This window comes from Erythrolamprus reginae, chromosome 6 (genome assembly GCF_031021105.1).
Source record: "Erythrolamprus reginae isolate rEryReg1 chromosome 6, rEryReg1.hap1, whole genome shotgun sequence".
NCBI lineage: Eukaryota > Metazoa > Chordata > Lepidosauria > Squamata > Dipsadidae > Erythrolamprus > Erythrolamprus reginae.
This window is the reverse complement of record NC_091955.1, coordinates 67,414,064-67,533,194: the sequence shown is the minus strand read 5'-3', so window position 1 is coordinate 67,533,194 and position 119,131 is coordinate 67,414,064. Positions and strand designations below refer to the sequence as shown.

General features: G+C 40.8%; 3 protein-coding genes across 5 annotated transcripts in view; all 3 read left to right on the top strand.

Annotated features, from left to right (window-relative positions):
• The first annotated feature begins 2,557 nt into the window (after positions 1-2,557).
• Positions 2,558-96,489, top strand: TRIOBP (TRIO and F-actin binding protein). 3 transcript variants are annotated; one of them, XM_070756157.1, is made up of 22 exons: positions 2,558-2,705; positions 5,189-5,305; positions 13,649-13,794; positions 19,490-19,616; positions 21,066-21,240; positions 27,492-27,882; positions 29,904-30,036; positions 34,755-36,131; positions 37,149-37,235; positions 69,734-69,790; positions 70,313-70,381; positions 70,708-70,797; positions 73,148-73,257; positions 75,086-75,629; positions 78,460-78,555; positions 81,114-81,261; positions 84,630-84,741; positions 86,541-86,700; positions 87,876-87,986; positions 91,469-91,555; positions 93,653-93,806; positions 95,763-96,489. In XM_070756157.1, the coding sequence occupies exons 2-22, from the start codon at positions 5,192-5,194 to the stop codon at positions 95,765-95,767; spliced, it is 4,293 nt and encodes a 1,430-aa protein (XP_070612258.1). In that variant the 5' UTR covers positions 2,558-2,705; positions 5,189-5,191; the 3' UTR covers positions 95,768-96,489. The 3 variants fall into 3 exon arrangements, with proteins under 3 accessions (XP_070612258.1, XP_070612261.1, XP_070612259.1); XM_070756160.1 differs by lacking the exons at positions 2,558-2,705; positions 5,189-5,305; positions 13,649-13,794; ... (4 more) ...; positions 34,755-36,131; positions 37,149-37,235 and adding an exon at positions 46,351-46,593; XM_070756158.1 differs by lacking the exons at positions 2,558-2,705; positions 5,189-5,305; positions 13,649-13,794; ... (4 more) ...; positions 34,755-36,131; positions 37,149-37,235 and adding an exon at positions 65,382-65,603.
• Positions 96,490-100,503: 4,014 nt separating this feature from the next.
• Positions 100,504-104,162, top strand: H1-0 (H1.0 linker histone). Its single transcript, XM_070756156.1, has one exon. It carries the CDS (start codon positions 102,354-102,356, stop codon positions 102,930-102,932), a length of 579 nt encoding a protein of 192 aa, XP_070612257.1. The 5' UTR covers positions 100,504-102,353; the 3' UTR covers positions 102,933-104,162.
• A 7,394-nt stretch (positions 104,163-111,556) lies between these two features.
• Positions 111,557-119,131, top strand: part of GCAT (glycine C-acetyltransferase) — a 24,505-nt gene continuing 16,930 nt past the window's right edge. The window contains exons 1-2 of the mRNA XM_070756155.1: positions 111,557-111,825; positions 118,214-118,344. Coding sequence (XP_070612256.1) covers positions 111,627-111,825; positions 118,214-118,344 — 330 coding nt within the window. The 5' untranslated portion in view covers positions 111,557-111,626. The remainder of the gene's footprint in view (positions 111,826-118,213; positions 118,345-119,131) is intronic.

Below are 119,131 nucleotides of genomic sequence, written 5' to 3'. Positions count from 1 at the left end.
GTTTTCTTCTACCACATCAAGTTTTTTCCTCTACACCTTATATAATATATATATAAAGGGAACAGTCAAAGAACACATCCTAGATCTGAATGAATGAAATATTCTCATTGAATATTTTGTTCTGTACAAAGTTGAATGTGCACAACAGCATGTGAAATTGATCAGTGTTACATAGAAACATAGAAGACTGACGGCAGAAAAAGACCTCATGGTCCATCTAGTCTACCCTTATACTATTTCCTGTATTTTATCTTAGGATGGATATATGTTTATCCCAGGCATGTTTAAATTCAGTTACTGTGGATTTACCAACCATGTCTGCTGGAAGTTTGTTCCAAGGATCTACAGTACTACTCTTTCAGTAAAATAATATTTTCTCACGTTGCTTTTGATCTTTCCCCCAACTAACTTCAGATTGTATCCCCTTGTTCTTGTGTTCACTTTCCTATTAAAAACACTTCCCTCCTGAACCTTATTTAACCCTTTAACATATTTAAATGTTTCGATCATGTCCCCCCCTTTTCCTTCTTTCCTCCAGACTATACAGATTGAGTTCATTAAGTCTTTCCTGATACGTGTTTCTTCCTAAGTGGACAGTTTGATTTCACAGAAGTTTGATTTACTTGGAGTTATATTGTGTTGTTTTAAGTGTTCCCTTTATTTTTTTGAGCAACATTTAATATAGTTAATTAGGCAACATAAGCATCAAATTGCATTTTTTACATAGCCATCTTGCTAACTTCCTTGAAAATCTTGGTGTAGTCAATGATAAGCAGGGTGAGCGACCACCCAAATTTGACGGTCAGGGAGGCACGCTATCAAAGTAGATGGGATGCACATATGATGGCTGACTATTGTTGGTGCATCAAGCGAGAATCTCCACAGATTAAATGCTCCAGAAAAAGCTATAAGCGAAAATTTTTACTTTAATATGTATAATTACCATTTGATTAAAAAACTATTTGTATGAACACAATTTAGCTTGCAGTAACTGTTATAGCCTTTGTATGAACAAAATTATTGTTTGTAAACAGTATATTTGGTAATTTTTTACTTTCCTTTATATGCACAATTTATATGACTTTTGGGGGTATTCTGTAGCTTAAAAAGTTGACGTGATAGACAAAAACTGTGATTATTTTTGGATCCAGAGGCCAAAAGTTAGTTGAAAACAAGTCACAGATTTAAGTCAACAAAATTGCTACCGATTGCAATAGAATCTATCTTGTCAGTCAACATATTGGGGATTGATTTATATCCTGATTCAATGAAGATGGTCTCATTTGTCCAGAACTCATGGGGGAAACACATAGTACTTCACCCTATCATTTTTCATCAAACCATCTCCCGAGATCCATTATATTTGAAGTTAATACAGAGGGGCTTGGGGAGGTTAAGGTGACTTAAGATAGTTGTTTTATATTTATTTCAATATTAAACACAATTGAAAAACAGGTTGTTTTTCAGAGAACATTTGTGGAACAAAATCTAAATATGCATACAATAAACAGTACTGTGTGCTTAAAAGGCACACAGTAGTAACAACATCCTTGCCAAAAATATACTCTTGTGGTAGGCCTGACCCATAGCAGGGTCCAGGAAAGTTGGCACTTACCCTCAAAACGTCGCTACAGAACACTGCATACCAAGACAACTAGACAAGAACAGTTTTTCCCTGAACGCCATCACTCTGCTAAACAAATAATTCCCTCAACACTGTCAAACTATTTACTAAGTAAGCACAACTATTACTACTAGTTTTTTCTCATCATTCCTATCCTTTTCCTCCCACTTATGACTGTATGACTGTAACTTGTTGCTTGTATTCTTAAGATTTTTATTAATACTGTTTCCTCATTGCTTATTTGACCCCTATGACAATCATGAAGATGTTGTACCTCATGATTCTTGACAAATGTATCTTTTTTTATGTACACTGAGAGCATATGCACCAAAGACAAATTCCTTGTGTGTCCAATCACACTTGGCCAATAAAGTATTCTATTCTATTCCATTCCGTTCTACCTTCGTGGAAAGAAGAGATTCCAAAGACGCTGTAAGTCATGTTAATGTATTTCGTATTTTATTCCTATTTTTGTAAGCCGCCCTGAGTCTACGAAAAAGGCAGGCATAGAAATGCAGAAAAAATAAATAAGTAATCGTGGCAAAAATCAAGTGCATCCTCTCCACGCTGTCTCACAGCGTGTGTCATCATTTATATGTACGCTACTTCCCATTTTATCTCCTCATAGTGAGGGGGGGGGAGACGGAAAGCGTGAAGGAAAATAATGGTTATTTTGCACGAACGGAAGCGTGCAAACTCTTGACAGAAAGCACGAAGGGAAGAAGTCAGACACGCCTAACCGCAACGCGGGTTATAATAAAATGCCGGGGGGCGGGGGGGGGGAGAGAAGAGACGCCAATTTAATTGCAAAAACCCCGCAGCCGAAAAAACGTCCAACTCAAAAACTTCCCAATATCTCCAGAAATTTTATGCTGATCGGCCCGCCCCTCAGACAATCAATTGAGATATTGAATTCAAATGAGTGCGGTCCGTTCAGCCAATGGAAAGGAGGCTAGTGGGTGGAGTCCTTGATCCGCTTCCTCGGAGGAAAGTTTGTATTCATTAAAAAAAAACCTCAGTGGTGGAAGAGTTCCAGTTGTAACTAAGTGTAGGCGTGCGTAGTAGGAGTTGCATTCTCAAGGTGCGTTCTTTTTCTGTATGAGCTTGGTATTTTCTAGTCACAAGCTACTTAGCTATATATTAGTATTAAAAACTATTCAATGCTTAATAATAAGGTGGTAGCATTTTATTTAAATTTTCCAGTAGAAAATAATTTACGTTTCCCAGTTGTTGATAATTGGAACATTATTTTATTTTCTTCAGTTGCAGGCAGAAAGTTAATTTTTCAGAGGCTGTGAATTTCTCGCGGGTACAATAAACGTTTTCCTCTATAAGTTCCAGAATAGTTTCAAGTGACTGTGCTTGATATTTATGTGTTTCTAAATGTGTTATAATTTAAAACAGTGGAAGAAAAGGGGAAAATCACGTAAGGAAGCTTATAAAAATAAAGATGTGCAGCAGACATGGACTATGAAATTTGAGTCTTTGTGTATATAGCATGCATTGTAAAAACCATTTCTAATTTTCTTTCTTAAACTTACTGTTAACTCTTTTAAGTGGTGCTAAATCCTTAAGTCCTGTTTCTAATGAAGCTACATTTTGTGTGATAGGAAGAGAAAATACACAAGATGTTTGTGTAGTAAAGCTTATGCTATGGAGTGGTTTTTTTTGAAGTTATCCCAAGAATAAGTTAATATATATAACTGCATGGTAGCATGAGTTATTCCTTTCATGCTGCATCCTGATAGGGTTTCCCCCCCTATTCAATCATGTCTGGTTCACCTAGACAAGTCAATGCAGTTTACCTGGTGAGGTTTTTCAGAAGTAGTTTGCCATTACCTCCTCCCAAGGATTGACTACACCAGTGTTTTTCAACCAGTGTGCCGAGGCACACTAGTGTGCCGTGAGACATGGTCAGGTGTGCCGCGAAGCTCAGAGAGAGAAAGAAAGCAAGAGAGAGAGAGAGAAAGCAAGAGTGAGAGAAAGAGAACAAGAGAAAGAAAGCAAAAAAGAGAGAAAGAGAGAAAGAAAGCAAGAGAGAGAGAGAGAAAGCAAGAGTGAGAGAAAGAGAACAAGAGAAAGAAAGCAAAAAAGAGAGAAAGAGAGAGAAAGAAAGCAAGAGAGAGAGAGAAAGAGAGGGAGGGAAGCAGAGAGAGAGAAAGACATAGAAAAAGGTAGGGAGAGAGAAAGAGAGCAAAAAAGAGAGGAAGGAAGGAAGAGAAAGAAAGAGGGATGGGGAGAGAAAAAGAAAGAGGAAGGAAGGGAGAGAAAGAGGGAGAGAGAAATAGAGTAAAAGGGAGAAAGAGAGAGAGAGAGAAAAATTTTGTCCAAACTTTTTTTAGCCCCACCCCACCCCGCTCAATGTGCCCCAGGGTTTTGTAAATGTAAAAAATGTGCCGCGGCTCAAAAAAGGTTGAAAATCACTGGACTACACCACTACACCAAACTGGCACCAAAAAGCACAATAGGGTTCATAAATTAACCGCACGACAAATAGAATATATTTTTTTTAAAAGACACAAGAAACTGAGATCAGAAATTAAGGATATAAAACCAATGTTAAGTTTGAAATATTAAATGGCAAGGGCAGTTGTGTTTATTTAGTTCAGTCAGAGGCATTGGACTTACATTTATAGCCTCATGACCATAAATAATTAAAAGTACAGAAAAGTACCCACTATCATTAAGTTGGTTCTTACATTGATGGAAGCGTGCAATAATTGCTATCTTGTTAAAAGTAGGGAGTTATGATGGGCTCTCCTTTTCCTTTTCCAAAGTCTTCAGTTTCATGTTGACCCATACCATTTCCAATATAGAATAAGCTTATCAAACACTTCACAGAGAGATGCATGTGGTAAACCTGGGCATCTGAAAACATTATATAATGAGGAAGCATCAAGACAAGTATTTTAGCATGCAGCACCCTTATATGTAGCTGAAAGTTAGAATCAATATCTCCCAGCTGGGATGATGGAACAGGATATTTAGGGAAAAAATACTTTTTCAGCTGCCTTTTATTTGCACCAATGATAGTTTTTTAATATTACAAAAGCTTTTGCTGAACTATGTGCATCTAGGTAAGAACTGTGAACATGTACTCCCTTTTTAAACCAGAGTTACCTGAAGAATAATCCTTGTTGGAGGATCCCAGCAAGCTAACAAGCTAACAATTTTTTTTTGAGAAATTGCACTTGCACTGGAAACTGCAGATTGAGGAAAAAAACTCTTTAAGATGAATTTCTCAAATGAGAAAATGCACATAGCAGTTCTATCTAAGCAAGATATACTTGTGGGGGCGAGTGTTTGATTACCATGTAACTGTAGGCATCTCTCTAGCTTTGATATTCCCATCTGAAGATTCTTTTCCAGGTGATGAGAGCGCAATCTTACAACGGCTAGTAGATACCAGGCTGTACAAAATGTTTTCTCTTTGATAAGCTTGGAAGAAACAAGGGGTATTGTTGTGTCTTGTCTCCTGATGGGTTCACAGCTGCACTTCCCTCCCTGCTCGCTCTATCTTTCCACAAAACTACTTGCCTAAGGCATCTCTCCTTCCTTGCGTAGACTATGTCCGAACCAGCTGATTATGCGCTGTGTGAGAAATTTGAGGCCAATATGTTTGCCAAGAACCGATGCCAGAACTGTTTGCGAACAATCTCTGCTCATCAAGAAGGTAAACAGGTGAGCTTAATTCTGACATGGAGGAAACACGAGGAATGCTTAGTGTTGGTAAATGTTACAAGAGGAGCAGTAAAGTGTTAAAACACAAGCAATATTTCTGGTAATTAAGATTTAAGGTGATGGCATCAAATCCATATTAATAAGCTTTCATCAGCTGCAGCTTCTTTCTCCCTTTTAAAAATCACCAACATACTAACTCTTAATGTAAAAGAAGGTAAAAGTAGTACAGTACAGCGGTACCTCTACTTAAGAACTTTTCTAGATAAGAACCGGGTGTTCAAGATTTTTTTGCCTCTACTTAAGAACCAATTTCTACTTAAGAACTGGAGCCAGGAAAAATTTCCCAGGAAATTTGAGAGCAGCACGAAGTTTTCTGCCATTCCCCCTGGGTTTCTCTCTCTGGTACAGTGTATGAGAGGCGCGTGCTCCTCCTCACTACCTCAGAGTCCCTCTTTTTTTTTTAAGCCTTAAAGTTTTGGATTTTTTTTATTCCCCTCACCTCACCTTCTTCCTTCAGCAGTGACTGTCCTCCTCCTCATCTTCTTCCTCCACCTCCCACCCAAATTCCAAGCTTTTATTTCTTTCCTAATGGGTTTGCATGCATTATTTGCTTTTACGTTGACTCCTATGGGAAAAATTGCTTCTACTTACAAACCTTTATTTAAAAAAATATATATATATATAATCTTTATTACAAATAAATGGGGGAAGGGAATACAGAAAACAAAAGAACTATTTAAACATTGGTACAAATTTGTGTAATTTTAGAATATGCAATTTTAAAATAGTATACATACTTACATAGGGGAAAAGAATAAAGAGGAAAAGTTAGAGGGGAGGAGAGAGAAGGAGCAAAAAGGGGAAGAAAAAAGAAGAAAAGAAGAGATGAAGAAAGAAAAGGAATAAAACTGCCAAGTGAGAAAGGAAGAAAAAGAACATAGATTGAAAAAAAAGATAGAAAAACCTTTCTACTTAAGAACCTGGTCACAGAATGAATTAAGTTCTTAAGTAGAGGTACCACTGTAATCATGTTCAGTGAACTAAGTCTTTGGAGAGTCTTTGGAGGGGGGCGGCATATAAATATAATAAATAATAATAATAATAATAATAATAATAATAATAATAATAATAATCATAGAAACATAGAAGACTGACGGCAGGAAAAGACCTCATGGTCCATCTAGTCTGCCCTTATACTATTTCCTGTATTTTATCTTACAATGGATATATGTTTATCCCAGGCATGTTTAAATTCAGTTACTGTGGATTTACCAACCACGTCTGCTGGAAGTTTGTTCCAAGGATCTACTACTCTTTCAGTGAAATAATATTTTCTCACGTTGCTTTTGATCTTTCCCCCAGCTAACTTCAGATTGTGTCCCCTTGTTCTTGTGTTCACTTTCCTATTAAAAACACTTCCCTCCTGAACCTTATTTAACCCTTTAACATATTTAAATGTTTTGATCATGTCCCCCCTTTTCCTTCTATCCTCCTGTTTTATAATTTTCTTATATTTTTAAAAGCACTTTTGTGCTAGAGTTAGTGCAGGTATTTGGATTGTGGATGTTACAGGTCTGGAATAGAGGTGGAAGCAAGAAATTTGGCAATTTATTGTGACACACACACACCCTCAACAGATGTCCTCAGAGGGCAAAAGGTGTTTTTAATATTGTACTTGGATGAGACACACAACTATGAATTCCTCTGGCTGTAGGCTAAATTAGAAAGTTGAAAGAAAAAAAATACCTCAAAAGAAGGTAATGGCAAATTATTTCCATGTTGTAAATCCTCCAGAAAAGCTATAGTGGATCTATTTATGTAGTTGCCGAGAGCTGGCCTGAGCTCAATATTTATCTTTGTTGTGATAAACGTCTCATACTATAGATTGCAATTTTAAAACATCAAAAGGAAAAAAAATTGTATAAATAAAATCAGTTAAATTAAATGTAAGTCTACTGTATACTGAACCAGCCTAGAATAAATATTTATAATTTTCATGAAGAAAAGCACGTGCCTAAAGTAATCTTAAAATAAGTTTCAGTAGTTAACAATCAATTTCAGTACATGAAATGGCGTATTTTGACTTGCCAAGAAAATTTCTTATGCAGTTCTGAATAAGAATATAACATAAATTTCTGGAATAGTTTACAGATTCTGTGATTATATATGATAGGAAGGGAACCTAAAGAGCAGGCTATCAAGGGATGGAATATAGTGATGTATTGCCAGATCTGAAAAAATGGACATGATGTATCTATGGAATTCACACAGAAATATTCAAATTCTAGATACTTAGCAGAGTGATTATAGGAAAGCTGGTACATTTAATTAAAGCATCTATGTGCTTCAGTAGACATGTCACAGAAGAAAAAATATATGTATGCTGTAATAGCGACAGAATGGCTAAATGATGTATCTTAGAAATAAACAGATAATTGTGGAATAAGCACTTAGTGCCCTCTAGATATAGTGACTCCAACTCTATCCTTCTCAGCCAATATGAAAAATAGCAAGTGACTTCAAATTCAGAACCTTTTGAGAGGCCTTCTCCAAAGTTATCTACCTATTTTTCAGAACTGTAAAGAAGCCAGGATGATTTTGAATATTTGCTGTTTCTCCTCTCCCTCAAAAATATTCTAGGTGTGCTGGTCTATGACCCTATGCTAAGTTTGGGATAATGGAGGTGTTTGTGGTGAGAATACCTAAGGAGAAAATTGTCTCATCCTCTTTCCATTGCTTCCACCAGGATAATTTGATGATAGTTCATTTTCTTTAAAAACAGTTCTCAGTTCCTCAAGTTGGGATTGCTGGCTGTTCTTTATTTGGGATTTATTCTCCGAGTCTTCGGAGAGGGGCGGCATACAAATCCAAATAATAAATAAATAAATAAATAAATAAATTATTCTATTTACTTTTGTTCTCTCTGGATTGCTTTGACTTGTGCTTAGATAAATGCCTTCACTAGGATTCTTTGGCTATAGAACCAGCAAGCCATGCTCCTTCCTCTACCTTTAAAAGGGAATATTGAAAATAATGTCCTTTTTATTTTTCTTATTGCACTACGTCTACTGAAATTCAGCTTTCTGCAACTGTCTGTTATACTAGAAGGCAGATTATTCAGGCTGTAAGCTAACCTTCCTCCACCTGGTGTTCTTAGAGGGCTTAGATTTCGCCCCCCTTCCAATTCTCAGGGAAAAACTGCTAAGGTGGAGAGAGACTGCTGAAAGTATCAGAAGTGATCATCCTCTATTTTCCTGATAAGATAAGTTCCTCTTGTCACATCCCCAGCACTTCCTAAAACAAGGATGGCTTGCCAAAAGAAAAGAAAGAACACTCCTTGCCCATAGCTTGCTTGCTGTTTGCAAATGTGGAGTATCTATAAAAGTCTAACCTTTAGTTAAATATATATATACAGTGTTCCCTCGATTTTCGCGGATTCGAACTTCGCAAATAGCCTATACTACGGTTTTTCAAAAAATATTACCGTAATTAAAAAATACTTCCCAGTTTTTTTCTATACTGTACCATGGTTTTTCCCGCCCGATGTCGTCACACATCATCGCCAAACTAATAATTTTTGCAAATAAATAACAACAAAAAATATTATTGTTAATAAATAATTATGTTTATAAATATCAGGATCACTAAGGGTCTTATTCAATGGTGAGTACCAGTAATAATGGTGAGTAAATGGTTGTTAAGGGAATGGGAAATGGTAATTTAGGGGTTTAAAGTGTTAAGGGAAGGCTTGTGATACTGTCCATAGCCAAAAATGGTGTATTTACTTCCGCATCTCTACTTCGCGGAAATTCGACTTTCGTGGGCGGTCTCGGAACGCATTTCCCGTGAAAATCGAGGGAACACTGTATATACTGTTCAAAAAAATAAAGGCAACACTCAAATAACACATCCTAGATCTGAATGAATGAAATATTCTCATTGAATACTTTGTTTTGTACAAAGTTGAATGTGCACAACAGCGTGTGAAATTGTTTGTCAAAATGTTGCTTCCTAGGTGGAAAGTTTGATTTCACAGAAGTTTGATTTACTTGGAGTTATATTGTGTTGTTTAAGTGTTCCCTTTATTTTTTTTTTGAGCAGTGTAATTTAATGATAAATGAAGGATTGTGTTAGGAGTGTCAGTGGCTGAAAATGACAGTTCAGAGTCTTCCTGTGGCGATTCCTATACGTTTTTTTTCCTGTGTCTTTAATTGCTGTGTGGCAGGCAGCCATGCAGCAGGTGAAACATGCCCTGTTGGTTTTCTGCAATGGAGGTAGGAAGGATGCTTTCTGGCCTGGCGTAGACTGACTGTTTGAGTGCCAGCACTGTCCCTCCTTATAGAGTGCCAACTTGTATACTGTAAACAATGGAGGTTTATATTCTGCCTTGTTCACTGGGCTGCATCAGCCCAGGGTTATGAAATAGTAATGAGGTTTCTTCTCTCCAGTCATGGCCCTCTAGAATTTCCTCCTGGCTCAGCTGTGTGCAGCCCAGAGCCAGTCCTTCTGAGCTTCAACAGGACAATGGAAGGGAAATGGAGGTGCTGACAGCCGGTCTGCTAGGGACCCTCCCTTTGCTGATCAAAATATGTTAAGGTAACCTGACTGGGATGAGGTGGTGGATGGTGAACAAGGCAATAGGATGCTCTTAAAGGGACAGGCACATTTGAAATTCAACTTAGGATCTGAGGAGAAGAGGATGATTTAACTATACCCCTGCTGCTAGCCACTCCATTTCTCTGGAGCAGAGGTGGGAAACGCTTCCTATTAGATGGGTAAACCATGGGCTTGATCAGGAACCATATGCTAAGCCATAATATGATCGGTTTTCACTTCTTAATTGTGGTTTATGGCTCTAAGTAATGTGAATTCAGCCTATGAGTTAGGTAATTTCCCCCCAAGGCCCAAGCTGCAATTGGCAAATCTGTGGTTTAATGGTGTCTGCAGAATTGGAACTGGGGTGGCCAATTGTAACTTCAATATACAATTTTTCCATTAGCCTGGCATAAGCTAGAAATAAAAAAAGGACCCTCTGATTGGGTGTGTACATTACATGAAGCTGTATTGGTTGATTTGGTTTTGATGTTGATGTTGTGTGAATGCAACTACAGTGTTCCCTCAATTTTCGCGGGTTCAAACTTCGCAAAAAGTCTATACCACGGTTTTTCAAAAATATTAATTAAAAAATACTTCACGGGTTTTTCCCCTATACCACGGTTTTTCCCGCCCAATGATGTCATATGTCATCGCCAAACTTCCATGTGCCTTTAATAAATATTTTTTAAATAATCTTTAATAAATAAACACGGTGAGTAATAATCTAAATGGTTACTAAGGGAATGGGAAATTGCAATTTAGGGGTTTAAAGGGTTAAGGGAAGGTTTGTGATACTGTTCATAGCCAAAAATAGTGTATTTACTTCCGCATCTCTACTTCGCGGAAATTTGACTTTCGCGGGCGGTCTTGGAACGCATCCCCGGGGAAAATCGAGGGAACACTGTAATGGCTTATTCAGCAACCTTGGCTTTCCACAGCAGTTTCCCAACCTTGGCAACTTGAAGATATCTGGACTTCAACTGGCTGGGGAATTCTGGGAGTTGAAGTCCAAATATCTTCAAGTTGCCAAGGTTGGGAAACACTGTTCCACAGTATGTGAGCTCAGCATGAGTGGGAGCTTAGAATGCAGAACCTGTGCAGAGAGTTAAACAAAGAAAATGGTGTGTCTGGGTGGGTGTGCGGAGCTGCTATCACTACACCCGAACCAGGCCAAACCAGTAGCATTTCATCCTGCTTGTATCCCTTCTATGTCAGCTGGGCTGGGAAAAGTTGTATTGCAAAACTGTTGTAGCTACCAGATTACTATGTTCAATGTTAAGATGTGTTATCTCCTCTGAAGAAAGGTAGGAACCAATGGCCAGAGGAGGGAGGTTGACTGAGATGCTGAAGGCTAGATCTAGATCTATTTCGGCCTTATTTTGGCCTCATCAGCTAGTCATACACTCACTGGGACTTCAACTTGCAAACTTTGCCTTATAAGGCAGAGAATTAACCTCTAGGCTACAGTATCCAATACCTTCAGCTTCTATGAGCTTTTTGGTTCAGGATTTTCAAAGTTCATTCTAGGCTTCTTTATTTGTTAGATTATATCAACCTTTCTCCAGGAACTCAAGAATCCTCACAACTATTCGATTAAACAATGTCGTCTGGCGGGACCTAGGGGAAGAGCCTTCTCTGTGGTGGCCGCAGCGCTCTGGAATCAACTCCCCCCCAGAGGTCCGAATTGCCCCCACCCTCCTTGCCTTCCGCAAGATGCTTAAGACCCATTTATGCTGCCAAACATGGAGGGATTAACTCCCTCCTCCCTACCTTCTGATTCAAGAATTTGTGAATGGTGTGATTATGCTGACCTGTCTGTTTTTTAGTAATTATGGGTTTTAATTTAGTTTCTTATCATTGGATTTGTATTTTATTGTATTGCTTTTGCTGTTGAGAGCCGAGTCCTCGGAGAGGAGCGGCATACAAATCTAATAAATAATAATAACAATAACAACAACAACTATTATTATTATTATTATTATTAATAATAATAATAATAATAAATAATTTATTAGATTTGTATGCCGCCTCTCTCCCAGGACTCGGAGCGGCTCACAACAATAAGACATCATATACAAATCCAATGTTAAAACAGTCTTTAAAAACTCATTATTAAAAACAGTCATACAGCCCAAACACACCATCCATAAAATCAAAAGCAGCTAAGGATATATCAATTCCTCCATGCTTGGCGACATAGATGAGTTTTCAAAAGTTTGCGAAAGGCAAGGAGGGTGGAGGCAGTCCTAATCTCCTGGGGGAGCTAATTCAAGAGGGCCGGGGCCACCACAGAGAAGGCTCTTCCCCTGGGTCCCGCCAGACGGCATTGTTTCGTCGACGGGACCCGGAGAAGACCAACTCTGTGGGACCTAATCGGTCGCTGGGATTCGTGCGGCAGCAGGATTATTATTATTATTATTATTATTATTATTATTATTATTAACTATCCTAACTAACCTGAATAACTAACCTGACCCCTGTCTAACCTGTGGCTCTGGAGCTGCATGTGGCTCTTTCATCTTTCTGCTGCAACTCCCTGTCAATGGTTGGCACCACAACTTTGAGAGGAGCTTCCAGTTGAGGGGGTGCAGTGCATGCCAGGAGGAGATTCTATGGCAAGGGGCAGGATTTTTGGTCAGCTCCACAATAGATAGTGCTTTCAGTTAGGGCAGGTAGAGGCAAATGGATGCCACTCTAGGAGGAGACTTTATGGTGGAAGAACTGGACTTCCTGTTGGCTCCAGAATTGAATGGGGGGGAGGGCTTTCGGCTAGGGCCTTTGTGGCTCTTGGAGGGTTTAAGGTTGCCGACCTCTGGTCTAACAGCATGACTGCCCCAAATTGCCCAGCCATTGCCATGACTGAAGGTGAACTTAAATCTGGTAAAATGAACACAGGTTTTGAGATATTTTTTGTTGAAGTGTTGCTTATAAAAACAATGAGTCCTAATACAGGTAGTCCTTGACTGAAAGCAATTCATTTAATGACCATGCAAAGTTACAACGGCATTGGATAAAAGTGACCTAAGACCATTTTTCACACTTACGACCATTGCAGCATCACCATGATCACAAGATCAAAATTCAGACACCAGGCAGTTGACTCACATCTATGACTGTTACAGTGTCCCAGGATCATGTGGTTACCTTTTGCGGCCCTCTGACCAGCCAAGTCAATGGGAAAGCCAGATTCTAAATTTAGCAGCTGTAGTGATTCAACTGTGGCAAAAAAACCCTTGTAAAGTGGGGCAAAATTCACTTAACAAATGTCTCACTTAGTGACAGAAAATGTTGGGTTCAATTATGGTCATAAGTCAAGGACTACCTGTGATGGAATGATTCTGGGCGATGCGCTACAACACATCAAAACAAAAGTGACAAAACTCAACAAACTGAATTAAAATAAAGTCAGATAACTAAAGAATCTGATCAAAATGCCCAGGTGGGCACCTGTAATCAAACCAACGGAGGGCAAAGGCTCATTGGAATAATGGTGATTTTAATTGTTTACAGCAGTGTTTCCCAACCTTGGCCACTTGAAGATATTTGGACTTCAACTCCCAGAATTCCCCAGCCAGCGAATGCTGGCTGGGGAATTCTGGGAGTTGAAGTCCAAATATCTTCAAGTGGCCAAGGTTGGGAAACACTGGTTTACAGAAAGTAACTTTTATCTTTCCTATGAGGGCTGCTGAAGAAGCAATCAAGTACCTCTGTGCCCATGTTTCATAGCTTCTCAATTCTTCCTGACAGGTATTCAAAAAAGATGTCATAAACCTTCCTGATTGTATTGCTAGTACCAACAACTCTGATCCTGGTGATCCATGGGATCCCTTGTGCATTCTAGCATCCCAGTGTAAGGTCTACCTATATGTGGGCTCTGAAGACAGAGGAGAAAGGTAAGTGCTGTATTTGTGAGACAAAAGATGCTATATATTCTGAACAATCAGCTAGAATTATAATAAATAGTGAGCAAACAGAAATTTAGCAATACAAAGAAGAGTGAGACAAGGTTGTCCAATATCACCATTATTATTTATCTTAACATTAGAAGTTTTGCTGATAAAAATAAGAGCAGAAAGGGAAATAAAAGGATTGAAGATTGAAAAAGAAATTTATAAAGTACAAGCTTTTGCTGATGACGTAGTTTTCATTATAGAAGATGCTTCAACATCAATCTTAAGGTTAATCAATTTAATAGAAGAATATGGGTATTGATCTGACTACAGTTAGATTCTTTTTTTTGTACTAGTTAGACTTCTATGACGAGCAGAGCAATGGTAGCTCCTTTAAATGTTAAATGTTGTCCGTCTTGTTTGTTTAAAGAAAAACAATAAAAATATTATTTAAAAAAGAAGATGGTTTATTTCTGAAACTTATAGCTTCAGTAGGCATGCAGAGTTTCCTGGTCAAGCTTCAATAGGGATGCACTGACTTTTTATATGGTAGACAACATGTGGTTTTGCATAATGTCCACAGGCCTTTCATATATAGTGTTATTAATACATGTGAGAGCCAGTTTTGTGTAGTGGTTAAAGCAGTGGGCTAGAAACTGGGGGACTGTGAATTCTAATCCCACCATAGGCACCAAGCCAGCTGGGTGACTCCAGGCCAGTCAGTCACTCTCAGTCCTACAAAGAAGACAATAAACCCTTTTAGAAAAAATAGTATTAAAAATTGGAGGAGAAGGTCATGAAGTGTTAAGATCTGAAAATAGATGTAGAAAGATAATAAAATAAGATGTAGAAAGATGATGATAATAATAATAATAATAATAATAATAACAACAACAACAACAACAACAACAACAACAACAACAACAACAACAGAGTTGGAAGGGACCCTGGAGGTCTTCTAATCCAACCCCCTGCTTGTTCTGTCGGGCTCTCTGGTAGACTCCTCCCAAAAATTCACAGGTACAAATTTCAGACACACACACGTTTGAAAATTCAAAACAATGTTCTTTATAATGAAAATTCACTTAAACCAAGCCCTCTTTTGGTATAGCAAAGAGCACTTGTCTCCAAACAAACTGGTAATTTGTACAAGTCCCTTATCAGTTCTGTGATACTTATCTTGCAGCTGTGAGGCAATTCACAGTCCTTCTTCTTTCACAAAGTGAAACACAGTTTGATCTGGTTTAGTTTCAAAGCAGGGAAAAGTCAGCACGCAAAAGGTCAAAGTCAGTAAAGCAGTCACGAAACACAACGATCAGATAATCCTCCACAATGGCCAAACCCACAGGCTGCTCTTTATAGCAGCCTCACTAATTACCACAGCCCCACCCAACCACAGCTGGCCTCATTTTCTTTGATAATAATCTCTCAATTGTTGTTGCCTATGCATCGCTCTCAGCATGTGTGGCTATATCATTAACTCTTGTTCTGAATCCAAGGAGGAGCTAGATAATTGATCTCCTTCTGAGCTGTCTGCCCCACTCTCCCCCCTGTCACTCATGTCTTCTTGGTCAGAGGAGCCTTCATCAGCAGATTCCACCGGGGGGGGGGGCAAAACAGGCCTGCAGCATGTGGATGTCTCCCACATCCACAGTCCTTGCGGCAGGAGCTGGGCCACAGCTAACCACAACACTGCTTAGGCAGGAAACCCTACACTACTTCAGACAGGTGGTTGTCCAATATCTTCTTTAAAATTTCCAGTGTTGGAGCATTCACAACTTCTGGAGTCAAGCAGTTCCACTGATCAATTCTTCTAACTGTCAGGAAATTTCTCCTTAGTTCTAAGTTGCTTCTCTCCTTTTTTAGTTTCCATCCATCACTTCTTATCCTAACCTCAGCTTTGTAGAATAGGTTGATTCCCTCTTCTTTGTGGCAACCCCTGAGATATTGGAACACTGCTATCATGTCTCCTCTGGTCCTTCTTTTCATTAAACTAGCCATGCTTAGTTCCTGCAACCGTTGTTCATATGTTTTAGCCTCCAGTTCCTCTTCTCTGCACTCTTTCTAGAGTCTCGACATCCTTTTTGCATCGTGGCGACCAAAACTGAATACTGTACAGTATTCCAAGTCTGGCCTTACCAAGGCATTATATAGTGGTGTTAACACTTTACGTGATCTTGATTCTATCCCTCTGTTAATGCAGCCTAGAACTGTGTTGGCTTTTTTGGCAGCTGCTGCACACTGCTGGCTCATATTTAAATGGTTGTCCACTAGGACAGTGTTTCCCAACCTTGAGAACTTGAAGATATCTGGACTTCAACTCCCAGAATTCCCCAGCCAGATATCTTCAAGTTGCCAAGGTTGGGAAACACTGTACTAGGACTCTAAGATCCCTCTCACAGTTACTACTGTTGAGCAAATGGCTTAAAGATAATGGCATATACTGAAAATGAATGAATGAATGAATGAATGAATGAATGAATGAATGAATGAATGAATGAATGAATGAATGGCATAAAGATAATGTAGTGGTCCTAGTGTTTGTTAGTGCACCCAGTGCCATATCCAAAACAATTGAACAGCACTTAGAAATTCTGTGTATTTTCATTGGTCAATTGCAAAAGGCCATACTGTTTGAATCCACAAATATACCATGCTGATACATTACAATATCTTAGGTTATTGGGAAGAACTGGGTGTACATGAAGGTCAACATCAATTAAAGTACTGGCAGCTGTGGTTTCACACTGTTGAGGACATTTAAAAATTATATTTGAAGTTGGCAATATAGTATTTTTTTTCCTTTTTGGAAAAAGATCAAGATGTAATTCATTTTCTGCTGAGATACAAATGAACATAAGAATCCCCCTTTTTATCTCACATTCTGTGATGTCACTGGTTGTCCTCATATCTTCACTCTTCATGTTAATCATAAGGAAAAAATTAATATTGGAAGCAGTTACTTTAATGTCTGATATGTTAATTTCAAGTGGTTTTTTTATTAGTAAAAACATGTAATTTACATGTAATTGAACTGGAATATTTGATAAGGGGAAGATGTTCAGTATGGTCCATTTAATTGGCTGTTCCTATTGTACACAAACATCCTTTTCAATGTTATTTTTATTGAGAGACTTGTAAATATTTTAAAGAGATGACTATTTGTTGATGTATAGTTCCCTTAGGTCATCCAAATTTCCAGGAAGCTAAAACGTTTTGTAAGTCTCTTCTTTCAGCCCAACTCAACTCACATGGTTGTTTTTGTGGGTTAAATAGGAGGAGGAAGATGTGTTTGGGTATGTTTACTGCCTTGAGTTATTTGTAAAAATAATAAAGGTAGGATACAAACAATGATAAAAGAAAACCTAGTACAGTGTTACCGCTACCTACAAATTCCTCTACTTATGAACTTTTCTAGATAAGAACCGGGTGTTCAAGACTTTTGGGCCTCTTCTTAAGAACCATTTTCCACTTACAAACTCAAGCCTCCGAAATTGTAACCGGAAAAGGCAGGGAGAAGCCTCAGTGGTGCCTCTCTAGGAATCCCCTTGGAGGAAACGGACAGAAAAGGCGGGGAGAAGCCTCTGTGGGGCTTCTCTAGGAATCTCCTGGAAGGAAACAGGGCCAGAAAAGGCAGGGAGAAGCCTCTGTGGCGCCTCTCTAGGAATCTCCTGGAAGGAAACGGCCAGAAATGACAGGGAGAAGCCTCTGTGGGGCCTCTCTAGGAATCTCCTGGAAGGAAACAGGGCCAGAAATGTCAGGGAGAAGCCTCTGTGGGACCTCTCTAGGAATCACCTGGGAGGAAACAGTGCAGGAAAAGGCGGGGAGAAGCCTCAGTGGAGCCTCTCTAGGAATCTCCTGGGAGGAAGTAAGGCCTCCGCCCTCCCTGTGGTTTCCCCAATCATATGCATTATATGCTTTTACAATGATTCCTATGGGAAAAATTGCTTCTTCCTACAAATTTTTCTACTTAAGACCCTGGTCAGGGAACGAATTAAGTTTGTAAATAGAGTTACCACTGTATTTCAGTTTTAGCACGATCAGAGAATGGTGCTAGTGAAGGAATTGTTTGCATGGGAGTAGTAAAATACATTGCTGGTTGGATTCTATATAGCAGTATAACCTTTTTAGCTGGGTGTGTTTGCAATAGCGCGCGTGCCCATGCCCACACCCATAATGCAGTGCCGTCCTCCTCCAAGTATGTGCACACAAACCTCATACACTATCCCTCCATGCATGTGTGTAAGCCTTACTCAAGCCTCCGGACATCCAGTTGACGTGTTGGGACGTTTTTTGGCCATCCACAGGCTCCAGAGGCTTTCTTGAAGTCTGGGGAGGGTGAAAACGGCCCATCTCCATCCCCCAGAAGGCGGAAAATCAGCTGGCCAGCGCACACATTTGCACTGGATCTGACTTAGGGCAATGCCTTGTGTGTCCTCAGATATGTTTCCAAGTGCCACCTATGGCACATGTGCCATAGTTTCACCATCATGGCAATATGGCATAACTCTAACCTTACATCTTTCTTGGCTGATAGGATTCATCCATTCTTCTTACTTCAGACAACTATGAGTTGAGTACTGAAATTAGTGCCTTCATTTTTGCCTCTTATAATAGACCAGGGATAGGCAAAGTTGGCACTTTTATGACTTGTGGACTTCAACAGACTTCAACTTTAACAGTGCAGTCAGGTGGTAGGGAAAGCAAGTAGGATGCTTGGCTGCATAGCTAGAGGTATAACAAGCAGGAAGAGGGAGATTATGATCCCGCTATATAGAGTGCTGGTGAGACCACATTTGTTCAGTTCTGGAGACCTCAGCTACAAAAAGATATTGACAAAATTGAACGGGTCCAAAGACGGGCCACAAGAATGGTGGAAGGTCTTAAGCATAAAACGTATCAGGAAAGACTTAATGAACTCAATCTGTATAGTCTGGAGGACAGAAGGGAAAGGGGGGACATGATCAAAACATTTAAATATGTTAAAGGGTTAAATAAGGTTCAGGAGGGAAGTGTTTTCTATAGGAAAGTGAACACAAGAACAAGGGGGCACAATCTGAGGTTATTTGGGGGAAAGATCAGAAGCAATGTGAGAAAATATTATTTTACTGAAAGAGTAGTAGATCCTTGGAACAAACTTCCAGCAGATGTGGTTGGTAAATCCACAGTAACTGAATTTAAACATGCCTGGGATAAACATATATCCATCCTAAGATAAAATACAGAAAACAGTATAAGGGCAGACTAGATGGACTATGAGGTCTTTTTCTGCCGTCAGACTTCTATGTTTCTATGTTTCAACTCCCAGAATTCCTGAATTCTGGGAGTTGAAGTCCATATGTCATAGAAGAGCCAACTCTGCCTACCCCTGTAGTAGACCAATGATGATAGAGGAGCAGAACATCAGGACAAAATTATAGACTTTCACTTGGCTGAATGAGTAGAACTTCCAAATGCATCAGCCTTGTGTGACACATGCTCAAGTTCGTAAAATCCTCACCAAATAGAAACAATTAAAGCTGGAGATTCACATTAACTAATTGGTGTAACCGTTGATTTTGAGCACCTTTACAAGGGTTTTTTAAAGCAAGACTGAGCCTTCTAAGCACGTTTCTATTATAGGCATTTGCTCTTAACATTACAACTGTTCGTGAAATGTTGGTGGGTCTCACTTGTTTCACTTCTGCTTGCCCCACAGCCGGCAAGAAAACTTGGAGGGCAACCAGCTCAATTGCCGCAATGAAGAATCTGAAGCTGCAAATATATGCCCTGATACCAGCAGTACGCCCAGCACTGAGACAGATGGCAATGCCATGCTTAGTGATGTAAGATATCAAATCTCATATCTGCTTTTTACAATCTACTAGTCCATATGCATGCAAAATATTCCATCCATTGTTCTTTTTTACCATGCTTTCTCTCAATCAACAAACGTACGATGAACCTTTTTTCCATTCATACATTTTTTAGTGACCTGAAGGGCAGAGTCTGCACATTCTCTCCTGGTATAGAGCTTATACGGTGCTTCCCAGAATTTGCCCATGGACCCTTCTGGATACTTTCCATTCAGAATTTTGCAAAAATATTTTTTGCAGGCAGAATTAACAAGTGGCCCTGGTAGATGTTGCATTCACTCTTTAAAAGTTTCTCTTTCTTCAAAAGAATAATAAAATCCATCTGTCCGTCCATTACCTTGGGGGGGAATTATTGACCCCCTCAGAGAGGGTTCGCAACTTGGGCGTCCTCCTCGATCCACAACTAACATTGGAACACCATCTCTCGGCTGTGGCGAGGAGGGTGTTTGCCCAGGTTCGCCTGGTACACCAGTTGCGGCCCTATTTGGACAGGGGTGTCATTGCTCACAGTCGCTCATGCCCTTATCACCTCGAGGTTCGATTACTGCAACGCTTTCTAAATGGGGCTACCTTTGAAAAGTGTTCAGAAAGTTCAGACCATGCAGAATGCGGCCGCGAGAGCTATCGTGGGGCTTCCTAGATTCGCCCACATTTCCACAACACTCAGTGGCCTGCACTGGCTGCCGATCACTTTTCGGTCACAATTCAAAGTGTTGGTAATGACCTTTAAAGCCCTACATGGCATTGGACCAGAATACCTCCGGAATCGCCTTCTACTGCATGAATCCCAGCGGCTGATAAGGTCCCACAGAGTTGGCCTTCTCCGGGTCACGTCAACTAAACAATGTTGTTTGGCGGGCCCCAGGAGAAGAGCCTTCTCTGTGGCGGCCCCGGCCCTCTGGAATCAACTTCCTGCAGAGATTAGAACGGCCCCCACCCTCCTTGTCTTTCGCAAGTTACTTAAGACCCACCTATATCGCCAGGCATGGGAGAACTAAGACATTTCCCCCAGCCTTATTATATTTCATGTTTGATGTGTATGTGCTGTATGGTTTTTAATTGTTGAGGTTTTTATATATTTTATTATTAGATTTGTTCCATTGTTATACTCTTTTTATCACTGTTGTGAGCTGCCCGGAGTCTTCGGAGAGGGGCGGCATACAAATCTAATAAATTGAATTGAAATTGAATTGAAAAACATTACTCCAATTGTCAGATCCTGATGCAGTCTTCACACAAACATTAAACAAGTCGTACATCCATTCCACAAGCAGAAGATCAATATTTTAATAGTCGTTCATATAGCTGCAAGCAACCTCGCTATTTTTCAATGTTCTCGCCTTATGAAATATAAGCACGTGAATAAATCTGATTCTCGGCAGGGACTTTTTAGTGATGTGCTAATTCTTATTCTCTTAGGGCCAGGGAATGACTACACTGCTCAGCAACATTTTGGAATGTGATAAAGAAAACTCACTACACATCACGAGCCTGAAGAAAAAGGTGCAGCCTGAAAACTTGCACTCTGATAGGCACAGATGGGCTGAGGCTATATCCTGCAGAAGAACAGTATCCTGGAGTTGCCTGAAACCAGGTATGTTTTCTTATTTTTTTAGGAAATACTCAACTCATAAAAGAGACTCCTATCTTAGTGCTCTATAAAGAAAACAAACCTGTATTCAAATAAGTGCTTAGTGCTTAGTGCTCTATAAAGAAAACAAACCTGTATTCAAATAAAATTAATGGTTTTTATTTATTTTATAAGTAAAATTATATTCTCTCTCAACTCATGCACACACTTAATTTTGCTCCGTCATTTATATCAATCTTCCCTAATATGATGCCTTCCAGATGAATTAGTCTGTATTAGATGTACTGTATTAGTCTTCAATTCACATAACTGGATTTCAATTCAATTCACTTCAATTTATTAGATTTGTATGCCGCCCCTCTCCGAAGACTCGGGACGGCTCACAACAATAATAAAAACAATATAACAGTGAACAAATCTAATATTAAAAGAAAAGATATATAAAATCCCAACAATTAAAACCATACAACATATACACACCAAACATAAAATATAAAAGCCTGGGGGAGGTGTCTCAGTTCCCCCATGCCTGGCGATATAGGTGGGTCTTGAGTAATTTGCAAAAGACGAGGGTGGGGGCTGTTCTAATCTCTGGGGGGAGTTCATTCCAGAGGGCCGGAGCCGCCACAGAGAAGGCTGTTCCCCTGGGGCCTACCAAATGACATTGTTTAGTCGACAGGACCGGGAGAAGGCCAACTCTGTGGGACCTTATCGGTTGCTAGGATTTGTGTGGTAGCAGACAGTTCCGGAGGTACTCTGGTCCGTTGCCATGTAGGGCTTTAAAGGTCATAACGAACACTTTGAATTGTGACCGGAAACTGATCGGCAGCCAGGATTTCAAATAGTAGTCAGGAAATATAGTCAGGAAACCTATCTAGGTTTCAAAGAACTTGAAGTTTTTAGACAGGTTAGAGGTGGTTAAAGGATGACAGGAAATAATACTTTTTAAAGTAGTTTTTAAAAAGAGTTTATATACAAGTACTTTGAAAAGAAAAAAAGATAATTACCTTATTTTTTCGGACTATAAGACATACCGGTGTATAAGACGCACCAAGATTTCAAAGAGGTAAGTAAGACAATGGTTTTGTCCTCACAGACCCTCAAGAACACTCTGCAGGCCTCCCAAACCCTCTGTGTGCCCTGTTGGGTTTTTTTTTTTTTTGCAAAAATGGGTGAAAAACTCGCCCGTTTTGCAAAAAATGGGGCATTCAAGGGGTTTGGGATACCTGCAGAGTGCTTTTGGGGGCTGGAGGAAGGCAAAGCGAAAAGTTGTAGTTTTTTGCCTGTTTTTTTTTTTTGCAAAAGTAGCAGTTTTGTCTTCTCCCAGTCCCCAGAAGCACTCTGCAGGCCAGGGGTCCCCAAACTTTTTACACAGGGGGCCAGTTCACTGTCCCTCAGACTGTTGGAGGGCCGGACTATAAAAAAACCCCTATGAACAAATCCCTATGCACACTGCACATACCTTATTTAAAGTAAAAAACGAAATGGAAACAAGTACAATATTTAAAATAAAGAAGAAGTAATAAATAATTAAGTAATTAATAATTAAGTAATGAAGAAATTTATACTTCTTTATTAACAAGTAAATTTAAACTTAAATCAACAAACTCCCTCAATTTCTCCTTCCTTTCTTCCCTCCCTCCCTTTCCCTCTCTTTCCCGGGCAGCCGGCTTTGCTGGCCGGCACAGGGCAGCCGCCGCGACAACAACGGCCCCGTGGCAGCCGCTGATGCCCGCTTTCCTCCCCGCCTCTTGCCTCTCCACCTCCTCCTCGCTCAGCAGCCGACCACAGTGAGTGGACAGGAGATTCGGGAGCTTATTATATCGATTGGTAAAATCTCGTGTGCTACCGCGGGGCAGTTAAAAGACCTCAGCGGGCCGTAGTTTGGGGACCGCTGCTGCAGGCCTTCCAAACTTTCTGCACACCCCGTTTCTGCAAAAAATGGGCCTATTTTTCACAAAAATGGGATGTGGAGCCAAGGCTTTTGGAGGCCAATAATAGTTGTATTCAGTTTATAGATGCACCAACATTTCCACCCGCTTTTAAGGGGAGGAAAAGTACGTTTTATACTCTGAAAACTACAATAATATAAGAAAAAAGATAGAAAAAAGAAGAAGAGATCAGAAACCATTGAAAGGCTTCTGATCATCCTCTTGACAATCATACATACAATTCTAATCAAACTTCTCTGTAAAATTGCATCATAATCCTCTTCTTTCTATAACCTTGTGATGCTATGTTGGCCTCTTCCCATCTGTCAGGAGTCTTTCCATTCTGTAGAATAATATTCACTGTTTGTTGAAAATGTTGTAAACATTCATCCTCAAAACATTTATAATAAGAGGCCAGCAGACCATTTGGGCCAGCTGCCTTTCTTGTTTTAGAATGTTTTACTTACCTTTTATATAGAGTAGAACAATGCTGGAGAAACATTCTGCATATTTGCATTATCTATTATTACAGTATTTCCTTCTTGTAACTTTAATATTACTTTATTTTTCATTTCATAAGATATGACAGCGATTTCTCTGATTCATTTGCACATTCATATATATTTCCATCTCTCTCCTTGTTAACATAGACAACTACCTCTGTAGAAACTTAATTTGGTGAGTAATAGTTGTCCACCCTGGGGACTTTTCCTGTTTTTCTCTCTCTGCCTTTAACACTTTAGTCCTAATTAGTTCTCCATAGTTACAGTCACACAATCGGACTCATATTACAATTCTCTTTTTTATTTTGTAAAATCCATGAAGTATCTAATTTCCTTAATAAAAAAATCAATATTCTCATGAAGTTTCAATTTAGTTGTCTAGTTAAATTTAATATTTTTAAAGAGATGTCAAAGACAACTCTTGCATTTTCTAAAATTATTATCCCCTTTATCTGTTTAAAATTGAAATCACAAACTTGAATTGTTTGCTTTTAAGTCAAAATTAGAGGGGGGTTTTCTCTTCTTAATTCCAAAAAGAAGGCAACTGTCTTTTAAAAATTCTTTCTTGTTGCTTAGAAAATCTCTTAAGATATAAATTTATTATATCCGAAAGTGTTTTGTAAAAAATGAGGCTTGGCAAGTCAAGTGTCCATAAGGGATGCACTGTGTTTTTGAATGCAATGATAATCCCCCAACTTCCAAGCCACTCAGCCTATGATTGATCTTAAGAAGCTTAATTCTTGAGACTGCTTTCTCTACTTTAGAACGCAAGTGGAATTATCTCTTGATCTCCTCAAGGGAAAATTTTGTTGATCAGAACTTGCAACCTGCTGTTGCCGTGGTGTTGTCCCCACACACAGGAATGTCTAACCTATCATAGATCCTCACCTGGAAGCTGTAAAAGAAAGTAATATTAAGAAGTGGATTAACTTGACTGTAAAAAATATGACTTTAACAATCGAGTTGTCGAAGCGTGGAACTCATTACCGGACTCAATAGTGTCAACCCCTAACCCCCAACATTTTTCCCTTAGACTATCCACGATTGACTTCTCCAGGTTCCTAAGAGGTCAGTAAGGGGCGTACATAAGTGCGCTAGTGTGCCTTTCGTCCCCTGTCCAATTGTCTTTCCTTTATCTCATATATCATATATATTTTCTTCCTTTCATATATCTTCTCCTCTATTTTTGCATATTATCTTTATATATATTACTTCATGTCTATTCTCTTCCATATGTATTGTGTATTGGACAAATGAATAAATAAATAAAAAATAAATAAATAAAATAAACTTCTCTGAAATAACCAGAGAAGAAATGGGAGGGGGGGGAGTAAGAAAATTTCAGAGGAAGAGGAAGTGAATCAGTATTGGGCACTAGAAAGCCCAGCCCTGTCTTTACTGGATTTCTAAGTAGTCTTTGTATTACTACTGTAAATACTAATATCTATTTATTTAGTAATATTTATTTATTTATTTATTTATTTTTTATTTATTAGATTTGTATGCCGCCCATCTCCATAGACTCGGGGCGGCTAACAACAGTAATAAAACAACATATAACAAATCTAATATTTAAAATAACTAAAAACCCTTATTAAAAGTTTAAGTTTAATCAGATTTGTATGCCGCCCCTCTCCGCAGACTCGGGGCGGCTCACAGCAATAGCAATACAATGTAAGACAAATCCAATATTTAAATTAATTTAAAAAACCCCACAAGTTAAAACCAATCATACACACTAGCATACCATGCATAAATTTTATAAGCCTAGGGGGAAGGAACATGTCAATTCCCCCATGCCTGACGACAGAGGTGGGTTTTAAGGAGCTTACGAAAGGCTAGGAGGGTGGGGGCAACTCTGATATCTGGGGGGAGTTGGTTCCAAAGGGTCGGGGCCGCCACAGAGAAGGCTCTTCCCCTGGGTCCCGCCAAACGACATTGTTTAGTTGACGGGACCCGGAGAAGGCCAACTCTGTGGGACCTAACTGGTCGCTGGGATTCGTGCGGCAGAAGGCGGTCCCGGAGATATTCTGGTCCAGTGCCATGAAGGGCTTTATAGGTCATAACCAACACTTTGAATTGTGACCGGAAACTGATCGGCAACCAGTGCAGACTGCGGCTTGTTGGTGTGACATGGGCAAATTTAGGAAAGCCCATGATAGCTCTCGCAGCTGCATTCTGCATTCATACACACAAATATACCATGCATAAATTGTATAGGCCTGGGGGGAATGAATTTCTCAATTCCCCCATGCCTGACGACAGAGGTGGGTTTTAAGGAGCTTACGAAAGGCAAGGAGGGTGGGGGCAATTCTGATCTCTGGGGGGAAGTTGATTCCAGAGGGTCGGGGCCGCCACAGAGAAGGCTCTTCCCCTGGGTCCCACCAAATGACATTGTTTAGTCGATGGGACCCGGAGAAGGCCAGCTCTGTGGGACCTAACTGGTCGCTGGGATTCGTGCAGCAGAAGGCGGTCCCGTAGATATTTCCCATAGATATTTCCATACAGTGTGTTAACAAATTTGGACCAGGGACTTAGAAACACTTCTTCCGTCCCTTTTTTGAAAACTGGCATTCTGCAGATCATATCTCAAAGCTAGAAACTGGAATCTATTCATGGAATGGCCTCATGGAGAAATGGAATGCACATTGCTTTAATTCAGTGTACAAAACCTTCAATTACAAATCATCTTGGTATAGATTATCTGTTTTTTTCTTCGCAACTCTCATTGACAATGACAACTTATTTTGTTCTGAGTGATGATGATGATGATGATGATAATAATAATAATAATAATAATAATAATAATAATTTATTAGATTTGTATGCCGCCCCTCTCCGAAGACTCAGGGCGGCTTACAACAACATAAACAGTGCACAAATCCAATTATTAAAAAATACAGTTTAAAACCCTTATAATAAAATAATCACACAATCCAATCAAACCATACACCAACCTTGACAATTGGGGTGTGTGTTAATTTCCCCATGCCTGGCGGCAAAGATGAGTTTTTAATAACTTACGAAAGGCGAGGAGCAGTCCTAATCTCAGGGGGGAGTTGGTTCCAGAGGGCAGGGGCCGCCACAGAGAAGGCTCTTCCCCTGGGGCCAGCCAGATGACATTGTTTAGTCGATGGGACCCGGAGAAGGCCAACTCTGTAGGACCTAATCGACCGCTGGGATTCGTGCGGCAGAAGGCGGTGATGGTGGAAAAGATACAATTGCAACTAGTCAAAACCATGTTTGTTTGTTTGTTTATTCATTCATTCATTCATTCATTCATTCATTTATTGGATTTGTAGGCCGCCTCTCTCCGGGGACTCTTATCTTCGTCCACTCAACGTTCCTTTCAACCACCTTGAAATTATTAGATGGGAATTGAGGGCTTTCCTTTTTGCTCACCATGCAAATGCCAAAAGGTTGTTTTTAAATTCCCTAGTCTCATAAGCAGTTTTAAATTAAGCTTTCTATTGGCCATGTCACGGCTATGTCAATTTGGCCATTAACAAGTGCAATTGATTTGAAAAGAGGCTTCACCAAACTGGCACCACTTACATATTTGGATTGTAACTCATGTTTTCACTAGCCAGCATAAGTCAAGGGACCGGTAGGCTGAGGCTTAGGAACCGGTATGTCTGCAGGACAGTTGGTCTGGAATAACATTACTCCCTCATTGAATAAGCCAGAATGGTTTTTGTTAGTGTTTCCCAATTCTGTTTTAAAATCAACTATGTTCAGAGATGTTTTTGAACGCTGTTCTTTCTAGAGAGGTGTACCTCTTTTGAACAATTTGTCATCACATTTATTTTCTTCCTTCTAGAATCCAGGGCTCTGAGCCAGGATTGTGGGGACAGCAAGAGGAAGCATCAAGCTGAGAGTGGCTATTTCTCTTTGGAGTGTTGTAAATCAGAGTCAAATTGGATCTCTTCCGCTACCTGTCCTAATCATAGCATGCTGCCTGCCACTAGCAATGCCACGGGAGCAAGCAAGTGGACTACTTCCTCCATCAGCTTGGCAGATTCAGAGCTGAACCGGCAGAAGAATGGCAGCGGTGAGGGCCGGTGTGGGCTGATAAAGCAGAACTATACGATCTTGGCTGACTTACCCAAAGCAAAACGGCTCCATCACCAGGAGGCTTTTGAAAAAGAGCACAGCCGTGCTCGGAGTCCAGGCCGAGCAGAGGTGGAACGGATTTTTGGGCAGGAACGCAGGTAAGAAATCCTGTTGCATCCCAGACTGCATCTCAGGCACAAGCATAGGAACTAGGTATGTTTTAGTATTTATTTATTTATTTTTATTTATTTATTTATTTTGTCCAATACACAATGAGGGTTTTAGTGGGTATACTGTATATCTATATACACATAGTAAAATACATGATAAAGGTTATAGAGGAGATACTCATAGTAAAATATATCTAAGAAATAATAGAAAAGAAGGTATAGTAGTAGAACATATCAATGAAAGAATAGAAGAAGAGATATAGGAATAGAAGAAAGGTATAGGAGATATAGGAGAGCAATAGGAAAGGGGACGGAAAGCACTCTAGTGCACTTGTACTCGCCCCTTACTGACCTCTTAGGAATCTGGACAGGTCAACCATGGATAATCTAAGGGTAAAGTGTTGGGGGTTTGGGGATGACACTATGGAGTCCGGTAATGAGTTCCAATCTTCGACAACTCGGTTACTGAAGTCATATTTTTTACAGTCAAGTTTGGAGCGGTTAATATTAAGTTTAAATCTGTTGTGTGCTCTTGTGTTGTTGTGGCTGAAGCTGAAGTAGTCGCCGACAGGCAGGACGTTGCAGCATATGATCTTGTGGGCAATACTTAGATCTTGTTTAAGGCGTCTTAGTTCTAAACATTCTAGGCCCAGGATTGAAAGTATTACTGCCAGCTGTTTGGCAGTTCGGGTCTCACCAAGATCAAAGTTGACTCATCCTTCCATCCTTCCAAGGAAGGTAAAATGAGGACTCGGGTCATTGGGGACAATAGGCTGACTCTGTAAACCGCTTAGAGAAGGCTGTAAAGCACTGTGAAGTGATAATATAATTCTAAGTGCTATTGCTATTACTACAAAGATTCATCTATGACAATATGGGGAACATTCCTTTTGGTCCCTTTATAGCAGGGATCCCCAAGCCCTGGGCTTCAGCCTATGCAGATTTGGGCCACTGAAACTGTGGGTGAGTACACACGTGTGAGCAGGCAGTACGCTTGTACAAATGGAACTATGTGTGCTCCCCCGCCAGTGATTCGCTTGACAATCATTGTAGGAATGAGGACCATGTGAACGAGTGTGTGTCAGAAAACTGCCTGCCCTAAACAGGCCCCTTGCTCTTAAATGACCTCACTCATTTCACACAGCCAGAATGATTTAAGACATGATTTCTCTGGCTGGTACGTGATCTCATCTAGGTTGCAACAACAGTGTGCTCATTAAAGCTGGTGTAGGGAAGAGATGGTAGTGGGGAATTCACCAATGAAAATGCTGTTGCTCTTTTCTACCTTTGGCTGTTTGGAAAACTGTATATAAGCAATAAACACTGCAAAGGCAGTCATCTTTGCATCCTGCCACGATTTGTCTCTAATCCCATCAAATCATCATAAAAATAGTCATGAAATTGAGTGTACTCATGTGGACCAAAATTCTGAGCTCAATTGTTGTCATAAGTCAAGGACTGCCTATATTACATATCTATTACACCAGACTTGGGCAAGATGCAGCCCGAGGGCCAGATGCGGCCCGCCCGCTGTGACTGGCCTGCGGAGGTCAGTCCAACTTTTCTAGATAAGAACCGGGTGTTCAAGATATAATATATAATAATATATGATATACATATAATATATGATATATATAATATAATATATAATAATTTATAATTTATAATATAATTAACTCAGTTCTACCCAATAATATACAGTATTGGGTAGAACTGAGTTAATTATATTAGTCTGGCCCTTTAAAACCATCCCAATTTCTCATGCGGCCCTATGGCAAAATTAATTGCCCACCCCTGTATTGCACCAATATACACTTGACTTTTGGGGGAATAATGGATTTCATGATGAAACATGGCTTAAGGCTGCCAAATAGGGAAATGTTTTTACAGGTATTAGAAATAATATTAAAAGTGTAACTGCTCATCTTATCCCTGTATTTGAATGTGGAGATTCTTTGCAGATTATTTCAATGATTTCTGAAGACTCTCTTTTTGTTTTTGGTTGTTAGGAAGTCAGAGACACTGGAAGTGTTCCAGGCGCTGGAAGAGGGCCTCCTGGACCGTTTGGACAGTAAATCCTTGAAGTTGGCCAAGGAAGGGCGATTAGTCAGAAGGCGGTCGAGCCCCACCCTGTGCCGAGAAGTGAGTGGCTGGTCACACAGACAGAATTTTAGTTTCATTTAACAGCTGGGTGTTAAAGGAGAAAAAAAAATATTTTCAGTGTTGCATTCCTTAATTTGTCTTGCTTTCTGTGATGGTCAGCCTTGAAGAATGAAACACTTGCTTTTCGGGGCTTTTGTTTTTCAACTGTGGGGCAGAATACTGAGGAACAAATCAGTGCATGACAGCTGAAGATTGTGCCACTTCTAAGCACATAAGAGTTGTTAGTTTGAAAATGCTGGGGTAACAAACTATTCCATGTTGCACAAAATTCACCATGGTGCAAAGGAGAAGCAGTACAATTTAAACCCTCTTGGATGTGCTAACTTTGCAAGGATATCAGATTTGTCCCTTATACAGTGGTACCTCTACTTAAGAACTTTTCTAGATAAGAACCAGGTGTTCAAGATTTTTTTGCCTCATCTTAAGAACCATTTTCTACTTAAGAACTCGAACCCGGAAAAATTTCCCAGGAAATTTGAGAGCAGCATGAAGGCCTGGCCAGTTTCCTGCCATTCCCCCTGGGTTTCTCTCTCTGGCGCAGTGTATGGGAGGCAGCCTCACACTGGGTGTATGGGAAGCGCGTGCTCCTCCTCGCCGCCTCGGAGTCCCTCTTTTTTTTTTTAAGCCTTAAAGTTTTGGATTTTTTTGATTCCCCGCACCTCACCTTCTTCCTTCGGTAGCGACTCTCCTCCTCCTCTTCTTCCTCCTCCTCCCCCCACCCAAATTCCAAGGTTTTATTTCTTTCCTAATAGGTTTGCACGCCTTTGAAGAGTGTTCGGAAACTTTAGGTCGTGCAGAATGCAGCTGCGAGAGCAATCATGGGCTTTCCCAAATATGCCCATGTTACACCAACACTCCGCAGTCTGCATTGGTTGCCGATCAGTTTCCGGTCACAATTCAAAATGTTGGTTATGACCTATAAAGCCCTTCATGGCACCGGACCAGATTATCTCAGGGACCGCTTTCTGCTGCACGAATCCCAGCGACCAGTTAGGTCCCACAGAGTGGGTCTTCTCCGGGTCCCGTCAACTAAACAATGTCGCTTGGCGGGACCCAGGGGAAGAGCCTTCTCTGTTGCGGCCCCAGCCCTCTGGAACCAACTCCCCGCAGAGATTAGAATTGCCACCACCCTCCTTGCCTTTCGTAAGGTTCTTAAAACCCACCTCTGCCGCCAGGCACGGGGGAACTGAGATACCCTTTCCCCCTAGGCCTTTACAATTTTATGCATGGTATGTCTGTATTTATGTTTGGTTTTATAATAAGGGTTTTTAACTGTTTTAATATTGGATTGTTACATGCTGTCTTTATTACTGTTGTTAGCCGCCCCGAGTCTATGGAGAGGGGCGGCATACAAATCCAATAAATAAATAAATAAACAAACAAACTAATTAATTAATTAATTAATTAATTAATTGCTTTTACATTGATTCCTATAGGAAAAATTGCTTCTACTTACAAACTTTTCTACTTAAGAACCTGGTCATGGAACGAATTAAATAATTAAGTAGAGGTACCACTGTATATCTTTGCAATGTGGTGTTGGGAAGGAACTGCTTTGCCATTTCATTTGCCAAAGCATGGCAGAACATTTTTTCATATGTGGGGCATGGCAACTAAAAATAGTAGAAACCTATATTTTAACTTCCTCAACTGCTAGTGGTGACTGCCAGTGGCCCAGTCGCAGGGCCTGTCTTTTCTCATAATAATAGATGTGAACGTGAGGTTTGAAAAATAGCCACTATGCACGAACCAGCATGATACAGGCATCTACTTGATCTTTACAAAATAATCTTTTCTTGTTTGTTTTAAATATATTGATAGTAATCACCTGGGGCAGCAAGGACATGGGACGGCGGTCAGAGGTCAGAAGCTCAGAATAACCTGCTTGACCTGTTGATCTGATACTGATTTTTTGATTGCACTACTTTTCTGGACTATTGAGAATGTTCTATATATCTTGCAAATTCCTTAACTAGTGCAGAATTTAGCCTCTTCAATATTTTGGATTTATGTTTTTAGAACTCCTTGCCATATATATAGAAGATAGTTTTTAGCATTCTAGACTACAAAGCAGGTGGAAAAGGTCAAAGAAAATCTCAGAAGACTTAGAAAAGTATCCAATGAGTAATCATTGATTTTTCTAACTCCACCAAATTAATGCCTAACCATTTTGTTTGATCTACATTATTGGTTTTGAGATGTGCTGAAATTGTAGTCCCCAGAATTCCTAAGCAGTATGCTTGGGGAATTATGGGAATTCAATCCCAACCAATCGGGAGGATTCCCCTTAGCTTGGGAAAGATTGGTCTTGAGCTATTGAGCTTCTAAAGCTCAATAGCTCAAGACCAATCTTTCTCAAGCTACTCTAAGTAGAATCTTTTTCTGCATAAGCAATATCCAACTGCTTAAATCTTACAGCCATAAAACTCCACTATTTCTTTTTTGTAATACAGTACCTGAAAAATAGTTGATTGCTAGTTGCTTATCTCCAAATCCTAACACTTCCAATCACAGGCATCAATGGTATGTGTAGTTGTATACAATATCTAAAGAAACTTTCAATTTCCTGTGCTAAAATCAAAAGCACTTCTTTTGGAACATAGAATATACAGTACATTTCTTTTAAAAATATTGCCTGCTTGGGACTTTATTTATTTGTTTGTTTGTTTGTTTGATTGATTGATTTTTATGCCGCCCCTCTCCGCAGACTCGGGGCGGCTAACAACAGTAAAAAGACAATGTAAACAAATATAATATTAAAAGTAATTTTAAAAACCCCAATTTAAAGAACCAATCATACATACAGACATACCATGCATAAATTTTATAAGCCATGGGGTAAGGGAATATCTCAATTCCCCCATGCCTGACAACAGAGGTGGGTTTTAAGAAGCTTACGAAAGGCAAGGAGGGTGGGGGCAACTCTGATATCCGGGGGGAGTTGGTTCCAGAGGGTCGGGGCCGCCACAGAGAAGGCTCTTCTCCTGGGTCCCACCAAACGACATTGTTTAGTCAACGGGAACCGGGGAAGGCCAACTCTGTGGGACCTAACTGGTCGCTGGGATTCGTGCGACTTTAAGGCAGTGAAGGATACACAGAAGGCTTAATTCAGTGTCAGCAAAGGTAACTTGGTAAATTCAAACAAGTCTGAAAGAATAAGGATGGCTTTACCATTAAGTGGAATGGAGCAGTTATTTTGGCCCCTGCTAATGAGAACAAGATGGACGTGGTGGTTCAGTGGCTAAGATCCTGAGCTTGTCGATCGAAAGGTTAGCAGTTCAGTGGTTTGAATTGCTAGTACCACCTAATGGAGTGAGCTCCTGTTACTTGTCCCATCTTCTGCCAACCTAGCAGTTTGAAAGTGCGTAAAAAATGCAAGTAGAAAAATAGGAACTACCTTTGGTGGGAAGGTAGCAGCGTTCCATGCACCTTTGGCATTTAGTCATTCTGGCCACATGACCACAGAGATATTTTTACACAGTGCTGGCTCTTTGGTTTTGAAATAGAGATGAGTCCTAGAGTCAGGAAAGACTAACACATATGTGCAAGGGGAGCCTTTATCTTTAATGAGAACAAGCTTCATAGGGTTTCTATTTTATTTAATAAACTTATGTTGCGGCGAAGGCGGAGTAACACTCGGACACAGAATGTTTGGGTATAATGGGGTCACTTTATTAATTCATTATCAATTAATTAATTAACCATTTAAATCACGTGACCTGCAGGGGTGAATAAATCAAAATGGGGGCAGAGTCAACTGTCACAAACCTTTTCTGAGCAACTCTCGGGCGAAAGCTCCTTGCCTGGGCATAGGGGAGTGGTATCTTTACACCTGCCCCCTACCCCGTGCCACGCCCCCATGGCGTGTGGGATGGCTCGCTCCTGGTCTCTGGGAAGCCCCAGCCAGCAAGCCCCAGGTGCGGCCCCCTTCCCATACCCAAGCCGGTCAAGCCCTGTGGTACGAGAAGGAGGTCGTCCCTCACCTCACTAGAGGTGCCCCTAAAGGAGATCACACAGTTGCTGCTTGCACCCATTTCCGCCCCCTTTCGCTCCCCCCCCAGTGACCTTGGGGGGGGAAACTAGTTGGTGAGTACACCCCCTAACCACACTCCCACGCACAGAGTGGAGTAGGCGAAAAAACAGCCACAGTTAGGCCAATCTACTGTGACTGCCAAAAATTCCTACTCGGCCCCCCAAGGGGTGACCCATCATATGCACCCTGTAACAGAGGGAGGGTGGGCAGGTGTCTCCGCCTGGAGACAAAGGAATAAAGAGGAGCGGCACCACAAGCAGGCCCCTTATATAGGGTGCCTCCCCAGCCGCTCCTCGACCAATCGATGCCCTGCACACTGCAATGACATCACTGTGGCCCCCATTGATGACACGGGGCCGCAGGCTCCGCCCCCAAGATGGCGGCCTCCTTCCCCGCCCACGCCACAAACACCACCGGCTCGGTAAGAGGCCGACAGCCCTTGGCTTGTATTGAGCATTCAACAGTGAGAGAGATGTTTTACTACTGAAAATCAAAAGGGTATTTGAGGGAACCAGCCACTGTAGGAAATTGAATTTTCAAGTTCTAAATTTCGGCATGAGAAATGCTTTCCTAATGCATTTCTAATTTCCAAGACAATTTGTTAAGTTGAGCTGTTTGCAATGGATACTGTGCGTGATTTCTTCTCTTCCCTTCCCTTCTACAGGTAAAGAAAAAATTTCCATGGGAGCCAGAACAGCCCAGGAAAAGAGAATCTCTTTGCATAGGAAGAACAGAACAACAACTCAAGATAAGTAGCCAAAGCCATGGTGAATCCTCACATTTAAAGAACCCAAATCAGCAATCGGAGAGACACATTCAAAATAGAGGGATGCCTCCATGCTCAGCAACTTCAACCTCTCAGAAGATGGAGAGAGAAGGAAGGAAGCTGGAGGACCTTCTGTCCCGTCTGAGTTCTAGTACAGAAAGGGTTGCCCTTTGTCCTACGAGTCATGGGAGGCAAGCTGATAATAATAAAAAGAGGCGAGCAGAGATCGTGCATCACAAAAACCCTGGGAAGAATGGCACAGAGACCAGATGGAAAAGCAGTCCTACTGCTAATCCTTCAAAGACTTTGGACAAGAATCAAGCAAAGTGTATAAAGCAACTAGATAGGTATAAAGAAAGTGACCGGAAGGCACGAGGAAAACCCCTGCTCCTTATAGGTGCAGTTGACCTGCCAAGAAAAGACCTAAGAGACTCCCGAGAAGTTATCTGTGCCGTTGGCTCAAGAAGCGAAATTGCAGCTAGAGGGAAAGGGGGACAGCCATTGGTTTGTTCTAGGCCTGGGCGTGATCCGTGCGGAATCCAGGAAGTGAAAAAGCATTCTTTGAATCCTAGGAAACAAACGGGAATCGGTTTGAAATGTCCTAGTGCAGCTGTGAATAGCCCTAGCCCTGGAATATCTGCCGGTAGAAGCAAAAGGGATACCAGAAACTCTTGCGGCCCAGGGAGATGCAAGGAAGACAATAGGAACAGCACGAGACGTTGTCCAAATCATGGGCGTTTGATGGAAAGTAGTCAAATACGCTTGGAGCAGGCAAGATGCTGTGCTGCTTCATCTTCACAGCAGCACCTAGAGAATACCTGGAAAAGTCGAAGGGAAGCCCGGAGTGTAAAGGCCACTGCCGCTAGTGATGGGCTGAGCAAAAGAGACCATTCAATGGCTTTCGCTCTTAAGGAGGAGAAAGACTGGAAAGGTTGTTGCACGTCCTTTAGCCCCAAAGAGCCTACAGTTTTTGGACAGCAAGGGATGGTCCAAGAAGCCCTTGCACACTCCATCAAACCAGAGGCTGTCCCAAGCATCCAAGAAAGCTCCCAGAGCCATCTGCATCCAATGCCATCCTTGGAAAAAGAGTGGACAAGCCAAGGGAAGGGCTTCCATTCTGCCAAGCCCGGGCAGCAACAGTTGGAGGATAACAGGAAAAACCAAGGAGCTCCAGTAAAATGGACAGAGGATGAATGGATAAAGTGGCAGAGAGGTCCCAGTCCCTCAACAGCAGAGAAGGATCTGGGAAATAATAAGGAAAAACTTTTCTATCTGGTAAGGAAGAGATAAAAAACACTGCCTGCAATTGCTTTCATATTTTCTTTTGTTTCTGTTTTTTTTTTTGCCTGGTCCTCAAAATGCAGTAGAAGAATCCTGTTTTCTGTCTCCTGAAGCAACATCAATACCTCTCATTTTAAAGTATGTATGTGTGGTGTGTAGTTGTGTATCCCTGCAAAATATGTCATTTGCACTATCACACGAGTCAAGGAGTGGAATTATATAAAATAGAAAAATGCAGCTAGTACATCTTGGTAGATGTGTGGGAAAATCCCATGGCCCTAATGTCGGTTTTCAGAATTTAAAAACCATGGTTTATTTAACTTGCCAAATTGTTGCTGCATATACAGTATTAAAATAGATGAAAGTTTACTCGTTCAGCAGAACAAATCTGAAGTCTTGAAAAATCATTAGAAAATGGCTGATGTAAGCAATCAGAACTACTGTACATAATATAAAAAATTTCTGCGTGATGTAAACTAACATATTTACACTGATATTGTATAAAGCACTAAAATAGCTTAGAATTGCTGTTTTATAAATACATATGGCTATGCTTATTTAATTTAAAAAAATCCTTGACAAAGGCATGCATTGGTTTCTGAACAGAACTAATGTTTGCTTTTTTTTTCATTATCCCATTAATGGGATATAGTATTCCTTGTCTAGGTCAAAGGTCATATGGTTGGGCAAGCCCAGATATGACAAAAAGCCACATATGGATGCTCAGTTCACATCATCTGTTAGCATAAGTTAGCATAGGTTTTTTGCTCAGGCCTTGCAATCAAAGAGTTTCTGAAAAGTTCAAGCCTGGAGCAAAAAAACATATGCTAACTTATGCTAACAGATGATGTAAACTGAGCATCCATATGTGGCTTTTTGTCATATCTGGGCTTGCCCAACCATATGACCATTGACCTACGCAAGGAATACTACTATGGGGTAATCTCTATTATCCCATTAATGGGAAATAGAAATTCTCATAAAATATACTTTCTGCACTTTCCTTTGTAGAAGCAGCAAGGTGAAGACCATATTGCAACAAGTGCTTGTTCCTCTAGAAGTCAAATGCTTTATCTGGACTCCAGTAAGAAACTTAAGGTACAGTACAACTTTATCCTTTGGCTCACGTAAATGCAACTTGATGTCCTCCTAAGTTTTGGATTTCTTCCATTCTAGTCAACATGGTCAAAAGGAAGGGATTATTGGAAACAAGGTCCTAAATAGCTGCATGGCCAGAATAGCTGCATGGAAAGAATAATTAACAATTCTTCTATGAACACTTGGTGCAAATTCAATCTGTAGCATCTTCAGATGCCTGTAAATATACACTGGACAAATACTGAAATTATAAGAATCTAAAAATGGGGCTACCTTTGAAAAGTGTTCGGAAACTTCAGATCGTGCAGAATGCAGCTGCGAGAGCAAGCAATCATGGGCTTTCCCAAAAATGCCCATATAACACCAACACTCCGCAGTCTGCATTGGTTGCCGATCAGTTTCCAGTCACAATTCAAAGTGTTGGTTATGACCTATAAAGCCCTCCATGGCACCGGACCAGATTATCTCAGGGACCGCCTTCTGCTGCACGAATCCCAGCGACCAGTTATGTCACACAGAATGGGCCTTCTCCGGGTCCCGTCAACTAAACAATGTCGTTTGGCGGGGCCCAGGGGAAGAGCCTTCTCTGTGGCGGCCCCGGGCCTCTGGAACCAACTCCCCCCGGAGATTAGAATTGCCCCCACCCTCCTCACTTTTTGTAGGCTCCTTAAACCCCACCTCTGCCGTCAGGCATGGGGGAACTGAGATACTCTTTCTCCCTAGGCCTTTACAATTTATGCATGGTATGTTTGTTTGTATGTATGATCGGTTTTAAAATAAGGGTTTTTTAGTTGTTTTAGTATTAGATTTACATGCTGTTTTTTATTATTGTTGTTAGCCACCCCGAGTCTACAGAGAGGGGCGGCATACAAATCCAATAGGTAGGTAGGTAGGTAGGTAGGTAGGTAGGTAGGTAGGTAGGTAGATAGATAGATAGATAGATAGATAGATAGATAGATAGATAGATAGATAGATAGATAGATAGATAGATACTGATGTATAGACAGATAGATACTGATAGATAGATACTGATGATAGATAGATAGATAGATAGATAGATAGATAGATAGATAGATAGATAGATAGATAGATAGATAGATAGATAGATAGATACTGATAGATAAATACTGATAGATAGATAGATAGATAGATAGATAGATAGATAGATAGATAGATAAATACTGATAGATAAATACTGATAGATAAATACTGATAGATAAATACTGATAGATAGATAGATAGATAGATAGATAGATAGAAGGTTAGATAGATAGATAGACAGACAGACAGACAGACAGACAGATACTGATAGATAAATACTGATAGATAGATAGATAGATAGATAGATAGATAGATAGATAGATAGATAGATAGATAGATAGATTAGGTAGGTATGTAAGTAAGTAAATAAATAAATAAATAAATAAATAAATAAATAAATAATTTTTTTTTTAAAAAGCAGGTTTGTATATTCTCAGGAATACAAGCCATTGCCTTTTATTCTGATGAGAATTGTTCTTCAGAGGAGTTTCCATCTTTTTTCCACTAGATGCTTTTTGCAGGGTGTCAATAGCTGTGCGCCTTACTACTTTTAAAGTTGGTACTCTATCCCTCAGCAACTCTTCCTCTACTTCTGGTCCAGGTGGTACTGAGATCAGCCAAGCCTGATTGATCTGAGAAGCCAAGCAGAGGTAGATACCACTAGGAAAGAGTAGGGCTAGGGCTAATTTTAGAAGTTTGTAAAAATGCAATGGCAAGCCATTTCTGGATTGTGATTTTAAAAAAACAACAACACATGGAAGCACATATAAAATCAGGAGTTGTAGTGTGACATATAGACGTGTGGTATCTCACCATGGGAAATATACTACTGATGCCACAGAAAATGTCAATGTTTTCAAATAAATGGTCATAGGCTACAAGTAAATGAAGTGCGCAGAACTAAAAAAAAACCCTAGATCATCGAATCCCAGCGACCGATAAGGTCCCACAGAGTTGGCCTTCTCCGGGTCCCGTCGACTAAACAATGTCGTTTGGCAGGCCCCAGGGGAAGATCCTTCTCTGTGGCGGCCCCGGCCCTCTGGAACCAACTCCCCCCGGAGATTAGAACTGCCCCCACCCTTCCTGTTTTTCGTAAACTACTCAAGACTCACTTATACCGCCAGGCATGGGAGAGTTGAGACACCTTTCCCCCAGGCTTTTTTTTTATACTTTGTTTTATGTTTGGTATGAATGTGCTGTTTGGTTCTTTTAAATAATGATAGGGTTTTATATGTTTTTTTAATATTAGATTTGTTCCACTGCTATATTGTTTTTATTACTGTTGTGAGCTGCCCCGAGTCTTCGGAGAGGGGCGGCATACAAATCTAATAAATAATAATAATAATAATAATAATAATAATAATAATAATAATAATAATTTGGGTGTAAGACAGAGAAGGGTCTCCCCCCCTCTGCCGATTGGCCTGAATTTATGGGTCCAGGAACAGTGCAGTGTTGAATCTGAACTTAGAAAACCAGTGGGAACCAATAGATTTTCTCAAATGATTTTAAAAGTACTGCATGAATATCAGGGGCAGGTAGATAACATTGGGGACTATTATTTATTGTTCAGGTGGAGATGGCTGGCCAGCTGGCCACTTCTGTACCTTTTGTATCAATGCCTGCTTCCTTCCCCTCCAAAAAAATCCCTCTTTTGAGCAAGCCTCTGCTCCAATTGCAGCTGCAAGTGATTGATATGAATCTGCCTTCGTGTTTTAGGCCAGCGTAGCACCTGTATATCTGCTCTTCCAGACACTGCCTCTACTATTAAGCGTGTTACACCCTTAAGGGAGGCAGCAGCAAAGTAAATAGCCTGAAAGAACCATTAATTCCTATTTAGACGTGATGACACTGAAATGACCTAAGGCTATAGGCAAATATTTCTTGAGTAGAAAGAGGTTATATTTTATAATAGAAAATAGATACATATTTGAAGAGAGTTCACAATTTTTAATTTTTAAAAGACAAAAATCCATTGTCCAGTTAATTTTTTTTGCAGTAAAAATAGGCTTCTGTTTTACATTTTTACAGATAGCAACTGTGAAAGATTTTCTACATCTACGTATTTTGAATTTCATGATTTCTGAGAGGAGAGGGGGTGGAGGGAAGGATTGGTATATCTGGGAGGAAGCTGCCCTGGATGTCATACCCCATGGCTATCCAAGAAAACTCTTGGTTTTTCAGAATGAAACTCTTGGTTCCACTGACATATTTTAATAAATAGTACATACTTAACAGATGAATTGGCCAATATAAAGTGGTAGAGTCATTTCTTTTGTTCCTAAAGCAATTCACCCCTGTATTATTACATTTCGATCTAAATGTTCAAAATGAAGAATTTGTATTTTGTGAATAGAAATCGTTGAAGTACCTTTGCCAATAATTTCTGTTCCTACTAGGAAATAAAATGGTCTTGTATTAGACAATCTACAAATACCCAGCAGGGAAAGTTGGTAATTTCTTAAGTACAGCCATGTCATTTTAGCTGGCAATTTCTTAAGTACAGCCATGTAATTTTAACTGAAGGTAGAAGCAATTTAGTGATTTGCTACAACAGATGTAATACTAAGCAAGGTTGACAGGTGGGAGGAAGAAGCAGCTGCTTAGCACCCGGTTTAGGAGATAAAGTGCTGGGGTTGTTTTCCCTATGGGTATCATTGACATAGTATTCTCTTCCCATCCTCCTGCATTTTTCTTGCTTAGCAGCTAACCTTCTCATCAAAGAGTTTGTTTTTTTCCGGTGGGAACCAATAGATTTTCTCAAATGAAACAGGTGTTTTTAGATGCTGGGCTGTATAGTAAACAAGTACTTTTGTTTCCAACTGTGCATGCTTGAAAATGGTTGATTTTTCCTTATTTTATATATGTAAGAAATTTTTAAATTGCCAGAATTGTTTGAGTTCCTGAAAAGCAGAGTTTAGGGCCTATTGTGTCCTGGTTGAATGAAGCATTGATGGTAATGCTACATAATTCTTAGGGCTTTTCCAGAGATTGTGTCAATTACAAGTTCAGTGCCAGCTGCGGCCCTATTTGGACCGGGAGTCACTGCTCACAGTCACTCATGCCCTCATCACCTCGAGGCTCGACTACTGTAATGCTCTCTACATGGGGCTACCTTTGAAAAAGATTCAGAAACTCCAGATTGTGCAGAATGCAGCTGCGAGAGCAATCATGGGCTTCTCTAAGTATGCCCATATTACTCCAACACTCCGCAGTCTGCATTGGTTGCCGATCAATTTCCGGTCACAGTTCAAAGTGTTGGTTATGACCTATAAAGCCCGTCATGGCACCGGACCAGAATATCTCCGGGACTGCTTTCTGCCGCACGAATCCCAGCGACCGGTTAGGTCCCACAGAGTTGGCCTTCTCCGGGTCCCGTCGACTAAACAATGTCATCTGGCGGGACCCAGGGGAAGAGCCTTCTCTATGGTGGCTCCGACCCTCTGGAACCAGCTCCCCCCTGAGATTAGGATTGCCCCCACCCTCCTTGCCTTTCGTAAACTCCTTAAAACCCACCTCTGCCATCAGGCATGGGGGAACTGAGACATCTCCCCCTTGCCCATGTTGCTTTGGTGTATGATTGATTGTGTGCTTGTTTTATATATATATATATTGGGGTTGCTTTTATGAATTTTTTTACCTAAAACTGTAATTAGATTGGTAAATATTAGATTTGTCACTATGTACTGTTTTTGCCATTGTTGTGAGCCGCCCCGAGTCTGCGGACAGGGGCGGCATATAAATCCAATAAATCTAATCTAATCTAATCTAGTGCTAGTAAAATATAAAGCAAAGATCTGAAGCAGTAAGATTTTCATTTGATACCGGACAGAACTCCATTTAAGAAAAAACAATGAACAGTACAGATAGTTTTCGACAGTGACAACAGTTCACTTAGTGACGGTTCAAAGTTACAATGGCACTGAAAAGAGTGACTTTTGACTGTTTTTCATGGTTCATCCCATGTTCACGTGATTTATGTGCAGGTGCTTCACAACTGTCTCACATTTAGGACAGATGCACTGCCTTGGGGTCAAGTGATCATCTTTTGCCACGTTCTGACAAAGTCAATGGAGAAGCCAGATTCACTTAACAACCGGGCTGCTAATTTAACAACTGCAGTGATTCACTTAACAAATGTGGCAAGAACAATTGTACAATGGGGAAAAGCTCACTTAACAAATTTCTCACTTAGCAACATAAATTTTGAGCTCAATTGTGGTCGTATGTTGAGGACTACCTGTAATTCAGATTTCTCTAGGGACTGTATTTATATTATTAAATTTGCTTTATGATTTAACTGCCCAGCCTAGTGTTGGCAAACCTTTTTGTCACTGAATGCCGAAACGGGTGCATGCAAGAGTGCCAGAAATCTTCTAGTTTCTGGTACTCCTTCACATGTGTACAAACAACTATAGGTGATGGCTGGCATGCCTAGAGACATGGCTTTCTGTGCCATAGGTTTGCCATCATGTGCCCAGCCACATACCTATATACCATATTTTTCAGAATATAAGATGCACCTTTTTACCCCCCCAAAAGAGGGTGAAAACACTGAATGTAGCACCACCCAGCCACCCCCACCTTTGGCCTCTGCCTCCCAGCAATTTACCTCCTTGCAGCAAACAGCACAGAGCCTGAATTTATTTATTTATTTATTTATTTATTTATTCAATTTTTATGCCGCCCTTCTCCTTAGACTCAGGGCGGCTTACAGCATGTTAGCAATAGCACTTTTTAACAGAGCTAACCTATTGCCCCCTCAGTCCGGGTCCTCATTTTACCCACCTCGAAAGGATGGAAGGCTGAGTCAACCTGAATAGCACAAGCAATCAGCCTCCCGACCCACAGCTGATTGAAGCTGCAGGCAGGCCACCTGCTAAAACTGAAAATGAAACTAGCTGCAAGGAGGCAAATTGCTAGGAGGTAGAGGCAGAATTTTATTTTCTTGTGCTAATCAGACTGTTGAAACTGGATGCAAGGAGGTAAGGCAATAACTGTAAATGTCTGTAGAATGTTCAAAGTATTAGACTTATTTTTTAAAGATTGCTTTATTATTGTTCTAGACAACTTAACAAAATGAAGAAGCTTTTTTAAAATAAATGCTTGATCTGAAGAGGCCCAGTGCTATTGTATCTTCTTTTAAATAGCAGAGAATATTATATACTCCCAGGAAGCCACATAAATTTTAACAGCATCAGTACAGGTATAATCTGAAATATAACAGCGTCCTGTTTTAGTATTAAGATAAGGCAGCTGAGTTAAACCTTGAAGTAGATCTATTTAAATAATTGGGAGGAGTTTAAGAAAACTTTCTGGCATTAGTATACTGCCATAGTGTACATTTCTCCAATTCTTTGCTATTTCTATGGGTCAGGCACACATGTACAGAGGTTTCAATGGCCCCATGCCTGCCGGCAGAAGTAGGTCTTCAAAGCTTTGTGGATGGCAGGGAGAGTGGGGGGCAATACAAATCTCTGGGGAAAGTTCATTCCAAAGGGCCGGGGCAGCCACAAAGAAGGCTCTTGCCCTAGGCCCCGCCAGATGACATTGTCTGGCTGACGGGATCTAGAGAAGGCCAACTCTCTGGGCCTTGACCAGATGCTGGGATCTATGAGGCAGAAGATAGTCCCGTAAGTAATCTGGTCCCATGCCATGTAGGGTTTTATAGGTCATAACCAACACTGTGTTCGGAGACCAATTGGCAACCAATGCAGCTCATGGAGTGTTGTAGAGACATGGGCATATCTTGAAAGGCCCATGATTGCTCGTGCAGCCGGCTGCATTCTGCATTACCTGCAGTCTCCGAACACTCTTCAAAGGTAGCCCCATGTAGAGAGCATTGCAGTAGTCAAAACGTTGTGACATATCAGTTTTTTTGCCCTTGTGAAGCTGGGATGGCTGTGGCCTGTGCTTGATGCATATGGACCACCAGTTTGACACCCCTGCTCTATTGCATACAGGAGCTATGGAAAATGGTCTTCTGGTGCAGAGAGTGAGGAAACTCAAATTTACCTTAGAATATTGTATTTATTCATTTGTAAACAATTTAATGGTTTTGTCAGCCCAGCTATGGTATTTCTCTTATCTTTAGATATTATGAAGTTTGTAAGTTGCAAGCAAACTTTTATTGGGTTAAAAGATATGAATAATTAAGAGAGGACGAATCAAATCAATTAAGTGAGGGGAAATCAAGGGAAATATTTCTTCACCCAGAGGGTCGTTGGTTTATGGAATTCACTTCCAGAAGAGGTCATGACAGCTGTCAGCCTTGATAGCTTCAAGGCAGGATTAGACAGATTCATGGATGCCAGCAGGCAGGATTCCCTTGAGTACCATTTGTGGGGGTCAGGGGAAAGGGAGGGTCTTGCCTTCTCTTTCTGCTCAAGATCCCCATGGACAATTGATGGGCTACTTTGTGACACAGAATGCTGGACTCGATAGGCTTTGGCCTGATTCAGCATGGCTCTTCTTATGTTCTTATGTTAATGGGTGTTATAAGTTTCCAGAGACATAGTTTATCTCAATTTGCTGATGTAACATAAGTATTACCATAAGCATTACTGTGGCATTTTAAAGATAACATTTGATTTTGTTGGTCCCAAGCGTTTGAAAACTGGAAACACCTCACTTGATTATAAAGAGGTATCTATCTTGGGACTAGGGGCATAAATAGGAAACTGGGGAAAATGAAATACAGTCAGATTGTTTTTAATAGGTTGGTACTGAAAACTGTGTTTGATCTTGAAGCTGTCATTCCTTGTTTTGATTTAGGAAATGTAATTGGCACAATGCTTACTCTTATTGGGTTTCCTTCGCTTAAAGTACTGTATTAGTGTTCTTCATACCTCTTGGATTGCATGATGGAAACTCTGAGTAACTTTTTCTGGTTCAAAGGCAGAAATGTAGATATTCATTTTTACAGCATTGCATCCTTCAGAGCAAATATGTTGTCTGAGCTTGTCAGCCTTTATGCAAGAATAGGACCTGTTGATCGCCCCCACCACCACCAACAGCATAAAGGCTGAAACTATCTGGTATATTGCAAGCCATTTGTGCAAGCCAATTTAAATGTAAACCATCATCATGAATGCCACAAAACACCCCTTTTTATTCTATGTAGGTTTCCCCTCTTTACAGTTAACACCAAATTAGAAATAATGCCACCATAGAAAATAAGTGGTTCTACCCCACTTTTTCTCTTTCTTTTCTCCTTTTATTTCATTTATTTCTTTTCTTTTTAAATTTTATTTATTCTCTTTAAATTTTATTTATTTTCTTCTTTTAATTTTATTTATTCTCTTTAATTAATTTTATTAATTTTGTTTATTTCTTTATTATTATTATTATTATTTGTTTATTTAGAAAAGGGAAAAAGGTAAGGTAAAAAAGGAAGGTAAGAGTGTTCCCCCCTCCTTAAATTACAAGGAGACACCTCCCCTCCTTCCCAATAATTCCCAGGATTTAGAGAAAGGCAGGGGAGGAAGTAAGGGAATCTGAAGGGGTGGTTAAAAAGAAAAAATCCCTGGTATTCTAAATTTATTTGTATATATATAAATTATGTACGTATGTATGAATGAATGTATGTTTTTTCTGTCGGAAAAACATGTGATACATATACATATATATATATGTTTTGTAAGTGCGCATTGGTGGTATACAAAGATATAACAAGGTTTACATGGTACTAGTAAGAGAGAAACATTAGATCTTCTGATCTGCAAGTTTCTCCATTGGATTGTAGTTCGAAGGCTTTCCGTAAAATGATAAGCTCTTTTTGTTGTTTTGGTTTCCATCAGACAACCTCTACCTTACCGGGGTTGACAGGCGCTGGCCGGCGCGCGCCGTCCCCCTCTGGGAAGTGACCGCGCGGCGCCTCTAGTCGAACTCTGCCTTGCTCTCTCCCTCGCTCGCTTTAGTCTCTCGCGCCCGCTTCCACCATTGGTTACTCTCGCCTCGGAGGCAGCCCGTCTTCCTTCTCGCTTCCTCATTGGCTGCTTGGCAACAGTGCGTCACGAGCGTCGCCATTCGAGACGTTCCTATTGGCGGGGAAGAACCTCCCAGGAAGTTTTGAGGGGGGGGGAAGGGGAGAGGTTGGGGGAGAAAAAAAGTTTGCTCCTGGGCGGATCGGAGAAGCAAGAGGCGAGTTCGGAGCAGAAGCGACGGTTGGAGGCGAGAGGAATGGCCACGGATGCCGCTGCGGTCGGCGGGGACTTTAGCATCGCCTGCGGGGACTGAGACCGAAACATCCCCCTGGTGGGGACGGGGGAGGAGAGAGGCTTGACAGCCGTTCGCTTTATAAGACGGCAGCATGACGGTAAGTGCCGGTCCTCCCGGAGGCTTTTGGTGACCGCGGATTCCGGTTGACTACGGAGAAGGGAGGGAGGGCGTGTCCGGTCAAGCGGAGCGGTCGGGCAATCCGCTACCTTTGGGCTTCGAGCTAAGCCTAAAGTGGGCTGATGGCTGGACTTCCCCGCTTTTTTAGGCCGGCCGCCTCCTTTTTAACCCCCCCCCTTTTTTGCGGGGAGAGGTCACGCGTTTGCACACACGAGCGCCGGGGATGACTTGGGTAGATTTTGCCGCCCGGGGCTCTTCGGAAGGGAGAACAGGGTGGCGAAGAGATTTCCCTCCGATTCCCTCTTTGGCTTTGAAAGCGGTGGACGCGGGTTTTCCTCTTTTTCCCTTCCTCGCATTTAAAATAAAAAGATGTGGGCAGAACAAGCAGAAACTTCCTTCTTTCCTTCTCTCCCTCTCTCCTTCCTTCCTTCCTTCCCTCCCTCTCTTCTTTCTTTCTTTCGTCAAGCGTATCTAGGATTACAGGCAAAGTATAAACATGATGGCGAATACATAAGATGTATAAGCATGGTTATCAGCAAGTACATGGGTTCATTAAGACTGGAACGGTAGGCATGCTTGTGCATTTTTGCATGCCCCTTGCAGACCTGTTAGGAATTTATTTATATATACATACATACATACATACATACATACATACATACACACACACACACACACACACACACACATGCTGCCCAATCCCACAGGATTCAGGGTGGCTCATAACAAAAAAACTAAAACAGTAAAAAGTTAAATTAAAACATTAATAATAGTAAAAACCCTTAATCTAATCAATGCAGTCAAACCATCACATCTACCAATCAAAACATATTTACTTACTTACTTATTTACTTACTTATACATACATAGATACATACATACTTACCGGTATATGCTGCCAAATCCCACAGGACTCAGGGTGGCTCACAACAATAAACTTAACACAGTAAAAAGTCAAATTAAAACATTAACAGTAAAAACCCTTAACTCTAATCAATGCAGTGAAACCATTACACATACCAATCAAAACATGTTTCGGCTGGGGTTAAAGAGGTTAATTCTCATGGCCCCCAGGCCTGCCGGCAGAGCCAGGTCTTCAAGGCTTTTCAGAAGGTCAGTAGGATGGGAGCAGTATGGACCTGGGTCGGGATAGTTGGTTCCAAAGAGCTGGGGCTGCCACAGAGAAGGAATGGGGCAAAGCTTAATAAGTTTCTAATTTTTACTGAAAAAGAACCATGCAAGCTTTCTCGGTAAGACAGAATTCTTTCATTGGATAAGGGATAGCGAATCATGTAGAAAAATTATATTTAAAAACAAGTTCAATGCTAATTCCAATGCTAATTCTGGCAGAAAAGGTATTCCCATGAATATCTTTTCTGCCACAAAAGTATTGGGTTCCTAAAATATCCATATCCGTAGAGCGGATAAGTTTTATAACTAGGAAGAGCCACTGCTCCTGAATGGGGGGGGGAAATACTTTTTTGCCTGTCCCAGAACCTACCTAAAACATTGGCTTTATGCAATCTCTTGTCTTCAACTTCTTCTCTTTCCCATTTTGACCTCCTGGGAATGGGTGTGTTGTAAATCATAGCATGGAGCAGTTTTGAGATGAACATTATGTTGATTTGGAAAGTGCAGGGTTCTTTTTTTTTAATAGCTGTTGCATATGAGTTGTTAGGATTACTTGTGGAACACTTTGGAGGGGGAGAAACATGGTCAAGCAGGGTTCTCTGGATCTCTCCTCCACGTTCTCTGGATCTGTTTCTTTTCCTTTGCCTGTGAATTGGACATTGTAAAATATATTGCAACATAAATAAACAATATATGGCTTCCTGTTTACTGAAAAATTTTCAACATTTTATTCTGCCTCTTTACAGAGAAGGGTAGCACCCAACATTTTGTGGAATTTCTGAAGCAATTGGCAATAACGGTGTTTCTTACCATGCTTAATAAGAAACCAGGAGAGGAGATTATTCCTGCATCCCCAATACAGGGAGAAGAGGTTGTTCCTGAAAGGGTGATGGGAAGAGATACAGGGCACCAGAGGACTAATGCTGAAACAATTGAAAGCTTTGTCTGCTTTTTGTTGTAATTCTGCATTAAGGACCTTTCCCCAATGTCTTAGGACCCTGGAGCAGAATTGCCTAGCGTGAGATTGAACAAAGTGAATGCAGCAACAAGTTGATGCCCCTGGCAAAAATCTTATCTTCCCATGTCGATTGGCAGGAAACAGACTTGCTGTTCGATGTGAGGCCTCCTTGCTTGTCAGATTGTGAAGTGAAAGACCCTGTTATGGAAGAGGTGGAAATAAATGGGGAATCTCAGCTCTTTTACCTTTTAGTTCAGCATTTATTTGTTGAACATTGATGTTTGAGGGCAGAGCAGTGATCTATGGATATTTGTAATGTCCTGAAGTCTGGGAGAGAGGACTGGCACAACGAGGGAGTTCTGGATATGCCTGTGTGTGTTGATAGCATTTGGTTATTTATGCTGGCTGCATGAAGAATGAAGGCTCCAAGTGATTTCACAACCATATTAGGGGAAAGCCGTGACCCTGAGTTTTGCTCCGTGCTTCCTACTGCCTCATTAACATCCTGCAGCCCTTCCTATTCTTCCTGGAGACACCACTCCTTTTCCTCTTACCCTTCTGACCACCCTCCCCACTCCTGGCTCAGAATAATTACTTAGAGAGGAGGAGGAGGAGGAGGAAATGGGCACGTGAAAAGGATTTTCCGTCTTGAGGTCTACGTGGAGTCCCAGTTCTATAAAAATGGCATAATTCCTGGTTAGATTTTTCCTCTTTTGGGTTTTCTGTTCTCCCTGTTTTTATTGTGGGTGGAGTTGATTGTCAAGCCTTGGCTACAGTACAGAGGGAGGGAGGGTTTATTTAAAAAAAAAAATAGATGTAACAGTGTTGAATTCTATCTCACTAGCTAGAGTAGGTGATGCATATCCCTTGCTGTTGCTGACGTTTCTTTCTTCCTTTTGACAGCCTCATATTTATTAATTCGGTTTTAGTAACTTCTCACTCAGTGCTTACATAGAAACATCCTTTTAATGATTCTTGTAGGCAAAACAGTCAGATGATCTTTCTTTACCCTTAAACAAACCTGTGTTTTGGTGGTATCTGTTGGAGGCAGTATGTTCTCTACCATAAAGTCTGTGTTACAGGCATTCATTCCTCACCATTTAACCCAAAGGAATTAATAGTTAATAGATGACAACAAACAATAGTTTGCATAGAGGTATATGGGAAAGTCACCCATTGTGACTTCCTATAAATATACAGTATTCAAATATAATGCTAAGTAATTTAATATGTTAATGTAGTTTGAGTCTCAGTATCCCTCCCAAGGCATGGTAGATGAAGAAAGGGCAGGTTATTGCTTCAAATTCTGTTCCAAAAAGTTGCTGTGGATTACATATGTATGTGTATGTATATACACTGCTCAAAAAAATAAAGGGAACACTTAAACAACAGAATATAACTCCAAGTAAATCAAACTTCTGTGAAATCAAACTGTCCACTTAGGAAGCAACACTGATTGACAATCAATTTTATTTTGTTGTCAGCACATTCAACTTTGTACAGAACAAAGTATTCAATGAGAATATTTCATTCATTCAGATCTAGGATGTGTTATTTGAGTGTTCCCTTTATTTTTTTTGAGCAGTGTATATATATTTGTTGAACAAGTATAGGATAGTAGTTTGTATAAGCATAACACAAGTAGAAAATAATGATTTAAAAAGAGACAGTTGGACAGGGACACTTATACAAACCTCTTAGAAAAGAGAAGGAGTCAACTGTAGACAATCTAAGGTTAAAGATTTTGGGGTTTGGGGAAGAAACCACAGAGTCAGATAGTGCATTCCAGGCGTTGATCACTCTATTGCTGAAGTCGCATTTTCTGCAGTCGAGTTTAGAGCGGTTTACATTTAGTTTGTATCTATTATGTGCTCATGTGTTGTTGCAGTTGAAGGTAAACTGCCAATACACCGCAGTTATGGTGGATAGGTGCTAGAATTAAGTGCTGGACTAGCAGTGGGGAGACTAAGGTTCTGGTTCTCCCTTCGGCAGACAAGACAGTTGGGTGACCTTGGCCTCAGCTCCCAAAGAAGCATCAAGTTTGCTAATTAGCCTGCTGAAGAACTAACTTCTCCTTGCATCATGCTTTGATGCCTTTGCTCTGTGAAGTAGGCAAGCACAAAGCATTCCAGCAGACTCCTCAACAAGTAGGACAAACGCTAAAAGAAAAGGAAAGAAAACCCTCGGAATTTGTGGCAGCTGAACTTTTGTGAAATAAACTCAAAACACTGCATAGCGATGCTTGATCCTCGTGTTGAAACAAGGCCTTTGAGTTTCATCCAAAGAGGCAATGATCTGTGATAGCTTACAAAAAGGATTAGTTGTAAGTTTTTGATTTTAAGCTATGTAAGCTGTTGACAAGTGTTAAGATGCAGTACCAACTGTGCTATAAGATACTATAATCATGTATCTTGCTTGTTTTCGATTTAGTGTGTTAAAACAGTGATTTTCAACCTTTTTTGAGCCATGGCACATTTTTTACATTTACAAAACCCTGGGGTACATTGAGGGGGGGGAGCGGCTAAAAAAAGTTTGGACAACATTTTTTTCTTTCTCTTCCTCCCTTTCGCTCTATTTTCTTTTTTCTCTCTCTCTCCATCCCTCTTTCTTTCTCTCTTCCTTCCTTCCTTCCTCTTTTTTGCTCTCTTTCTCCCTCCCTCCCTCCCACCCTCTATGTCTTTCTCTCTCCTACCTTCCCTCCCTCTCTTTCTCTCTCTCTTGCTTTCTCTCTCTTGTTCTCTTTCTCTCTCTTGCTTTCTTTCTCTCTCTCTCTCTCTTTCTTTCTCTCTCTCTTGTTTTCTTTTTCTCTCTCTTGCTTTCTTTCTCTCTCTCTCTCTTGTTTTCTTTCTCTCTCTCTCTCTTTCTCTCTCTCTCTTTCTTTCTCTCTCTCTCTTTCTTTCTCTCTCTCTCTTTATTTCTTTCTCTCTCTCTTGTTTTCTTTCTCTCTCTGAGCTTCGCGGCACACCTGACCATGTCTCACGGCACACTGGTTGAAAAACACTGTGTTAAAAACTACCCATTATAGTTTGCGAATCATTGATTTATGTTCCATCTTTCCACCCCAACGATATTCAAGCCATCTATCATTTTTTTAAACAATTCCCAAAAATCAAAATATGAATCACCATTAATATTAACATAAAAAACTAGTAAAAGAGATGCCTACATAGTTTTTTTAACAGCAATGTTTCTTAACCTTGACAGCTTTAATGTCTGGATTTCCAACTGCCAGAATTCCCTAATCTGATGCAAACCTCTGATAGCAAGGGCATCTTCAAAGGGGACTCTCATTCTTCTATCCATTTTAGCAAATTCATACAAAGAATAATAGTTCCTGATATAAGCAGAACCATATATATTCAGAGTAAAACATTTTACTATATAGTAGTTGTACTGTAGTTGCTAGACACTTTTAAAGAGTAGCCCACGTACAGTAAATTGCAATAGTCAGATGTAATCAGCATAGTCATTCTCATTAAATTCTGCTAGCTTAGAATTAGTGCATTGGCATTACTCGCAATTGTGCAAATATACTTCTTGGCATAGTTGCCCTCTTTGAATTCAGTAAATCTGGGGATTGAGGAACACTCAACAAAGTATGTATCTTCTCTTTCTGGAGGAGTACACTCTGTAAAAAACAGTCTGGACCTCAGTCACTGAGATGAGTTACCAATTTATCAGTAACACATTAATATTACATAGGTTTCACCTTGTTCTCCTTCATCCAATCCATTATAGTGCTGAAGCGAGACTTATCTGAAAGCTAATCAACACTAGAACTGAGTTTATCAGTCTGGATAACACCCTGCTTTTGTGCTCTCCTGCAATTTTATGTAAATGGTACACTGCAGGGAATAACACAAGGGAATCTATGGGATACTTTAGATCAGTGTTTCCCAATCGTGGCAACTTGAAGATATTTGGACTTCAACTCCCAGAATTCCCCAGTAGGCAAATGCTGGCTGGGGAATTCTGGGAGTTGAAGTCCAGATATCTTCCAAGTTGCCAAGGTTGGGAAAAACTGCTTTAGATGAATGATGGCAAACCTTTTTTGGCTCGAATGCCAAAAGGGTGCATGCATGCATGATTGGCGTGCGTGCCCACATCCATAATGCAATGCCCTTCTCCCGTGCATGTGCACAACCCCCACTCTGTTCCCCCACACATGGGGACAGGCCTCACTGAAGACTCTGGACTTCCGGGAGGCCTGTTGGGCTGTTTTTTGCTCTCTGCAGGGTTCGGGAAAGCCACCTGAACCCTGGGAACAGCATCCACAAAACTAGAATATATAATTGAATTAAAGATTCTGTTTTCTTCTGAAACTTTTCTTTTCTTGGATGTATCCATGGTTGGCATACTAGGGGTCGAAAAGCTTAATAAATTGCATGTCACATATTTTGAATGACAGGGAGCTGCAGCAGAGGAATGAAAGAATCACTTGTGGTTCCAGAGCCATGGGTTGCTAAGCTCTCTACTAGGCCAAGGGTTCGCAATCACTGAGCCATCATTAACTTATTTGCATTACTGTATTTTTTGTGGATAAAGTTGAAAAGGTGTATTTTGACTACTTGTATATTATTTTAGAATATTTGTAGATCTTGAACATGTGCAGAAGATATTTGCAGAGATGAAAACTATAGTTCCTTAATACACCCATACTACTGCTGGGCCCATAATATTCAGTGCCTCCTTTCAGGGAAATATTCCCTTCCAGCCAAAGAGTTGAATTGAGTTAAAAGCTGTCTATTGTCCCAGAGCTATGTACAATTGTATCACTCTTAAAAATTTAATTTCTGGGAAAGGGAATCCAAACAGATGGTTGATGTTCTGGACACATTTCAATTACAGTTTTAGGGCAATTTAGCAATTATCTGCGGTGAGACTGGAAAATGGTGAATGCAGTTCTGCTGGAGCTTTTGGACCTCACAGTTGCTTTCAGAGTTACTAACAAGACACCCTTCTAGATTATCTGATAGAACTGGGCCTTATAGGCCAGCTTTTTCGGTAGTTCCAGCTTTTCATACAAAGAAATACCCCAGATCTGAAGATTGGGAATGTCTATTTAATATTAAAGCTTTGATCTAAAGCAGTGATGGCGGACCTATGGCACATGTGACACAGGTGGCATATGGAACCATATTTGAGGGCAAACCAGGCGTTGTTCTATGTCAGATCCAGCATGCATGTGTTGACCAGCTGATTTTCGGCCGAAAAAATGGGCCAACCAGAAGTTCACTTGGGTGCATCATCCCAACCTCCTTTTCGCTGTCAGAGGTCTTCAGGAACTTTTTCGGATTTCGACAGTTGTAGCCAGGCTTCGCATACCTCGGCCCATTTCCTCTGCAGCCAGCAAGGCTTTCCTGAAGGTCTCTGCAGCCGATAACAGAGCTCCAGATCGATCTGGAACTCTGTTATTGGCTACAGCGGCCTTTAAGAAAGCCTTGCTGGCTGCAGAAGAAATGGGCTGAGGCGTGCGAGGCCTGATTGCAACTATCTGAACATAAATAGTAGGGCAGCTCCACTTCCGTTTCGTTTCTGAACTTCCACTTGGCCCATTGGGCCATTTTTCACTATCCGTAGGCTTCAGGAGGCTTTCCTGAATCCTGAGGAGAGCAAAAAACAGCCCAGCGGGCCTACTGGAAGTCCGGAACCTTTAGTGAGGCCTGTGTGAATACGGGGGGGGGGGAGCGTGAGGGGATCATGTGCGGGAGGGAGGGCATTGCATTATGAGTGTGGGCACACACATGTACACTATCATGTGTGCATACAACCTTTTGGCACCTGAGCCAAAAAATTATCAGCTCTGAATTCTAAGGATTCTAAAAATTCAACCAGCTCTGGCTGGAGAATTCTGGGAGTTGAAGTCCACAAGTCTTAAAGTTGCCAGATTTGAAGGCCTCTGATTTATATGATGTTCTTACATAATCACCAGTGAGTACAGGTAGCCCTCGAATTGCAACCACAATGGGAATGGAAAATTCATCATTAAGTGGTGCCGTCGTTACTGACTGCTTATTGGAAGTGGCTTGGAAGATTGCAAATGGCGGATCACATGATGGCAGAATGCTGTACCTATCCTAAGGGCAATCTGGTTGCTAACTGCCTGGATGGTGATTATTTAACCACGATGGGATGTTATGACCTTCAAAAGTATGAGGATTATGTTATTTTCAGGGCTCAGATTACTTTGAGCAGTTGCTTAACGAATGGGTGTAAGTTGAGGCATATCTAATTTGTATAAAAGAGGCAATCTAAATAAATGGTTAATTTCTTTTAAAAAGTTCCTTTATTTGATTTATATTGATTTAAAAATTGATTTAATTTACGTTTAATTCTCATTCTGAGCAGAATCAGAAACAATAAATACGAACAACATATTAGAAAAACTTATCAGGGGAGATTGCTTTTTCTAAAAAAAATGTGTGACACAAATATGTTATCCTTTAACATTACTTTGACTGGTACATATTACATTGATGCTTCCATATCTGAATTTGCAAATTAGAATGACCTTGTAGTCTGGTCCAGTGCAGCAAAGGTGGCCAATCATGGTTATAGCTTTTCGGGAGGTGGGGGGCAGGGGGAATGAACTTATTTTTCCTATGCAAATTATATCTGCAGTGAAGTGAGTTTAAAAATATTTTTAACTTTGCTTTCTAATGTTAAAAAAATGTGCATGCAACTTTCACAAATACACCCCAAATCCCTTACAGTTCAAGTTGATTTAGTGTCCTTGAATGATAATATCTCATATATTGAGTTTCCTCCAAGGTTAAACCACAAGTAGTGTTGAAAAATGTGCTAAGTCTTGCAAGAGAGAACAAAGTAATTAGCTTGTGTAGACGAAGCTCTGAAACTGGAAATTTGAATCCAGGTCAGGGGAGCCAGATGCGCCAACCTCTAAAGTTGCTTGCAGTACTCAGGTGTCCTTTTTCAGGTTGCTTGATGTTCCTTAAATGTTCCTGTGGGTATGACTAGGATGTAGGTAAAGGTAAAGGTTCCCCTCGCATATATGTGCTAGTCATTCCCAACTGTAGGGGGCAGTGCTCATCTCCTTTTCAAAGCTGAGGAGCCAGCGATGTTCAAATATGTCTCCGTGGTCACATGGCCAGCAACGCCTAAGAGCCTGCGCTGTCCGAAGACATTTCTGTGGTCATGTGGCAAGCAATGCCAAAGGCGCACGGAACGCTGTTACCTTCCTACCAAAGGTGGTCCTTATTTTTCTATTTGCATTTTTATGTGCCTTTGAACTGCTAGGTTGGCAGAAGCTAGGACAAGTAACAGGAACTCACCCCGTTATGCGGCATTAGGGATTCGAACTGCTGAACTGCCGACAAGCTCAGTGTCTTAGCTACTGCCGCCCCTCGTCTACGGAGAGGGGCGGCATACAAATCTAATAAATAAATAAATACTGAGTCAATGCTTCCCTGACTAGGATGAAACACTGGGTAAATAGATGTATCCCTCAATTAAGGGTGACAGGTTCCAAAACTCAGCCTTGCCATTTTATTGCTGCCTGAAAAGCCTTATAGACATAAATCACAAAAAAGAACTGTGTTTTTGATTATTACAAAAATAATAAAAAAGAGCTCTTCCCTTTTTATAGTCATGGAATATGAGATAATGTTGTAATTGTACTTGTATTTGCTGCAAAGAATCGGACATTTCTTCTATTTCTTTTTATCTTTTTGCCTTTTTGTCTATTTTTCTTTTTTTCCATTTCTTCTCTTTCTTTGCTTTATATTAGTTTTTGGTTAATTTGTATATTATTTTAAAAATCTTTTCATGAAATTTATATGTACAGATAGTTTTCATTTAATGAGTTTTAACAGACCTTCCAAAAACTACTTATGATCCAGTTCCATAATTCTGACAGGTCTGGTACCCATTGAGTCATGTGATCACATTTTGGACGCTTGGCTATCAGCTATTCATGTGGCCACAATCTTCAGTGGGTTTTTTGCCAGTTTTCAACATTTGTGTCTGGATTTTGGCAAAGGGAAAAAAAACACCCATTGAGTAAAACAGGTATGTTTAACGACTGCTGCAAAAAAGGTCGTAAAATCAGGTACAGTCCCACAATGACTCTTTTCATGATTGCCACGACTTATAACTATAATTCCAGGTTCATGAATGGCCATAATTTAAAGGCTACATATACACCATATTTTTTGGAGTTTAAGACACACCGGAGTATAAGACACACCTTAGTTTGGGGGGAGGAAAATAGGGAAAAGAATCTGCTTACTAGATATTCATCTGGCTGGCGTCCTTAGTCTAGCCAGCTTCAGCGCATTATTTTATCCCTGGTTAGGGCTTTAAAAAAACTTTATTCGGAGAAAGTAACAATGAAAGAGCTTGCGAGCCAGTAAGAGCTGAAAACATCATTAGCACCTGGAAAGAAACAGTCGGAGCAAGTAGAGCACTGGGGGGAAAAAACCTGCAAAGACTTAGGGCTTGGAAAACATTCTTAGCAGAGAGTATCAATGAAAGAGCTTGCAAGGTAAGAGCTGGGAACATTGTTAGCACCTGGTTAGGGCTGGAAAGAAACTTATTTGGACAAGTTAGAGCAATGAAAAAACCCCTGCAAAGACTTAGGGCTTGGAAAACATTCACAGAGAGAAACAATGAAAGAGCCTGCAAGGTAAGAGCTGGGAAGATCCTTAGCAGCTAGTTAAGGCTGGGGGGGAAAAAGCTAGAGTATAAGACACGCCCAAATTATCAGCCACTTTTAGAGACGAAAAGGGTGTGTCTTATACTCCGAAAAAATATGGTATACAGTGATACATCGTCTTACAAACGCCTCATCATACAAACTTTTCGAGATACAAACCCGGGGTTTAAGATTTTTTTGCCTCTTCTTACAAACTATTTTCACCTTACAAACCCACTGCTGCTGCTGGGAAACCCCACCTCCGGACTTCCGTTGCCAGCAAAGCACCCATTTTTGCACTGCTGGGATTCCCCTAAGGCTCCCCTCGCTGGGAAACACCACCTCTGGACTTCCGTTGCCAGCGAAGCGCTTGTTTTTGCAATGCTGCAGGGGGATCCCAGCAGGGGAATCCCAGAAGCACAAAAACGGGTGCCTCGCTGGTAACAGAAGTCTGGAGGTGGGGTTTCCCAGCGAGGGAAGCCTCAGTGAAATCTCAGCATGGCAAAAACACAGAGGTCCGGAGGTGGGGCTTCGAGGACTTTGGTGTTTTTGCGATGCTGCGCTTTCACTGATGCTCCCTTCACTGGGAAAGTCCCCCTCTGGACTTCCGTTGCCAGCCAAAGTGCCTGTTTTTGCGCTGCTGGGATTCTCCTGCAGCATCGCAAAAACAAAGAAATCCAGAGGTGAGGTTTCCTATGGAGGAGAGCCTCCGGGGAATCCCAGCAGCGCAAAAACAGGCACTTCGGCTGGCAAAAGGGGTGAATTTTGGGCTTGCACACATTAATCGCTTTTCCATTGATTCCTATGGGAAACATTGTTTCGTCTTACAAACTTTTCACCTTAAGAACCTTGTCCCGGAACCAATTAAGTTTGTAAGACAAGGTATCACTGTATATAAAAATAAAACTGCCCCAACCACCCAAACACTCTCACTTCCCCCTCAAACGTTATGTGTGACCTTTGTTCAGCCAAAGATTGTACAGTGTCTGAGTAATTCAGTGCTACTCTAAAGAAATTTTTGAATCTTGGTCAGGTCTTTTATAGATGTTCTTTTTTTTAAAAAGTATTTTTTCTCCACAGCTTCTGTATAATATTATTATTATTATTGTTATTATTGTTATTATTATTATTATTATTATTTATTAGATTTGTATGACACCCCTCTCCGTAGACTCTATACATATACATCTATACATATACCTTAAAACATACGGTATCAAAAACATATACAATTATTTATTATTTATTTTATTTATTATTTAGATTTGTATGCCGCCCCTCTCTGCAGACTCGGGGCGGCTCACAACAGAATACAACAATTCATGACAAATCTAAATTATAATTTAAAATATTTAAAAAAAACCATTTACTAAGCAAACATACATACAAACATACCATGCATAAATTGTATATGCCCGGGGCAGATGTCTCAGTTCCCCCATTATTATTATTATTATTATTATTATTATTATTATTATTATTATTTATTAGATTTGTATGCCGCCCCTCTCCGTAGACTCTCTATATATACATCTATACATATACCTTAAAACATATGGTATAAAAAACATATACAATTATTTATTATTTATTATTTATTTTATTTATTATTTAGATTTGTATGCCGCCCCTCTCCGCAGACTCGGGGCGGCTCACAACAGAATACAACAATTCATGACAAATCTAAATTATAATTTAAAATATTTTAAAAAAACCATTTACTAAGCAAACATACATACAAACATACCATGCATAAATTGTATATGCCCGGGGGGGATGTCTCAGTTCCCCCATGCCTGACGACAAAGGTGGGTTTTAAGGAGCTTACGAAAGGCAAGGAGAGGGGCCGCCACAGAGAAGGCTCTTCCCCTGGGGCCCGCCAACCAACATTTATACATTTTTATCCAATCTATCATGAATCAATATCTTATTTTAACACCTATTTTATTCTGCTATTTAGCAGTCTGTTTTTCCACCTTTCTTTACACTCCCTTCCCTCTATCTCCATCTCTTCCTTCTACCTTCTTTCTCCATCTCTCTCCCTTCCTACTTCCCTCCACTCCTTCTCTTCTCCCTTCCCTTTCTACTTCCTCTTTCTCACTCTTAACCTTTCCCTGGGTGATTCTAATCATAATTCATCATGTATTCAACAGACTGAAAAATATATTCCTGTATATCTTTTAATTATCGATATCCCTTCTAAACTCTTTGGGGGGGGGGGTGTTATGTCATATCACCTTTTATAGATATTCTTAGTCTGGTATCCTTGATAGCAAATAAGAACTGTGGTGGCGCAGTGGTTAGAATGCAATAAAGTAAGGTTAACTCAATGCCTACTCCAGGTATTCAGTCCTGACTGGCTGAAGTTGACTCAGCTTTCTTCTGAGATGGGTAAAATGGGGACCCAAATTTTGGGGGGCAATATGATGGCTCTAAACTGCTTAGATAGGGCGGCAAAGCATTGTGAAGCAGTATATAAGTCTAAGTGAGTGGCTCTCAACCTGGGGGTCGGGACCCCTTTGGGGGTTGAACAACTGTTTCACAGGGGTCGCCTAAGACCATAGGAAAAGACAAATTTCCCATGGTGTTAGGAACTAAAGCTTCTATTCTGGTGCTTTGGAACATATTTTTACAGTCTGACCAATCAGGCATTTACAATGGGGGTATCCCTCTGACCTTCCTGCCAATCAGCTTAAAGCTCTGTTGGGAGAATTGGGGCTTGACTTATGATTGGGGGTGACCACAAGCCGCCCCAAGTCTACGGAGATGGGTGGCATACAAATCTAATTAATAATAATAATAATAATAATAATAATAATAATAATAATAAATAAATAAATAAATAAATAAAAATAATAAAAATAATAATTAACGGGTCGTGGCATTAGAAAGGTTGGTCTACTGCTATATATGGAGCTGTGGGTTTTGATTATGACAGTCCTAATGCATTGTTAGTAAGGTGCCAGGTAGAGAAAGCTGAGTTGATGTTTGTAAGATAGAAGTTGTTTTAGTTAAGGTGGAGAACACAGCGCCATGCTTGGTTTTCTCTGTAACTAAACTAGTGTTGTGTCCAGAACAGTTCTCATTCTCTGTCACACAACCTTTTTTATTAAAGGGCTTGTTGTTTGCTTGCTTTTTCTCTACCCTAGTTACGAAGTCCTGTTTGCTTTTGGGTGGATACCTTATTTAATTGTGATGAAGCATTCTGATTTGATGGACTTTGTGAAATGCTTTCCAATTGGGTTCTGCAACCTCATTGCTGAAAAACACGAGCAGGTCATTGTTTCCCAATTTCAGGTATTAATAGGGATGTGGCACAGTTCAGAGAGATTGCAGATAACACCAGCCTTTTATGTCTGATCATGAAGTTTTTGGTTAGAATTAGATAATTGCTGCAGATGGCTCAGTTTCGTTTTAGCATACCTGTACAGTGACCAAGAATGCTTTAATGTATTCATTGAGTAATCCTTTAATTAACTAATTCATCATTACAGACTTCCTGAACCTCCGGTGTGTGGACTATACAGAGCTATGCTGGCTAACAATAGTAGGACATCTTGTGCATCTGAAAGACTTAAGTTGAGGAAAGGTAGATTGCACAGCCACTGATAACAGTGAAATTCAAACCTCCTTTTCATCACGTTTATTTCATTATTTGGTCAGCTCTTGGCATCAAACCTCTAGGTAACAGGGAATTAGTGCGCTAACTTTTGTCCATTTAAATTTACTAATTGGTTTTGGCAGTAAATATTTATGACTCGCATGTGAAAACGGTTATGCCTTTCCCCGCCAAGATAAGCCACTGTAAATCAAAAGTAAGGATGGAATTGGAGGGATGTCCTAATTGTTGTTGTTGTTGTTGTTATTATTATTATTATTTATTAGATTTGTATGCCGCCCCTCTCCGAAGACTCGGGATGGCTCATAACAGTAATAAGAAACAGTGTAATAATAAAAAATATATAAAAACCCCAACAATTAAAAACCATACAGCACATACATACCAAACATGAAATATAAAAAGCCTTGGGGAGATGTCTTAGTTCCCCCATGCCTGGTGATACAGGTGGGTCTTGAGTAACTTGTGAAAGACTAATGTCTATGCTACAGATTGCTTTGTACTTCCCTTGATTTGGTGCCCAAAGTTTGCATGGACTTTGTGCCATTTTAATCCTCTCTACAATCCTGTGAAATAGCCATAGGAAAAGAAACCGATTTGGCCAGGAAATCAGTCTGCTTAAACTGATCAACAGTTTCATTGAGCTAGGTTTTAATTTACCTATTTATTTATTGTTATTGTGTGCCAAAGACTTATTTACCCTCCTTTTGTTTTTGACTTGGAGGAAACTGTTCAAACATTATGGCTTTATTATTTGGGTTTTATCCTTAAGAGCATGAGAGGTTGCCTCCAAACCTCTGAGACATACAAGATATTTGTCATTCTCTCAGGAACTGTTGACTCCCCTTTTATGCAGTCTTGCTATAAACTACTAAACCTCACACTTGGTTGATATCTTATGAGCATTCCTTTCTTCTTGTTCTCCCTTTTTGCCATTCTAAGCAATTCCTCTCCTCCTTTGGTATTTACATTCTTGGCGTTCTTGCACACTATTATCATGTTCCCCATCAACTTCATTTTAGCAGGGTAAGCATTTTTTAAAATTCTTTTTAATCTCATGCGGCATAGGCCTCTTCAGACCTGCAGGAAGATTTGTGAAATACACATGCACGGAAATTTCTTGTGTGTCCAATCACATCTATTCTATCTTGTAGCATGTTGTTTTAAGCTGAAATGTAACGATGTTATTTAATTTGCTGCTAGTTGTTTCTTGCATGATGTGATGGCTCAGTGGTTAGAATGTAGTATTGCAGGCTACTTCTGCTGACTACCGACTGTCAACAGTTTGACAATTCAAATGTTGTTAAGGCAATGTGGTCTTAAGGGAATCATCATGTGATCTCATCTGGTTTTGCAAGCCTTTTTGCCAGAGTTGCTAAATGAACTGTGCAGTCCTTAAGGCAGTGTTTCCCAACCGTGGCAACTTGAAGATATTTGGACTTTAACTCCCAGAATTCCCCAGCCAGCAAACGCTGGCTGGGGAATTCTGGGAATTGAAGTCCAGATATCTTCAAGTTGCCACGGTTGGGAAACACTGCCTTAAGAGAATCCCACTTCCTCATTGGGTTTGCTTTTGGAAAACTGGCTGGGAAGACCACAAATGGAGATTTATTTATTTATTTGATTCGACTTCTATGCCGCCCAATCCCAATGGGACTCAGGGAGGCTTGTAAGAATATAAAAATAATAAAAAAGTAATAAAAAGAAGTCAAATATTAAATATTAAAACAATAAAAAAACCCATTATGTAACCCACACAGCAAAGCAGTACAATTGGCTTTGGTTCAGTTCGGCTGTGACAGATGTAAATAGAGTACTCACGGCCCCCAGGCCTGCCAGTAAACTCAGGTCTTCACAGCCTTTCAGAAGGCCAGTAGGGTAGAAGCAGTACGAACATTTGGGGGAGGAGGGAGTTGGTTCCATAGAGCCGGGGCAGCCACAGAGAAGGCCCCGGCCTTCATGATCATGAAACTCTGATCATGTAACTCTTCAATAGTGCGAGCATTATACATGTGAGTTGGTTGCCAAGTGCCTGGATCACAATCACATAACCGCAGGGACATGGTAACAGCTGGACATATTGAGGACTAGTTTGAGAATAGATCATAGGCACTGTTGTGAAATAGCTACTGAGGAGCTCTTCATTCACATGAGATAATTTCTTCTCCCTTCTGCTAGGTGCTGCCCTTTTTTTAAAAAAAAAAATCCCTTTTAAACTGGTGTACTGTACATCCAAAATAAAACTCTGGTAGCAGCTCTCCAACATTTTTATTTTAAAAATAATGCAGATGGACCTCGGCTTATGGCCACAATTGAACCCAGAATTTATTTTGCTAAGCAAGAGAGGTATTTTGCCTCATTTTATAACCTTTCTTCCCACAGTTGTTAAGCGAATCATTGACGTTGTTAGCAATGTGATTATTAAGTGAAGCTGGCCTCTCCATTGACTTTTCTTATCAGAAGGTTACAAAAGATGATCGATCATATGTCACTGGGACACAGCAACTGTCATAAAAAAGAGTTAGTTGCCAAGTGTCCAAAGTTTGGTCAAAGGACTGTGGGGAGGCTACAATGGTCATAAGTATGAAAAATGGTCATAAGTCACTTTTTTCAGTGCCTTTATAACTTTGAACAGTTACTAAATGAGCTGTGAATGGAAGTCAAAACAATGTCATTAGCGGTTGCTTTTTTAAAATTAAAAGTTTCTTTTGACAAATGTTCCAAGTCTGGGCACCAAAAGAAATTAGTATTTCCTGCTATGCTATGAAACCCAAGCAACTAAATACTGAGGATATACAGGGTTCCCTCAATTTTCGCGGGGGATGCGTTCCAAGACCGCCCGTGAAAGTTGAATTTCCGCGAAGTAGAGATGTGGAAGTAAATACACTATTTTTGGCTATGAACGGTATCACAAGCCTTCCCTTAACACTTTAAACCCCTAAATTACAATTTCTCATTCCCTTAGCAACCATTTAGATTATTACTAACCATTTTTATTTATTAAAGTTGAAAGGATGAAAGTTTGGCGATGATATATGACGTCATTGGGCGGGAAAAACCGTGGTATAGGGAAAAACTGTGAAGTATTTTTTAATTAATATTTTTGGAAAACTGTGGTACAGACTTTTCGCGAAGTTTGAACCCGCGAAAATCAAGGGAACACTGTACAGTGATCCCCCGGGTACCGCGCTCCCGATCATTGCGAACGGGCTAAATCGCGATTTTTCAACCCGGAAGTCAAAACACCATCTGCGCATGCGTGCCCTTTTTTTTATGGCCACGCATGCGTAGATGGCGCCGGGCAGATCAGCTGCTGGGCGGCTTCCCTGGGTCCCTTCGCCCGCCCACGCCGTTCACTCGGGCCGCTTCCCAGCTGAGTACTCAGCTGGGAAGCGGCCCGAGCGAACGGCGTGGGCGGGCGAAGGGCGGGCGAGCCGCGGGCAGGCAGGCGGCAGACAAGCGGCGGGCGCGGCAGCAGCGAGGAGTGGGCGGCCGGTAAGACCCCCAGCGCTGCTTCCCAGCTGGGAAGCGGCGCGAGCAAACGGCGGGCGGCGGGGAAACCCCAATCTTTGGCTCGCTGCTGCGGCTATAGTAAAAACACCATCTGCGCATGCGTAGATGGTGTTTTTACTTCCGCAGCGCTACTTCGCGAAAAACCGGTCATTGCGGAGGGTCCTGGAACGGAACCCTCGCAATGATCGGGGGATCACTGTACTGTATTTTTCAGAGTTTTAAGACGCACCTTAGTTTTGGGGGAGGAAAATAGGGCGGGAGGGAAATCTACCTATCAGGTATTCCATCTGGCCAGCATCCTTAGTCTGTTCAGCTTCAGCACATTATTTTATCCCCTGGTTAGGACTTAAAAAGCCTTCCAGAGGGAGCAGCAATGGAAAAAGCCTGAAAGATGGGGAAATCGTTAGCGCCTTGTTAAGGCTTGGAAAAAAACTTTGAAAAAGCTACATTTGGAGTATAAGACGCACCCAAATTTTCAGCCTCTTTTTTGGGGGGTGGGGGTGGGGTGTTAAGATGCTTCTTGTACTCCAAAAAATAAGGATACATAGATAAGATCCTAATTTCCATGTTGTCTTCACACATTCATGTGAACATCATACCCTCTCTCACTTTCCAGTGGCTAGAAAGAAGAGAGATGAGAAATGAGAAGACCTTGCTTTCCCAGCTCTAGTTGCCACGTGGTCATTTTTTTCTTTGTGTTTTCCTACTGATATCAAGTTCCTCAGCAAACTAATCATATCCATGTCAGAAGCACCTCCAAAAGCGAACCGAAACGATAGGCTGGGATTCATAGTTGTAGCAACAGGTGGCCTTCGCCCATATCAAATCAGGTTGTACAATCTGGGATGGGCCTAGCACACACGCTTCGGTACACCTGCCCATCAACTTGGGTGTAACCAAGCTCAGTCCTTTGAGATGAAAGCAGAGAAAGTTTCCTTCGAGCTGGACTGGCAGAGTCAACTTGATCCTTTCTTAGAAGTATTGGGGACTCGGCAAGATCTGAGGATCCATCCAAGAACGGCTTCTAAACACTGCATCCCTGAGTGGAGAATGTGGCAGACGAGGTCATTGGATGGTTTCCCTATAAATGCTTTTCTTGCTGCAGACAGTTCTCTGGTATGGATATGTTATTTCATATATTCTGTATGAAGAACCTATGGGAGCCTCGGCTCCTTTTGCTTGTGTAAACAGAACTTAGCTAACCGATTTAAATATTTTTGTCGACGTCTTATTTTTCTTTAATATTATGCTAGAACTACATAGCACATCCAAATACTATTGTGTTCTGCGTTTGAAGGGGGTTTAGCCTCCTCTTCGTTTGTCTGAAACCAGAGAGATCTTCCTAGGGCAGCTGTCCCGAACTAGGAAGCCAAACTGGTTGGGGTGCAGCAACAGCTGGCATGTGTGGTGTTACAAATTTGGTTTGAATGGCATCCACCCTGCCTACGTTTAGAAGGTGTAAGAGCTTGCTAGCAGAAACAGGAAGGGAATGGCAAAGGTGGAGAGCTTCTGGCTCACCTGAGCAGATTCTACTGCACGTTTTACATTAAGGTCCCCCCCCCCCTCCTCAAATCTGACTTGTGCCATAGCCTTGAGTGGGTGATTTTAATATTTATACATTACACCTCCTATGCTAAGTGAAGCTTAACTATGATTTGTTTTCTCCGTGTCTTGTACGAGGAAAAAAGGAAAATGTATTTTTTAAAAGATGTGATTCATAGTGCAGGACAGTAGCCGTTTAAAAGAAAGTTGGGATTTTTTTCCAAATACAGTGTTCCCTCGATTTTCACGGGTTCAAACTCTGCAAATAGCCTATACCACGGTTTTTCAAAAAATATTAATTAAAAAATACTTTACGGGGTTTTTTCTATAGCACGGTTTTCCCCGCCCGATGACATCATACGTCATTGTCAAACTAATATTTTTTTGCAAATAAATAACAAAAAAAAATTGTTAATAAATAATTATAAATCTTTATAAATAATCAGGATCACTAAGTGTCTTATTCAATGGTGAGTACCAGTAATAATGGTGAGTAAATGGTTGTTAAGGGAATGGGAAATGGTAATTTAGGGGTTTAAAGTGTTAAGGGATGGCTTGTGATACTGTCCATAGCTAAAAATGGTGTACAGTAGTCCCTCGCTATATCGCGCTTCACCTACTGCGGCTTCACTTCATTGCGGGTTTTCAAGAAATATTAATGAGAAAAATCATTCGCGGATCTTCGCTGGTTCGCGGGTTTCTGAGGAAGTCGATCGGCAAATTTAAACAGCCCGCGGAACTCGATCGGCAGGTTTTTCAAAAAAAAAAATATCTAAAATTGTAAATACTGTATTTAAATACTGTATCTAAAATAAATACTGTGTGGGAAGGGTTTATAAACACTTAAAACAATGAAAACTTACCAAACAATTACAATATAAATACTTAAATAAGTACTATCAGTCGATAAATTCCCCATCGCGGATTTCACCTATCGCGGCCGAGTCTGGAACGTAACACCAGCGATAGGTGAGGTCTTACTGTATTTACTTCTGCATCTCTACTTTGCGGAAATTCGACTTTCGCGGGCAGTCTCGGAACGCATCCCCCGCGAAAATCGAGGGAACACTGTATACAAAAAGATGCTGTCCATAAGGGAAGATTAATGTAAATGATGAAAAGAGGTGTCTTTTTTTTCCTGAAAAAGAAATAGTGGGTAGTTCATTTATTTCAAGTCTAATTACTTATTCATATAGGTAAGTTTAAATGTGTTTATTATTCAATCACTATGGACTAAGCACCTTTAAAAATATTTCAGAGAAAGGAGCTTCTGACTTAGTCATGGGTGGAGAATCCCATGGAATGGAAGGGCTGTAGGCAAGATCATGAAATCAAGAAAACAACCCCAAAGAAGGCAGTGTCATACAATTTCTGTTTTGTTGTTGTAGTACTATGTCTCTCTAATTATCAGAGGTTTAATTACTAATTTATTTGATATTTAATGTAGTTGTACAAACAAATTTAATAAGCATGAACAAACAAAATTAATGTCAAATAACAGCAGTACATGAAACTGTTAAAACAATACAGCTCACTTTTTACATGTTGTTTCTGTCTTATCAGTTAGCAGTAGAATGATCAGTTTCCTGTTTGTTACCTCTTCTAAACCAACCATGATTAGGAAAGTCTTTTTTTAAAAAATCTCTAGATTTTGTCTGCCATAAGCAAGTGGGGGATGGAGGCAAGCATAGAATAAGTAACATATCATGTATGTGCCCCATTGTAACAGCTTATCTGGCAGTAAATTCTTATCTATCCTCAGGAAAGTCAGGTTATTAAGTAATAAATCTCTAAAATTATGTTTTAATTCTTTGAAAATGGAATGTAACAGAAATCTCACCCAATGCAGTCAGCTAGTCCAGAACATTGCTATATTATACATACATGTAAATTCACACAAGCTATCTTAAAAAAAAGTCTTTCCTCTATTTTTAGAGAGACAATAAATTCACTTTGCTTTGGGGTTTAGTACCACTTTTACTATAGATCTAATAACTGAATTTGGACCAACAAAATGTTTCTTTTTCGTTCTGCAACTTTAATACAGGAAAAGCAATAATCCTTATTTATTCCCCTAAAGGCATTCATGTAGTCATAGAGTGAGAAAGACCTGTTTGCGTGCCTGTTTAAGTAAGCTTATAAGCCTCCTAGATATTCTGGAAGCTGTAAGTGTAGATCCTTGTGATTCTTTATGTAGATTACTTTTAAATGTACATTCTTGTGATTCAGGGAAAGGGGGGGAGGGCGGCGGGATGTGGATGTTTTGAATGCATAAAAGAGCTCTGGTTGATTGTGTAGATAGGATGGGAAGGTATACTGTAGAGCAGTGTTTCCCAACCTTGGCAACTTGAAGATATCTGGACTTCAACTCCCAGAATTCGCCAGCCAGCATTCGCTGGCTGGGGAATTCTGGGAGTTGAAGTCCAAATATCTTCAAGTTGCCAAGGTTGGGAAACACAGCTGTAGAGGACTTGGTCTCTCATCATCTTTCTGCATAGAAATCAAGCAAGAGCTTTAAGGAAAGAAGGAACCCCTTTCATCTGAATCCCTTTTTTATTATTATAACTCCCAGCAGGCAAAAAAACAAAACAAAACCCAACGACAAATTAATCCTGGAGTGTTTCTGTAGTTATAAAGTAGAGTTAATTAGTCATATGCAGGGGGGGAAGTGTAACAGTGGATCTATGTGTGACTTATTTTTCATGTTTTCAGATGTAAAAGTTTATTGTATATTTCCCCAATGTATGCTTTAATCCAGGGGTGGGTTCAAGAGTTTACCTGCTACTGGAAAGGTCAGGTGCTATGCTTCCGTAGCGATATTTGGGATGCGCAGGCTGCTGTGCATCCATGATGCATACCTCCATGTGAGATTTTGCTTCTGCGCATGCACAGCAAGGGAAATCTTGCGTGAAGATGTTTGCGTGAGCAAGATCTTGGCAATTTTCGTTGATTTTTTTTCTTTCTGTGCATGCATGGAAGCAAAAATATCAGCAAAAATTGCTGAAATCTCACTCGCGCTGATGTCATCATGCAGGAATTTGCTTGCTGCGCATGCACAGAAGCCAAATCTCATGCCAACGGGTGCGTGCGTGCTCAGGGGCACACCAGTAGCACCGAAGACACCAGTCTTTCGCTGGTAGGCTCCACTTACCTTCGCCACTGGTTCACATCGCAAATGAGGACAAGCCATCGAAACACAGGGAAATCGGCTGAAAATTTAGGAAAAAAAGATGGTGGAGAGCACAGACTGGTACAAACAGAACCAGATCTGTGATACCAAAATTACGTTACCAGCAAGCCGCTAACAGTTCAGGTGATCTGGTCCGAACCAGGTGGAACCCACCCCTGTTTCAATCTAGCCTTTTCCATCTTCTAGAGCAGGAGTTCCCAATTGCTGGTCTGTGGACCAGCACTGGTCGTGGCATGCCAGAAACTGGGCCATGGAAAAGAAGTGAAGCCCCATCCGTGGATGCAGGCAGCTTCCAAAACCATGCCCCCTCCAGGCTCTCTCTCCTGGTGCCCAAAAGGTTGGGTGCCACTGTTCTAGAATGCATTGAACTCTCCACTTTTCACTATTGTGCCACTTTCTTCATCAAAAGTTATGAATGTTAATGATTGCATCCTGGAAAGTACAATGACAGGGAATGGTCAGTTTAATCTTGCGCTCTGTATTAACTTTGTTCTGTCCTCATCTCTCTTTCCAGCCTGATCTTCTGAATTTCAAGAAGGGATGGATGTCCATATTGGATGAGCCAGGAGAGGTAAGGTGGAAGAATTATTAGAGCCCAATCATCCCCACATGTCCATTTGAAGAATTTTCAGGATTTTACTTCTTACTCTTACTGTACTTTTTCTGCCATTCCCACTGAAATAATGATTTTACGCCAACTTGTTTTTTAAAATGTGGAAAGTAAATATGCTTTTGATTTCCTCCATAGTGAAATGTTTTGCTTTTAGAGCAGCTTTTGCTGTGTAACCTAAGTGCATTATATATATATATATATATATATATATATATATATATATATATATATATATATCAGTAAAATACAAATGTTGATCCTCTGCCTATGATGTCTTCTGTGATTCACAATTCTGTTGCATGTTCCTTGTCAAAAATGGCTGACCAATAAATTGAGAGATTCCTTTTTCATAATTAAGTAGCAACAACATGAGGCCGATTGCTTTTTGAGCAGTATAGGTGTTGAATGCTCTGTGTTTTTGAGAACAAACAAATCTTATATTTTGTCTTCCTGTTCTTTGGTTGATGGTTTGGCCAATAGTGGACAAAGCACTGGTTTGTGCTCACAGATTCAAGTCTGAAGTACTACAGGGACTCCAATGCTGAAGAGGTAAGAAAGTGACCTAGCCTCATGGAATATTTTGGAGGTGATAGTTAGATATTCAACTGGACGAGTACTGTATAATGATTGTACGCATTTCCTTGGGGGAGAAAATAGAAGTGATGTGCTCATTTAAAAGTGACAAAGAAGTGTCATCTCCTTCTCTATACACTTACAAGATAACACAGGATTGCTAAGATTGGAAATAATTATTTAACTGAAGTAAGTAAGAGGAAGAAGGAGGTTCCAGTAGGCTGGAATGGTGTATGTTGGAGATAGGAAATTTCTGGACTAGATGATTTGCATGACACTTATGGTCTGGAGGTCTTTTTCAGGCAGATGATCTAGATGGAGAAATTGACCTACGTACTTGCACCGATGTGACGGAATATGCAGTGCAGAGGAATTACGGCTTCCAGATACACGTAAGTGTTCATAAATTGGGGGGGGGGGGGGGAGAGAGCTTGGAAATGAAATAAAAGGCCACATAGTTTACTGAGTCCAGCAAGGAATTCTCTAAAATTTTTAAATTATGTTGTGGAGAAGATTCTACTGTTTTGCCACCATAATGAAGTAAATTTCAGCTGTGGCGAGGGGGGCGTTTGCCCAAATTCGCCTGGTGTGCCAGTTGCGGCCCTATTTGGACCGGGAGTCACTGCTCACAGTCATTCGTGGCCACATCACCTCGAGGTTCGACTACTGTAATGCTCTCTACATGGGACTACCTTTGAAGAGTGTTCAGAAACTTCGGATCGTGCAGAATGCAGCTGTGAGAGCAATCATGGGCTTTCCTAGGTATGCCCATGTTACTACAACACTCCGCAGTCTGCATTGGTTGCCGATCAGTTTCCGGTCACAATTCAAAGTGTTGGTTATGACCTATAAAGCCCTTCATGGCACCGGACCAGGATATCTGCGAGACCGCCTTCTGCTGCCCGAATCCCAGCGGCCGGTTAGGTCCCACAGAGTTGGCCTTCTCCGGGTCCCGTCAACTAAACAATGTCCTCTGGCGGGACCCAGGGGAAGAGCCTTCTCTGTGGCGGCCCCGACCCTCTGGAACCAGCTCCCCCCAGGGATCAGGACTTCCCCCACCCTCCTTGCCTTTCGTAAACGTCTTAAAACCCACCTCTGCCGTCAAGCATGGGGGAACTGAGACATCCCCCCTTGCCTATGTAGCTGTATGTATGATATGTTTGTGTGTATGCTTTTTTATATACTGGGTTTTTTAAGCTTTTTAATGTAAAATTGTTACTTTAAACTTTAATATTAGATTTGTTACTGTATATGGTTTTTATCATTGCTGTGAGCCGCCCCGAGTCTGCGGAGAGGGGCGGCATACAAATCTAATAAATAATAATAATAAAAATAAAATGCAAAGGATGGCCATTTAATTGAAATTATTTTCTAAACACAGTCATAAAATTGTAACAGAAAGAAACCCCAGTGCTTACTTTCTGTTGGCCATGAGACAGAGTGGAATTGACCAAGCTGAACAGAGTAGGCTGTAGTTTGCATAAATACGGCTAAACAGAGGGTTAAACTAAGTGAGAGTCAGCTTTAGTTATAGCTAGTTGATTTAGGACTGCCATAATTTCAGTTGAGAATCATTGCAATCTTAAGTCATCACATGATTGGACCTGCAGGTTTTTTGGCATTTTTTGTATCGGTCATTCATCAAAAAACCTTGGTTGTTAAAGGGACCTGGAAGTAAATGCTGAAAACCAGCCAAAAAAAAAAAAAGCTATAAGTGCGGTCATATAATTGGTGCAAATGTCTATAAGGGTGAGCTGGTTGCCAAGCATCAACCAGCGCCTGACCATGGAGGTTATGTGGCCATTGTAAATTCAAAATTGGCTTGTAAGTAGCTTTGGGGAATGGGATCCATCATTATTGGAACGGTTGCTAAGTTAAGGAATACCTGTAATACTTGTAAGGAAGTTCTTATGTGAATTTATCCTCACTGATGTACAGTGGCACCTCTACTTAAGAACCTAATTCGTTCCATGACCAGGTTCTTAAGTAGAAACGTTTGTAAGTAGAAGCAATTTTTCCCATAGGAATCAATGTAAAAGCAAATAATGCATGCAAACCCATTAGGAAAGAAATAAAAGCTCGGAATTTGGGTGGGGAGAGGAGGAGGAAGAAGAAGAGGAGGACAGTTGCTGCCGAAGGAAGAAGGTAAGGTGAGGGGAATAAAAAAAATCAAAACTTTAAGGCTTAAAAAAAATTGGCAGCCCAGAAAAGCCCGAGATGGCCAGGATTAAAGGGGGAATGGTAGGAAACTGGCCAGGCCTTCGTGCCACTCTCAAATTTCCTGGGGAATTTCTCTGGGCTCAGGTTCTTAAGTAGAAAATGGTTCTTAAGAAGAGGCAGAAAAATCTTGAACACCTAGTTCTTATCTGGAAAAGTTCTTAAGAAGAGGCGTTCTTAGGTAGAGGTACCACTGTACTTCCCAATTTCCTGTTTAATCCAAACCTAAACCTGAAATCTGATGTACTTATAGGACTTGGTAGTATATGGAGTTCTTGGTATTCTCTGTGCTCTGTTGTTTGGTTACAGAGGTTTCATTTCCCAACTTCTCTGGCAAATGAAACATTGCAAGCAAATAGCAAAGCTCAGAGGACTGCAATCCTGAGCCACATATATTCTCTTCTGTTGCCAGTATACGCTGCCTTCCATTTGGTTCATTACCTCTCCTGCATTGAAGGAGAACCATAGGTATACTTGAAGTGTATTGTATAATGAAGCCATATTTTGTGTGTTTCTTTTTTCCAGACTAAAGATGGCGTTTTTACATTATCTGCAATGACATCAGGAATCCGCCGGAATTGGATTGAGGCTCTAAGGAAGAGTATTCGACCAGCCAGTGTGCCTGATGTCACGAAGTATGTGGTGCATTAAATTCAATCTATAGGAATATTTGAGCAGCTGCATTTTCAAGCATTCAGCCAAATATAAATTTCTTGCACATAAGTCCCCATGGTGTTAGATGCCAGAATAATCTTCTTAAATCTGGTGCTTTTTAACAGGCATGGTGGTTGAAAGCAAAGCAACCATGGAGGACTGTGCTGAAGGTTTTGGTGAAAAACAGGTTTCCTATGGAGCTGAGTGGAGAAAACTGCTGTACTTCAATGCTGTCTGCATTGGTCAATAGTTTTTCTCTAGATTTCAAAAATCCCTTTTCCTCAGCTCTGATGACATTAGATATAGATATTTAATATCTACATGAAACCGCTGGGTGAGATCATCCAAGTGCATCGGGTGAGGTATCATCAGTACGCCGATGATACCCAGTTGTACATCTCCACCCCATGTCCAGTCAACGAAGCAGTGGAAGTGATGGGCCAGTGTCTGGAGGCTGTTGGGGTCTGGATGGGTGTCAACAGACTCAAACTCAACCCTGATAAGACGGAGTGGCTGTGGGTTTTGCCTCCCAAGGACAATTCTATCTGTCCATCCATCACCCTGGGGGGGGGGGATTACTGACCCCCTCAAAGAGGGTCCGCAACTTGGGCGTCCTCCTCGATCCCCAGCTCACATTAGAGAATTATCTTTCAGCTGTGGCGAGGGGGGCGTTTACCCAGGTTCGCCTGGTGCACCAGTTGCGGCCCTATTTGGACCGGGAGTCACTGCTCACAGTCACTCATGCCCTCATCACCTCGAGGTTCGACTACTGTAATGCTCTCTACATGGGGCTACCTTTGAAAAGTGTTCGGAAACTTCAGATCGTGCAGAATGCAGCTGCAAGAGCAATCATGGGCTTCCCTAGGTATGCCCATGTTACTCCAACACTCCGCAGTCTGCATTGGTTGCCAATCAGTTTCCGGTCACAATTCAAAGTGTTGGTTATGACCTATAAAGCCCTTCATGGCACCGGACCAGGATATCTGCAAGACCGCCTTCTGCTGCACAAATCCCAGCGGCCGGTTAGGTCCCACAGAGTTGGCCTTCTCCGGGTCCCGTCGACTAAACAATGTTGTCTGGGGGACCCAGGGAAAGAACCTTCTCTGTGGCGGCCCCAACCCTCTGGAACCAACTACCCCCAGGGATCAGGACTGCCCCCATCCTCTTTGCCTTTCGTAAACTTCTTAAAACCCACCTCTGCTGTCAGGCATGGGGGAACTGAGACATCTCCCCCCCCCCCCTGCCTATGTAGCTGTATGTATGATATGTTTGTATGTATGCTTTTTTATATATTGGGGTTTTTAGGCTTTTTAATGTAAAATTGTTATTTTAAACTGTAATATTAGATTTGTTACTGCATATTGTTTTTATCATTGCTGTGAGACGCCCCGAGTCTGCGGAGAGGGGTGGCATACAAATCTAATAAATAATAATAATATAGCTTCCTTTAAATGCTGATTAAGAGTTAAGATTGTTGTGCTGGGTCCCTTGCTGATTCTCAGAGGTTGTCTAGTCTGATCCAATGCCATTAATCTGGAATGCCTGCTCTTCTCTCCAACTAGCCAGGTGAAAATATTTACTAACTATTCATCACAAATGTTTTGGGATATTTCCAGTCATTGTAACTTCTGGAGAACGTGTTCCTCTTGAATTGCTATGTGGGGTAATAGGGATGACTGTACTTGGGCGGCTTCCAGATCTGGGTGTCATCTACACTGAGATTGGAGATCCATTGTAGGCAGTTTCTGCCAACACTTCCGGAATGATTTCTACTTCTAAGTTTTGCGTATACTTTCCTCCTGGTTCCAGGCTATCTGACCACAACAAGGAAAACTCATTCTGCAACAGCAAATCCCCCAAGACCTCCTTTCGAACCGAGCTGCAGCCCAACGCTGGAAGTGAGGTGATATCCAGAGCTGGCAGCAGGAAGGCTGAAGGGCAGCCACAGGCTTTTGACTATGTTGAGTTGTCCCCTTTACAGCAACGGTCAGCTTTAAATCAGGGGTCCCCCCAGCGGTCGAGAGGGAGCCCAAGAAGTTTGGATGGAGCTGTCAAGAGGGAAGAGTTGGAGCGGGACCTGGCCCTCCGCTCGGAAGAGAGGCGCAAGTGGTTTGAGTCTTCGGTCAGTGGGGGCCTGCAAACAGATGGCCCAGCAGAGAATCCTGGCCCTAAGAAACCTCAGGGGACTCCTCTCACCGAAGCTCAGAGGAGTCGGCTAAATGAAGACATTGAGAAGAAGTGGCAGGAGCTGGAACATCTGCCCCTCAAAGAGTCCAAACGAGTCCCACTGATGGGGCTGCTGAACCAGGGCAGAGGGAACCCTGGGGATGGACGAGAGGCGCTGGAGAAAGAGGTAAAAGGGAGACTGGTGCTTTTAAAACTGGATAAAAACAAATAGAAGTAGCCACTGGCAATGTCCTGAGTCACCATGTGGGGGAGGAAATACCTCTGCCCTTTTCACAAGCCTGAACAACGCAAATATGCACATTCTCTGAATTGTTTCTGCTATTGATGCTGACTCTTTGAAACGTTGAAATAAGAAGGACGGAGAGACATAAGCTTCTCTGTAGAGGTAGCACTTAGAGTTAGCATTTAGAATAGAATAGAATAGAATTTTATTGGCCAAGTGTGATTGGACACACAAGGAATTTGTCTTGGTGCATATGCTCTCAGCGTACATAAAATAAAATATGCATTTGTCAAGAATCATGTGTTACGACACTTAATGATTGTCATAGGGGTCAAATAAGCAATGAGGAAGCAATATTAATAAAAATCTTAGGATATAAGCAACAAGTTACAGTCATACAGTCAACAGGGGAGGAAATGGGTGATAGGAATGATGAGAAAAACTAGTAGAATAGAAGTGCAGATTTAGTAGAAATTTAGACTTAGATATCGCTCCACAGTGCTTTACAGCGCACTCTTGAGTAGTTTACAATGTCAGAATATTTTCCCCAACAACCTAGATCCTCATTTTACTGACCTTGGAAGGATGGATGGTTGACTCAGCTTTCAACTGGTCAGGATCAAACTCTAGGCTGTGGACAGAGTTAGCCTACAATACTGCATTCTAACCATTGAACTATATGGCATGTCCTCAGTCTGGTGTACTGAGAACTTTACAATATTGAATATTGTATCAGGAATAATAAACTTATAAACTTATCAGGAAAGACTTAATGAACTCAATCTGTATAGTCGGGAGGACAGAAGGGAAATGGGGGGGGACATGATTGAAAGATTTAAATGTGTTAAAGGGTTAAATAAAGTTCTGGAGGGAAGTGTTTTTAATAGGAAAGTGAACACAAGAACAAGGGGGCACAATCTGAGGTTAGTTAGGGGAAAGATCAGAAGCAACGTGAGAAAATAATATTTGACAGAAAGAGTAGTAGATCCTTGGAACAAACTTCCAGCAGAAGTGGTTGATAAATCCACAGTAACTGAATTTAAACATCCTGGGATAAACTTGTATCCATCCTAAGATAAAATACAGGAAATAGTATAAGGGCAGACCATGAGGTCTTTTTCTGCCATCAATCTTGTATGTTTCTATGAATAGAAAAAGGCTGCCTTCTTCGCTTTTAACATTGTGCAAAGAAGATGTCCCAGATCAGGTTCATTTTGAGTAGTTTGACACATCCACCAATGAAATTTTGATCGTTTGGCCATCCCACACACATAAATCTGGCTCAGCTACAGTTTGTTGAATGAAACATAAACTATGGTTCACAAACCACAGTGGCTAGATTTTCCTGACACACTAAAGCAAAATGGAACAAGCTATTAGTTTAATACAGGAAGTGAAACCTCCATAAAGCTATTGTGCAACTTTTGTGGTTTGCTCATAACACTAAATAACAATGTGACACAAACCAGCACACAGAGATCACCGGAACGGTTCTATGTTTTATTACTTGCAGAAACAACTTAGTACCTTGAACCTGTCTGCGTATGGTGGCCAGAGCATAGTCTTCTATATAGAAAAATGACTTTGAATGTTGCCAGCAGCTTCTAAAATTCACTGTCACCTAAAAGTTGACTTCCATGCAGCAGTGATTATGATGTTTTGGAACAGCAAAAAAATAAGAAATATTAAGAGGTTTAAAATGAATGTACTGAATTGGTGTACAGTATTAGCATGCCAGAATGTTCGTATGTCATCATTTCAGGGGTATGTGGATGGATTAGGGCAGTGATGGTGAACCTTTTTTTCCTTGGGTGCTAAAAGAGCATGGGTGCATGCTATCACGCATGCACGAGTGCGCACACTCATAATTATATGCCTGGAGAGGGTGAAAACAGCTTCTCCTGCCCCCAGAGGCCCTGCGGAGATTAGAAATAGACTGTTTCCCAACTTCTAGTGGGCCCAGTAGACTCGTGTTTCGCTCGCCCCAGACTCCAAAGGCTTCCCTAGAGCCGGGGGAGGATAAAAATGCCCTCCCGCATCCCCCCTGGAGGCTGTTTGGAAACCAAAAACGTCCTCCCAGAGCCTCTATGCAAGCCAAAAACCAGCTGGCCAGCACACACATGCATGTTGGAGCTGAGCTAGGGCAATGAATCCCAGCGACCAGTTAGGTCCCAGACAGTGGGCCTTCTCCGGGTCCCGTCAACTAAACAATGTCGTTTGGCGGGACCCAGGGGAAGAGCCTTCTCTGTGGTGGCCCCGGCCCTCTGGAACCAACTCCCCCCCAGAGATTAGAATTGCCCCCACCCTCCTCGCCTTTCGTAAACTTCTTAAAACCCACCTTTGCCGTCAGGCATGGGGGAACTGAGATACTCTTTCCCCCTAGGCCTTTACAATTTATGCATGGTATGTTTGTATGTATGTTTGGTTTTATAATAAGAGTTTTTTTAGTTGTTTTAATATTGGATTGTTACATGCTGTTTTTTATCACTGTTGTTAGTCACCCTGAGTCTATGGAGAGGGGCGGCATACAAATCCAATTAATAATATTAATAATAATAATAATAATAATAATAATAATAATAATAATAATAATAATAATAATAATAATAATAATAATAATAATAATAATAATGGCTCAAGTGCCACCTGGGTGTCATAGGTTCACCATCACCGGATTAGGGAATAAGTCCATTTGCCTTTCCTGGAACTCATGTTAACAGAAAATTATTCTTTAGTGGTGGTTTGTTATTCTGCTAAATCATTTTTCTAACAGGTCCAAGCCCTGAGGTCACAGCTGGAGTCCTTGCGTTCCCACAAGGAGGCAAACCTCCATAAAAATGGGCATGCGCCCCAAGGATACATTGCTCAGGTAATGGAAATATCCCAATATAATCTTTACATTCTCTGGTTTTTCCTTTCTCAACTCCAGTCGCTAACCAGCCAACGTGGGCAGAGAAATGAAGAGAGCTGAGACCATGTCTATCATTTCCCTAACAGTGCTGTTATCTATGATCGATTATCTGCAATGGGACAATGCCTTTAACATATGGCAAATGTTGGAAAGGAAAGAACTTCTAATGCAAACTCTTTCTTATTGCACGTCTCTTTAAAATAGGCACGGGAAGCCTTGTGGTGCTCCAGAAGCTGCTAACTTTGATTTGTAGAACCTCTTGATGTTCCCGTGTTGCCTAAGGTCTGCTGGTAGTACAGTCTGCTGGACTATAGGGATTGAAACTGCTACCAAGTTGGCTAGAGTGTGTGTTTCATATTATCCCATTATCCCAACCAGTGATAACTGTAAATGCCTGCTTGTCTGATATGGAGCGAGGATAAGGCAGGAAACTTCTATTTCCATGTTGACCAGAAGCCATTATGTTATCCATATCTGAGCAGTGTGATTTCATTCTCATGCATATTTACTGACCAGCTAAGATTTAGTGGGAATGGACTCACAAAGTTGCTGTACAGTGTTCTCTCGATTTTCGCGGGTTCGAACTTCGCGGAACGTCTATACCATGGTTTTTCAAAAATATTAATTAAAAAATACTTTACGGTTTTTTCCCCCTATACCACAGTTTTTCCCGCCCGATGATGTCATATGTCATTGCCAAACTTTCATCTGCCTTTAAAAAACATTTTTTAATAAACTTTAATAAATAAACATGGTGAGTAATAATCTAAATGGTTGCTAAGGGAATGGGAAATTGTAAATTTAGGAGTTTAAAGTGTTAAGGGAAGGCTTGGGATACTGTTCATAGCCAAAAATAGTGTATTTACTTCCGCATCTCTACTTCGCGGAAATTCAACTTTCGCGGGCAGTCTCGGAACGCATCTCCCGCGAAAATCGAGGGAACTCTGTATTGGACTCTGCAGTGTATTCTGCAGTGATTCAAGACAGTATTTTCAATAGAAGGCCCACCGCTGTGGAATATCATCTGCACACAGTAACAGTTTCTACCAAATCTTGGAAATTTTTAGCACCAACTTGAGTTCATTAAAATAGTGGGGGTTTTTAAAAAACTTCCCACTTTTAGCATTTCTTTTAGCAGTGATTACAGACTTAAAAATTGAATGAACGGATGGATAAAGTAAGTATGAAAAAACCAGTTTCAAACAGTACCGTATGGTTGTTTTAACTTTAGCTAAGGCTATTTGGAATGCTTTTGAGGGCAGGCAAAACTGTAACTCTAACCAGTGTGAATTGTCAAGTTTGCTCAGTGGTTGCACAACAGAGAAGGTTGAAACCAAGGTTCATTATGTCTTGTTTTTATAATGTTAAATAACAGTATAGCATTTCCAAATAATAAGATGGTTGAAGATACATAATGGTTAAGAATATTTGCCTTTGAGGTATAGGAGTGTCTATAGTTTATAATGCAAGACAGGATGCAGTTAGTATCAACTAAATTATTTAATAAGTAATTGGACAGGCTGATCTTGTTAACTGAAACTGTAAATTGGAGAACTCTTTACTTTTTAAAACTCCTTTTGTTAACTTTATTTTTATTTAAAATATTCCATGTTCTTATTATATAATACTCTAAAGCTTTTTAGTCCAATTATAAAATCATTCTAAAATATAGCAAGATAGTTATTATGGATTATTCATTGACTATTGAAATGTGAAACTTCTGTGCCTCTTAAGGTCATTGGAGCAAGCTATAAACGCAAGTAAAATAACTGATACTTAACCATTTTAAAAAATAAAATGAAAAAATATGGAAGGTACAAGTTACAGGCTAAAAAAGGCTAAAATGTAGAAACAAACCTTTCTATGGAACAAATTAAGTTCTTAAGTAGAGGTACCACTGTATATGCCTTGATTGCTGAATTAAAACTGCATTTTAACATAGCCAGTGAAGGGCTCCCCATCACCAGCACTACCAGTGACCAGCATGGGTGCGCACACATCTGTCGTGCGCACATGCCAGCACAAGAGCCGGCTTCTGTGCATGCGCAGGAAGCGAAATCTCTCATTTCACCGATTTTTAGTGATCTCTTTGCTCCCGTGCATGTGCAGAAGCAAAAAAACACACAACCAAAAATCAGTGAAATCTCACACGCGGAAGCATCCTTGTGCAAGAGTTTGCTTCCTGCGCAGGTGCAGAAGCTGAATCTCGCACATGCACGCATCGGGGACATGGAGATGTATGCACATCTCCATTTTTCCTACTGGGACATCACACCGGACTGTCCATGCTGCAGCGCAATATTGAACATACCCTTTCCATTTTAAATGTCATAACCTATAACCTGATAGAGCTGCTTGGTGCAGATGCTTTTCTGTCTCTCTTTTTAATATCTTAAGGCTCTTGCGGTTATGTGTTCTCGGAGCTCCCCTTTGGCAAAACAGAGATACATTTCTTGTTAATTCATCTCATAAAAATGTGCTTTTCCATTCTTCTCTCCCCCTTCCCAACCTTCTAGGAGGCATGTGAGCGCAGTTTAGCAGAGATGGAAAATTCCCATCAACAGGTCATGACAGAAGTGCAGCGGCATCACCAGTGGGAGATGGAGCGGTTGCAGCAGGAAAAAGAGCGCCTTTTGTCTGAGGAGGCAGCCGCAACAGCTGCAGGTAGAACCTACACGACGCACACACAAAACTAAGCCGTAATGCTTGTTTTTCTTCCTATATATAATCCAAAAAAGAAGAAAATACAGATGCATGTTTTAGCCATCTGTTTTTTAAATGTAAAACCTTGTCCAATCGTATTGAAAAAAGTTTTCCATTTTATAATAATAATAATAATAACAACAACAACAGAGTTGGAAGGGACCTTGGAGGTCTTCTAGTCCATCACCCTGCTTAGGCAGGAAACCTACACTACTTCAGACACATGGTTATCCAACATTTTCTTAAAAACTTCCAATGCTGGGGCACTCACAACTTCTGCAGGTAAGCTGTTCCACTAAGCAACCGTTCTGACTGTCAGGAAATTTCTCCTTAATTCTAAGTTACTTATCTCCTTGTTTAGTTTCCACCCATTGCTTCTTGTCCTACCCTCAGGTGCTTTGGAGAATAGGTTGACTCCTTCTTCTTTGTGGCAACCCCTGAGATACTGGAAGACTGCTATTGTGTCTTCCCTACTCCTTCTTTTCATTAAACTAGCCATGCCCAGTTCCTGCAACTGTTCTTCATATGTTTTAGCCTCCAGTGCCCTAATCATCTTTGTCGCTCTTCTCTGCACTTTTTCTAGAGTCTCAATATCCTTTTTGCATCTTGGTAACCAAAACTGAATGCAGTATTCTAAGTGTGGCCTTACCCAAAGCCTTATAAAGTGGTATTAACACTTCACATGATCTTGATTCTATCCCTCTGTTAATGTAGCCTAGAACTGTGTTGGCTTTTTTGGCAGCTGCTGCACACTGCTGGCTCATATTTAAATGGTTGTCTACTGGGATTCCAAGATCCCTCTCACAGTTACTACTGTTTTGACAATATTAACAATATTTTGTTAATAAAATAGTAACAATATTTTGACAATAGCCAGCCAGTTCAAAAGCAGAGAGAGTACTTACCATCAATCCAAGAAAGTAGATTCAGCATATAGTTTTTTTGCTGTAACAAAGTAATTTTTAATGACCCATATATAATACTTGGTACATATTTGTTTTGCTAGTGAATTCCATTTCCTCCCCTAAATTGTTAAAATCATATAGTGCTGCCCTCTCTCGATGAGGAGAGGCAAAGCATGTACTTTGGCAGAAAACAAGCAAATGTCAAAAATAATTGTAGTCTGCAGGCTGTAGTTATCCCTTTAACTGCCAAGGACAGAGCATGTAAAATTTTAGGAAGATATGGCTGTCAACCACAGCAACATTTTTCAAAAACAGCAGAGAAGTCTTGACAACACAGATGAGAACAAAAGAGAATAAAAGGGAAAGAGAAATCAAAGAATGGGAAATTTAAAGGGAATTTACATTAGATATCTTATAATCAACAAAGCTGTAATATTCTTGAAAGATCTTACTAGGGAATTTGGGGGAGCTGTTACTTCATTTTTCATTGGTCCTTGTTAGAGACCTTCAAACCGTATGGATTCTAGCTGTGGTCTCTTGTTCCTCTACTGCTCTGATTCCTGGAAATAGCAGGACTGGATTCATTGGACTGGATTCTTCCCTTTCTGCCAGGTCATGCTTTTTAAGTAGCTTGAACTTGCAGCTGTTGGTTTGTTGGGCAATCCGATGTCCCTCTTAAAAATATTTTTTAGTTATTTGTAATCTAAAGTGCATTTCAGTGTCCAAATCAAACTGTAAAATCAGCAGAAATTTTAATTAGATATATACTGCCATCCAGCATTTTTAGATAATTCAAATTCCTTTTGTAACAAATCATTCTTTTGAAATACAAAAAGAAACAAAAGTTAGAAAACAAAGAGAAAGAAAGAGAACTGCAAAGAAAGAAGAAAAAAGTAGTGACTCCTGACTTACTCAATGCAGTAAAATACAAAAGAAATTACAACTTCAACAGGGAAATCAGGGAATTATCAGGGAAGTTGGTGGTTTGGGAAATATTAGGGAATTATCAGGGAATTCGTGAAAACAACGGAATAAATCAGGGGGATGGAAACAAACTGTATTAAAATGTTTAAAAGTCAAGGAAAAATCATGTTAAAAAAGCCAGATTGCTTCCTCAGCTATCGATATTTCTCCACGGCTTAGCCGTTTGGTATGATGTCATCTATGACCGCGCCTTAACTAGATCACAAGTTACAGGGAAATGTCAGTGAAATTCAAAATGCTTCCCCCCTGGGCACTCTGCTTTCATTTCAGAACCTTCCAGGCTATTCATAGAATAAGAAAAATATTCTAATAATCAAAATCTAAAATTAAAGTAAAATTAAAGTATCATTTTTTCCAGTTTCAAGTAAACAAACAAACAAAAAAGTCCAGAAGCAGTTCCCAAGTAGAATTAAAACTAGATAAATCCTTCTCTTTAATTAAAACAATTTTGCCAGCTCCCCTAACTCCATCACCTTTATCATCTGCTCTTCCATTGTTGAAATTAGTGTGTCTATCCATCTTTCTACATATAAGGCTCTTGCCGCTGTAATCATACATAATTGCAAGGTTCCAAATTTTCTTTCAAGTTCTCAAACCTGAAAGGAAGACTCCTGGTTCCAATTTTATCTTTAAGAATCTTCTGAATCAAAATAAATTCAGCTAATGGAGACTTCATATCTGTGGTTTCAAAAGTCTTTAATAGCTTTAAGTTGGTTAATAGGCCATTTGTCAAAGTGTTAAATAGAGAAGTTTACAAACTTTGTGCTCCACTGTGGTTGCAAGCAAAGATGGCTGATCTTGTAATATCCTGGAGCTTCAACCCATGGAAACTTGCTGTCCTGCAATCTCCTTATGAGGAGCAGCTGTCCAGAGCACATTTGCCAATCTCCCGACCTCTCTTTGTCTAGACAGATTCCAAGGAACTGGTCTATTGACCGGTTCCTTGCTCTAGGCTGTGGAACTGTCTTTAATTCACCATACCATTGCCAGTAGTCCAATAGGCAAATTAATTTCTCTTCAAATAATTGCTTTGAGAAACCTAATAAAAACCTCAAAGTAAAAACCTCATTTGTTAGCAATTATAATGGGGAATATATGAGATTTCTCCATTTAATTGAATAACCTAGTAATTCAGCATCCTTTTAATACTATGGCAGTACATTTTGGTAAAGAACATTCACAAAGATCAACCAGATAAAATGTATCATTCAAATATAATATGTTTAGCTCTAACCACTGAAATATCCATTATTTAACTCAGTGAGCAAATGTCACTGATACAATGTATGAGGGCAGAACTTAAGTTCTTCCGCTGGATTTTTCTCCTATCCAAGACAATGTAGTTTGGAATACATAAGATATATACATTACAAGTTTAGCAGATTTTACTGATCCTTTCCATGTTCTGTCACTCTGCTCCTACCCTTCCCTTTGCTCTAGCAATTGAAGCTCTGAAGAAGGCGCACAGGGAAGAAATGAACAGAGAGTTGGGTAGAACACGCAACTTTCAGAAAGGGTTTTCAGATCCAAGTGCATTCCAGCAACAGCATCGGTAAGTCACGATTGAAAAATGATTGGGGGAATCTTGACTCATAAATTGAGGTAGGGGATGGAATTGTATCTATCAAACTGTTGATTGCTGTAGCATTTGATGAAAATCTTTGGGTGCGTTTTGGGAACAAATTGACTTTGCCGTCAATTTTAAGTGTAATATAGAAACGAAAAATATAAAATAGCTGGAGAGTAGTCCTATTAGTTTGTGTGTTCATTTAAATTCATTTTGGATTCATTTGGTCCTACCTTTACAGTATGTCATTCTTTGACCCAGCCCCTATGTGCATTTGGGATGCATCCCCTCTAGCTCATTAACTCAGTGCAGTCCTTTTATAGGAAAAGCTAATGACCTTGTGCTTTCAGGTTTCACTAGAAGTCATTGCTTGTTTTCTATTCAACAGATAGATAGGTCAGAAAGATAGATTAAAGAGGACCATTAAGGTCATTTAGCCTAGAGAAGAAACAATAGCAACCCACAGAGTTGGCCTTCTCCGGGTCCCGTCGACTAAACAATGTCGTCTGGCTGGCCCCAGGGGAAGAGCCTTCTCTGTGGCAGCCCCGGCCCTCTGGAACCAACTCCCCCGGAGATTAGAACTGGCCCCACCCTCCCTGTCTTTCGTAAGCTACTCAAGATTCACTTATACCGCCAGGCATGGGGGAGTTGAGATATTCCTTCCCCTTAGGCCATTACAAGTTATGCATGGTATGTTTGTGTGTATGTTTGGTTTTATAATAAGGGTTTTTAGTTGTTTTATTATTGGATTGTTACATGCTGTTTTTATCATTGTTGTTAGCCGCCCCGAGTCTACGGAGAGGGGCGGCATACAAATCCAATCAATTAATCAATAAATAAATAAATAAATAAATAAATAAATTCAAAAAGATGCCTAAGCATAGCAGATCTGGAAGTGGGGATGATAGTAGTACAGTGTTCCCTCGATTTTTGCGGGGGATGTGTTCCGAGACCGCCCGCAAAAGTTGAATTTCCGCGAAGTAGAGATGCGGAAGTAAATACACTATTTTTGGCTATGAACAGTATCACAAGCCATCCCTTAACACTTTAAACCCCTAAATTGCAATTTCCCATTCCCTTAGCAACCATTTAGATTATTACTCACCATGTTTCTTTATTAAAGTTTATTAAAAAAAATATTTATTAAAGGTGGACGAAAGTTTGGTGATGACATATGACGTCATTGGGCAGGAAAAACTGTGGTATGGGGGGGAAACCGCAAAGTATTTTTTAATTAATATTTTTTAAATACCGTGGTGTAGACTTCTCGCGAAGTTCGAACCCGAGGGAACACTGTAGTCTGTATTTGTATAGATTGGGGGTGTCAAACTCAAGGCCTGTAGGCCAGATCCAGTCTATGGGATGCTTTCATCTGTCCCACAGGGCCAGTCTGGAAATATAAAAGACCATACCACAGTGGTTCTGTCAGCCAAAATGGGCTTGCCAGGGGGGAGGGAGCCGTGGGCAGCCCATTTTCAGCCTCCCCAGCCTCCGGTAGCATTCTGCTGGCCAAAAACAGGCAAGGTACTGCAGGAGACGTCTGTCCTGTCTTCCCCCGCTCCCTCTGACCCACGGAGGAGACCTACAATGCTGATTGAAGAACTCCAGTTTCACACCCTGGTATAGATTATCCTCTCAACAGGCTTCTCTGTCATGACAGTCACGTTTTGTTCAGGATTTGCAAAATAAGATTCTTATTTTGGGGAAAACAGACCAGATTGGGGGCAAAATGAGCAGAGAAAACGTCAATGGTGTTGATGGTAAAATCCCAGTATCTGCTGCAGGTCTGATGTGGAGTCTCTGAAGCGAGAGTTGCAAGTGCTTTCGGAGCAGTATTCCCAGAAGTGCCTGCAGATCGGGGGCCTGGTGCAGAAGGCCGAAGAACAGGAACAAATGCTGCAGCGTTGTCAACAGGAGGGGAAAGAGCTGCTACGGCAAAACCAGGCAAGGGCTGGCGGTGCTGCCAATAGCAGCAATTCTGAAGGAAGGAACAATGACACAGTAACATTCGTGAAAGGAGGACGGTTGCAATCTCCTTCATTTAAAATTCAAATTAAGTTTAAATACCAGTGAGCTTGCCTTTCTTCTTACCTGGTGGTCCTTGCCTTGCCTTACCTGGGAGATTTAGCAACAGTTTTTGTGATGTCAGCCATAGGCCTGTTTGGAGTCCCTAGGATGCTGAGTCAAGTTGAACAATAGAACAGCAAATGCTGTTGAGCTCTGGAAAGACAAGCTTTGTAGAGAGCCCTGGGCAACATGCAGCCTAAGATGTTTCTTCTCAAGGCTTCACAATTGAAGGAGGTAGCAAGCCATTGTGTAAAAAATGGTGCAGTTGTCCAGAGTAGAGGTCTCCAAACTTGGTAACTTTAAGACTTGTGGACTTCAACTCCCAGAATTCTCCAGCCAGCATAGCTGGCTGGAGGATTCTGGAAATTGAAGTCCACAAGTCTTAAAGTTACCACGTTTGGAGACCCCTGGCTCAGTCTTTTTTCAATATAAAATGTTAGATAGCCATACATACACATTTGCTCTATGTATTCATCTTTTAATCATTTTAAAAGTTAAGAAATCGAAGAGGCAAAGCCAGAAACTATCTGTCTCCCTTGAGGACATTATCCAGTGTATTCCCTACATGGCCCTCACTTATTAAAAAAAATATTAAATGATTACCACAGGGTTTCCAGCAAACCTAGAAAACAGGGAAATCAGGGAATTTCCAGGGAAATTGGCAGTTCGGGAAATATCAGGGAAATATCAGGGAATTATCGGGGAATTCGTGAACAAAATGGAATAAGTCAGGGGGGAAAATTTTTTAAAGTCAGGAAAAAATCATGTAAAAAACCCGGATCGCCCTGCCTGGCAGAGTCAAGCAAAAATGAGCATAACTGGCAACAACTTGCTTCCTCAGCTACTGCTATTTCTCCACGGCTTAGCCGTTTAGTATGACGTCATCTACGACTGCGCCTTAACTAGATCGCAAGTTATAGGAAAATTTCAGAGAAATATCAGGGGATTTCAAAATGCTTTCCCCCTGGACACCCTAAGTAAGCTTCAAAAAGGCTTCCTCCGCCTGTTATATTTGATGAATATGTTAAAGTATTTCATCCTCATTCTTCCAGGAGTTGCAGAGGCGTCTTTCAGAAGAGATTGGCCAGTTACGAGACTTCATCGCTGCTCGGGCCTCACGTAGTGGTGCTTCACACAATGAGAAGAATTCTTGTGAGCTAGAGGTAAGGACGGAAGGCCTGATACTTTTTGCCTGTCAAATTTTGCAGTTTCTTTGTTTCAGGTATCATTTGGCCTATTTCTGGATCAGGAGGCTCTTCTCGCAGTCACTCATGCCCTTGTCACTTCACAGTTAGACTACTGCAACGTGCTCTACATGAGGCTACCCTTGAAAAGCGTTTGGGGACTGTATCTGCGAGACCGCCTTCTGCCGCACGAATCCCAGCGACCGGTTAGGTCCCACAGAGTTGGTCTTCTCCGGGTCCCGTGGACTAAACAATGCTGTCTGGCAGGACCCAGGGGAAGAGCCTTTTCTGTGGCGGCTCCGACCCTCTGGAATCAGCTCCCCCCGGAGATTAGGACTGCCCCCACCCTCCTTGCCTTTCGTAAACTCCTCAAAACCTATCTCTGTCGTCAAGCTTGGGGGAACTGAGAAACTTTCCCCTTGCCTATGTAGTTTCTGTGCACAATATGACTGTATGTATGCTTTTATTTACTGGGGTTTCTCTTTTAAATTTTTATATGTATAATTGCTATTTTAGATTCTAATTATTAGATTTGTCATTATGCATTGTTTTTATCGCTGTTGTGAGCCGCCCCGAGTCTACGGAGAGGGACGGCATACAAATCTAATTAAGAATAATAATAATAATAATAATAATAATAATAATAATAATAATAATAATAATAATAATAATTGGTCCACAATGCAGCCGTGGGAGCTGTTGTGGGTGCACCTAGGTACACCCACATCTCACCAACACTCTGTGAGCTGCACTGGCTTTCAATCAGTGTCCAGATGCAATTCAAGGTGTTGGTTGTCACCTTTAAAGCCCTATATGGCTTAGGGCCACACTATCTTCGGGCCAACCTCCTACCGCGTAGCTCCCAGCAACCATAAGAACCCACAGGGTCGGCCTTCTCCGGGTTCCGTCGATTAAGCAATGTCAGTTGGCGGGGCCGTGGGGGAGAGCCTTCTCTGTGGCAGCCCTGGCTGTCCGGAACCATCTACTTCCTGAGATCCGTGCTACGTCCACCCTACTGGCCTTCCAGAAAGCCTTTAAGACTTGGCTTGCCAGCAGGCCTGAGCCCATTGATGGGTGCTTCATCTTCTGGGTCCGGCCACAAAGAGGATTTTATTAACCGGGATTTAAATTGTCTTTTAAATTGTTTGCGATACTCATTTCCGTCGTATGTTGCCCACAGTCCCCCAGGAATTGAGCGGCATATAAATGTAATAATAAAAAATAATAATGAAGCATTGTGAATGAAAATGTCTACTGAATCCAGAAGCAGCTGCACACAGCTTTTGTGGCAACAACTAGCTCATTTAAAAAATGAAGATGGGGGAAATTATAGATTAACCATCTTAATGTTTCTTCAAGACAGTTGGTAGAAATGATGGTAATCAAGGACATAAAGAAAATCAAAAGAGATAATCAATTTGGGTTTTATCAAACTTCTAAGGTTTGGGGGTTTTTTAAAAAAAAAATCTACCAAGCAATAAGGTATGGTTGAACGAATATGGTTGATCAAGTCAGGTGAACTAATCCATATAACATCAGTTTGTTCATGAATACTATCGATCAGGGGACTGGAGACTAAAACATCTGAAGAACGGTTGCAGGAACTGGATATGTCTAGTTCAGTACAGTGGTACCTCGAGATACGAGTTTAATTCGTTCCGGACCTGGGCTCTTAAGTCGAGCAGCTCTTATCTCGAATGACTTTTCCCCATAGGAATTAATGTAAATAATTTTAATTGGTTCCAACCCTCAAAAAACTCACAAAGTTAGTCTAAATTATGCAGAAAGACATGTTTTTAATGAAGAAATGTACATGTACATATAAATGAATAATGAAGTTTCTTTCACTTAACTTGTAAACTTTCTTAAACTTTTAAATTTACATATGTTCAACTTCTCTGCCACCCAATCCTGTAGGACAGAGGTCCCCAACCCTTTTTGCACCAGGGACCGGCTTTAAGCGATCAAGAGAGGAATGGGTGAATGAATGGACGGAGGGTGGGAAGGAAGGAGGGAAAGAGGGAAGGGACAGGAACAGAGGAAGGAAGCAAGGAAACTTATGAAAGGGGAGAGTAAGAGAGGAATGAGTGAAGGGAGGGAGGGAGGGAAGAAGGTGAGAAGGAGAAAGAAAAGAAGAAATAGAGGAAGGGAAGGTAAAAGAGAGAAAGAAAAAGAGCAAGAAAGAAAGAAAGAAAGGGGGAAGGGACAGGAACAGAGGAAGGAAGCAAGGAAACTTATGAAAGGGGAGAGTAAGAGAGGAATGAGTGAAAGGAGGGAGGGAGGGAAGAAGGTGGGAAGGAGAAAGAAAAGAAGAAATAGAGGAAGGGAAGGTAAAAGAGAGAAAGAAAAAGAGCAAGAAAGAAAGCTGCAAGCACCCCCCGAGCCCCCCAGGCCGGCTGCAACCTTTTAAAACACGCGCGCTGCTTCGCAGCTGTCTCCTGAAGCCGAACGCGGAAGTTAGCGTTTGGCTTCAGGAGACAGCTCCTTGGCGCTTGTATCTCGAATTTGGGCTTGTAAGTAGAACAAAAATATCTCTCCCCTCCCAGCTCTTATCTCGAGTTGCTCTTAAGTAGAGCAGCTCTTATGTCGGGGTTCCACTGTAATGGCAAACCTTTCTTTCCTCGGGTGCCGAAAGAACGTAAGCGTGCGCTATCGTGTATGCGCGAGTGCCCACACCTATAATTCAATGCCTGGGGAGGGCGAAAACAGCTTCCCCCGCCCCCCCGGAGGCCAGAAATGGCCTGTTTCCCAACCCAGTAGGCTCGTGTTTCGCCCTCCTCAAGCTCCAAAGGCTTCCCTGGAGCTGGGAGAGGGTAAAAATGCCTTCCCCCATCCTCCCAGAGCCTTTGTGTAACCCAAAAAGCAGCTGGCCAGCACACACATGCACATTGGAGCTGAGCTAAGGCAACAGCTCGCGTGCCAGCAGATATGGCTCCATGTGCCACTTGTGGCACCCGTGCCATAGGTTCACCATCATTAATTCAATATCTCAGGGGTTGCCATAAAGAACAGGCAATCAAATATTCTCCAAAGCACCTGAGGGTAGAACAAGAAGCAATGGGTGGAAACTAAACAAGGAGAGAAGCAACTTAGAGCTAAGGAAGAACTTCCTGACAATAAGAACAATTAATCAGTGGAACAGCTGGCCTCCAGAAGTTGTGAATGTTCCAACACTGGAAGTTTTTAAGAAGGTGTTGGATAACCATTTGTCTGAAGTAGTGTAGGGTTCTTTGCCTAAGCAGGAGGTTGGACTAGAAGACCTCCAAGGTCCCTTCCAACTCTGTTATTATTTAATTTTCTGCTTTGTATCAGGTATCATTTTATTCTACGGGGAATACTTGGGCAACCTTATTTTTGCTCTCTTCTGAGGGCAGTATCACACCCACCTTACTACATTGAAAGTGATTTTGATAGTAGACAATTGTGTTCTGAATAGTTCCCATTATATCTTTCTTCTGAAGGTGCTTCTTCGAGTGAAGGAGAATGAACTCCAGTATCAGAAGCAAGAAGTCCAGTGTCTGAGGGAAGAACTCCAAATGATACAGAAGGTAGATTTCTAAAAGAAAATAATGAGTTCCTGGTTTCCAAGAAGTATGTACCCACATGGGCGCATACTGATCACCACATTCCCTCTAACAGTATGCAGTGCTATCCAAAGGACAGAAAAGTAGAAAGCTAAAGAAATTAAAGGCATCAGGTAGAAAGGGAAACCCAGCTAAAGGTTCAGATCGTGCAGAATGTGGCTGCGAGAGCAATCATGGACTTTCCTAGATATGCCCATGTCTCGTCAACACTCCGCAGCCTGCACTGGCTGCTGATCAGTTTCCGGTCACAATTCAAAATGCCCTACATGGCATCGGACCAAAAGTACCTTCGGGACCGCCTTCTGCTGCACGAATCCTAGCGACCGATTAGGTCCCACAGAGTTGGCCTCTGGGTTCCGTCCACAAAACAATGTCATCTGGCGGACCCAGGGGAAGAGCCTTCTCTGTGGCGGCCCTGACCTCCTTGCCTTTCATAAGCTCCTTAAAACCCACCTCCATCATATCTATGCCTCACTTTATACTGTATTTTATTCTTTAAATTGTTAGTATTTCAGTTTTGAGGATATCATCAAATATCTATAAATCCTCAGTCATTCTTTTCAACCTTTTTTGATCATTTGATTTTCCTTGTTTATGAATGACTAATACATTTATTTCATCCTAGTCAATATTCAGCCCACATTCATTCTTAATTCACCTTGATTTTATTTTATATTACATTGCATTTAACTTTATATTTCTCTTGACAAATGTATATCTTATTTTATGGACGCTGAGAGCATATGCACCAAGACAAATTCCTTGTGTGTCCAATCACACTTGGCCAATAAAAATTCTATTCTATTCTATTCTGTTCTATTCCATTCTATTCTATTCTATTCTTGTGATAATACCTAACATTAAAAACATGTTAAACATACAGCTATTGTCTTCTGATGAACATTCACTTCTTGCAATAGACCTATCTATTATTTTTCTAGAAGCATTTGCACATCTTAAAATTTTTCTTCCCAGGTTCCCCTCTTTAACTAATATTCTACAATATTGGTTTACTTTTTACCATTTACGTACTACTTGCAAACGTTTAGTCCATTTTCCCTGTTATCCAAAGCTACCTTTTTGTTAGACTGTTCATCAGACAATCTAACATTCACTTCAAATCATTCACACAATATCATCTGCACATACTGGTTCGTGTCCAGTATTCTTCCAACACAGGGGTGTCAAACTCGTGGCATCACGTTGTCATGTGACATATTGCAACTTTCCCCCCTTCGCTAAAATGTGGGTGGGCGTGGCCAGCGTGTGATGCATCCGGCCCGCGGCCCGCAAGTTTGACATCCCTGTTCTAACATCTTAATAAGTCCATAAATACATTAAACAACCAGGAAAATATTCAAAATCCCCATCTTACATTCCATTCAATGCCGAGCTATCTGCTCAGCAATTATTCTTATACAGTGGTACCTCTACCTAAAAACGCCTCTACTTACAAAATTGTTTAGATAAGAATCGGGTGTTCAAGATTTTTTTGCCTCTTCTCAAGAACTATTTTCCACTTACAAACCTGAGCCTCCAAAACTGTAACCGGATAAGGCAGGGAGAAGCCTCCGTGGGGCCTCTCTAGGAATCTCCTGGCAAGAAACAGGGCCAGAAAAGGCGAAGAAAAGCCTCCGTGGGGCCTCTCTAGGAATCTCCTGGCAAGAAACAGGGCCGGAAAAGGCGGAGAAAAGCCTCCGTGGGGCCTCTCTAGGAATCTCCTGGGAGGAAACAGGGCCTTCACCCTCCCTGTGGTTCCCCAATCGCATGCATTATTTGCTTTTACATTGATTCCTATGGGAAAAATTGCTGCTTCTTACAAACTTTTCTACTTAAGAACGAATTAAGTTTGTAAGTAGAGGTACCACTGTATATGCTTTGCTGCAATCATATACCACTGTTATTATATTTGGCAACAAATCTCCAGCACAAAAGATTCCATGATTCAAACTTATTGTATGATCAATAACGTGCACTTCACCCCAGAAGATGCCAGTGTCTTTCATTTGTATCCTTGATTTCTATTCCTTTCTGGACAATGATGCTTCCTTCCCCGTACAGGACAAGAAGTTTGCCTCAGGAAAGTACCATGATATCTACCTGGAGCTGAATCACATCAAGCAACGGTCAGAACGAGAGATTGAACATTTGAAAGAGCATCTGCGACTGGCCATGGCAGCCCTAGAGGAGAAAGAGATGCTGCACAACAATATTGGTATAAAAAGACCCGTTTGCATTAAAAACACATTTATTTATTTACTTACTTACTTACTTACTTACTTACTTACTTACTTACTTACTTACTTACTTACTTACTTACTTACTTACTTACTTACTTACTTACTTACTTATTTATTATTTAGATTTGTATGCCGCCCCTCTCCGCAGACTCGGGGCGGCTCACAACAAGACAAACAAATCGTAACAAATCCAAATAAATTTAAATATTTAAAAAATTTAAAAAGAACCCCAATATACTAACACACACACACACAAACATACCATGCATAAAATGTACATGCCCGGGGGAGGTGTTTTAGTTCCCCCATGCCTGACGGCAAAGGTGGGTTTTAAGGAGTTTACGGAAGTCAGGGAGAGTAGGGGCAGTTCTAATTTCCAGGGGGAGTTGGTTCCAGAGAGTCGGAGCCGCCACAGAGAAGGCTCTTCCCCTGGGGCCCGCCAACCGAAATTGTTTAGTTGATGGGACCCGGAGAAGGCCCCTCAGTGGGACATGTTGTGTAAAGTGGAGCTAGCCAAGCTGCGAAGGCAGAAGGCGTTGGTGCCCCTTTTGCCTCTCAAGAGCAGAGCTGCACTTTGTATTGGCTATCTTGCCGATTGCTTCACAGTGTTCAAAATCTTTCTCCTTGCCTTCTCTTCTCTCTCCTCCCCTCTTCTGTATGCCAGAGGACAAATGCATAAACACACTCCTAGAAGGCTCCATGAAATCAGGTTGAAAGCTACAGGTTGGTCACTGCTATTGTATTGGTCTAGTCCAGCTCAGTTTCATTCTGCCTCTAAAATAGGTTTATAAGCCAAGGATGGTACAGCTACAATATATAAATTGTCATCACCAAGCCATTTTAAATACACTGCTCAAAAAAATAAAGGGAACACTCAAATAACACATCCTAGATCTGTGTTGTGGTTGGCTCTGGCCCAGCTCCTGCCCCAGGGAATGTGGAGGTGGAGGCAGGGGAAACGTCAACATGTCCTAGGCCTGTTTTGTTGCCAGCAGAGTCAGGGAGTGCAGTTTCCTCGGACGAAGAAGGTGGGGGTGACTTGGAAGAGGGGGTCTTGGCACACAGCCCAGGAAGCCAATCACCATTATCTTCAGTCGATTTGGATGGCGAAGTGTTAGACCCACACAGGCGCAGACTTATGCATCGAAGAGACCAATTGAGGAAATATTACAGGAGATAAGAGAGGCCACCGGTGTTTGGGTGGGGCTCCAGTAATTAGAGCTGCTGCTATAAATAGCAGCGTGCTAGTTTGGCCGTTGTGGAAGATTATCTGACCACAGTTCTTCAGGATCATGCCTCGCTGTGTCTGAACTTTGTTTGTGGATTTTTCACGCCTTTGACACCAAAGCAGAGTAAAGTGTGTGTGAGTGTTTCACTTTGTGGGAAGAAGGAGGGCTGTGACGTTTCTTCACAGCTACTAGCTAAGTACTTAAGGACTGACTAAGGGACTTGTACAGCCGACAAGGTTGTTTTGGGGAAGAGTGCTCTTTGCAATACAAAAAGGGTGCTTTGTTTCTTTTGAATTTTGTGATAAAGAACATTGTTTTGAATTTTCAAACATGTGTATGTCTGAAATTTGTACCCGTGAATTTTCGGGAGGCTTCTACCAGAGAGCCCGGCAGAACAGATCTGAATGAATGAAATATTCTCATTGAATACTTTGTTCTGTACAAAGTTGAATGTGCTGACAGCAAAATGAAATTCATTGTCAATTGGTGTTGCTTCCCTAGTGGACAGTTTGATTTCATAGAAGTTTGATTTACTTGGAGTTATATTCTGTTGTTTAAGTATTCCCCTTTTTTTTCTGAGCAGTATATTTTAGACTTCCATCTTCCATTACTATTAGCATAGCCACAAGTCCTATACTGTGTAGCAAAGACAAACTTTTTGAACATAATGTTCTTAATTCTACTTCTTTCTTTGTTCCATAGGTTAGTTACTTTTCGGTGCACCACTTTGGAGAAGAAAGGAGCGTTACTCTCCAGAGGACTGGGCAAGACTTTACCAAATAGCCATCACATGCATCTGCATCACTCAGGCATGTTTTGGGCTGAATCCTACTACTAGCACCTTTTTGGGACTCTATACATGAAAACTCTATACATGAAAATGTTTTTTATATTTTGGAGGATGGGGTTGGGGATATGTTTTAAAATCGTATACTTATGTTTCCCAGCAGTTAACCACAAAGGCGGACCAGATATTTCTCCCTAAAGTTTTTTTTTAGATATAATTGTTCCTTCTCCCAAATATTTAGCTGTATTTACATTAAAAGTATTTATCTGCTTTCACTTTTCTTCCAAATGGAGAAACAAAATCAAACAACCCTCCACTTCAGGTCGTACAGTGTTGCTTCACAGCAAATCCATGTTGGAGATACGCTGTGCCGAAGAAATGTTGTGTTAGTTACATAATCAGTGGAACTGGTTTGTCCAAAGATCATGCAGAGTTTACGTTTATGATCTATGAGTAGCATTTGTTTTCAGAACGGAGGATTTTTTAAAAAAATGTTGTAAACCGTCTTCCTCCCCAAAAGTTCAACTATGTTCACATGGGGAGAAATTTTACTGCTGATGTTGCCAGAGCCAAACAATGAAGGCGGCTGATTTTCTTTTATTTCTACAGAGTTAACTTAATAAAAATCATTGACTACAGAAATGTGTGTTTTTTGCTTGGCAGAAGAAGGCATAAATGTTGAACCATTTTGCATTCCCAAAAGATTAGCGCTACCTCCTCTTATACACCGCTCAAAAAATTAAAGAGAACACTCAAATGACACATCCTAGATCTGAATGAATGAAATATTCTCATTGAATCCTTTGTTCTGTACAAAGTTGAATGTGCTGACAACAAAATGAAATTGATTGTCAATCAGTGTTGCTTCCTAAGTGGACAGTTTGATTTCACAGAAATTTGATTTACTTGGAGTTATATTCTGTAGTTTAAGTGTTCCCTTTATTTTTTTTGAGCAGTATATTATCATTCTTGGCACTTAATGCCCTTTGGAGGCTCAAAGTACTTTCCCTGTTTTCTGTCTAATCTTAGAAACCTTTAAGGCAGAAATGGGGGAGGCTTTATTTACATTTTGGATGACTTGCAATAGAGCATCAAATATTTGATTCCAAATAGTTTAGCAATAGCAACAGGAAAAACATTTCCACTTCTAAATTCGTCTGTTTTATTCTGTTCTGCAAATGTACAGTAGTTTTTCAGTATTTAATTAAGGAAAGAATTACTGTAAAATCTATCCATGCTGGTTGCATAATTAGGTAAACCACTAATGTTCCTATTACTTAGGACTACAGTATTTCAATAAATTCGTAACATCAAGTTGAACTTGGCCTATTTAGTAATTGAATGGAGCATTTCCCTTCATTATCCAAAACTGTTTACCTTTTTAACAATATAAATAAAACAATTTTAAGTCAATTTAAATGTCCCACGTGATTGGGTACGCAAATTAGATTTGTGTGTTGTCACCTAAAGTAAAACCACTTTTACCCAATTTTGAGAAACTGCCAAGGTTTGGAAAGCATAGTTTAAAAAATTTCTAAACTTGATTGTGAACTTGCCTCCAAATCACTCAGTTTTTATATCTTAATGGACTACTTAAGAACTTGAATTTATTTCTCTGTTCCTACCATATGATACATCAGTGATGTCACATCTGAATGCAAAGGTTATTTGCAAACTAAAGTATGCAGATAAAGATTCCATTCTTGCAAAAACATTATAAAAATGTGTAATATATGCTTCAAATGTTGTTAAAATCCTGTTATAAAAATTATGATGCCCTCTTTCAGATATTCTCCCATCCACAATTTGCTTTAAAAAAAAGTTCTGCATTTAGTATAGTCCTTGTATTAATTATATTACACAAGATCAACTTTCAGTATTAAAAAAAAATATTAAGACCATCACACTAGCATTCCGTCATGCAATTTAATTAGCCCAAATTTAGTCTCCCTTTCCCATATAAAACAAGCAGAGATACACAATACTGTATTTTAACATGATACGGCAAAACAATAAGGGCAGTTTAAAAATAATCAGCAATTTCATGTATGCTGTAATTTCATTTGTAAGAAAAACAATATCTCACAGCTACTGAAATCTCCTCTCTCTAAAAACAACCTTGACTGAACCAAGAGAATATATTTAGCACTGGAGTCCAGCTAAGGAAGACTGCATTTTTGTTACTCCACCCTCACTCTCATTAACCATGGTTTAATCCAAATCCACCAACTTAATTGCACGGATTTGAATTGCAGATCCCTCTGGCTGGAAAGGTAGTTGTGAATCCATTTGTCGCATTAACACAGCCATGAAGGGCAAAATATAGCTCTTGCGAATCGTATTTGTAAATTACGTCTGGGTTTTAAATAGCTGAAAATTCATCTCAAGGAAATCCTAATAAGAATTGTTAACTTGTCATGTGAAAAAAATCATTGTCTCCCCAATCCGGCCAATTCCTTCCTTCTCTCATTTCGTAACAACCCCCGCCCTCCCGTCTCAATGCCTTTCTAAAGCAGCCGATGGGGTCCTGAAAAGGATGGCGCCGACATTAAACTCAATTTTTGTCGTAAATCAACTGAGGAAGCGAAGGGCACGTGCGTCCAGGATCCATCTCTGGCTGTGGGAAACAAAGGAAAGGGGGGGGGGGCTACCCTCTTTTGGGCGATGCGTGTAGCCTGGGCTGAAGAGAAAGCGTTAGACAGTCGCCGTCAGAGACGAATTGCAGGGATTACATTCCTATCCGATCCTTCCCAATATTGCCGCTGTCATTACTTAGAAGGTAGAAGCCTTCCTTTTCTGACTACATTCCCCACAAGGCATCGCTCTGACGTTGTACGGTGGCCCTTTAGCCATAACAAACCACTGACGGATTCCTTTCCCTCAGCGAGAATTAATCAGCTGATTGCTGAGAGCTCTTCAAAGAAACTCTTGCTATTGTCAACAGAGAGCTGTCAACGCGCTTACATCCCACAGGGCTGTTTTCATCGCCGGCCCTTATCGCAACCTTTTGAAATGCTTTAGTAAATACTTACACGGCTGGTAGAAAAACTACTTTCCCGAGAATCTTAGGCTCGTAAATAAACACCAAAGGAGCAGAATCCAACTTGAGATTTTCAATCTATTTTTGCATTCTTTCTTAACTTTCGAGGAAACCGACTTTAGAATTTTGTGTAACGTTTTTTATACTTTTTAAAAAATCTCTTGTGAATCCTACGAGCATCCTTCGATCTCACCGATTAATTTTGCACATCCTCCTGGCATTTACAATCCTTGGAAATACGGGTAAATTTGAAATTTAATCTACTGGTGCAAATCTGTTCCCCTTATTACGTTCCTCGCTGTTTTTCGGTATAACGAGAAGGGAAAAGAAAGGCAGCCTTAAAAGAAGTTTCACATGAGTGGGTATCCCCCCCCAACCCCAACCCCCCAACTGTGCAATTTAAAAGTAGCCTGGATATTTTAAAAAAATATTTACAATAATGTGCATGATGCTGAGATAGTGATAAAGGCTAGAGATTAATGAGCACAGAGCCTAATCGTTTGACAAAACAGTAAGATTAGCGATCCCAATATTTTTTCCCCGCGATCTCCAAGTCAAAGCAGTTAAATCGAGCTGGACATTTAGCAAAATCATTTCATTGCGTTTATACTATAACGCTGCTTTTGGAACCTTCTCTTAGTTTTCAGCATTGAGTGGAAAATTAGGAGTTTGGTTAGCACTTTTCCCAACTAAGAAAATGTAATGAAAAGGCATCATCAGTCTGACCAAACGAGCTACATAGCTTATTCTATTTAACACAATTTGTTAGCTGGTGCTAGCAGACACCTGATTCCCCCCCACCATTCTATAGCCATCAATTTAAGAGGCGTACATAAGTGCACCAGAGTGCCTACCGTCCCCTGTCCTATAATCTCTGCTATATCTCATATATCTTCTCTACTATCTCTTCTATCTATTCTATCCACTATCTATCTCATATGTCTTATATTTTCTGCTATTCTCTCTAGTTATATTTTACTCCTATATTTCTTTTCTATACTCTCTTGGATACATTCTACTCGTATATATCCTCTATTATTATTGTGTATTGGACAAAACAAACAAACAAAAAAACTTTCTTAGAAGTCGTGGAGCTACATCGGGAGTTAGAGTAGTAGAACAAGCTGCCTGGTGGTTTAACTCTATTCATCTGTCCTTAAACACACACACCCGTCCTCCCTCCTACACGACACGGGGGTCTATACTTTCCCCAAGTCGAGGAACGCCTGCTTTTCCCCTCCTTTTTTAATTTTAATTTTTGATAGAGTCTAAGGAAGCTTCCCAAGAGAAAAAGCGCAGGCATCGCAAAGGTGCTGACGTTTTATTATTCGCAACTCCACTGCTGCCATATAAACTGCATCTCAGGGTTTGGTGCTTAAAAAACAAAACAAAACACAGACACGTTTGCTAACTCAGGGGTTTGTTTTTTTTTAATTGGAGGTGCAAATGTACCTGGACGTGGGTTTTTGGGGGTGGCATTCTCCGCGTTGCTAGGATGCCAGTTCGATCTTATCGTTCCCTCTTTTTAAAAAAAAAAAAAGTATTCAAGAGGTGCGCGCTTTTTAAAAAAACTTTTCCTCCCGAGTTTTTCCGATACCCCAAACCGACCGTTAGCAACTCCGAGTTGCAGCCACGACGCTTTTCATTAATTTCTTGATTTAAACAACAACAACAACAACAACACCCCTATGAGGGGAGAAGGTGGAGGGGAGAGAAAAACAACAACCTCGGTTCTTCCAGCAAGATGGCGATTGCACGTACATGTAGTCTTCCAACAGTTAAGCCCTCTCCGCCAAGGCTGGCAAATTAGGGTTAATTCGTTTAGGGAAATGGCTCTTCGAGCCCCTGTCGCCTCCTTTTAACCCCCTTCGTTTCTCGGGGAACTTAGGTTGAGAAAGTGTTTTAAAGTAAGAGGAGAGACTCCACCTTGAAAAGCCCCAAAACAGCAGCTCGTAGAAATCTGCTTTTCTTTTTAGTGGGGGGACAAAACAAACCGGCGGGCCCGGGGGCACGAAGTCAAGTTGAGCTATGGGGAGTGATGAGGGGGTGTCTTGAGATAAGTCGATAAGTGGGGGTACTCAGGCAATGGGGGTGTTGTGTCCCCCTCCCCTTTCCTTCTTTATGTAGGCATGCTGTATTATTTTGATCCCATTGCAGGCAAATCGAGTGCGTTTGGGGTTAACGGGGGGCGAGGGAAGACCCCCTTCTGCCCCCTCTCTGTCCCTAGTCCCAAAGAAGATCCAGGTGCCCCCCCAAATTAGGTGCCCCCCAATTCCAAGCAGGGCTCTGCCAGGTAGAGCTTGGGGGAGGGGGATGGCTGCAAACTTTCCCATCTAACAAAAAGGAAAGTTTTCCCCGCGCTGGGACTTGGGGAGGGGGCGGCTGGGGGACGGGACCCACGGCACGGGGGGCGAGGGTCCCCCCCGGAGACACCCCCAAGCCGGGGGGAGCCGCTCCCCCCACCCTTCCTAGCCAGGTCTGAGCTGAGTCTCGGCTGGCTCGGGGCTTCCCTGTGTTAGTTGGGGTCTGCTCCAGGGCTCCCCGCGTGGCTCCCGGAGCTCTCGGAGTGCCGGGAGAAGGCTCCCCCGTCGGCCCAGGGGTGCCTCTTGCTTGGGGCTTTCCCCCTTGGCTGGACTCCCCTCGGCCGCTCGGCTAGGGGGGAGCAAAGGGGAAATGTCGAGGCGCCCCACTCGCACCCAGCGCCGTTTGGGGCGCCCTGAAGCGGCGGAGGACGGCTGCAGAGGGAGCCGGCCGCGGCGACCAAGAGCCCAAGGACCGGAGCGGCCGACGGCGGCGGTGCGGGACCCGAGAGGCCCGGGGAGGAGCGGGAAAAAGCCGCTTTAGTCGGCGGAAGAAACACAGATGTCGGCGGCGCGGCGCCATTCGGGGCCTGAAACAGGCAGCCAGCAGCCCTGTCCTCACCGCGGTCCGCGCCTGAGCGCTAAATACCCGGATGCGCCGGCTGCTTGCCTACAGAGCCAGACACAGAGCAAGGAGCGGAGGCAGGGCGCCGCAGAAGAAGCTGTCAGGAGAGGGAGGGGGGCACATTGAGAGAGAGAGAGCAAAAGAAAGAAAAAAAAAGAAAAAGAAGGCAAGCAGGAGCTGAGCTTGGGCAACAAAAGCCTGAGTTTGCCGGGACCCCTGCTTTCCTTGCAAAGGCTGGTGAGAGGGAAAAGGCCTTTTAGCCAGAGCTGCTTCTCAAGAGGTGTGTGTCTTGGGGGGACATTCCTGGAGAAGACTGTCTTGACCACACCCTGCCACCAGCTGCCTGGAAAGGCTGTGACATCCTCCTTGGACATTAAAAAAAAAAAGAACTGTCAGAGAAACTGCTGGCAAAACTTCCGTACATCTCAGCAGGATCTTCGGTACCACGGGGAAGAGAAGTCCCCCACGTGCCTAAAGAAAGTTTAGGACCAGCCCAACGACACCAGACCTGTCTTTTCGGAAGGGACAACCACGCAGCAAGATGACTGAAAACTCCACCACGGCGCCGGCGGCCAAACCCAAGCGTTCCAAGGCGGTCAAGAAGTCCACTGACCACCCCAAGTACTCTGACATGATTGTGGCCGCCATCCAAGCTGAAAAGAGCCGGGCTGGTTCTTCACGTCAGTCGATCCAGAAATACATCAAAAGCCACTACAAGGTAGGCGAGAACGCCGATTCCCAAATCAAACTGTCCATCAAGCGGTTGGTCACGACAGGTGTCCTGAAGCAGACCAAAGGTGTCGGGGCTTCAGGTTCCTTCCGCCTGGCCAAGAGTGATGAACCCAAGAAGGCTCCAGTCAAGAAGGCCAAGAAGGAAGTCAAGAAGGCTACGACGCCCAAGAAAGCAGCTAAGCCCAAGAAAGCAGCTGCCAAGTCGCCGGCTAAAAAGCCCAAGCCTGCAGCCAAGAAAGCCAAAAAGAAGCCAGCACCTGCTCCAAAGAAAGCCAAGAAGCCAAAGACTGTCAAGGCTAAGCCGGTGAAGGCTTCCAAGCCTAAAAAAGCGAAAGCCTCCAAACCCAAAGCAAAGTCCAGCGCAAAGAAGTCGACCAAGAAAAAGTGAGGAGCAAGTTTTGGGACTTCTTTTCCAGGAACTTCTTGACCTCTGTTTCTGTAAATAGATTTCTTCTTTATTCTCTACTCCTTTCTATTGCAGCTTTATAAAGACTGAACAATTCTTGCCCTATACTTAAAAAAAAAAATTCATATGGAAGCTACATTGGGGGTTGGGTTTGGTTTGGTTTTTCTATTGTAATTTGAAAGAGATTTTTATGTCGTTTATTTTATTTCCCTTCTCTATTAAGGTATGCAATACATGTGTCTAAGCATGAGGGACGATTAATGAGGGAAATCTTTGTTGTTTTTATTTTTGGAGGAAGATTTGAAAAGTATTTGATGGAGGGGATGTGTTATGGGTGGGTTGCCTTTCATTGGATCCTCTCAACTGAATATACCCACAACTGATCATTGTAACTGGCTTTTAAGAAAAACAACTTTGTTTTATCATGGATGAATAAGCTTCCAATTTAGCTAATATGGTGGATGATTGTTTTTAGACCTAGGGAAGGCTGGATTGGTTGAGGTTAATAAGCTTTCCACTGACTTCATTCTTTCAGAGAGGGGACTCTGCTCTTTGCAGGGAAGATTGAAACGGGGTCAGTGAAAAATACTGCAAACATTTTGAATTTCTCCCTATTAATATCTGTACATGTTGGCCACATTGGAATAAAGTGAAGATGTTAATTCTGTTCCGTCAAAAGAGAACAAATAATCAGGAGGGATGTGTGTGTGTGTGTGTGTTTGTGTAAACAGACTGACCACCATCTGGTTCTGGCAATTTCAAGAGAAAGTGTTACAAAAGTGATCTATTACCTGCTATTGCAATCTGGATGCCTCCCAATTCTGCAGTGTCTGCCACCTAAAATTACAACTTTTATATAAAGATTCCTCCCAACCTTCACTTTTCAATTATGGTCTTTTTGAGGGTAAGGGAGGAAGAACAAATGTTAGGGGATAATAGATAACACAAACTGTAGCCAATATTGAATCTAGGAAGCTGTACACAATTATTGCTAAGCTAAGATTTGGAATGTTTTTCCCCAAGAGGGAAGTGGAAAACATTATATTAAGTACTCCAGATTTTAAAAATTATGCTTATGTTTAAACAAAAGGAAATTCTTATAGGATTGATATCTGATTGTTCATTTTACTTTGTACGTGTAATTTTGTGCAAGGAAGATTTAGCTGTCTTGTAAGCTGTCTTTTTAGGGTTTAAAATAAAATGTAAAACAAATTAACAGTTATTCTTCATTTACATTATGTTGTGTAAAAATCATTTTTATAACATTGCAGATTGAGTTGCATATCCTCAACACTAGAACATTATTCTGGATCCAATATGTTAAGGAGGAAAGAGACAATTTTTGGGTAATGAACACAAAGAAGTCATGAAAAATATGTGCTCAAATCTAGGGTTCTCCATTCTGTTGTTCTCCAAATACTTCTTTCCCACTCCTGCATCAAACATATCTGGGAAGCATGAGTTTAAGAAAGCTTTATTATAATTCTATATAGACATAGCATTGGTGGCAAATGAAGGAATTGGATATTTGACAGGTTGAAAAGTTTTCATCACAGAAAAACCAATATAACTTGGCCACCAGATGTCAGCCCAACAACACATAATCTCATTTTAATGTGAAAGTGTTTTACAGTAAAAAAAAAATCCAATCTGCTATTTAATTCTTTGTCTAAACCCTATATGAACTATAGTATAAACAAAGTTGCATTTACATTGTGTGTGAGAGAGAGAGAGAGAGAATTGTCTGCTACTATGTTGAAAACCTAACATACTATCATAGATTTGCAAACACATTTGATATTAGAACCATCAGATGGTCCCACCGCGTCTGATTTGGAATTTGTAATAAAGATAGGAACAACCTGGATATTTGGGATTTGTGGAATGCAGTAAGTACTTTCAAGGAACAAATACATCTGTCCCTCCAAGAATACCATGCAGATGTGGCTTCATCAAATTAAAAAATTAACATCTGTCTGACATGTTCAAGATGGAAATTCCAAACGGAAAATTTCTGTGCAGCGATGTTTGCTTTGTAGCCCAAGCTTCACAATGGCTCCTGCATCTGTCCGTAAGATTGGGATAAAATAAAGGCAAATAGAGAAGGGACATTGAAAGGAGGAATTCATCTGCATCATTTTTCATACACACATAGCTGAAAATATATCTTTGTCTTGTGATGCAGTTGGGAAAGGGGCATCCACAATCATTATTTTAAGCCAGCATGCCTGCACTCATTCATCATATATTGCTGTAAAGGTAAACACAATAATTTGGGAAATAGGCCTTGTGCTCCAATATTATCCTGGTTTTGAAAGCAGGCGTGCAAACCAACAAACCCCCGGTGTTTCCAGATTGAAAAAAAACATGTTAAAAAATCTGAAAAAATAGAATACGAAGAACTAACATCCTTAGCTGTAATATAAAAACCTGAGGAGGGTTGGGGTGAATTTCCATCCTTGAAGATCGGAGGAAGAAATAACAAAACAAAGTCCTGTAAACTAGTAATAACATAGATCAGGCGTCTCCACCCTTAGCCACTTTAAGATTTGTGGACTACAACTCCCAGAGTTCCTCAGCCACTTTGAGGAACTCTGGGAGTTGAAGTCCAGAAGTCTTAAAATTGCCGACGTTGGAGACCCCTGACATAGATTATCAAAGAACAGTGAATATAAGAGTGTGAACAGTGAATATAAGAGTGTATCTTATCAATTGTAGCACTATTTTGAAAAATCTTATTTTCCCCCAAATTTGAATTTTCACCCTCTCGTCAGCTAAATGAGTTCATTTTAAACAGTGAATGTTATTGTTAACATTAACTAGTTAAAAAATGTATTATTTTAAATGAAACCTCCACCATCTTTTTGGTTACTTTCCAGATTTTCTTTTCATATGCAAACATTCTCCAAGCAGAATTAAAATATTCAACACATATGAGCAACGTGTTAAATTAGATCTAAAAGGGTAGCATAAAACCATGTGTAAATATTTACACGCAGGAGCAAAAAGATCCTGGAAAGTTGATCCCGTACCTCCAACCTTATTTGAGAATTGTGGGCGCTTTCCTGAGTCCCTTAACAACTGGGCTTTTCGGTTTCATTTTTTTCAACCTTATAGTGGGAAACAGATGTTCATAAAGCTTAAAATGTCTATTTTTCCTAATTTGTTCAAGTACAACTTTAGTAATTCAGGGCAGGCAGGACAATAATGTGCAGATTTTAAACAACAAAGAAGACAACTACTTCACTGCCTGATCTATAACTTTGCTTTGTAAATGCATTGCTATAGGTATTTCTTTTGCATTGATACAGTTATGTTATTATTCCCCCTCCCTCATTTGTTCCTTACCTCCTCTGATCTCTGTAGGGGGCTTATAGTCAAGCCCAAAACACAAAGGAGCAATATGAAATGTAACAATGACAAACATAAAAACACAAAAATCAAATCTGGACCCAGAAGCCAAATTCTTGAAAAAGAATTTGGTTTCTATCCGGGAACTGTTTGGATTTCACATACTATTGTAAATCTCAAAAGCCAGTCAACTTTCTGCAGGAAAGGCAGTCTTTCAAGTAATTAGATCCTAAGCCAGTAATTGTACAAATTGTAATCAGCACTTTGAGTCCCCAGCAACAAACCAGATATATACCAGACAGTTCAGCAATATAAGAGTGCTTGCTAAACTGGGCAAGGTAGTTCTGCCCGAGGCAAACACCGTATTCCTAATTCATCTCATATTTCTTTTGCAGAAGGGTTTCAATGGACTCTTACTACAATACTGGTAACAGGAGAGCGTTTTTCAACATAAATGTCTATGGAGATTCTCAGTCATGCAGGTCATAGTTGTCCCAAAGGTGTATTTTCAAAAGATAATTGGACTTTGTTTTCCTTCGAAGACGTTTTGCTTCTTATTCAGCTTCTTGGATGAGAAGAAGAAAAAAAAACAAGGAAAAAACAAAGCCCAATTGCCATTTGAAGAAGCATGTCTGGGACATTTTTCAGCATACAAACAAGATATCTAGATCAGCAAGTTAATTTGGGAAGTGTGGGCAGACTGTCCCTGTCGGAGAGAAAACTTTTTAAATTTGGAAACAGAGTTTTCCTAAATAAATATGTCTGAAATAAGACATATAAACATATTTGGAAGGATCATTCTATAAGCCAAAAAGAGTAGTTATTCTGCAGCAGACATTCCCCTCCCATTTTCACCCATCTTATTTATTTATTTTATATTATTTTATTATTTTATTATTTTATTATTTTATTATTTTATTTATTTATTTATTTATATAATACACAAAACATATTGAGGGGAATAGGCATGAAGTGTTACATAGAAGGAAAAGATATGAAAATAGAGGAGAAGAGATATGAAAGGGAGGAAAGATATATAACATGGGATAAGGGGAAACAAATTGGACAGTGGACGAAAGGCACACTGGTGCACTTATGTACGCCCCTTACTGACCTCTTAGGAACCTGGAGAGGTCAATTGTGGATAGTCTAAGGGAGAAATGTTGGGGGTTAGGGGTTGACACTATTGAGTCTGGTAATGAGTTCCACGCTTCGACAACTCGATTGCTAAAGTCATATTTTTTACAGTCAAGCTTGGAGCGATTAATATTGAGTTTGAATTTGTTGCGTGCTCTTGTGTTGTTGCGGTTGAAGCTGAAGTAGTCATTGACAGGCAGGACGTTGCAGCATATGATTTTGTGGGCAATACTTAGATCGTGTTTTAGGCGTCGTAGTTATCTTATTCAACAGAACATTACATTAATATCCCTGGGTGTGGATCAGTCAATTTTTAAAAAATGGATCCCATGTGGGTTTGTATTAAAAGGAAAAGCATTGGCAATTTGAACTGATCCTATGTCCTGATTTCTGTTGATAAGTTACATATGGTAAATTGATTGCAGCTCTCAAACTGACTTTGAGGCAGTTCCATAGGGGAAACCTGACAGTTATCTAACTGTGGAACTTAGCAAAACACCTCTTAAGTTTCTACTTTGGAAAGTTTGCAATTGGCAGTGTAACTTTATTTACCTGTCTGGACAATATTGGAGCTCAGAGAAAAGTTCAAGCACCTAAAACCCCAGTGCTTCTGGGTAGAGTAAAAAGGGATGAATAGTCTTAATATATACTATACACCAGTGATGGGTAACCTTTTTGGCACCAAGTGCTGAAATTGGAGCACATGCATGTGCGTGTGCTGGAGCATTGAAACCCAGAAGAGCAGCTACAGAAAGTGTGTATGTCCACAGAGAGGGCTCTGCTTCCACCTCTGGCACGCGTGGCATAAGTTCTCCATCACAGCTATATACTACAGTGATACCTCATCTTACGAACTTAATTGGTTCCAGGACAAGGTTTGTAAGGTGAAAACAATGTAAGTTTGTAAGACGAAACAATGTTTCCCATACGAATCAATGGAAAAACGAATAATGCATGCAAGCCCAAAACTCACCCCTGTTGCCAGCCGAAGCGCCCGTTTTTGTGCTGCTGGGATTCCCCTGAGACTCCCCTCCATGGGAAACCCCACCTCTGGACTTCCGTTGCCAGCGAAGCACCTGTTTTTGCGCTGCTGGGATTCCCTTGCTGGGATTCCCCTGCAGCGTCACAAAAACCTGCTATTTAATATCTACATGAAACCGCTAGGTGAGATCATCCAAGGGCATGGGGTGAGGTATCATCAATACGCCGATGATACCCAGTTATACATCTCCACCCCATGTCCAGCCAACGAAGCAGTGGAAGTGATGGGCCGGTGCCTGGAGGATGTTAGGGCCTGGATGAGTGTCAACAGACTCAAACTCAACCCAGACAAGACGGAGTGGCTGTGGATCTTACCTCCCAAGGACAACTCCATCTGTCCATCCATTACCCTGGGGGGAGAATCACTGGCCCCCTCAGAGAAGGTTCGCAACTTGGGCGTCCTCCTCGATCCACAGCTGACATTAGAGAAACATCTTTCAGCTGTGGCGAGGGGGACGTTTGCCCAGGTTCGCCTTGTGCACCAGTTGCGACCCTACTTGGACCGGGAGTCACTGCTCACAGTCACTCATGCCCTCATCACCTCGAGGCTTGACTACTGTAACGCTCTCTACATGGGGCTACCTTTGAAAAATGTTCGGAAACTTCAGATCGTGCAGAATGCAGCTGCGAGAGCAATCATGGGCTTCCCCAAATATGCCCATGTTACACCAACACTCCGCAGTCTGCATTGGTTGCCGATCAGTTTCCGGTCACAATTCAAAGTGTTGGTTATGACCTATAAAGCCCTTCATGGCACCGGACCAGATTACCTCAGGGACCGCCTTCTGCTGCATGAATCCCAGCGACCAGTTAGATCCCACAGAGTGGATCTTCTCCGGGTCCCGTCAACTAAGCAATGTCGCCTGGCGGGACCCAGGGGAAGAGCCTTCTCTGTGGCGGCCCCAGCCCTCTGGAACTAACTCTCCCCAGAGATTAGAACTGCCCCCACCCTCCTTGCCTTTCGTAAACAACTTAAAACCCACCTCTGCCGCCAGGCATGGGGGAACTGAGATCCTCTTTCCCCCCAGGCCTTTACAATTCTATGCATGGTATGTATGTATGTTTGGTTTTTATATTAATTGATTTTTAATCATCAATACCAAATTACTATTGTACACTGCTTTATTGTCGCTGTTAGCCGCCCCGAGTCTCTGGAGAGGGGCGGCATACAAATCCAATAAATAAATAAATAAATAAATAAATAAATTTTTTTTAAAAACGGGCACTTCACTGGTAGCAGACGTCCGGAGGCAGGGCATCCCAGTGACGGCTGCTTGGGTTTATAAGGTGAAAATAGTTTGGAAGAAGAGGCAAAAAAATCTTAAATTCCGGATTGTGTCTCGAAAAGTTTGTATGACGAGGGGTTTGTAAGACAAGGTATCACTGTATTTGATTTCCTTTGAGAAATAAAGATTGAGCACAGATAACAGGCAACCAGGTAGCTTCATTATGCCATGTTCCATCTCCAGAAACATCCAGTAGCTTCAGGAGCCATTGCTTGTGTTCACTTAACAAGCCACATACAAGTCATCACATGCTGCTCTAGTCTGTTCTGTTAACTCAGCAAAAATGAGCTTCTCTTTTTCACAAATTTCGGCTGAATTAACTTGGTGGAGGAGAGAAGAAAATACCATGTATTTCAACAACAATTTTAATTATTCCATATTAACATTTTCAAAAGTTTCCATTGTTTTTCTAGCCAGACATCTCCTTAAACCAGGAATCTGCAAAATGAAAATTATTTGCCAGCCTATATTTATATATATATTTATTTAATTTCCATTTGTATGCTGCCCAACTCCCTAAGGACTCTGGGCAGCTCACAACAAAGAAGAACAAGACATATAGTATTAAAAGATTTGGACACCTAAAAAGAGAGACTGTTTAAAAACAATTTAAAACCTATCATAAGACCATACTATCATTTATGGCCGGATCTTGATGATGTATCATCTGATCAATATCAATAAATATAACTAATACGAACACTGGGATCCATGCCAAATTTTTAAAAGTGAAAAGGCATCCTAAGAGAAGCAAAGTTTAAGAAACAAATGAGAAATTGTGGACACATCTGATCAGTTAATTCTAAGCGAGTTAATTTTAAGTTAACTTTAAGCAAACTTTCAGGTTTATAATAATAATAACAACAGAGTTGGAAGGGACCTTGGAGGTCTTGTAGTCCAACTTCCAGTGTTGGGGCATTCACAACTTCTGGAGGCAAGCTGTTCCACTGATCAACCGTTCGGACTGTCAAGAAATTTCTCCTTAGTTCCAGGTTACTTCTCTCCTTGTTTAGTTTCCACCCATTGCTTCTTGTCCTACCCTCAGGTGCTTTTGAGAATAGGTTGACTCCTTCTTCTTTGTGGCAACCCCTGAGATATTGGACATGTCTCCCCTGGTCCTTCTTTTCATTAAACTAGCCATGCCCAGTTCTTGCAGCCGTTCTTCCTATGTTTTAGCCTCCAGTCCCCTAATCATCTTTGTCACTTTTCTAAAGTCTCAATATCCTTTTTGCATCGTGGCGACCCAAACGGATTTCTTTATAGTCTTTCCTGTTGGACCTGCCTTACTTGTTTATTTTTATTTTATTTTTTTATTTGTTTTGTCCAATACACAATAATACACAATGAGGGTTATAGAGGAATGTTTCCCAACCTTGGCAACTTGAAGATATCTGGACTTCAACTCCCAGAATTCCCCAGCCAGCGGGAGTTGAAGTCCAAATATCTTCAAGTTGCCAAGGTTGGGAAACACTGTTATAGAGGATATAATCAGGTAGAAGGGAGAATAGAGGAGAAAATAAAGGAGTAAAATATAACTATGAGAGAATAGCAGAAAAAGATATAGGGATAGAAGAGAAGATATAGGACATATAGGAGCCACCTGGCTATTTTTCATTCCGCTCCTTACCAATTTCAGTTCAATTTCTGCTCTGCTTTAGAGTTCCATTCTGCCGCCCCCCCCCCTCCATCCCCTATCGTTTTCCTGTCTCTTTAAATAAATCCCGCTGCTCATTGGTGCGGCTGGAGCCTTTTCTGTTCTGCGATTGGCTGCTCCGTGCACACCTCTTTTTTTACAAGAAGTCAAGCGGATCTCGCCTTCTCCCTCGCTCTCTGTGTGTGTGTGGCGCTTTCCTTCGGAGCCATGTGGTGCAGGCAGTTCTTATGGCCGCCGCTCGTTCTGGGGCAACGGAGCCCTTCGCGGGCTCAGTCGGCTTTGGCCCAGCTCAAGCACCTGCTGGAGGGTGAGCTGGAGGGTATCCGAGGGGCCGGGACCTGGAAGAACGAGAGGGTGATAACCTCAAAGCAAGGCCCGCATATTAACGTGGAAGGCAGCCGAGGAGGTAAGCCGTTGGGAAGGATAATTATGTATGTATGTATGTATGTATGTATGTATGTATGTATGTATGTATGTATGTATGTATTTTATTTATTTTATTTATTTTATTTATTTTATTTATTTTATTTATTTTATTTATTTTATTTATTTTATTTATTTTATTTATTTTATTTATTTTATTTATTTTATTTATTTTATTTATTTTATTTATTTTATTTATTTTATTTTATTTGTCGAACAACTGTAGAATTATAGTTTGTATTAACATAAACTGGACACAAACTGTTTCAACTCCTACCCTTAAAACGTCACTACAGAGCACTGCACACCAAGACAACTAGACACAAGAACAGTTTTTTTCTCCAAACGCAGTCACTCTACTAAACAAATAATTCCCTCAACACTATCAGACTTTTTTTTTTTTTACTAAATCTGCACTTCTATTTCTACTAGTTTTTCCTCATCATTCCTACCATCCTTTTCCTCCCACTTAGGACTGTATGACTGTCACTTGTTGCTTATATCCTAAGATTTTTATTTAATATTGATTGTTTCTTCATTGCTTATTTCACCCCTATGACAATCATTAAGTGTTGTACCACATGATTCTTGACAAGTGTATCTTTTTCTTTTATGTACATTGAGAGCGTTTGCACCAAGAAAAAATTCCTTGTGTGTCCAATCACACTTGGCCAATAAAGAATTCTATTCTATTCTATAACAAAATAGAAAGTAGTGATTGTTGGCTGGAAAAAAGGATAAAGTAATAATTGTACATTTAATTAATAATAAAAAAGAGCTATTTCTTGGTGATTAACAGGTTAAAGGGAAAATAGATATAAAAGTAGATATATTAAAATATGATTATTGTTTAAAAACTGGTTTGTAATAAATGTGTAAAAATAGTTGTGTAATAGAATGTGAGCACAGTAAGAATGGTTATACAGATTTGCTATGCAAATGTCCAATGTTTTTAAATATCTTTGTTTTGTGTGTGATATGTATATATGTTTATATATACATAAATAAAACTTTATTATTATTTTTTTAAAAGAAAGTACTGTATTGATAAAAAGGATAATAGGACAGTAGGACAGGGACAGTAGGCACAATAGTGCGCTTATGCACGCCCCTTACAGACCTCTTAGAAAAGGGGAGTAGATAATTTAAGGTTAAAGCTTTTGGGGTTGAGGAAGAAACCACAGAGTCAGGTAGTGAGTTCCAGGCACTGATCACTCTGTTGCTGAAGTCACACCTTCTGCAGTCGACTTTGGAGTGATTTACATTTAGTTTGTATCTATTACGTGCTCCTGTGTTGTTATTGTTGATGGTGGAGTAGTCACTAACAGGAGGGACGTTATGGTGTATGATTTTATGAACAACAGTTAAATCAGTTCGGAGGCGAGGTAGTTGTAAATTGTCTAACTGTAGTATTTGAAGCCTGGAGGAGTAAGGTAGTTTGTTTCAAGAGGGGGAGTGAAGGAGTCTTCTTGTGAAGTATTTCTGGACTTTCTCGATTGTATTAATGTCAGTTATGCAACGTGGGTCCCATACAGGTGAGCTGTATTCAATAATAACAACAATAACAACAACAACAACAACAAATATTAATATAAACAACAGAATTGAAAGGGACCTTGGAGGTCTTCTAGTCCAACCCTCTGATTAGGCCAGAGACCCTACACTACTTCAGACAAATGGTTATCCAACATCTTAAAAACTTCCAGTGTTGGAGCATTCACAACTTCTGGAGGCAAGCTCTTTCACTGATTAATTGTTCTAACTGTCAAGAAATTTCTCCTTATTTCTATGTTGCTTCTCTCCTTGTTTAGTTTCCACCTATTGCTTCTTGTCCTGCCCTTAGGTGCTTTGGAGAAAAGCTTGATTCCCTCTTCTTTGTGGCAGCCCCTGAGATACTGAAACACTGCCATCATGTTTCCCTAGTCCTTCTTTTCATTAAATTACTCATACCCAATTCCTGTAACCCTTCTTCATATGTTTTTCAGAAACAAAAGGGAAACTAAGCTATGGGGAGGGGGGTGATACAGAAACTATTGGGCAATAGTTTCTGGAAATCATATTCCTGTTTCTTGTTGAACTGAAATATTTGGTAAGCAGAAACTGGGCTATCATCTGATGTAATAAGTGCTGGTAGCTCTACCCAAAAATGATTTAAAAAAAAAAAAATCAGATCTAGTATAAGAGTTAAGATTTTTATTACTTTTACAGTGGCTTGGTGGGAAAATGCTTGCCTCCCACTCTGAATTTTATTTATTTATGTATGCATCTATCTATCTATCTATCTATCTATCTATCTATCTATCTATCTATCTATCTATCTATCTATCTATCTATCTATCTATCTATCTCTATCTATCTATCTATCTATCTATCTATCTATCTATCTATCTATCTATCTATCTATCTATCAAAATAAGATAGCAGGTATTAATATGAACATAAACAAAATAGCAAAAGCACTTACACTTATATACCATTTCACAGTGCTTTACAGTCCTCTCTAAGCAGTTTACAGAGTCACCATATCATCCCCAACAATCTGGGTCCTCATTTTACCCACCTTGGAAGGACAAAAGGCTGGACCAACCTTGAAAAGCAAAGTAGGTACAGGTAAATTTGGACAATAGGGTAGTAAGATAGGGATGGTGTTCTGTCGGGCTCTATGGTAGACTTCTCCCAAAAATTCACAGGTAAAATTTCAGACACACACACGTTTGAAAATTCAAAACAATGTTCTTTGTAATGAAAATTAAACCAAGCCCTCCTTTGGTATAGCAAAGAGCACTTGTCTCCAAACAAACTGGTGATTTATCAGTTCTGTGATACTTAGCTTGCAGCTGTGAGGCAATTCACAGTCATTCTTCTTTCACAAAGTGAAACACACTCTAGTGCTCTAGTTTAGTTTCAAAGCAGGGAAAAATCAGCACACAAAAGGTCAAAGTCAGTAAAGCAGTCACGAAACACAAAGATCAGACAATCCTCCACAATGGCCAAACCCACAGCCTGCTATTTATAGCAGCCTCACTAATTACCACAGCCCCACCCAACCACAGGTGGCCTCATTTTCTTTGATAATAATCTCTCAGTTGTTGTTGCCTATGCATCGCTCTCTGCATGCGTGGCTGTATCATTAACTCTTGTTCTGAATCCAAGGAGGAGCTAGATAATTGATCTCCTTCTGAGCTGCCTGCCACACTCTCCTCCTCCCTGTCACTCATGTCTTCTTGGTCAGAGGAGCCCTCATCAGCAGATTCCACCGGGGGGGGGCAAAACAGGCCTGCAGCATGTGGATGTCTCCCCCACCTCCACAGTCCTTGGGGCAGGAGCTGGGCCAGAGCTAACCACAACAGATGGTAGGCACAACGGTGCACTTATGCACGTCCCTTACAGTTTATGCACGCCCCTTACATTGAGAGTTCAATCCTGGGTTGAGAGAGAGTTCAATCCTGGGCAGTGGCTGCGGTTAGAACTGAGTCAGAATGGACTCAGTTCCTGCGAATCGCCCAGACTCTACAGGGAATTTATTTTAGATTACTGTACTTTTCTCTTGCATGGGACAACTCCTGCTGACTTTGCAGAAAGAGCCACATCTTTTTCTTAGGAACTGTGTCACCATGATCTTTCTAACATAGAAAGGTTCAAACCCAATCTTCCTTATATGTCCCTTGGGGTGTCCAGTAGTCTTGAAAAATAATACTTTGTGGAATAAAATTCATCTTAAGTAATACTGTTTTGATTTAAAAAAAAAAAAAACCTAGCTTGTTGATTTGCTAAAAACAAAATTTTCTAACTTCTTATTGAAAGTGATCTGCAAATTACCCATATTTTTCAGTGCCATTTTTCAATTGTAAAGGAAAAAGTAGCTCTAGGAATGAAGCTTTTTCTAATGATAGGAAAGTTAAGAATCTTCAGATGCAGCTAATCAATCTCGCTCAAACCATACGGCAAGTGGGAATATATTTTCATCAAATGTGTGATGAGAAATTTAATATAGTCAGAATTGTTTTCACAAAACATCAAAAGCTGCTCTAAAAAGTTAATTCACACCCCTCCCCAGGAATTCTAGAAAAAAATCTATGTGCCCAATTTTGAGGATTAGATTGTCCTATAGGCTTAATTCCACCTTTGTTTTTCAAACCATATTTATCATTTTACTCCCTACTCCTTCCATTTAGAAACAACTTCCCACTTTAGTTTTCATTTGTTTCCAGATTTATTCACAGCACAGGCTCGAGTCTGCGGAGAGGGGCGGCACACAAATCTAATAAATTATTATTAATTATTATTAATGTTTCTTTAGGGCCATCAGTGCGAAAGGTGTTTCCAAGCCAACAAGAAAGGGATTCAAGTATGCATATTTGGGACCTTAATTGATCCATCTCTGGAATATTTATTTATTTATTTATTTATTTATTTATTTATTTATTTATTCATTCATTCATTTATTTATTTATTTATTTATTTATTGGATTTGTATGCTGCCCCTCTCCATAGACTCGGGGCGGCTAACAACAACAATAAAAAACAGCATGTAAATCCAATACTAAAACAACTAAAAAACCCTTATTGTAAAACTATTCATACATACAAGCAAACATACCATGCATAAATTATAAAGGCCTAGGGGGAAAGAATATCTCAGTTCCCCCATGCCTGACGGCAGAGGTGAGTTTTAAGGAGCTTACGAAAGGCGAGGAGGGTGGGGGCAATTCTAATCTCTGGGGGGAGTTGGTTCCAGGGGGCCGGGGCCGCCACAGAGAAGGCTCTTCCCCTGGGCCCCGCCAAGCGACATTGTTTAGTTGACGGGACCCGGAGAAGACCCACTCTGTGGGACCTAACTGGTCGCTGGGATTCGTGCGGCAGAAGGCGGTCCCTGAGATAATCTGGTCCGGTGCCATGAAGGGCTTTATAGGTCATAAATTATATTAAAATAATATTATAATTTAGCTTTGTTCTTGCTATTGCCATGATTAATCTTTGCATTTATATCCATAGCTTTGACTCTGTACATTACGATCCAAACAAAGGTCCCTTCTCCCATATTTGCTAGTGTAAAGAAAGGGTGTTTTTTAATAACCCAGTAGGCCTGGATCTGCATATGTGCAAAATTTTTTTTAATAGTATCGAAACCTCCAATTATTGAGGAAAATCTATCCAATATTCTTGAGAGTCTAGCTTCATATATCCAAATCTCAGACATGAGACAAAATGGTATCTGCCAGAAGTCCTGACAAGCAGAAGCTAAACAGAATAATAGCAATGGCATATACTGCTTCGTAGTGCTTTTGCAGCCCTCTTTAAGCAGTTTACAGAATTGTTTGTTTGTTTAATGTTTGTTCTTTTGTTTGTTTAGATTGATAATCTGCTTAGCCCCTGACGGCCTCAGGGTGGCGTACAACAATAAAATAACATACAAAATTTAAAACCCCGTTATTAAAAAAGCACTCATCCAGTGAAAGGCTGCCAAAATTTTTACAACCACACTGTGGCCGTGGCTTATGCAGGACGCCCTGCATTTTCTTTCAACATCTTTCAGTGCAAATTGGGTGCTCTGGGGTGGAGCTCCGTTTTTGCTACCCCACTGCGCTCCCCCCCGCCCCCCCCGTTCAGGGAGTAGCCCACCCCTGCATTCATCCATCTATCACTCATAGGTACTGGCAGGAGAAGAATGTTATTGGTCAATGGCCCCAAATCTGCTGGCAAAGCCATGTTTTTAAGGCCTTTTGGAGGGCCAGGAGGGTGGGGGCAGTGTGAATCTCTGGGGGGAGTTGGTTCCAGAAGACCGGAGCCACTACAGAGAAGGCCCTTCCCGGGGTCTCGCCAGCCGGCATTGCTTGAATGATGGGACACAGAGGAAGCCAACTCTGTGGGATCTAATTGGTCGCTGGGACGAGTGAGGCAGAAGATGGTCCCGTAAATAATCTGGTCCTAAGCCATGTAGGACTTTATAGGTGATAACCAACACTTTAAATTGTGTTCGGAAACCGATTGGAAGGCAGTGCAGCTTGCGGAGTGTTGGAGTTATATTGCCCCCAACAATCCAGGTCCTCATTTTACCCACCTCGGAAGGATGGAAGGCTGAGTCAACCTTGAGCCGGTGGTGAGATTTGAACTGCTGAACTACAGCTAGCAGTTAGCTGAAGCAGCCTGCAATGCTGCACTCTAACCACTGCGCCATCCCGGCTCAGTGGGCATAAGTGGACAAAACCACCTCACGACATAAAGTAAAACCATATATATCTACAATCTACAAATCAAAACATAGAACGTATTTGTATCTATAATAGAAACGTAGAATTATTTAAGAAATTGCATATGGCGGGGCTGCCCAGTTCATTTCCTCTTCTTACCACTTGTCATTTTTTTTGCAGATATCCTGAATTTCTGTGCCAACAATTACCTAGGACTATCTAGTCATCCAGAAGTCATCCGTGCTGGACATGATGCTCTGGAGAAGTACGGAGCTGGCCTCAGTTCTGTCCGCTTCATCTGTGGAACACAAGTAGGAAGACATAGGAATGGGGTTCGGTGTAAAAGCTATGGTTTTATAATTGAATTAATAATGCCTTATAGCACTATATTTGCAGAGCAAGCATTTGAAAATTTGTTTTTCCCCCCAAAAAATATCTTTATTAATTATTTACATTAAGAAAAAAGAGAAACAACACAACATTTACAGAAGAAAAAAGAAATTACATAAGATTACATAGTTACATGCATATATACACTCAAGACAAAATAAAGCATTATGCTTTATACATGGGTTATTTTTGGTATCAGAACTTAGTAGTTGCACCTGCTAAATTGCAGGATATTTGGTTTTTGCAGCTTATTCATTTATAACAATTTTTCCCTATTAATGCACATAAATCTCATTAGTTTATTAGTATCCATTTCTATGTGATTACTTTCATTTCCTCTATATTTTTACATGGTATAATGGTGCCTTGAAACAACAATATTTACTTTTAACAACAGTTTGATTTTTCTCTCTTAGTTATTTGTATAATTTGCGTTATTATTATTATTATTATTATTATTATTATTTTGTTATCCAGACATACCACCTGTCCCAAGTATTGTAAAATTAGATTAGATTAGATTAGATTTATTGGATTTATATGCCACCCCTCTCCGCAGACTCGGGGCGGCTTACAACAATGATAAAAACAGTGCATAGTAACAAATCTAATATTTAGCAATCTAAATTACAGTTTTAGGTTAAAAAGCTTTAGGTTATTACAGTTTTAGGTTAAAAAGTTCCTTGATATCTTTATCCTGTAGTTCAT

What these genes read in the sequence shown, in the direction of transcription:
- TRIOBP (XM_070756157.1), top strand. Translation starts at nt 5,192, where the DNA reads ATGTCCGAACCAGCTGATTATGCGCTGTGTGAGAAATTTGAGGCCAAT. An exon ending in ATTACGGCTTCCAGATACAC is followed by an intron (nt 70,798 to 73,147) that starts GTAAGTGTTCAT and finishes TCTTTTTTCCAG; the next exon opens with ACTAAAGATGGCGTTTTTAC. An exon ending in AGTGTGCCTGATGTCACGAA is followed by an intron (nt 73,258 to 75,085) that starts GTATGTGGTGCA and finishes TCCTGGTTCCAG; the next exon opens with GCTATCTGACCACAACAAGG.
- H1-0 (XM_070756156.1), top strand. Translation starts at nt 102,354, where the DNA reads ATGACTGAAAACTCCACCACGGCGCCGGCGGCCAAACCCAAGCGTTCC.